Genomic DNA, 144,179 nt, shown 5'->3' on the forward strand with positions numbered 1-144,179 from the left:
CAGCTGAAGCAACTTCCAGAGTCTCTGAGAGCCAGCAGGGAATCTGAGAGCTAGCAGTGGCTTTCCCTGACCTTTGCTCTTCCAGCCCTTCCAACAGTCACATAAGCACCCAAGTCTCTGTGTTATCACCCTTATTGATTGAAATACTGAGAGTAATTTCTGTTTTGTTGTCCTAATCCTGACTGATACAGGGGTGCCTGATGTTACAGACCCTGGAAGCACAGAGCTAGACTTTTGATCCAGCTTTGTTTGACTCCATAGACCAAGTTCCTTGCCTAAGACCTCCCTGGTTCGCCAGCAGTTCCCTGCACCACAGATCATCCATCCTGGAATGACCTACTTCATGGAGGCTGACAATGGAGTTTTGAGAGCAGGAAGAGAGATGAGAGGAGGCATGAGGAGAATGAGTCCTCCAGTACAACCTCCAGAGGGGAAAAGCACATTATGTAGCTGTTGGACACATGAGAGAAATGTCAAAAGAACATGATATCAGGTAGGTATTTATTCTATACAAGACAAAACAAAAAGTTTCTTCAAGATGACACCACAATGGAGCCAGTATCTAGCCTAAGTAACCCGAGTCCTACCCAAACCATCCCCCACCATCATGTAGGACCTGCTGCATCTGGGGTGAAGGAGAGGGCTCCAAGCCAAACTTTGGTCAAAGTCTGCCTTTGACACTGTCGACTGAAAAAGAAAAGCACAATGTAAAAGCTGTGAGTCGAATGTATTCAGTGTCTTATTGAAGACCACAGCCTGGGACACAGCCTCTCGGAGAGCTCTGAGAAACTGTTCCAAAGAGGTAAGGGGAGATGTTAGTATATATGTGATATTGGCGAAGGGGGTACATGCAACCAAGCACACATCTCGTCAGGTTGCTGCTAGTCATGAGGAACAGATATCTTAGTTAATGGTTTTAGTGCTTTTCTAAGTATGGGAAGATGCAAGAAATGGGGTTCATAAAAATTTCTCCTGAAAATATCTAACCATCTGAAGCCTTCTTCTGCCAGTTTTCCCAGAGCACAGAGTGCCTCATTCTTGATCTCCACCCTGAACTCCTTTCAGGGGGTGCTAAAGGTCAGCAACTGCAGTGGCTAATAACTCAATCCTTGCAGAGCCAGATGGCGAGTGACATTCTTTTGTTGGCAACACCAGCCCACCACTTCTGACATCACACCCTTTTTGCTCCTGGGTTCCCACCCCACCTATCTAGGTGTCAGTCTCATTAATCCCTGTTAACTGATCAGAATTGAAAGTGTGATGGGTTCCTGGAATATCTCAATTCCAGTAAGGGATACCCAAGCAAAGCCTTCTCCAGCCCCGTCTCTCTCTCTTGAGAACATATATCTTGAAATCCTGATTTGGCTCATATCCACAAAGCATGACACAGACACTATTCCTACGAGATAGGAGTCTACCCTTTCCTCAGAAACCTTCAGAGAAAGTCCCTCTGCCATCAGGTTCTAGTTTCAAACAGCTCAAACATAAAACACTTGGGGTTACTATTAAGCTGTGACCAAACCAAGACACATAGGGATTTCCTAAATATAAAACTATAAGATTGTTGGTCTCTCTGTCCCTAGAAATGTGTGAGGACTGGTTGACACCAGTCATAAAAGGCATTTAAGAAAATAGAAGTGCTTTAACTACCACACTCCTCTCCAACTTCTCCACAGATCAAGTAGATTTCCTCAGACTGGTATCAGACTGGAAACAGAAGTATCCTACCTACATGTAAACACACACACAAACACACACACACACACACACCTCTTTTCCACCTCCAGTCTTTCTCAATTGTGTTATCTAAAATTAATAAATATTGACTCTTCTCATACACACACATTATGCTCAAATATCTTTAGGTTAAATTCCCAGCTGTTATCAGCATTAAGGGTACAGTCAAAGACAGCCCCTAGGGTGAGCCTCACCAAACCCTCTCCCCTGATGGGTGAAATATTAGGTACTTTGAATCATTTCCACTTCGAAAAGGTTTTAAGAGTTGCTTACTGGTCTCGTCTGACAAAAGTCTTTTGAGCCTTTAAGAAAGTATTTTATTTTTCAAAAGGTCAAAGTCACATAATTCCATGAATAAGTAAATTCATGAAGGCATTCAAGTTCAGTCTAAAAATCTAATCTCTGGCCCAAGTTGGGCTCTCAATTTAACAAAATATTTAATTTAAATTTAATTTAAAAAAAATCATGCCTGGGGTTTCCCTGGTGATGCAGTGGTTAAGAATCCGCCTGCCAATGCAGGGGGCACGGGTTCGAGCCCTGGTCCAGGAAGATCCCACATGCCGCGGAGCAACTAAGCTCGTGTGCCACAACTACTGAGCCTGCACTCTAAAGCCCGCGAGCCACAACTACTGAGCCTGCGTGCCACAACTGCTGAAGCCCGCACACCTAGAACCCACGCTCCGCAACAAGAGGAGCCACCGCAGTGAGCGGCCTGTGCACCGCAACGAAGAGTGGCCCCCGCTCCCCGCAACTAGAGGAAGCCCGCGGGCAGCAACGAAGACCCAACACAGCCAAAAATAAGTGAATAAAATAATTTTTTTTTAAAATCATGCCTGCCTGTAACTCTCCATGACTCCTCCTTCTTCTTTACTTACATCCTTTCATTTACCACAGCCCACAACTACTTTTTGATTTCCTTTGTTTGCAACCCAGAAATGTAATCTTTGTTAAGAATCATAAAACTTTAAGTTTTCCCCATTCTAGCGCATATATGAGATCATTTAACACCCTATGAAGTTTTCATTTCTGATGTTTAATATTCAGGTAGGAAATTGAGGCTCAGTGACATCAATGGTTTCATTCAAGAAGAAGCAAAGTAGGATAAGAACTCAGGTCATTCTAACCTGAGTTCATTCATCCTGCGCAAATTCTTGGACCCACTCCAGATTCTCAGAATCAGAAACTCTAAGGATGGGGCCCAATAACCTATCTTTAATAGGCCCTCCAGGTGATTCTGATGCTCACTGAAGTGTGGGAACCACTGAGTTACCAGATGCCACACAGTCTGGTCCTTGCCAACATTTCTGACCTCATCTAGTTCCACTCCCCGCCTTGTCCACTCTGCTCTAACCACTGTGGCCTTCTTTCTGCCTGTTAAATACTCCAGGCTGATGTCTAACTCGGGAATGTTTCACTTCTTACTCCCTCTGCCTGGAATGCATTTCCTGAGGTCTTGGTATGGCCTATGCCTTTTCATCTTACAGGTCTGAACTAAGATGTCATCTCCTCAGAGGAGCCTTCCCTAAATACTTTAAAAAATCACCTTCCTCAATCCCCTATCTCATTACTTTCTTTTCTTTTCTTCGTAACAGTTATCACTATAGGGGTGGGAGGGACTTTTCCTCTACCCTCTTAGGGTCAGTACCTGAGACCTTGAATTAAAAAGACAAAAGACAGCTTAACAGGAGAAAAAGGCCTACATAGTTAATTGATATTTCTAATTTTATGTTGGGGGGAGGTGCTATACAGAAAAGAAGTGAAAACTCCGAAGTGGTGGTTAGACTCCGGGGCTTAGATATCATTTTGACAAAAGAGTGATAAATTGTGGAACAGTAACTAGTTAAAGTAAAAAGGGATTTGAGCTCCTAGGGGCTATAAATTGTGGGAAGGTAAATATATGGGGGAAACTAATGCTAGATAAGGGTTGTTTAGTAAGGTTTGTTATGTAGATTCAAGTCAGTGCCATCTCCAGTGATAAGAGTCATCACTGGTGATTAAGAGTATTCTCCTCCTCTTTGTGAAAAGGAGACACCATTACAAATGGAAATTTTTGCCCTGCTTTAAGGCAGAAAGGGAGAAGGCAAAGAGATCCTCCTGTGTCTACTGTTTCTTAATTGCTTTCAGCTCAAAATAATATACCAAAGTGGCATATTTCGGGATGACATATTCTGATCCCCTTTCCCACCTTAAATTTTCTTATTAAGTTTCATTTTCTTAAATTGCTGTCTCCTCGTCACTATACTGTAAGCTCTGTGAAGGCAGGGACCTTATCTGTACTGCTGGTTCAATAGTTATTTGTTGAATGAACTGACCTGGATCTCTTCTGTCTCTGCCCAAGTGTTCCTCCACATATGTCTCACCTCAAGTAATGTATAAAGGAATATTGCTGTAAATCGATTGGACAGGTTTTTCCTTCTATCTTTAACTTAAAGAGGCAAAAATACGTGGAAAAAATATGTGCAAAATAAAATGACATTGAAAAAGCCACTTCTAAAGGGAAGTTGATACGTGCCTACTGAAGAGATCAGAACATGCCACCCGAAAATATGCCTCTTTGGCATATGGATTATTTTGAGTCAGTTGAGAACCAGCAGACACAGGGAAAGCTCTTTATCTCCCCCTCACTGCCTGAAAATAGAGTATAAATTTCCCCTTTTGTACAGGAAATTTACGTTTATAAAGGAAATTTCCATTTGTAAAGCTGTCTCCCACCAGGAAGAGAGCTACTTCTCAGGAGACAACTCAGCACCTGAGAGACTCTTATCTGCATACACGATAACCCTTATTTACCACACATTTCCTCCCCTCCCCTTCCCATAATTTACTTCCCCCGCCCAGAAGCCCCAAACCCCTTTTCCTTTGTTTAGCCTAAGGTGGTATATAAGCTTCCATCATCTGGCCACCTACTTGAGCTACAGTTTTCTTTGTGAATTCTCATGTGCACATACGTAATTAAAATTGTTTTTTTCTCTTGTTAATTGGTATTTTATCAATTTGATTCACAGGCTCCAGGAGGGTAGAGGGGGAAAGAGATTTCCTCCCCTATACTACCAGGCCAGGAAATATTTTTTGCAAGAAATGTTTTAGGTCAAATTAATAAAACTCAGTTTGCCCCTTTGAATTTACCTTTATCAACTGGGAGATATCCTTCCTTCTCAGTCCACTACTAGAAGTTATCTGAAATGAAAAAAAAAATTTTTTTAATCAAGATCCATATTGAAACAGGAGGGAAGGGGGCAGGGCACAACCCTTAAAGAATGACATAGCCGTTGTGGGTACGACATAAACTGGTTAGAATCAACTAGGCCCAAGATGGCAGAAGATTCAACTTCCAGTAGACCTTGAGCCTCATTATATGCTCATTTTAATATATTAGCATATGCTAAATGACACACCCACAGGCACCATGACAGTTCTGGGGCTAACCATAATAGGCTAAAAAGTGGGCGGTGGCCCAATTCCTGGAACTCCCCACCCCTTCTCCAAATCAGTTGGAATAATCTTCCCACTCTAGCCTACGAAATTATTCAGGCCATAAAAACTAACCACCCCATATTGCAGGGCCTCTCTCGCCTTTTGAGACGGACCACGTTCTGTCTATGGAATGTGTATCTCTCTAAATAAATCCATTTTTTACCTATCACTTTGCCTCTGGCCGAATTCCTTCTGTGCTGAGACATAAAGAAGCTGAGCTTCATTAAGTCCTGAGACAAGGTGTGCAATTTCAATTAAAAGGTAGTGGGTTTGAGTCCCAACCTGTGGGTTCAAGTCCCAATCTGAGTTTTGGCTGCATTCAAATCCCATCTGAGTTGTGTGGTTTCAATATTACACATCTGGGAAGGTCCCTCTCATTCCAACACTCTTCCAAAATCATTCTCCTCATCATTATCATTAGCATTGGTATTGTTACCCAGTGCTCTGCTCTGATAATTCTCTTCTCATTCACATATCTAGTTTCAGATTTATTTTTTCTCAGTGGGAAGCTATTGATCTTCACTGTTTATGTATATGTGAAATAGAGATAATAACTGCTTTTGATTCGAAAGTGCTATAGAAAGGAAAGATATTATGTCATTATTATATTATTTTTCAAAGACATCTGCATGGGAGAAGGAGCAGATGCTTTTGTTTCCTTTAAAGATTCCCTACAAGCCATTCCCCCATCATCTGTACCTACAACATGCATTGATTTTACATAGAATCAAGTAAGATTGCTTATTCCTATAGAGACCTAACCTTAAGTAAATGAGAGAAGCTAGGTAGCATGAAATTCGAGTCAGAACTCATGTTTAGGGAGGGTCTGAAGGAAATGGACATCAAAAAACTAACTCAAAGTGCAGCCATGGACCATCTATCACTCGTCAGCATTGTTCATCAGATCATGCTTCATAAAGCCAGTTATATCAATACATACAAAGTAAAATAAATTTCTATCATGGATCATTGCATCAGAAATTCTCTTCTGAGATACATTCATGCAAGGGCCAAGCTATTCCCCCTGCACAGACTGGAAACCTATAGAAACATTGCGATTCTCTTTTTGTCACTAGGATTCCGTTGTGCAAGCTGCTGCTTCTATATAGCAAATAGAAGTCTGGAGTTCTCTCCAAGGCCCCACATCCTCAAGAGCCCCTGCCTAACCTGCAAAAAGAGAACAACTACGTTCCAAGAGAGCAACTTGGATTCTGAAAGAACACGATGCAGTGTCTCATGAGACCCTTTTCCGTGGCCAGGATTTGCATCAGGGCTTACATGCAAATCCTGGCACGATCCTTATTCATAACAGCACAACATATAAGAACTAGGACAGAAAACCGTAAACGTGATTGTAATTTACAGGACAGTTGTGAAGTCATAATCATATGTAATAACACCTTGTAAAATAATGTCAACCCTGTCCCCTTAGGAGCCTCACGCACATTTCTTTGTTCTCAGCTCCTGTGCTGCAAACTAGCACTGAGCTTTCCTCTCTTCAACTTAGTAGGAGTGAAAGAAATTTTGTCCTCACTGTGCCTGAGCTGGACCTCCAGAGTGGAGGTGCTTGTATTAGTTTTCTATCGTTAGGTAGGAAATTACCACAAATGCGGCAGCTTAAACAACATAAACTTAGGACCTCATGGTTCTGTAAGTCAGGCACAGCATGGCTGGCTCTCTGCTCAGGGTGTGACATGGTTGATATCCAGGTGTTGGCCTGGCTGGGTTCTTGTCTGGAGGCTCTGGGGAGAAAATCTACTTCCAAGCTCATTCTAATTGTTGGCAAAATTCAGTTCCTTGCAAGCTGTAGGACTGGAGTCCCCATTTCCTGGCTGGTTCTCAATGGGGGGCCATGCCCTGCTCTTAGAAATACATCATTATTTCTCAGTGCCTTGACTTTTTTTTTTAACCATTTTTTAATTGAAGTATAGTTCACTTACAATGTTTTATTAGTTTCAGGTGTACAGCAAAGTGATTCAGTTTTATGTATATATATTTTTCAGATTCTTTTCCATTATAGCTTATTACAAAATATTGAATAGAGTTCCTTGTGCTATACAGTAGTTCCCTGTTGTTTATCTATTTTATATATAGTAATGTCTATCTGTTAATCCCAAATTCCCAATTTATCTCCCCACCCCACTATCCCCTCTGGTTTGTTTTCTATGTCTGTGAGTCTGTTTCTGTTTTGTAAATAAGTTCATTTATATCATTTTTTTTAAGATTCCACATATAAGTGATATCATATGATATTTGTCTTTCTCCACCTTGATTCTTGTGCTTCAAATCTCTGCCCTCCTTTTTGGCAGCCAGCCAGAGGACATTCTTTGCTTTTAAGGGGCTCACCTGATTAGGTCAGGCCCACTCAGGATAACCTCCCTTTGCTATATAACATAACATCAGCACAGGAGTAATATCATATTCACAGGTTCCAACCACACTCAAAGGGGAGAGGATTATACAAGAGCAAGGCTCATGGGGAGCCATCTTAGAATTCTGCCTACCACAGCCCAAAGGGATAAAGGTGACAGAAATAGTGAATGTGGGCAAGTAGTGGGTATAACAAGCCTCCAGGGTCATTTCAAAAGCACAAACCCTTCAGCTCCCTCATTCCTCCAAGCCTGCTTACCACCCTTTTTAGAGGGCAATACTGAACTCAGAGCACAGTACTCTAAAACTTGTGTTTCCTAAGGGAGCTTCCCAAAGCCCCCAAAATTCAGGAGATCCTCTAATGTTTACCTTGTCACACAGTTTGTCACAAGGGGCTCAAACAGGCTTTTGTTGTGTTCTCTACAAGATTCCAACTTATGGGTAGGAATCTGTCTTCTCCACTGCAATCTCACCACAGTGCCTGTAGACAGTAAGTTCTAAGTGCATGTCTGCTAAATGGATGGCATATAATAATGACACAACTGTCTTGTGATTCCTCCATGACATACTCCTGTTTGATCATGTTTGCTGGCTTCACTAACCATTATTTTTACCAATCTGTATGGTATTTATGAAACTCCGTTAGATCAATCAGCATTTATAAAATGTCTATTAACGTGCAAAATTTTACAGGAGATACAAAAAATAATGAAGATAGGGACTTCCCTGGTGGTCCAGTGGTTGAGAATCCACCTTCCAATGCAGGGGACGTGGGTTCGATCCCTGGTCAGAGAACTAAGATCCCACATGCCATGGGGCAATTAAGCCCATGCACTGCAACTACTGAGCCTATGTGCTGCAACTACTGAGCCCACACGCCACAACTAGAGAGCCTGTGTGCCACAACTACAGAGCCCACGTGCCACAACTAGAGAGCCCACGCACTGCAACTACTAAGCCCACACACCACAACTAAGAGAACCCGTGTACCACAACTAGAGAGAAGCCCACATGCCTCAACGAAAGATCCTGCATGCCGCAACTAAGACCCGATGCAGCCAAAAATAAATAAATAAATAAATATTTTTTAAAAAAATAATGAAGATGAAATCCCTCTGAAGGAGCTTGCACTCTTAAAAAAAAAAAAAGCAGAAAATAAAAGGAGCTTGCTCTCTGATAGGAAAGACTGGCATATAAACAACTAGAACAAGAACACAAATCTGACCCTGCAACTCTCCTGATTTAAACTCTCAGATAGCCCCTAGGTATACTTGGGTTAAAATCCAAAATCCTTGCAGTGGTTTTCAAGGCTCTGTATGACTTGGTCTGCACCTCCCCTCCAGCCACACTTCATTATGGTCCAGCCATAGGAGACACATGTCTTTTTTTTTTAATTGAAGTATACTTGATTTACAATGTTGTGTTAGTTTCTGGTGTACAGCAAAGTGATTCAGTTCTATATATATATATATATTCTTTTCCAGATTCTTTTCCATTATAGCTTATTACAAGATATTGAATATAGTGCCCTGTGCTATACAGTAGGTCCTTGTTTATCTATTTTATACATAGTAGTACATATCTGTTAATCTCAAACTCCTAATTTATCCCTCCTCACTTTCCCCTTCAGTAACCATAAGTTAGTTTTCTATGTCTGTGAGTCTGTTTCTGTTTCGTAGATAGGTTCACTTGTGTCATATTTTAGATTCCACATATAAGTGATATCATATGATATTTGTCTTTCTCTTTCTGATTTACCTCACTTAGTATGATAATCTCTAGTTGCATCCATGTTGCTGCAAGTGGCATTATTTCATTCTTTTTTATGGCTGAGTAATATTCCATTGTATATATACCACATTTTCTTTATCCATTCATCTGTCAATGGGCATTTAGGTTGTTTCCATGACTTGGCTATTGTAAATAGTTCTGCTATGAACATTGGGGTGCATGTATCTTTTCGAATTAGAGTTTTCATCTTTTCCAGATATGTGCCCAGGAGTGGGATTGCTGGGTCATATGGTAGCTCTACTTTTAGTTTTTTGAGGATTGGCCGCACCAATTTACATTCCCACCAACAGTGTAGGAGGGTTCTCTTTTCTCCACACCCTCTGCAGCATTTATTTGTAGAGTTTTTGATAATAGCCATTCTGATCTGTGTGAGGTGATACTTCATTGTAGTTTTGATTTGCATTTCTCTAATAATTAGTGAGACGCATCTCTTTTTGGACTCAAGGTCTTTAAAACAGTAGTGCACTGATTGAATATTTAACAATTGCCTCTCCAGAAGAAAAATAATCAAATCTGATTTGTAGCATTTGACAATTTCCACGGTGTAAATACTCCCATCACGGCCAATTTCAAGTTACTAATGTAAAGTCAACCAAATAACAAAATTGCTGAAAATTTAACAATCAGCTCTTATGAGTGCATTCAAGCCAACTCCCGCACGTCACTGCTTCAAACATATTATTTCTTCTGGTCATCCCCTGTAGTAGGTTGAATAGTACTCCCCCAAAATTCATGTCTACTCAGAAGCTCTGAATGTGAACTTATTTGGAAATAGGGGCTTTGCAGATTTAATTAGTTGAGGATCTCAAGATGAAATCATGCTAGATTTAAGGTGGGCCCTAAATCCAATAATTGGTGTCCTTATAAGAGGAGAGGAGACGGAGACATATGCACAGAGAAGAAGGCTATGTGAAGACACAAGCAGAGATTGGAGTTATGCTGCCACATGCCAATGAATGCCTGGGGCTACCAGAAGCTGGAAGAGGCAAGAAAGGATTCTTCCCTAGAGCCTTCAGAGAGAACCTGGCCTTGCTGCACCTGGCTTTCTGACTTCTAACTTCCAGAACCACAAGAGAATAAAATTCTGTTCTTTTAAGCCACCCAGCTTATAGTATTTTGTTATGGCAGCCCTATCAAACTAATATATCCCCCAAATTTTATCTTGGATGATCCCTTTCTATCCTTCAATCTTCGACTAAAATATCACTTCCTCAGAGAAGCCTTTCCTAAATAAATCAGATCCCCCCGGTATATATTTTCATTATGCTTTTCCTTCAGAGCCTGTATTATACTCCATAATGAGAGAGAGGGGGAGAGAGAGAGAGAGACAAAGAGAAAGAGACACAGAGAGAGAGAGATGATAGATGATATGGATGATTTTCTTTAACCTGTCTGTATACCCCACTTGACATAAGGTCCATGAGGGCAGGGACATGGTCGATCTTGTTCACTGCTTTATCCCCAATACCTAGCAGAAATCTTATACTTAGTAGGTGCTCTTTCTTTCTTCTCATTCTTTCTTGGTGTCTCCTCCTACTTCCATGTCTGCTCCTTCTCAGTCTCCTTTGTTGTCTTCTTCATCTCCCTAATCATTAAAGGTTAGAAGTTCCCACAGTTCGGTCCTCAAACCTCCTCCTTATCCACATCCTCTTCCTAGGTGATTTCATCTTGTTTCATGGCTTTAACTACCATCTATATGCTGACAAATCTCAAATTTATTTCTCCACTGGGCTACAGACTTGTATACCCAAATGCCTACTTGAAATCTCTACTTCTGTGTCTGTTATAGTGTTTTATTCCTTGAGCCAGATGCAGGTTATGCATGCAGTCACTTTGTGAAAATTCAATGAGCATTTTTCTGTTAGAATGTGATATTTCAATTAAAATTATTTTTAAAGTAAAAAAAAATTGTAACAAATCCAAAATAAAACTCCTGATCTTGCCCCCCTCACCTGCTCCTTGCACCATCTTCCCCATCCTGGGATTTGGCAATTCAGTATTTCTATCTGTTCTGGGCAGAAACATTGGAGTCATCCTTGATTTCTGATACCCCATGTCCAATCCATCAATTCTGCAATTCTGCTCTACCCAAAAACTATATCCAGATGATCCCTTCTCACCACTTCCCAGTACAAGCTACTATCAGCTCTTCACTCTTTGCCCATCCGCAGTCTATCCTCAACACTGCAGCCCTGTCATTCCTCAGCTCAACACCTTCCAGTGGCTTCACATCCCACCAGAGTAAAAACCCAAGTCCTTTCCATAGTCCAATTTTATCTTCTGCTTTCCCCCTCACTCACTCTACATCTCTGTCCTCCCTGCCCTTCCTCAAACACGCCAAGCACAATCCTACCTTAGGGCCTTTCTTCCCTCTGCTTGGAATGCTCTTACCCAAAATATCTGCATGGCTCATTTCCTCCCTTCCTTAAGATTTTTACCCAATGTCACCTTCCCGCCAAGGCATTCCCCAATCACCCAATAAAAAAATGGTAACTTATCTCTTTCTAGCACTGCCTAACTCTCTTACCTTGTTCTGTTTTCCTCTCAATGGTTATTCATTTATTCACTAGAACATAATCTCCATGAGACTGGAGACTGTCTATTTCATTCACTTCAGTCTATTTCATTCACTGTTCTATCCCTAGGCCTAGACCAGCACCTAATACATAGAGGGGCCCAACAAATAAATCAACTCAGAAGGCAGATTTAAATTAAGTACGAGAATAGATGTGTAATGAAACAGCTTTGAGAATATTGAAGAGGAAGGAATCTATTCCAGTATCTGTGGAGGGGTAGAAATCAATAATGCCTCACAAAGGAACTAGTATTTGAACATATTCATGAAACATGAGTAGGATTTCCATTCTCTGTGAAAGGATAAAAGGCATTCCACAATTCCGCTACAAGCAAAAACATAATAGTATTACTTGAAAATAAAAATCAAAAAATAAATTAAAAGAGTAAAAGGGACTGTCTCATTATTATAAACCAGGACTTTTCCCTACCAACTGTGGGACTAGTTGAAAATACAGGGCAAAACTTATGCTGGATTAAACAATCTCATTGTTTTATATATCATTCTTAATAGAATCCATTTTAAAGTAAAGAATTCACTAACAACTGTTCAAAATAGAAATGTGTTATAATGAGATCAGCAATGCCTCTTGAACTTCAGTTGATAAGCCTGCTTAATCTGGTTTCAGCTTATTCTAAGCCTATGCTTATAGGAAAGCAAGTTTTTAAACTACTGGCTTGAAGAGCAGTTTCTTATAACACTAGATTTACTCAAAAAAATTCAAGAACATTTATAAACATGTCTATTCTACTAAGATAAGATTTCTAAACCTAACACTATAAAAGCACACAAAAGTGACTTCAATTTTGTTTGTGCTTCATGTGATACACATGTAAATAACAAATCTGAAAATGTAATATCAACATTTCTTTCCTGTACTACTATTTGTAAGAAAAAGAGTAAAATATACGACTGAATGACTCTGAAGTAGAATCCATCTGATAAATGTATCACCTCAAAATTTAACACTGTTCGGGCAGCCAAAGGGAGTAAAAACTAAGGTAAACTTGCTCAGAAGGTAAAGCCCTGTATTCCTGGGGCTTCCCTGGTGGCGCAGTGGTTAAGAATCCACCTGTCAATGCAGGGGACACGGGTTCGACCCCTGATCCGGGAAGATCCCACATGCTGCAGAGGAACTAAGCCGGTGCACCACAACTACTGAGCCTGCGCTCTAGAGCCCACGAGACACAACTACTGAAGCCCGCACGTGGAGAGCCCGTGCTCCACAAGAGAAGCCACCACAATGAGAAGCCTGTGCACCTCAACGAAGAGTAACCCCCGCTCGCCGCAACTAGTGAAAGCCCGCGCGCAGCAGCCAAGACCCAACACAGCCAAAAATAAATAAATTAAATAAATAAATTTAAAAAAGAAAAACAAACCCTGTATTCTGATTTTCTGGTCTTGGCTTCGGCACTTATTAGCTTGGGCAAGTCACTGGGCCTCATTTGATCTACGCTATTTACAAAGTCAATCCCTGCTCTCACGTTCTATCTGTAGAAGGTAATGCATTTGGAATTAAATCAAGCAGGCATTACGGAAGCTTAAATGTTTTGAAATACTGGTACAGAAAATCATACATTTTCCCAAGGTAATCTGAGATTCAAGAGGAAGTTATTTTAGCTAGTACAGATTTTGATTTTCACGTGCCTACGGCCTTACACCATGGGTCATTTTTTCCCCTTCTAAATTCTTCCCACGATGAACTGTGGAATGTTACCGTGCATCATTCAAGTTTTAAAATAACCAGTTCACCAACCAGGTAAGTCAGTTGTGAATCTGAGAAGCCCTATAAGATCCAAATCAATTAAATGATACCAGTCTACCCTCAATGAAATCCAAGTAAAATTATGAGCTTTCTATTTTTCTCCTAGGAGAGGAAAGAAAGAAAGAAAAAAAAAAAAACCACTTCATCTTATGCCCCTAACAAATTCCTTCCTAAGTGGTGTTGAATCATGGATGGGGGTATTATTCAGGTCGACACTTACTGCTTCTCTTTCTGTCTGCTCAGAGGACAGCACATGCAGCGGCCTGAAACCTGACCTCAGACACTGGTTTCTATGTGACCTCATGAACCTTGCCTGGGACAGTTTGGTTATACACATTCATGAATCATGTGGCTATCACTTTCTCCTGTCACAGCTGATTAACCTCAGGGAATTGCCATGGGAACCCTCTTGCCCCATCAGACACTAACAAGATCCGATGTAGATACTGTGTACCTGCCTGAATTGAGTTCCCTGGGAGATGCTTCTCTTTTCTCCCCCAGCATCTGTCTCTCCTCAGTTAGAGGAGGGCTTTGTGTGCCCCCATACACCCCAAGACTTGCACATCTATAATGAATTCCAAACCCAGGAGACTTACTTCCTAGTTTTCCTGATGTTTAGATTTGAACTGGGATCTCTGAAACCTAGAAGTTTCCTCATTATTATATTAGCTTAGGAATTCCAAATATTTTAACCAAGGTGTATGGCAGGGGTAACTTTAACACAGAGAAAAGGACTTTCCTGGATGCCAGTGAACCTAGGGTCATGCCAGTGGCTTCAACATGCTGAGGACTCATTCTGGAAATTCCAGGGATGCTTCTGGAGGGCTGCTGGGGCGAGAGAAGATCCTGAAGATCTACCGTTCACTGACAAATTGCCTGGGCCTGGAAATATTCAACAAACTTGCAGGCTTTTGTTGTTTGAGTTAAGAATATGCTTGGAAAAGTGCATCATTCAGCTCTGAAACAGAATGATGTGGGCTCTAAATAGCTCCCATGACAGTCTGTCTTAGAAAAGAATGCATTTCACAGACATATTCAGGGATTCCATTTTAAAGAGTTCTTATAAGCTGGTAAGAACCTCACACATAAGATATTAGAAAGAAAAAAAGCATGGAAAAATCTCCTTTCAAAGGCACTCCTGAGAAACTCAATTTGAAGTTCTTAGGAAAAACAATCTGCCATCATTGCAACCAGAGATTTGCTGGAGAAGAGAAGGTCAGGCTTAGGGGGAACTTCAATTCACTTCAAGAACATAACACAAACATCAATATCAGTAGCACAGGTATTTGCTTAAGCTCACTGCATCAATTGGTATAAACTTTAGTGAGAATTAAATGGCCACAACAAATACTCAATGGCAACTTTCTCAGCAAGTGGGACCAAACATCCTCGGGATCCAGCTACTGTTCTTACACTCAAGAAAACTCCGGAAGACCGCCAAACATAGAGCACACTGGTCAGGTTAGTTTGGAATTCACAGACATTCACTGCTACCTGGCTCGACAAGGCTTTTTGGAAACCAGAAAAACAAAATAGTCAGAAGGAGAGTTCTTTGTCTACAAACAAGTGTCCAACAACTGTAGGTTGATGAAGGACTGTGACCTTCTCTGTTCGCAGAGAAGATAGCAAACAAAATAACGTTTCTTCCCCCATGACACCGACTTTGAGGACAATATCTTGCACTCACTATTAAAATGCCAGGGAAGGGGGCTTCCTTGGTGGTGCAGTGGTTGAGAATCTGCCTGCCAATGCAGGGGACACAGGTTCGAGCCCTGGTCTGGGAAGATCCCACATGCAGTGGAGCAACTAGGCCCATGAGCCACAACTACTGAGCCTGCGCGTCTGGAGCCTGTGCTCCGCAACAAGAGAGGCGGTGATAGTGAGAGGCCCACGCACCGCGATGAAGAGTGGCCCCCGCTTGCCACAGCTAGAGGAAGCCCTCGCACAGAAACAAAGACCCAACACAGCCAAAAATAAATAAATAAATAATTTTTTTTTAAAACTAAAAAAAAAAAAATACCAGGGAAGAAAGAGTGATGGCAGTTCATGGGTAGGGATGAGGTTTGAGGTGAGAAAGAGAAGATATGGGCCCAGATAGTAGAACAAGCAAACAAAAAAGCCTTACTTATTCCAGAAACTATTTTCACTTATGTCAAGTTTCTTAACTCCAGAGCTAGGCATGTGAGAATTCATTCAAAAGTAGAAATAACCTATCCCCCACCTGATCATAAATTCCAGGAAATGCCAGTCACTTTGATTATTATGGCCCATATGCCACGAATTCATTAAAACACAGACCTGTTTCTGCTACAGGAAGCACAGCTTTGTGGAATGAGCACCAGAGTGTGTCCTGGCTTGACTGTTCTCTTTTAAGTGATGCTAGGCAATTTGCTTAGGTCTTTCTCTGTGTTGTAACTCTCCAACTGTAAGAAGGGGCGGGGGGAGAAAGAAAGAGAGAGAGAAAGAGAAAGAGAGAGAGAGAAGGAAGGAAAGAAATTCTCCATTTCTCCTGCTTATCATGCAGAGATGCTGTGAGAATTGACAAATAGCATCCTTAGAACACTGAGAGGCTTCTGGAAGCCCAATATGGGGGCATCTCCCAGGGCTGCATGCCTGGAGCTAGGCCCATATCACCATAGGACTGCACAGAGCCTGGGATGTTGAGAGGTTCACACTACAAGCTTCTTCCTTCAGCAAGTCCCACTTGTAAATTACAGTTCATTGGTATTTTCTGATGTCCCTTATGTAGGAAGTAAAAGCTGACTGCTTGTTTTAAAAATCATTTCCTAAGGAAGATTTTTTTTTTTAAGTATCAAGGCATTTTAACTCAGGAAAGGAAGGGAAGGGAAACATCCCATTCAGTGATAAATGGATTGATTCATTTACTCATTCCACAAACATGTATGGAGCAGCTCCAAGGTGCCAGAAACTCTGCTAGACCCTGGGAAGGCAAAGCCAAAGGAGGCAGAGCTCTGGCCTCAGGGAGTTTATGGTCTCATAGGAGAGGAAGACGAAGGAGCCTGTGATCTAGCACTGTGCTCAGGGTAAGACCAGGTGCTATGAGAGTCTATTGAGGCCACACCTAAATTGTACCGGGGTTTCCAGAACAGGGTGTGCTTTTAGCTGGACTGTAAAGACACATAAGAATTAGATTGAGAAAAAGGAAAGGGTATTCCGGGCAGAAAGAGTAGCACCTGCAAAAATAATGTGAACAGTGAATTCGCTGGTGGTCCAGTGGCTAAGACTCCGCACTCCCAATGCAGAGGGCCCGGGTTCGATACCTGGTCAGGGAACTAGATCCCACATGCTGCAACTAAAGATCACAAATGCTGCAACTAAGACCCGATGCAGCCAAATAAATAAATAAAAATTTTTTAAATAAATAAAATAGACATGAACCAGCTTTCCTACAATGTAGTAAAACATTAAATGAGATATATGTGAGGAGCACCTAAGGAAGAGTAGGCATTCAACAAATGGGTGAAACAAATGAGGTAGAGCCAGTGAAAGAGCTAAAGAGCTAGGCAGTTGGCAGGGTGGGCATAAGTGTCTCACTGCCTCTAGGAGGCCCTGATGTTTATGGCTGGCAGGGGGACAGGCAGGACGAAGGGCGTGATACACACAGGATAGCAACCTTGGCCCTCCCAACCTCAGACCTCCAACTGTAGTTCTTGACCCAGCACCATGTTCTTGCCCCCAGAATCACTGATTTTATAAGGTTCCTTGAGAAGCCAGGGACTGAATCATGTGTAGATTCATGACAGTCGAACTGTAGAAACTGTGCAGATCTTCTAGACAGGGTGAGCACCCTTAGCTAAAGAGATATAGCCCCCTCTGCATGCGGTGGTCCAAGAGCTTAGAGATTATGCTTTGGTGAGTTGTAGCAGTTACCTTCTAAAAACACTAATGAAAACCAAACATTTATTGAGCTCTCACTAAATGCCAGGCACTATGATTGCCCTGAGGATATCCAATGACTAAAAAACAGTCCCTTGCTCTCAGTGACCACTGAAAAACTCATTAAAAAAAAAAAAGCAAGCTCCTGCCCAACCTCTAATTAACTCGTGCAGTTTCTGTTATTAGTATTTTAAGGATAGTCATTTCTCTTAGTCGGGCAGTCTGGAAAAGGCATTTAGATCAAAGAGAATCGATCTCTCCATTTACCACAGTTCCAGGAGAGAAAGCTAGAAAAGCCAAGTGTCTGCTGCCCCCATGTGGCCACAGTTCATCTTTTACTTTCCTTAATCACATGAAAGTACATCTCACACACCAACATCAGAAATGTGAAATTAAGAATTGTGGAGAATAAGGGTACAGTCTTGGGTAAGGGGCTTCTCTTTTTCTGTGTCCCTAAGAAAATCCAATGATAAAAACTGAAAAAAAATTAAACCTCTCCAAGACAGCCTAAGAGATCCCAGTAGTAAATTCTGGTTTATCTTTCTGAATTGAAGGCCCTTGTTCTGGCATTCTAAATTCCATAAGTTTCTGCAATATCCAAACTGGTAAAACAGTCCATGTCCAGGAATTCAGTAAGCAAATTATGGAAGCTACTTCAACCAACGTCTTAGCTATGTGCTGTGAGAGTTGTGAAGAATTTCAACCAAATTTCATATCTGTTATTTTCAGGTCTCCTTCAAATAATCTTTCCATCCTACACCCACTCCTTAAAAATCTGTCATGCAATAAGTTTAGCCAAGCAAATACATTTGTTTTTCCCTGTACAGAGGCCAACAACTACTGAAGCAAATTATTCTCCCATATTTATTTCAAGCCAATAATTCAGTATCTTCCACCCGAAGGAAAAAACAGAGACAAAGATAGAAAGAGACAAAGAAAAAAAGAGACAAAGAGAAAGAATGAGTAGGAACTTATATATAAACTATTCAAAAGTAAGGACTGCACGTAGCCTTCCCATTTTGTCTTCTCCTACACTATTACAATGGGATATGTATATGGAGAGAGAGACACAATAATGAGAGGAGAGTTCAGGATACTATTATTTAAATCCACCTTTTCCAAGAAGAATTTTGAATTTTGACATCAGGCATGAAATATAATGGGAAAGAAAACCATAGCACATTGAATATATTTCTATAAATGAAATTAGCTTAAAACGTTACATTTACAGATCTGTCTGTCACCTCAGCTAAATGTCAGGCACCTTGCATCTCAGGTGTAAGAACCATGCCTGCTTTGACTTTTAAAAAAACAGGTGTATTGATGAATAATTTATATGCCACAAAATTCACCCATTTTGAATATACAATTCAATGATTTTTAGTAAATTTATAGAATTGGGAAACCATCAACACAATCGAGTTTAAGAACATTTCCATCACTCCAAAAAGATCCTGTATGATGTTTGCAATCCCCACTCCAACTCCTCACTCCAAGCAACCATTAAACTGCTTTCCTTCCCTATAGATTTGCCTTTTCTGGACATTTCATATAAATGGAATCATACATGTTATTTTGCTTCTGGCTTCTTCCATGTTATTACATGTATATGTATTTCATTCCTTTTTCTTGTCCATTGAGTGGATATAACACATTTTGTATCCATATGTCAGTTGATGGACATTTGAATTCTTCCCACTTTTCAACTATTATGAATAATGTTACTATGAACATTGAAGGTCAAGATATAGTCTTTCTATCTTATGTTTTCATTTCTCTTCAGTAGATACCTAGAGAATTGCTGAATTTATGGTAACTTTATTTAAGAAACAGCCAAACTGGTTTTTTCCAAAGTGGTTGTCACATTTTATTATATATTCTCACCAGCAATGTGTGAATGTTCCAATTTCTCCACATCCTTACCAACATTCTAATGGGTATGAAGTGGTATGTCATTGTGGTTTTTATTTGCATTTCCCTAAAGATTAATGAGTGTTGAGCATCCTTTCGTGTGTTTATTGGTCATTTGTATGTCTTTGGTGAAATGTGTATTCAAAATTTTGCCCATTTTTAAATTTAGTTGTCTTTTTATTATTGAGTTATAAAAGTTCTTTTTACATTTTGGACACAGTCCTTTGCCAGAAATACAATTTGCAAATATTTTTTTCTGGTCTGTGGATTGTCTTTTCAATTTCTTAATAACGTCCTTTGAAACACAAAAGTTTTATAATTTTGATGCAGTCCAATTTGTTACTTTGTTCTTTCATGTATTTTGCATTTGGTGTTATATATAAGACATTTTTGCCTAACCCAACAACACCAAGATTTTCTCCTGCATTTTCCTTTTAAAGTTTTACAGTTTTAGCACTTACATTTAGGTCTATGACCCGTTTTAACTGAATTTTTGTGTCTGTTGTGAATTAAGGGTACAAATCTATCCTTTTACATATGGATATCCAATTATCCCAGCACCATCTGTTGAAAAGACTACCCTTTCTCCATTGAATTGTCTTGGCACTGTTTTCTTCTGAAGTATAGTTGATTTCAATATTATATTAGTTTCAGGTGTACAACACAGTGATTCAGTTTTTTTATAGATTATACTTCATTTAAAGTTATTACAAAATAATGGCTATATTTCCCTGTGCTGTTCAATATATCCTTGTTGCTTATTTATTCTATACATGGTAGTTTGCATCTCTTAATCCCATATCCCTATTTTACCCCTCCCCCCCCTTACCTCCCCCCATTGGTAACCATTAGTTTGTTCTCTACACGTGTGAGTCTGTTTCTATTTTGTTATATACATTCGTTTGTTTTATTTTTTATTTTTATTTTTATTTTACTTGTTCATTATTTTTTATTTTTTTATTTTTGGCTGCGTTGGGTCTTCGTTGCTGTGCGCGGGCTTTCTCTAGTTGTGGAGAGAGGGGGCTACTCTTCGTTGTGGTGCGCGAGATTCTCATTGCTGTGGCTTCTTTTGTTGCAGAGCACAGGCTCTAGGCACGCAGACTTCAGTAGTTGTGGCATGCGGGCTCTAGAGAGCAGGCTCAGTAGTTGTGGTGTACGGGCTTCATTGCTCCGCAGCATGTGGGATCTTCCCAGACCAGGGCTCAAACCCGTGTCCCCTGCATTGGCAGGCGGATTCTTAACCACTGCACCACCAGGGAAGTCCCTAGTTTTTAGATTCCACATATAAGTGATAACATAAAGTATTTGTATTTTTCCATCTGACTTATTTCACTAAGCATAATATCTTCTAGGTCCATCCACACTGATGCAAGTAGCAGAATTTTATTCATTTTTATGCCTGAGTAATATTCCATTGTATATATGTACCACATCTTCTTTAGCCATTCATCAGTTGATGGACACTTGGATTGCTTCCATATCTTGGCTATTGTAAATAGTGCTGCTATGACTGTTAGGGTGCATGTATCTTTTTGAATTAGTGTTTTCCAGGTTTTTTTCAGATATATACCCAGCAGTGGAATTGCTGGATCATATGGTAATTCTATATTTAGTTTTTTGAGGAAACTCCACACTCGTTTTCCATAGTGGCTGCAACAATTTACATTCCCACTATAGGTGTACAAGTGTTCCCTTTTCTCCTCATCCTCGCCAACATTTGTTATTTGTGGACAAATATCGAACCTCCCTGGAATAAATCCCACATGATCATGGTGTATGATCCTTTTTATATATTGTCGAATTCAGTTTGCTAATATCTTTTTGAGGATTTTGCATCTAATTCATATTGGCCTGTAATTTTCTTTTTTTGTAGTGTCTTTATCTGTTTTTGGTATCAGAGTAATAATGGCCTCATAGAATGAATTTGGGAGTATTCCATCCTCTTCAATTTTTTGGAATAGTTCGAGAAAGATAGGTATTAGCTCTTCTTTATATGTTTGGTAGAATTCCCCTGTGAAGCCATCCAGTCCTGGACTTCTGCTTGCTGGGAGTTTATTACAAATTCAATTTCAATATTAGAGATAAGTCTGTTCAGATTGTCTATTTTTTCTTGATTCAGCCTTGGAAGATTTTATGTTTCTAGAAATTTTCCCATGTCTTCTAGGTTGTCCAATTTATTGACATATACCCGTTCATAATTTCTCTTATTATTTTCTGTATCTCTATGATATTGATTATTATTTCTCCTCTTTCATTTCTCATTTTACTTGGGTCCTCTTTTTTTCTTGATGAGCCTGACTGAAGATTTATCAATTTTATTTACCTTTTCCAAAAAAACAGCTCTTGGTTTCATTGATCTTTTCTATTGTTTTTTGATCTCTATTTTATTTATTTCCTCTCTCATCTTTATTATTTCCTTCCTTCTGCTGACTTTGGGCTTTGTTCTTCTTTTTCTAATTCCTTTAGATGGTTGGTTAGAGTGTCTATTTGAGATTTTTGTTTCTTGAGGTAGGCTTATATCACTATAAACTTCCCTCTTAGAACTGCTTTTGCTGAATCCCATAGATTTTGGAAAATTGTGTTTCCATTTTCATTTGTCTCAAGGTATTTTCTGATCTCCTCTTTGACTTCCTCACTGACCCATTGGTTTTTTAGTAGCATGTTGTTTAGTCTCCACATGTTTGTGCTTTTCCCACTTTTCTTCCTGTAATTGATTTCTGATTTCACACTGTTGTGGTCAGAAAGAATGTTTGGTATGATTTCTAACCTCTTAAATTTGTTGAGACTTGTTTTGTGCCCCCGCATGTGATCTACCCTGGAGAATGATGTTCCATGTGGACTTGAAAAGAATGTGTATTCTGCTGTTTCTGGATGGAATGTCCTGTAAATATCTATTAAGTCCAACTGGTCTAATGTGTCTTAAAAGACTACTGTTTCTTTATTGATTTTCTGTCTGGATGATATGTCTACTGATGTAAGTAGAGTGTTAAGTACCCTAGTATTATTGTGTTATTGTCAATTTCTTCCTTTATGTCTGTTAATATTTGCTTTATGTATTTAGGTGTTCCTGTATTAGGTGCATATATGTTAATGAGTGTTAGATCTTCTTCTAATATTTATCCCTTTATCACTATATAATGTTCTTCTTCGTCTTTTGTTATAGACTTTGTTTTAAGGTCTATTTTGTCTGAGTATTGCTACACCTGCTTTCTTGTCATTTGCATTTGCATGAAATACCTTTTCCCATTCCCTCTCTTTCAGTCTCTGTGTGTCTTTAGCTCTGAAGTAAGTCTCTTGTAAGCAGCATATAGATGGGTCTTATTTTTTTTTATCCAATCAGCCACCCTATGTCTTTTGATTGGGGCATTTAGTCCATTGACATTTAAAGTGATTATTGATAGGTATGTTCTTATTGCCATTTTGTTACTTGTTTTCTTGTTGTTTTTGTAGTTCTTCTCTGTTCTTCTCTAAGTCTTCTAGTTTATTCATTTGTGGTTTGATGATTTCCTTTAGTGGTATGCTTGAGTTCCTTTCTCTTTAGTTTTTATGTATCTACTGTAGGTTTTTGATTTGTGGTTACCATGGGGTTCATATATGTTGACTTATAACTATATCTACTGGTTTTACACTGGTAGTCATTTAAATTCAAATACATTCTAAAAGATCTGCATTTTTTCCTCTCCTCTGACACATTTTGTGTTTTTGATGTCCTATATTACATCTTCATGTTCATCCCCTTACTCATTATTGTAGTTATAGTTGTTTTACAATTTTTGTCTTTTAATATTTGTACTAGCTTATTTAACTGGTTGATCCTCAGCCTTTAACATATATTTGTCTTTACTAGTGCGATATTTCTTTTCCTATAGATACTTCTTGTTATAGCCTTTTCTTTTCCACTTAGAGAAGACCCTTTACCGTTTCTTTTAGGGTCAGTTTAGTGTTGATGAACTCTTTTAGTTTTTGCTTGTCTGAGAAGTTCTTTATCTCTCCTTCAATTCTAAATGATAATCTTGCTGGGTAGAGTATCTTAGGTTGCAGGTTTTTCCCTTCAGCACTTTGAATATATTATGCGACTCACTTCTAGCCTGCAAGGTTTCTGCAGAAAAATCAGGCAATTGCCTTACAGGGGTTCCCTTGTATATTACTCTTTTTCTCTTGCTGCCTTTAGAATTCTCTATCTTTAGCTTTTGCCATTTTAATTATGTATTGGTGTAGGTCTGTTCGGGTTCATCTTGTTTGGGACTCTCTGCTTCCTATACCCGGATATCTGTTTCCTTCTTCTTTTTTGGAAAGTTTTCAGCCATAATTTCATCAAGCACATTTTTTACCTCCTTCTCTTCTCTCCTACTTCTGGGACCCCTATAATGCAAATGTTGGTATGCTTAATATTGTCCAAAGATCCCTTTCTAATTTTTTTATTTGCTTTTCTTTTTGCTGTTCTGATTGGGTGATTTCTATTATCCTATCTTTCAGATCACTTATGTGTTCTTCTATATAACCTAGTCTGCTGTTAATTCCTTCTAGTGTGTTTTTCATTTCAGTTATTGAATTCTTCAGTTCTGACTGGATCATTTTAATATTTTCTATTTCCTTGTTAAAATTTTCATTGTGTTCATCTATTCTTTTCCTTAATTCAGTTAACATTATTACTACTAATGTTTTGAATTCTTGTTCTGGTAAATTGTTTATTTCTGTTTCATTAGTTGCTTTTTTCAGGGGTTTTCTCTTGCTCTTTCAATTGAAACAAATTCCTCTGTCTTCTCATTTTGCTTAACTTTCTCTGTCTCTATGAAATTAGGTGAAACAGTTACCTATTGCAGTCTTGAAGGGGTGTCCTTGTGTGGGAGCAACACTATACTGCCTGCATGTGCCCTGTGGCTTTGAAGAAGGAACTGGATCTGACATGAACACAAGTCACATCTTTCCCCAGGGTGTGCAGGCGGTTATCACCTTGATAGGAGGTAGGGCTGGAGACTGAGGGGCTAGGGCCTGAGCCAGGTGTGAGCTGAGGGTTCTCCTCTGCTCAGTGGCCATCCCTGCCCTTTCTGGGTTGGGACTGGGTCTCAAGTTGCTGGAGTAGAAGCCCTGAGGGTCGAGTCCCAGCTGGCTCCATTCCCTTTAAGTGTGTGCTCTCCCCACTCCCAGCACGAGCACCCTCGCCCCAGAGGGGAGCAGTGCTGGGGCAGGAGGACCTGATGCAGGTGCTGGGCATGGGTTGGGGTGCAGGCTGTGGGGGTCAAGCCACAGTCAGTGAACCTGACCGCTTTTGATGCCCTGCCTGTGTAAGCACCAGTAATGGCTGCCCCTGCCCTGCTCAGATGCTGCTCTGGGACTGGGCCACCTTTATCCTCGGCTGCAGCAGTCCTTGCCCCAGTGTGGAGCTGCACCATGAAGCTGTCACTCAGCTCAGACTGGGGTGCACACCAGGGTGGTGGGGGAAACTGGACAGTGACCCATGAAGATTCAATCTGCCCTCTCCACCCTGTTTCAAGAGTAAATGTGTGCTCACTCCTCATGAGTGAAGTCCAGGCTTCCCACAGCCCTCCTGTTAGTCCCACTGGCCCTCCAACCAGCCAAGGGGACTCATCTTCCCAGTGTCAGACCCAAGGGCTGAGGCACCCAATCTGTGGCTCAAACCACCACTCCCCAGGGAGGATCTCTACCTGTGTAATCCCCCTCCTCTTCTGAGTCCCCTCATAGGGGCACAGGTCCCACCCTGATCACTTCTCTTCCCTTCCTATCCAATTCTGTGTGGATTTTTCTTAGAGCCTTGGTTGTACAGGAGTAGTTCTGCCAGTCTCCTGTTAGTTTTCAGGGAAAATTGTTCTACATGTAGATGTATTTTTGATGTGTTCATAGGGGGAGTTGAGTTCCACCTCCTCCTTCTCCACCATCTTGGTCTCCTCTTCTCTCTTGGCATTTTTGGGTTTGGCATTTCAATTGTCAAAAATCAACTGACCATAAATATAAGGGTTTATTTCTGGAGTCTTGATTCTGTACCACTGTCTGTCCTTGCGACAATACCACACTGTCTTGATTACTGTAGCTTTTTAGTAATTTTTTGAAATGAAGAAGTGAAAGTCCTTCAACTTTGTTCTTCTTTCTCAAAAATCCTTTTGCTATTCTGGGCCATTTTAGGATCAACTTGTAAATTTCTGGGGGGCAGGGGGAAGCCAGTTAGGATTTTTGTAAGGATTGAGCTGAATCTATAGATCTAGCTAACAGAATTTGGTTTTCTAATCTATGAACATGGACTGTCTCTCCATTTACTTAGATCTTCTTTAATTCCTCAGCAATATTTTGTATTTTCGGTGTACAAGTCTTGCATTTCTTTTGTTACATTGATTCCTAAGTATTTTATTGTCTTTGATGCTAGTGTGGATGGAATCCTTCCCTTAAATTTCATTTGCAGATGGTTCATTGCTAGTATATAAAAATACAATTGATTTTTGTGTATCAATCTTGTATCCCACAACCTTGCTCACCTTGTTTATTAGATCTAGTCATTGTTTTTTGTAGATTCCTATGGGATTTTCTTACATACAGGGTCCTATAATCTGCAAAGAAAGATAGTTTTACTTCTTTCCAATCTTGATGCCTTTAATTTTTCCTCTTGTTGCGTTGGCTAGAACATACAGTTCAATGTTGAATAAAAGTGGCAAGAGTAAACATCCTTGTCTTTTTCCCAATTTAGGGAAAGCATTCAGTCTTTCATTATTACATAGGATTTTAGCTATAGGTTTTTCATAGATGCCATTTATCTAATTGAGAAGTCCCTGCTTATTACTAGTTTGCTGACAGGTTTTGGTTTGTATTTTTATCTTGAATGTTAGATTTTATTAAATGTTTTTTCTGTATCTATTGAGATGATTCATGCATTTTTATCCATTACTCGCTAATACAATTTATTATATAAATTGATTTTGAGATGATAAAGTCAATCTTGCATTCTTGAAATAAATTCCACTTGGTCATGGTGTATAATCTTTTTAATATGCTGTTGGATTTGGTTTGCTAATATTTTGTTGAGGATTACCATATCTATGTTCATGAAGGTTATCAGTCAGTATTTTTTACTTTTTTCTTGCGCTATCCTTATCAGGTTTGGGTATCAGGGTAATATTGGTCTCACAGAATGAATTGGGAAGTGTTCCCTTCTCTGTTTTCTAGAAAAGTTTGTGAGACTCAACGTTAATTCTTCTTTACGTATTACATAGAATTCACCAGTGAAACAATCTGAGCCTGAATTTTTCTTTGTGGGCAAAATTTTAATTACTAAATTCACTGCATTTACTTATTACAGGTCTATTCAGATTCTCTATTTCTATCAGTTTTATCTATACTCTATCAGTTTTGGTGATTTATATATTTCTAATAATTGGTCCATATTACCTACATTTTCTAATTTGTTCGCATAAAGTTGTTCATAGTATTCCCCAACTGTTCTTTTCATCAATAGTGAAAGATCAATAATGATGATGCCTCTTTCATGCCAGATTGTGGTAATTTGTGCCTCTCTTTTTTTCTTAGTCGGTCTAACTAAGGGCTTTTCAAATGCGTGGATTTTTTTCTAAAAACCAACTTTGGGTTTCATTGATTTTCTCAAAAGTTTTGTTTTTGTTATTGTTTTCTATTTAATTGATCTCTCCTCTAATCGTTATTATGTTCTTCCTTCTGTTTGCTTCAGTTTGTTCTTCTTTTTCTAATTTCTTAAGACATAAGCTTAGGTTATTGATTTGGTATCTTCTCTATCTTTTCTAATATAGGTGTTTAAAGCTATAAAATATCCCTCTAAGCACTGACTTAGCTGCACCCCATAAAATTTGATATGTTATATTTTCATTTTCTTTCACTTCGACATATTTTTAAATTCCTTTTCTGATTTTTTTCTTTCACTCAAGAGTTATTTAGAAGTTTGTTACTTAGTTTCCAAGTATTTGGAAATTTCCCAAATTTCATTCTTTGTGGTTTCTAATTCATTTCTGTTGTGGCCAGGGAATATGCTTTGCATGATTTCAAATCTTTTAAATTTACTGAGACTTTTTATGGACTAATATGGTCTATCCTAGAGAATGTTCCATTTGCACTTGAAAATAATATGTATTCTGCTTTGGTTGGATGGAATGTTTTATAGATGTCAGTCAGTTCAAGTTTGTTAATAATATTGTTCAAGTCATTTATATCCTTGCTGATTTTCTATCTAGATTTTTATTTATTATTTAGAGTAGGGTGTTGACATCTCCAACTATGATTGTTAAGTGTCTATTTCTCCTTTCAGTTCTATCAGCTTCTGCTTAGTGCATTTTGGGGATCTATTGTCATGTGCATATAGGTTCATAATTGTTATAGATTCCTGGTCATTTACACTTTTATCATCATGAAATATCCTCCTTTAACTCTGATAATACTTTTTTGTCTTAAAGTCTATTTTGTCAGATATTAGTATGGCCACTTCAACACTTTCTTAGTTGCTGTTTGCATTGTATATCTTTTTTCATCCTTTTACTTTTAAATGTACCTGTGTCCTCCAAAATAAAGTGTGTCTCTTACAGACAGTATAAAGTTGGATCTTGTTTTCTGTCCTAACAATGTCTGGTTTTTGACTGGAATGCTTAATCTTCTCACATTTAATGTAATTATTTATATGGTGAATTTACATCTCCCAGTTTGTTATTTTTTATATGTCCCATGTCTTTTTTGTTTCACTGTTCCTCCTTTACTTTCTTCTTTGCTGTTATACATTTTTCTATATTATACCATGTAAATTCCTTTGCTGAATTGTTTCACTATTTTTTTTAAGTTACGGTCTTAGTTGTTGCTCTAGGGATTACTATATATATTTTAACTTGTCACTATCTACTTCATATTAATACTAACTTACCTTTGGCAAAATATAGAAAAATTGCACTAATGTAGCTCCATTTCTTTCTCCCCCTTCTTTGTGCTATTATTGTCATATATTATATCTTTATATGTTACAAGCTGAACAAAAGAGGCTAACAATTATTATTTTATGAAACCTTATATCTTTTAAATTTGTTAAGAAAATGTTTTAAATATATATAGCATTTTATATTTACCTACATATTTATCTTTTTCTGGAACTTTTTATTTCTTTAGGTGAATTAATCACCTAGTGTCATTTCCTGTCAGCCTGAAGGACTATATGTATTATTTCTAGAAAAACACATCTGTCTATAAAAAATAAGGTTATTGGAGACACCTTCAAGATGGCAGAGGAGTAAGACGTGGAGATCACCTTCCTCCCCACAAATACATCAGAAATACATCTACATGTGGAACAACTCCTACAGAACACCTACTGAACGCTGGCAGAAGACCTCAGACTTCCCAAAATGCAAGAAACTCCCCACGTACCTGGGTAGGGCAAAAGAAAAAAGAAAAAACAGAGACAAAAGAATAGGGATGGAACCTGCACCACTGGGAGGGAGCTGTGAAGGAGGAAAAGTTTCCACACACTAGGAAGCCCCTTCACTGGTGGAGATGGGGTGTGGCGGAGGGGAAGCTTTGGAGCCACAGAGGAGAGCACAGCAACAGAGATGCAGAGAGCAAAGCGGAGAGATTCCCGCACAGAGGATCGGTGCTGACCAGCACTCACCAGCCTGAGAGGCTTGTCTGCTCACCTGCCAGCTGGGACAGGTCGGGGCTGGGAGCTGAAGCTCCGGCTTCTTCGGCGGTCAGATCCCAGGGAGAGGACTGGGGTTGGCTGCATGAACACAGCCTGAAGGGGCTAGTGTGCCACAGCCAGCCGGGAGGGAGTCCGGGAAAACGTCTGAAACTGCCTAAGAGGGAAGAGACCATTGTTTCAGGGTGCGCGAGGATAGGGGATTCAGAGCACCACGTAAACAATCTCCAGAGATGGGCGTGAGCTGTGGCTATCAGCATGGACACCAGAGATGGGCATGAAACGCTAAGACTGCTGCTGCAGCCACTAAGAAGCCTGTGTGCAAGCACAGGTCACTATCCACACCTTCCCTCCCGGGAGCCTGTGCAGCCCACCACGGCCAGGGTCCTGTGATCCAGGGACAACTTCCCCGGGAGAACACACAGAATGCCTGTTGCAATGTCATGATGGCCTCTGCCGCCACAGGCTCGCCGCACATTCCATGCCCCTCCCTTCCCCCGGCCTGAGTGAGCCAGATCCCCCTAATCAGCTGCTACTTTAACCCCGTTCTGTCTGAGTGAAGAACAGACGCCCCCAGGCGACCTACACGCAGAGGCGGGGCCAAATCCAAAGCTGAACCCCAGGAACTGTGCAAACAAAGAAGAGAAAGGGAAATCTCTCCCAGCAGCCTCAGGAGCACTGAATTAAATATCCACAATCAACTTGATGTACCCTGCATCTCTGGAATATCTGAATAGATAATGAAACATCCCAAAATTGAGGTGGTGGATTTTGGGAGCAACAATATATTTTTTTTCCTTTTTCTCTTTTTGAGAGTGTGAATGTGTATGCTTCTTTGTGTGATTTTGTCTGTATAGCTTTGCTTTTACCATTTGTCCTAGGGTTCTGCCTGTCCGTTTTTTTTGTTGTTGTTGCTGTTGTTTTTGTTTTTTATTACAGTTTTTAGTGCTTATCGTTGGTGGATTTGTTTTTTGGTTTGGATGTTCTCTTCTTTCTTTCTTTTTTTTTCTTTTTTTATGACTTTTTAATTTTTTTCATTTTTAAAAATTATTTTTTATTTTTAAATTTAATAACTTATTTTATTTTATTTTTTTCTTTCTTCCTTTCTTTTTTTCTCCTTTTTCTTCTGAGCCATGTGGCTGACAAAGTCTTGGTGCTCTGACCGGGTGTCAAGCCTGTGCCTCTGAAGTGGGATAGCCGAGTTCAGGACATTGGTCCACCAGAGGCCTCCCAGCTCCACGTACTATCAAACGGCGAAAGCTCTCCCAGAGATCTACATCTCAAGGCTAAGACTGAGCTCCACTCAACGACCAGCAAGCTACAGTGCTGGACACCCTATGCCAAAAAAGTAGCAAGACAGGAACACAACCCCATCCATTAGCAGAGATGCTGCCTAAAATCATAATAAGGTCACAGACACCCCAAAACACACCATCAGATGTGGTCCTGCCCACCAGAAAGAGAAGATCCAGCCTCATCCAACAGAACACAGGCACTAGTTCCCTCCACCAGGAAGCCTACACAGCCCACTGAACCAACCTTAGCCACTGGGGGCAGACACCAAAAACAACGGGAACTACGAATCTGCAGCCTGCGAAAAGGAGACCCAAAACACAGTAAGTTAAGCAAAATGAGAGAGAAATATGGAGCAGTTGAAGGATCAAGGTAACAACCCACCAGACCAAACAAATGAAGAGGAAATAGGCAGTCTACCTGAAAAATACTTCAGAGTAATGATAGTAAAGGTGATCCAAAATCTTGGAAATAGAATGGAGAAAATACAAGAAACGTTTAACAAGGACCTAGAAGAACTAAAGAACAAACAAACAATGATGAACAAAACAATAAATGAAATTAAAAATTCTCTAGAAGGAATCGATAGCAGAATAACTGAGGCAGAAGAACGGATAAGTGACCTGGAAGATAAAATAGTGGAAATAACTACTGCAGAGTAGAATAAAGAAAACAGAATGAAAAGAATTGAGGACAGTCTCAGAGACCTCTGGGACAAAATTAAACACACCAACATTCGAATTATAGGGGTCACAGAAGAAGAAGAGAAAAAGAAAGGGACTGAGAAAACATTTGAAGATATTATAGTTGAAAACTTCCCTAATATGGAAAAGGAAATAGTTAATTAAGTCCAGGAGCACAGAGAGTCCCATACAGGATAAATCCAAGGAGAAACACGCCAAGACACATATTAATCAAACTATCAAAAATTAAATACAGGGCTTCCCTGGTGGCGCAGCGGTTGAGAGTCTGCCTGCCAATGCAGGGGACACGGGTTCGAGCCCTGGTCTGGGAAGATCCCACATGCCGCGGAGCGACTAGGCCCGTGAGCCACAATTACTGAGCCTGCGCGTCTGGAGCCTGTGCTTCGCAACAGGAGAGGCCGCGATAGTGAGAGGCCCGCGCACCGCGATGAAGAGTGGCCCCCGCTTGCCGCAACTGGAGAAAGCCTTCGCACAGAAACGAAGACCCAACACAGCCAAAAATAAATAAATAAATAAATAAATATTAATTATTAGAAAAGACTCCAAAAAAAATTAAATACAAAGAGAAAATATTAAAAGCAGCAAGGGAAAAACAACAAATAACATACAAGGGAATCCCCATAAGGTTAACAGCGGATCTTTCAGTAGAAACTCTGCAAGCCAGAAGGGCATGGCAAGACATATTTAAAGTGATCAAAGGGAAAAACCTACAACCAAGATTACTCTACACAGCAAGGATCTCATTCAGGTCGGATGGAGAAATTAAAACCTTTACAGACAAGCAAAAGTTCAGAGAATTCAGCACCACCAAACCAGCTTTACAACAAATGCTAAAGGAACTTCTCTAGGCAGGAAACACAAGAGAAGGAAAAGACCTACAATAACAAACCCAAAACAATTAAGAAAATGGTAATAGGAACATACATATCAATAATTACCTTAAACGTAAATGGATTAAATGCTCCAACCAAAAGACATAGACTGGCTGAATGGATACAAAAACAAGACCCGTATATATGCTGTCTACAAGAGACCCACTTCAGACCTAGGGACACATACAGACTGAAAGTGAGGGGATGGAAAAAGATATTCCATGCAAATGGAAATCAAAAGAAAGCTGGAGTAACAATTCTCATATCAGACAAAATAGACTTTAAAATAAAGATTAGTGCAAGAGACAAAGAAGGACACTACATAATGATCAAGGGATCAATCCAAGAAAAAGATATAACAATTGTAAATATTTATGCACCCAATATAGGAGCACCTCAACATATAAGGCAAATGCTAACAGCCATAAAAGGGGAAATCAACAGTAACACAATCATAGTAGGGGACTTTAACACCCCACTTTCACCAATGGACAGATCATCCAAAATGAAAATAAATAAGGAAACACAAGCTTTAAATGATACAGTAAACAAGATGGACTTAATTGATATTTATAGGACATTCCATCCAAAAACAACAGAATACACTTTCTTCCCAAGTGCTCAAGGAACATTCTCCAGGAAGGATCATACCTTGGGTCACAAGTCAAGCCTTGGTAATATAAGAAAATTGAAATCGTATCAAGTATCTTTCCCGACCACAATGCTATGAGACTAGATATCAATTACTGGAAAAATTGGTAAAAATTACAAACACATGGAGGATAAACAATACACTACTTAATAACCATGAGATCACTGAAGAAATCAGAGAGGAAATCAAAAAATACCTAGAAACAAATAACAATGAAAACACGATGACCCAAAACCTATGGGATGCAGCAAAAGCAGTTTTAAGAGGGAAGTTTATAGCAATACAATCCTACCTCAAGAAACAAGAAACATCTCAAATAAACAACCTAACCTTACACCTAAGGTAATTAGAGAAAGAAGAACAAAGAAAACCCCCAACGTTAGAAGAAGCAAAGAAATCATAAAGATCAGATCAGAAATAAATGAAAAAGAAATGAAGGCAACAACAGCAAAGATCAATAAAACTAAAAGCTGGTTCTTTGAGAAGATAAACAAAATTGAGAAACCATTAGCCAGACTCATTAAGAAAAAAAGGGAGAAGACTCAAATCAATAGAATTAGAAATGAAAAAGGAGAGCAACTGACACTGCAGAAATACAAAGGATCATGAGAGATTACTACAAGCAACTATATGCCAATAAAATGGACAACCTGGAAGAAATGGACAATTTCTTAGAAAAGCACAACCTTCCGAGACTGAACCAGGAAGAAATAGAAAATATAAACAGACCAATCGCAAGCACTGAAATCGAGACTGTGATTAAAAATCTTCTAACAAACAAAAGCCCAGGACCAGATGGCTTCTTGGGCAAATTCTATCAAACATTTAGAGAAGAGCTAACACCTAGCCTTCTCAAATTCTTCCAAAATATAGCAGAGTAAGGAACACTCCCAAACTCATTCTACAAGGTCACCATCACCCTGACACCAAAACCAAACAAAGATGTCACAAAGAAAGAAAACTACAGGCCAATATCACTGATGAACATACATGCAAAAATCCTCAACAAAATACTAGCAAACAGAATCCAACAGCACATTAAAAGGATCATACACCATGATCAAGTGGGGTTTATCCCAGGAATGCAAGGATTCTTTAGTATACGCAAGTCAATCAATGTGATACACCATATTAACAAAGTGAAGGAGAAAAATCATATGATCATCTCAATAGATGCAGGAAAAGCTTTCAACAAAATTCAGCACCCATTTATGATAAAAACCCTCGAGAAAGTAGGCATAGAGGGAACTTATCTCAACATAATAAAGGTCATATATGACAAACTCACAGCCAACATTGTTCTCAATGGTGAAAAACTGAAACCATTTCCTCTAAGATCAGCAACAAGACAAGGTTGCCCACTCTCACCACTATTATTCAACATAGTTTTGGAAGTGTTAGACACAGCAATCAGAGAAAAAAAAGAAATAAAAGGAATCCAAATCAGAAAAGAAGAAGTAAAGCTGTCACTGTTTGCAGATGACATGATACTATACATACAGAATCCTAAAGACGCTACCAGAAAACTACTAGAGCTAATCAATGAATTTGGTAAAGTAGCAGGATACAAAATTAATGCACAGAAATCTTTTGCATTCCTATACACTAATGATGAAAAATCTGAAAGAGAAATTAAGGAAACACTCCCATTTACCACTGCAACAAAAAGAAAAAAATACCTAGGGATAAACCTACCTAAGGAGACAAAAGACCTGCATGCAGAAAACTATAGGACACTGATGAAAGAAATTAAACATGATACAGATGGAGAGATAAATCATGTTCTTGGATTGGAAGAATAAACATTGTAAAAATGACTATACTACTCAAAGCAAACTACAGATTCAGTGCAATCCCTATCAAACTACCAATGGCATTTTTCACAGAACTAGAACAAAAAATTTCACAATTTGCATCGAAACACAGAAGACCCACAATAGCCAAAGCAATCTTCAGAAAGAAAAACGGAGCTGGAGGAATCAGGCTCCCTGACTTCAGACTATACCACAAAGCTACAGTAATCAAGATAGTATGATACTGGCACAAAAACAGAAATATAGATCAATGGAACAGGATAGAAAGCCCAGAGATAAACCCACGCATGCATGGTCACCTTAGTTTTGATAAAGGAGGCAAGAATATACAATGGAGAAAAGACAGCCTCTTCAATAAGTGGTGCTGGGAAAACTGGACAGCTACATGTAAAAGAATGAGATTAGAACACTCCCTAACACCATACACAAAAATAAACTCAAAATGGCTTAAAGACCTAAATGTAAGGCCAGACACTATAAAACTCTTAGAGGAAAACGTAGGCAGAACACTCTATGATATAAATCACAGCAAGATCCTTTTTTACTCACCTCTTAGAGAAATGGAAATAAACAAATGTGACCTAATGAAACTTAAAAGCTTTTGCACAGCAAAGGAAACCATAAACAAGATGAAAAGATAACCCTCAGAATGGGAGAAAATATTTGCAAATGAAGCAACTGACAAAGGTTTAATCTCCAAAGTTTACAAGCAGCTCATGCAGTTCAATATCAAAAAAAACAAACAACCCAATCCAAAAATGGGCAGAAGACCTAAATAGACATTTCTCCAAAGAAGACATACAGATTTCCAACAAACACATGAAAGGATGCTCAACATCACTAATCATTAGAGAAATGCAAATCAAAACTACAATGAGGTATCACCTAACACCGGTCAGAATGGCCATCATCAAAAAATCTGCAAACGATAAATGCTGGAGAGGGTGTGGAGAAAAGGGAACCCTCTAGCACTGTTGGTGGGAATGTAAATTGATACAGCCACTATGGAGAACAGTATGGAGATTCCTTTAAAAACTAAAAATAGAACTACCATACGACCCAGCAATCCCACTACTGGGCATATACCCTGAGAAAACCATAATTCAAAAAGAGTCATGTACCACAATGTTCATTGCAGCTCTATTTACAATAGCCCGGACATGGAAGCAACCTAAGTGTCCATCGACAGATGAATGGATAAAGAAGATGTAGCACATATATACAGTGGAATATTACTCAGCCATAAAAAGAAACGAAATTGAGTTATTTGTAGTGAGGTGGATGGACCTAGAGTCTGTCATACAGAGTGAAGTAAGTCAGAAAGAGAAAAACAAATACCATATGCTAACACATATATATGGAATCTGAGAAAAAAATATGGTTATGAAGAACCTAAGGGTAGGACAGGAATAAAGACGCAGACGTAGAGAATGGACTTGAGGACATGGGGAGGGGCAAGGGTAAGCTGGGACAAAGTGAGAGAGTGGCATGGACTTATATATACTACCTAACATAAAATAGCTAGCTAGCGGGAAGCAGCCGCATAGCACAGGGAGATCAGCTCGGTGCTCTGTGACCACCTAGAGGGGTGGGATAGGGAGGGTGGGAGGGAGACGCAAGAGGAAGGAGATATGGGGATATATGTACATGTATAGCTGATTCACTTTGTTATAAAGCAGAAACTAACACACCATTGTAAAGCAATTATACTCCAATAAAGATGTTAAAAAATATTAAATTAAATTAAAGTTTTTAAAAAATTAAAAATAAGGTTATTTTGGCTTTACAAAGTACTAGGTAACCCATCCTAGAGGCAGGTACAAAGATAAAATGGGAAGAGTACAAATATTTTATTTATATCCATTAATTTCTGGAAGATTCATGCTCTTATGTGGTGTCTAGACATACTCTGGAAAATTTAACTGTAAGGTGGCCAAGTTCTTGGGTTATCAGTCCATCATTTTCCTTCAACCTTTGTGAGAGTAGGTTGGATATTCCTTTTTTAAAAGTATTTTTTGAAAGGAAATCTTGCTTTAGAGAGTACTTTGCTGCTTTCTTTTGGATCTCACCACCACCACCTCAAGTTAAGAAGGGGAGCCCCAAGATAACTCAGAATAATGGAGGTTGCCTTTCAGATGGGGAGGCTGACTTCTTCCCCAGCTGCTGAGCTGCAGAAATTCACAGACCAATCCTGTCTCTTGGGTGCAACTTGAGAGAGTTGTTGGTAAAGCTTGTCCTCAGGACTTTGGAGTGTTGGTGAAGATAATGACTGATGACTACTCCCACCTAGATGAACTTGTAGAGCAGAGGCTGGTATAGCAGCCTGAAATGGCAAGATGAAGAAAGAGCAGCAGTGAAGACAGTTTGCATGTCCAGAGTTTGGTGGAGTGAGAGTGTTTGGGTTTTCCCAGGGGCCAAGTGGATGCCACAGAAGGCATCCAGCTGGAAGAATCTTAAAGGGTCTTGACCCAAGTGGACAGTCTGTCAGGTGAGGACACTAGGGGTAGGGGTAACCCCTGTGGTAGAAACTGAGGCAGTAAGTAACTGAGCTGAGGAGTAAACACTGAGGAATTCAGTGCTCTTGGGCTCATGGACCATCAGAATGACCCTATATTCCCTCTGGTACTCTTCCATACTGCTGAACCTGTGCAAAGATCTTGCTGTTATTAATGTCTTGGTTTCACCCATTTGCATTATAGGGTTCCTGGGGATGCTTGTCACCTTGTTTTGTTCAAAATGTAGTCTGTAAAGTTTTTCTTTTGCTATCAGAGTGGTTCTATTTTTAAGACAGTATTTAGAGAAATCAAATCTACACCATCATCATCACCTTGCCATGACCTGTTAACCTAATACTGACTTTTTGAAGAAACAGGGCTAGTTGACTTGTAGAATGTCCCATGTTCCACGTCATCTGATTGTTTCCTCATGATGTCATCTCAATTTTTCTTTTCTCTCCTGTATTTTCTACAGACTTGAAGTTAGGTATAGAAGTTTGATCAGTTTTAGGTTAAGCATTTTTTTAAATTTATTTATTTTATTTTTGGCTGCATTGGGTCTTTGTTGCTGTGCACAGGCTTTCTCTAGTTGCAGCCAGCAGGGGCTACTCTTCGTTGTGGTGTGCGGACTTCTCGTTGCGGTGGCTTCTCTTGTTGCAGAGCACAGGCTCTAGGTGCGCTGGCTTCAGTAGTTGTGGCATGTGGGCTCAGTAGTTGTGGCTCACGGGCTCTAGAGCGCAGCCTCAATAGTTGTGGCACATGCGCTTAGTGGCTCCGCAGCATGTGGAATTTTCCCGGACCAGGGCTCGAACCCGTGTCCCTTGCATTGGCAGGCGGATTCTTAACCACTGCACCACCAGGGAAGCCCAGGTTAAGCATTTTTAACACAAATACTTAATAACTGCCAAGAATACTTCATAGGTGCTACTGTGCAACCCCCTATTAAGGATGCAATTAGCAAATAATTTGTAGAGTAACATTTTGGTTCTACGTGAGCATCTTGTTCAAACAACCTTTTATCAAATGCATTTAACATCTGCTACGGACTGAATGTGTCCCCCCAAATTCATATGTTGAAATCCTAACCCTCAATGTGATAGTGTTAGGAGGTGGGGCCTTTGGAAGTTGATTAGGTCATGAGGGTGGAGCCTCATGAATGGGATTACTGCCCTAGTAAGAAGAGACCAGAGGGCTAGCTTGCTCCTTTTCCACCATGTGAGGATACAACAAGAAGTTCAGCTAGCTACAACCCAGAAGTGGGCCCTCACCAAGAATCCAACCATACTGGCACCATAAGTTCCAATTTCCAGGCTCCAGAACTGTGAAAAATAAAGTTCTGTTGTTGATAAGCCACTCAGTTTATGGCATTTTGTCTCAACAGCTTAAGCTGACTAAGATAACATCTCTTGAGGTTCCTTACCTGAATCAATTATCTAATTCTTTCTATATTTATTGGGTGGCATTCTTCTGTAAGTAATTGCTGTAGTGAATACTGTGTTGCTCTGCTCAGATCTCTTTTTTGGGGCCAATACATTATCCCCCAGTTTCTGGGAAAATCAGCTACTGACCTCATAGCTATATCTCTCATTGGGAACTGCCCTCAGCTACAGGGAACTGCCTCACTCAAAGTTATGCCCTCACCTCCCAACCTCTGCACAGGGAGCAGGCAGTATTAAATGAGTGTCTTATGCAGGAACACAAAGGTCCAGCCTTCCATTTGGGACAACTCTGAAGGGCCATCCCAGCTCCAGAGCTCCCTGTAAGACTGTCTGAGGCCCCAGTTGCAACTGCATTGAGGGTAAATTCTCCCTCTGTCCAACCCTATCTTCCTCAACCTCTTACAGATGTTTCTCCCCAATAAACCTTCTGTATGCAACTTTCCATTTTTGTTAACCCAGAACTCATTCTAAGACAATGACAAAGAACTTTCTTCTCTTTTCCTTTCATCTTTTTTCCATTTGATTGTTTTTAGAGTATCACTATGAACTCATGGTTTTGTATTTATTTAATGTATTACAACAAATTGCAGCCATTTTCATCTTGGTGCTCAAATGATCAAATGTGGCCAGTGAAAGCCCTTCATGATGCCTCCTATGTCCTTTAGACATTAATCTTTAAGTGTGTCTTTTCTAGCACAAGAATATAACCTATGCTCATCATGTATTCTTCTAGGTCCAGACCCAGAATCAGATATTTCTCTAAAAATCTCTGGTTCCCTTTTAGTGGGAATGGTGGTTAAAAATCAAGATCTGGGCACTAGGGATAAAATGTTTTCTTTTAATTTCATTTTCTAAATGTCTTTTTGCTGGTATACAGAAATACAATTTATTTTTGCATAGACATTTCACTGTGGTCACATTAGAATTAGAACCAAGTTCTCCTGAATCTCAGTCTCTATTAGTTAGAAATATTTTCAGCTGCAAATAACGGGAAGCTGACTCACAATGGCCTGGGAAAACAAGATGTTTAGTTAGCTCCTCTAATAAGGAGTCTGATGATAGCCAGTCTGGGACTGATGCAATGGCTCAATAATCCTGTCAGGGACCCAGATTGGCACTATTTAACCACTTCTTAGTTTGTTCTCATGTTTCTTTCCTTGTTCTTACAAGATGACTGGGCTCCTACCAGATACTATCTATATTCTAGGCAAAAATAAGCAAAGATAAAGAGGTTAATGGTAAAAAAATTTTCTCCTTTCCAGGCTTTCTTTTTTTTAATTTGAGAAAGATGCCCTCTCCATATAATTCCACTTAATCATTATTGGACAGAACTGTCACGAGTCCAACTCGATATAAGGTAGGTGAGAAAACTGAGCGGTTTTATTTCTTAACTTCCAATAACTGCTAAAAGGAAGGAAAGTTAGAAGGAGTCAAGAATGGATGTTGAAAGTACCTCTTGTGGTATCTGCACTAAAGGCAACATTCTTCCCACTAGATAATTCTGTTAGGTAAAACTTTGACAAAGTGTGACAAAGCTTGATTCATGTAAAAAAGGATCCCTTTGAATAAAGAGACCTCAAAGCACTTATATTTAGTATGTGTATCTGAAGACAAGATACGCTATAAAAAATGTGATCCTTGTTCACTGGAGAAGAATTTTTATTTAGCTTTCTCAATATAACTGAGGTATAATATTAACATCATATAAGAAAAAATTCTAGCAAAAGATGAATTACTTGTTTTGGACCAACTATCCCAGGGAAAACAACTAGAAAACCTGGGGAAAATATAAAAACAACTGTTTGAAGACATCATAGAATCATAGGCATTAAGACTTTGTACAGCTAAGACCCAGAAGTAGAAGGAAGCCAAGAGTGGCTGGCTTTCCTCTCAAAGTGATCACCATTCTGCACATTCTACAAGTGAGAGCTGCGACTCAGAGATTTCAGCACTCTTATGTGGTCGTTGAAAGTTCAGGGCATGCCAATGCAGAGAGGTCTTTATAAACACTCCAAGATTTTAACTGGAATAAGTGTGAACTGAAATAGATCATTCCTAGGAATGAAGCTCGGACTTAAATTAGCTCAATACCTGACTGGATTAAGGTGGGAAGTCACAAATAAACTAATATGAGGAATGAAAAAGGGAATATCACCACAGATCTTACAGACACTAAAAAGGTCATTAGGGCTTCCCTGGTGGCGCAGTGGTTGAGACTCTGCCTGCCAATGCAGGGGACACGGGTTCGAGCCCTGGTCTGGGAGGATCCCACGTGCCGCGGAGCGGCTGGACCCGTGAGCCACAACTACTGAGCCTGCACGTCTGGAGCCTGTGCTCTGCAACAGGAGAGGCCGCGATAGTGAGGGGCCCGCTCACCGCGATGAGGAGTGGCCCCCGCTTGCCTCAACTGGAGAGGGCCCTCACACACAGACGAGGACCCAACGCAGCCAAGGATAAAATAAATTAATTTTAAAAAAAAAAGGTCATTAGAAAAGATTATGAAAAGCTTTTACTAAAAATATGAAACTGAGATGCAATGAGCTAAATTCTAAGGAAATACTGTAACAAACTGACACATGAGTAGAGAATCTAAATTTTCCTGCATCTATTTATAAACATTTAATCCATAATTTAAAACTTTTCCATACAGAAAACTCAAGGTTCACATGGCTTACTTAACAAATTTTATCAGGGAGCTAAGGAAGAACTAACACCAGTATTACACAAACTCTTCCAAAGAAAAGGAACTCTTTCAAAGAGAAGAATGAAAGGCACCTTTTCCATCTCGTTTTATGAGGTCAGCATTACTTTGATCCAAAAGCTGACAAGAACATTACAAGAAAGGAAAATTCAGTTCAATCTTTTTCATGACATTCTAAATGAAACATTAGTACATTAACTCCATAAATATATTAAAAGATAATAGGTCATTAGTAAACTGGGTTTATTCTGGGAATGCAATATTCATAAATCAATGAATGCAATGTTATAATGATAGAATAAAGAAGAAAAATCACATCTCAATAGATACAGAGAAGGCATTTAATAAATGTAACATCCATTCATATTAAAGCCTCTTTGCAAACCAGGGATAGAAGGAATCTTTCTTCAACTGGTAACTGATATCTATAGAAATTCTATAGCAAGGATTTTTTTCTTCCAAATATGACAGGTTATCTTCTCTCATACCAATTCTTTGGCTGATAGAAACTATGAAAACTAGACAAAACATCAAAAGATCACAGCTTTTTAAAGGCATCAGAGATAAAGCAAGGAAACCAGCATTAGAGAGGTCTAGATGATTAAGTAAAGGGAAACACACTGAGGTGAGCTGCTTCTTTTTCCCTTGAGGCATTTGTCAATTCCTAAGCTGTGTGGAGCCAAGGTGAAGAGCAGAAAATAGCGATTCATAGCTTTGAGAAGTCTCATGAAGTAGGGCACGAAAATTGGATTTACTGCTTGTTATTAAGGCAGCCAAGACTTGAAGGTCAAGATCCAACAAAAAAAAAAGGAACCACAGAAAACTGAGCTCCAAATTGTGAGCATAGTTCAATTTCTAAACTACACAAGACAAGATGTCATGAAGTCAAGCAGAAAGCAGCAACTAAAAAGCTAAAAACTTAAGCAGAGCTTTTGGAAGTCTCATAGTAATAGAGACAAAAACTAGAAAACTAGAGATCAGGGTCTGCCAGGCTTTCAGGTAAAAATCCTGAATGGCTTTGTCCTAGGAGAGGCAAACCAGTTATAGATCAGCCCCCATGAAGATGAAATAGATTCTCAGATCATCTTAATCCTTTTTTAAAATTAATTAATTAATTTATTTATTTAATTTATTTTTGGCTGTGTTGGGTCCTCGTTGCTGTGCGCGGTCTTTCTCTAGTTGCGGTGAGAGGGGGCTACTCTTCATTGCGGTGTGTGGGCTCCTCATTGTGGTGGCTTCTCTTGTTGCTGGAGCACAGGCTCTAGGAGCGTGGGCTTCAGTAGTTGTGGCACACGGGCTCAGTAGTTGTGGCTCGCGGGCTCTAGAGAGCAGGCTCAGTAGTTGTGGCGCATGTGCTTAGTTGCTCCGCAGTATGTGGGATCTTCCCAGACCAGGGCTCGAACCCATGTCCCCTGCATTGGCAGGCAGATTCTTAACCACTGCGTCACCAGGGAAGCCCTCATCTTAATCCTTGATGGACCAAGGTTATCTGCTTCTACTATATCTGGCCTCCAGAAGAAAAGTAAATTATTTCTAGAGGATGAAACATCCTCCAGAGAAATTTTTTAAAACGCTTCATATACAATTTCTGGCATTCAACAACAAAAAAATATCACAGGCATGCCATGAATCAGCTGAAGGAAACCAAGATAAAACAGGTGATATAAATAAACCCAATAGTGATCCAAATATTTGAGTTATCAGACACAAACTTTTAAAAAAAAAAACTATGATTACTATGTTCAAGAAATTAGGTGACAGGGACTTCCCTGGTGGTCCAGTGGTTAAGACTTCACCTTCCAAAGCAGGGGGTGCAGGTTTGATCCCTGGTCAGGGAGCTAAGATCCCACATGCCTCGCAGCCAAAACAACCAAAACATAAAACAGGAGCAATATTGTAACAAATACAATAAAGACTTTTAAAATGGTCCACATAAAAAAAAAGAAATTAGGTGACAAAATTATTGACATTAGAAAGAATCACATGGGAATTCAAGAACTAAAAAACACAGCTTAAATTAAGCACTAAGTAGATGTTAGATATAGCATAATAGAAGCTTAGTGAACTGGAAATGAGTTAGCAGAGACTATGCAGGCTGAAGCATTATGAAAAAAAAGGAACGAAGAATAATGGAAAGAGTGTAAGAGACATGGAACATGGTGTAAAGGTCCAATATATGTTTAATTGGAAGGAATACCAGATTGAAAAGATACCAGAATTGACAAATGATATCAAGCCACTGATTCAAAAAGCTCTACTAATCTCAAGCAGAATGAATACAAAGGAAATCATAACTAGGCACATCATAGTCAAACTGCTGAAAACAAAAGAGAAAAAAGGAAAATCTAATTACAGCCAGAGAAAAAAAGGCACATTACATTCAAAGGAGAAACAGTAAGAACGGCAACTGACTTTTCAACAAATACAATGAAATGATATCTTTAAAGTGCTGAAATAAAATAACTGCTAACCTAGAATTCTACTCTCAAGGAAAATATCCTTTTAAACGAAGACGAAATAAAGTTGATTTCAGAAAAACCAAAACTGATATAATTAATTGCCAGCAGACCTACACTAAAATAAACACTAAAGGGATTTCTTAAAGTTAGGAACTAATGATGCTTAAAAAATAAAAAGTGAAAGCGTTATGAAGAATAAAGAGTAAATATGTGGATAAAACTATATGAACACTGACTGTATTAAGCAATTATAATAATGCATAGAGAGACTTAAAATATATGTAGAATTAAAATTCAGGTCAACAATAGTATAAATGGTAAGAGGGGATTGAGCTAAAATATTTTCAATCATTGAATTGTGGAAGAAGCAGTAAAAGTATTAATCTATAGAAGACATAAATTGAGGGTGTATGTCATAATCTCTAGGGTAACCACTAAAAGAATAATTAAAGACTGCAAAACTAACAAGGCGATAGAAGGGAAATGGAATGATAAAAGTTAATTGAGGGGCTTCCCTGGTGGTGCAGTGGTTGGGACTCCATGCTTCCAGTGTAGGGGGCGTGGGTTCGATCCCTGGTCGGGGAACTAAGATTCCGAATGCCATGTGGCACAGCCAAAAATTAAAAAAAAAAAAAAGTTAATTGATTCATCTAGACAAATTATCCAATCTCTCAGATTCCTTCAGCCCTTCATGGTACCAGTCTTGGGGGAAGCCTTACTATTTCCATGAAGTGTCACATTTTTACATGCACCTGACTTTCTCCAAAAGTCCTCTATCTGGTACATTGAATGATGATAAAATCTGAGGGGTTGGGCTGCATCAGCTGCCACAGTGGTGTCCGGATTTGAGAGGCCCTCTCTTGTCCCTTTCTCTTCATCTTTAAAGCTCAAAAGTAGAGTAGACGAGAGATCTAACAATGGGCAGCCTTGTCTCTCAGCCTCAATTTATCATAGTGACACAGCCAAATTATCTGCCCATTCAGGTGTGCATCTGTGGCCCCTAGACATTTTAACTACTCAGTGACTAGCCACCAAGAAGCAAATGAACTGCCCATTCAGCAGTGTTTCTGGGACCTATAGACATTGTGGCCATACAATCATAAGGCCATAAGTTCACATGGCCTGCCAGTTCAGGGGCATTTGTGGCCCACAGAAAATGAGGCCATTCAATCATGAGCACTACTGGTGATTTGTCCTCAACCCCAGAGAGGATGCTTCCCACCCCTCAAGTGAAACAGTTCAACTTTTCTGCCATGTTCACTCCACATTAGGTACCACTGTCAGGCAAAGGGCTCAGTCACCAGCAAGCATCATTGAGGCGGGCTGGGTCACAGACACATGGGTCAGCAAAAAGCACAAGTCTCACATTCTCTCGTTATCCTGTAGAGAGACATGCTTGGGTTGGGTGCAGCTGGACCAGGACCACCCCCTGACAATCTTCCTTTTCACAGCATAAGCATGAAAGTGCCATTGTAAGCAGAGGAAAAGTATTTGAGCTCAGGTGCCAGATGTTCAGGGGAATGCTGAAAATGACAGGTGCCCAGCAACCTTGTGGGAAGTTGAGATCATGAGCAGCCCCTCACTCTATCTGGGGGAGGAGGAGCCACTGGTCCCGCCTAGCCCACTGTCAGGCCACCCAGAGGAAGCCTCTTATTATTCCACATATAATCTTTTTTGTCTCCCAACATGTTCTTTGGAAAGAGTTCTATGGTGAAATACATTTGGAAAATGCTGTGTTTTACAGACCTTTTTGGGAGATCTATATAGTATCCTATCTACATAGTATCCTAGTGGTTGTAGAAGTTCCTCCATTAAAAAAAAAACACATCTAAACAATGTTTCCCAAGTTTTTATGATCACAGACCCTTTTACTCACATCATGATTGTTAATAAGCCAGAGAACCAGTGTTTCATGGAAGACATTTTGTGAAATGCTGACCTAGGGCAGGCATAGCAAATAGGTTTCAACATAATTACCAACTCTGATTGGTAGAGGTAGTCTAGAACATACTGTTGAGAAGAATTCTAAGAGCCTGTCTGACCTTGACCAGAAAGAGTACCATTATTTTTTTTTGAATTTTATTTTATTTTATTTTTTTATACAGCAGGTTCTTATTAGTTATCTATTTTATACATATTAGTGTATATATGTCAATCCCAATCTCCCAATTCACATTATTGACAAACAATAGCTGCCGTGTATGTAGAATATAATGGCAGCATAAGGGCAATGGACTTGCCAGTCTTGATCTAGGTTCTCTAGCTTCATTCTCTCTGGCAAAAGATTCCTCTAGGTCAGAATCGGTGACTTAAGAATTCCTCCAACAGGAACCCAACTTGGAAATGTGAGTCTTCATTCATTATAATTTGCTCATGTTCACTGAGTCTTTACTGAGTGGACTGGTCCCTCAGGAAGGGGAGAAAGTTCTTTCCATTGAAAGGAATGCTCTCAGAGGTGCCATATAAAATAAATCCTGGAATCCATCTCCAAGCTCAGTACCCAGGAGGATGCTCTTTACCCGAATGCCCCCATGACTACAGCCTTGTCCTCTGAGGTCAGGGGCATTTGGGAAGAATCTAGGAATTTCTCCCAACTCTCTGAAGCCTCCTTGGCCCTAACACCTATGAATGTTTTGGGCTCCTCCACTGTGAAGCTGCTCAGGGCTTTGGAGCCCAGTACTTTGCACTTGAGGATCTGATGTCTGAGATGTGGGTCTCTGTATATGTACCTGCACATCTATAAGAACATACATGTACAAGTGTGTACAAAGATAGTGGGGAGCGCAAATTAGGACTCACTTGATATCCATAGGGTCCAGGGCCAGGAGAAGAAGGCAATTCCATGACACAAACCACTGTTGCTTGCCTCAGCAGCTGATGCTTCAGTTTGCAGAGTGACACTGGAGACATCGGCAGTGATCAACTTCAGTCTGGAAGGAGGAAAAGGGAGACAAATCTTTCAATTTTAATGGGATTTTCAAAGATGTGCCAGGTATTGTCTGTTGGCACTCTGCGACATTCCCATTCCCATTCCCTCTCCTGCACTGCTAGGGCTGGAAGCATTGAGATTACATTTCTCAGACTTGCTTTGCCAATGTGACCTCTCTGCATGAAATTTGGAAGGGAGAAGGGAGTTAGAAACCATACTTTTCCTCTAGCAGGAAGAGTAGGCAAGTAGCTTTCAGCAGATGTGAGTTTTGTTTTGTTTTAATTTTATTTAAGTATAGTTGATTTACAATGTTGTGTTAATTTCTGCTGTAAGCAGATGTGAGTTTTGCAGCACCTGCTAGACTCCTTGCTACGCTAATCACCCAACCACCCTGGGGCCATGGGACACCTGTGCTGTCAGCAATGGTTTTCTGCAGTTTTTTGACCTCTGGGTCTCAGAAAAAACTTGCTGACTTTCTTTACCACGGTGATCCTGAAAGCGAGTGGTGGCTCCTGACCTGTGCTCCTCCATTCTCCTTCTTACTTCCAGGAATGATGACAACCAGAGTGCCCTGGAAGCCATGTTGAAGAGCGCAGAGATGCCAACAGCCTCGATCTATATGGAGGAACACCACCGGCCCATATGGACTACCCATGGTTGATTCTTATGTGAGCAAGAAAGGGATTGTGTCTGAGCCATTAGATTTTCCGTCTAATTATTCCAGTAGTTTGGCTTACCCAGACTAATACAAGAGTTGTAGTGTGTATCTAGTTACTGGTAGTCCCTGGGGTTTGTAGACAGGCAACTGTGCTTACAAATAGTGTCTGACCATCAGAGAGACCTCTGTGGGTCCGTTTTCCCCAGAGTGGTGCCTGCATGGGTATGCAGACCTATGAGGAGAGCTATTGGGGTTGGCCCAAAAGTTCGTTTGGGTTTTTCTGTAACATGGAAAAACCCGAACAAACTTTTTGGCCAAGGCAATATTTTGACCTTTTGACCTGGGCTCAGTACAGCTGGGTCCTCTTGGGCAGCTGAGACCTGTGTTCAGTACAACATGGAAGACAAGGAGGCCTGGAATGGAGATCACCCTGGTGGTTCTTATAAAGTCTTAAATAATCCATCATTGAACAATGCCCATTCCTTTACTATTCTCTTCCCCCAGAAGCTCCTGTGCAACAGAGGGAGGGAAGGAGGATAGAGGCACATTGGCTGGGAAGTCAAGTGGAATAGGTCCCAGTCTCAGCCTGTTAACAACTCCCTGAAGCATCCTCTCCCTCCATGGGCCTCAGAGTCTTCAACCCCAGAAGGGAATTAGTGAGGGGTCCCAGTGAGATCAGAGAGCACCTCAATCCTACTCCTCATCCCTGACTCACTATCTGTGTCTCCATGTGTGTGCGTGTGTGTGTGTGTGCGTGTGTGTTCCAAGCAGAAGTCATAGCTGCTAAACCAGAGGGTCCGTAAAACCTTATTTGGACTCAAAGTGTGTTCTGAGGACCAGCATATTAGCACCACCTGGGAGCTTGTTAGAAATGCAGACTATCAGGGCCCCCCACAGAACTACTGAATCAGAATCTGCAATTTAACAAGATCCCGAGGGGAACCCTATGTAAATTCAAGTCTAAGATGTACTGCTCCAGAGGACCGGGGAAAAGACAAATCACCTTGAAAAAAGAATGGGATCTGGAGTCAGGAGACCTAAATTCTAGTTTGAGTTCTGTCACTTACTTGCTCCACAAAATTCACCAAGACATGTAACCATCCAGATCCTTTTCTTAAATGAGGATGTGCTCATGACTACTGAATGGTATAGAGGTCAACGGTATGCATTCTGGAGCCAAACCGCCTAATCTTAACTCTTTACTTCATTTACTAGCTGTGAAGCTTTGGATAACTCACTTGACATCTGAATGCTTCAGTCTCCCGATCTAGAAGGTATGGTATAATAATAGTGAGGGATTCTACTAATAATTTTAAATTAGAAATGAATATAAATAACATAGCACAGTGCCTGGCATAGTCTAAGTCCACAGTACATATTATTACACTCTGGCTTATTACAACATCCTTCAATAACAGAAAGAGACCTTGAAAGTAGAATCATCATCAGCTAGCTGAAGTCTTCCTCCTTTGGGGTTTATTGTGGTACACACACTTCTCAACTAACAGACGCAGTCATCCAAAGACTGAAGCTCTAACCTCTGTGCCACCTGACAGTCATGGGATTGGCTTCATGGCACCATTTTGGAGCCATCAGCCAGTTCCCTGGGGTGGATCCCCATGTTGTCTATTCCAGCCCCATTCACTCTGCACACTGTCCTGCCTGTGGGAAATCTGCAGAGGCAGCGGCACAATGCACAGCAATGCAGTGCAGCAGGAGATGAACACTTGCCACTGGCCTTCCCTTTCCTACAGGAACTCACGCAGTTCAAAGAGCAGAACGTCATCAAGGCACTGCTTGATGGACCTGTCACCTCAGTCACTGCAGGGGAGACTTCCAGGAAGAGGCGGGTACCAGGGACCCTCAGCAGAACCCTGCACCGCAGCAAGAACGCAAGCTCCCTCAGCTGCCGCCCACTGCAAGCACTCAGGACCTCTGCTCCTCGCAGGTGGGAAAATCACAGCAGTGCCCTCCGGCTGCTGCTCCTCAGGTCTGCAACCTCCTCACAAACACCAAGCAAGTGTACTGCTGGGGGCAGAGTCAGACCGTGTTCATGAGGTCCACCCACTGGGATGGTTGAAACAAACCAACCTCAGAATCTACAGCAACAGTATGTTCGGGTTCCCCAGGACCACCCTCAGGCTTGAAGATTCCCTAGGACTCGGGACTCAGAAAAGCTGAGTTAGTTCTTTTCAGAGTCTGTGAGTCCTGCTGAGCTGTAATATACAGAATTATTATTATTTTTAAAAGAAATTTTTTATTTATTTATTTGGCTGCACCAGGTCTTAGTTGCGGCATGCGGGCTCTTTAGTTGTGGCATGCGGGCTCTAGTTCCCTGACCAGGGATCGAACCCGGGCCCCCTGCGTTGGGAGCATGGAGTCTTAACCACTGGACCACCAGGGAAGTCCCATACACATAGTTAGGATTTATGACAGTGAAAGTAAAATCAGCAAAGGCAAAAGGTGCAGGGGTGAAGTCCAATGGAAACCAGTGGTGAGATCCAGTTGTCCTCTCCCAAAGGAGTCACATGGACGATGCTTAAGTCTCCCAGAAATGATGTGTGACAACACATGCAAAGTGTTGCCAGTCAGGGAAGCTCACCCATGCCTAGGGGTCCAGAGATTTGACTGGAGGTCAGTCATGCAGGCATGCAGCGTCCACGTGACTCACTTTAGCTACTCGGTCTACAGCCTCCAGATGTCAAACTAATGCAGCACAGCCGAGGGCCTCAGACATACAAAACAGACCCTCACCATACGTCACACCACTAGCATGAACCACCTGGTCAGGTGGAACAGAGGTGCCTGGATTACAGAAATACCCTACTAGGCACAACACGCCAGGGTCTTTGTGGTGCTCCCCCAGGAGTGGGACAAGGACCGGTCTTCCCGAGACAGGCTTTTCCTTGGAACGTAAGGGCTTGAGTAACCTGGGCCTGCTGGGGTTACACTTTACAATGAATTTTAACTTAATTAGAGGCCTCACTGCCATTTAAAAAAATGTTTTCAGGGAATTTCTGGCGGTCCAGTGGTTAGGGCTCTGTGCTCTCACCGCCAAGGGCCCGGGTTCACTCCTGGGCCCTGGGCAAAAAAAAAAAAAAGAAGTTTTCAGTGGTGACCCTGGGCAAGGCTGGTGGCGAAGGGGAGGGAAGCACACGGTGCAGGAAGGGGAGCATTGGCACCAGCACGCCCCCTAGTGTTGGGGAGAGGACAGCAGAAACTGCCACGGTAACCAAGCAGGACCCTATAGGCCTTCCAGGGACAGACCCCTCCCATGTCCTCCACCTGCTTCTCATCTGTAGAAACACTTTAGCCTCCTTGGTCTTCCCCAAGTTTCAAAGAATAATTTAATCAGAGAAGTGAGAAAATGCAGAAACAAAGGGAAACAGTCAAGCAAGACAAAATAATAGTTTAGCCATTAAACAAAGTCAAGGACCTTTAGTTCCTCCCCAAGGGCTATAGATAATACTCGGGGCCATATCCTGTGAGCTGTTTTGCAGATACTGAAACCCCCATCAGGTGGAAGACGTTAACTGCATGCTGACCACAAGCACAGAGACCCCAGACTGGTTGGAAGCAGAAGGCTGATGAGGTTGACTCCCCGATTACCTCACCACCAACCAATCAGAAGAATGTCCATGAGCTGATCACACATGCCACAACCTCCTGCCTCACTCTGTCTTTAAAAACCCTTCCCTGAAAGCCATCGGGGAGTTCAGGCCTTTTGAGCACTAGTTGCCTGGACTCCTTGCTTGGCGCCCTGCAGTACACGCTGTACTTTCCTTCACCACGACCTGGTGTCAGTACATTGGCTTTATGGGGTGTGGGTGAGTGGACCCAAGTTTGGTTTGGTAATACCACCACTTACCAGGTGCCTGCCTTAGGACACATTCTGGGCTGGGGGCGCTAGAGATGTTCCTTTAAACAATCCTGACAGCCCGGTGGGATGTGTGGTCTTTAGCTATGACGTAGAAGAGGCCCAAAGGGCCGGTAAGTGGGGGAGCCAAGCCTTCTCTTCTATGGATCGGTAGATCGCAACAGCTGGGCGCAGTGTGGGCTGGAAGAACACCTTGGCATGTTTCTTGGTTCCTGGATGCCCAAGTCACACTAGGAGATGCTGGCACGGCATGAGCAACAACTGCACGCCCTTCGCCAGCCCCTTCTCCTTCTGTGAAAGCACTCATCCCTGCAGAGTCAGGATATGGGGAGCGTCTGACCAGGGCCAATGACCAGGTCTTTCTGCAGCTGGGGGTTTCTCTACTGTCCTCAGGACACTGTCATACTAACTCTATGAACTTTCTCCTGCCTCCTGACAGTGGTGTCAGAAAAACTTATCAGGTCACCTCTCTTCTGGAAATGAATAGGTTAGGATCCCTAAACCTGGCCAACATCTGAGAAGGTACAAAGAATCACAGTGGGGGGGGGGGGGGGGGCGCAAGTCCCCAGTCACGTGCCTGACAGAAAACAGAGCCTTCTCCCGGGACTTCTACACAAGACTGGGACAGAGGCACTTCCCAGGAGACCTCCAGGTTGTAGATTTGGGCAATGATTCATCCAACCAACCTGGGAATATCACACATGCCACCACCTCCTCAGAGGGGAAAGGGAAAGGCAGGGAGAAAGCAATATGTTCAGACGGAAGAGTAAATAAATGTATGTTGGATTCCATGACTGCTTTTGTCACTTGCTTCTCTCAACAGTGCCTGGCACCTGTTGGCTGTAGCACAGAAGGAATTGGGTGTACTGAGCCCAGACCCTGCCTTGCCCAGCCCAAGGAGTTCTGCTTGGTGACCAGGCAGGTGCCACAAGCACACGGCACACACTTGGCCTCTTTCCCCAGACCCCGACAGGGAACAGAAAACTTTCCTCAAGGGCACTACAGGACTTTTAGCAGCCCTTGTTGCCACTGGCTGGCATCGTCAGACAAACAGCTCTCCCCTAACTTTGCTGTGCTGTGCTTTCAAACCGGCAAAGCCCAGATTCTCCAAGGATCCCCAAGGTCCCAGAAACCGGAGCTCCTCGATTTATTTCAGGAGAATCAGGCATCATGGTTTCCTCCTCATTTGTGCATGCTGCCTGCCCTGCAGCCCACCTCCCAGCCCCTCCTCCATGCTGCTTCCCCGACCGAGCCTGAACCCTGCTCTCTGACCCCTGGCCTGAGACCAGAGCCCGGCTCCGACGGCTCCACCCCGCGCCCAACATGGCCGCGCCCATGTGCCGCCGCGGAGGCAGCAGGCACGACTACCCGTTTCTTATTCTGAGGATCTAAAGAAAGAGGAGAGCGTGGCTTTGGAAGATGGAGGGGCGGGAACCCCCCCGGGAGCACAGCAACAAGGAGGCCCGGCCGCGCGGGAGAACGGACTGGGAGAGCGGGCCGCGGCCTCGGAGGCGGCGGACTCGGATCGCCACGACAGGCCGCGCGGAGCCCGCTCGCCTCCCGCCGCCCGAGACGCCTCCCCAGCCTCTCGTACGACTCGTCGCGGAAAATGCTCGCACGCTCTCGTCGCTCCATCTAACCTCAGAGGGAGCCACGTCAGAATCCTTTGTGCCCGAAAGGCGCCGTGTTGTTGCCCATTGGCTGTGTTGCCCCCCGCCCCCAAAGCCCGCTCCTGCGCGTGCACAGCGTTCGGGCTCCCGGGGCGACGGCGAGCGGAAGTGCTCTGCTGACCCCGGGGGCGGTGCGAGTTGACGCTTGCGGTTGTTATCTGCCCTGAGACCTGGGGTTCCAGGAGGTGGAGTAAGGGGAGGCGGAGCTGGGGGTGGGCTGGATGGGGAGGTCGGAGGGGCCTTGGGCAATGAGGTCGCGCCCCTGGGGGGTTGAGTGACGGGGCCGTGGTGGTGCGGGGAGGGGGCGGGGCTACGGGGGTCAGCGAGTGATTGATCCATTGCTTGATTCATTCAGCGACCGTTTACTCAGTGCCTAGTAAAGGCGGGGCACCCCTGTGTTTCACAGTAGTCTGTTCCGAATAGCCCTGTGAGTAGGTACTACGATGCTCTTTGTTTTACAGAGAGAAAGCAAGAACAGAAAGGCTGGGAAACCTAACCAAAGTCACACAGTAAAGTGGAGGGATCCTTTTTCTGTTTTCGTTTTTTCGGCATATGCTTATGCCTTTCCAACAAACACACCCTAAATTTATCCCTTTGCTGGCTCCCTGTCTCTCCCCTGCTGAGAGTATGGCTCCGCAAGATGGGGGAGCTCTGAAGTTTTGTTCACGTAGAACAGTAGAACCCGTAGAACAGTAGAACCCGTAGAACAGTAGAACAGGCACACAGTAGGCCCTGACCTCTTGTTAAACGAATAAAAGCGGCAGAGCAGGCGGTCAGTTTCGTTCCAGAGCCCAGACCTTATCGGGCGGTAATTGAGCTCTTACTGAAGGTCAATTCTTAAAACTAGAGTGAGGCACTGTGCCTTCTGGTGGCAAGGAAAACTTTGGGGTTTTCCTCAACTTGGCTCCATCATGGAGGTTGCTAATTGCATCGCCTGTGTGGTCATTGCCTTTCCGGGGTCAGGGTTCATTAACTGAGCCCACGGCTCAGCAGCTTCAGACACCAGCTGATCTGCCATGGGCTTCCTTAGTTAGACTACAGAAGACCCAGTCTGAGGCCTCAGAAGGAGGTGCGCTCCCCGGGTCAGAGGCAGAGACATGGTCCTGAAGTGATGGTCCCAGCAAAGGTACCTTTGTCTTTGAATCCGTGGGTCCTGCCTCCTTGGAAATAAAATAGCTCCTCTGAGGGGAGTTGGAAGAGGAGCGCCAGCCCAGACCCCAGGGGCGGAGGGGGAAGGCTCACAGGACAGACCCAGATGCTCTGGTTAGAGGGAAGGGGCTCACAGGATAGCAGGTCCTAGAAGAACTGGACCTGCAGTGCCCTCTGTGCCTTCCTTCAGCTGAGAGAGAGCAAGGCTGACTCGGTGACTCAACGTCTAGCCACCATCAAGAGCTGTGTGATGGTGGTCAGTTGAACCCCTACTGGAGGAGAGGGATGAAGGTTACAGACGGATGGCGGGACGCTGCCCTGCTGTAGTGCCTGCAAAGGCAGGATCAGGCTGGAAAGATTGACTACCTGCCTCACGGGACTTTCTCCACTCGTGACACATTTGTGCACACATCATTATAGTTCCCTCTTGTGCCATGGGCTATTTTTGTTTGTTTGTTTGTTTGTTTGTTTGTTTTTGGCCGCCCCGCGCGGCATGCGGGATCTTAGTTCCCCAACCAGGGATCGAACCCGCGCCCCCTGCGGTGGAAGCACAGAGACTTAACCATTGGACCGCCAGGGAAGTCCCCTGGGCTAGTTTTGGATTTGAGTCAGTCCCATAGTATAAACAACCCACCTACCTGTAGCGGAAATGTTGCATCTCCTCTACCCTGACTGGATGACCAAAGAGGTGTCTTTGGTTTCTGTGTGTCTGTGACATTTCAGCGTGGTCTCTAGGTAGGCCATCACCTAGCTCTGCTGCCTCTCATTTTGATGCTAGTAACTGGGTCTGGGAAGTGGCTCATCAAGCTCCATCTTGCTGATGAGGCCTGTTGTCCTGATCCTAAGGCAGGGATTGCTACAGTAGCAATGGTTAACAAAAGCTCCTTGCTGAAACTGTGTTTTGAACACCGCCAAATAAGGAAGAGCATGGCGATCAAATGGACATAATGGGAAATAAGGAAGTATTGGGGCGGGAACAGGGTGTTGGTGGCCCACTGAAGGGCGGAAGGAGCCTGGCGCAAGGTCAGTGGTTTCCAGCTCCATGTGGAACTGACCAATACCTGGCCCTTAACCTCCCTCTGCCCCCCTCCATTCCTCCCTCCTCGCCCCTCCCTTCTGCCCTGCGCTCAGCTCTGGTTTGTCTCCTTCCTCCAGACCACAGCAAGCGGTCCCTGTCCTCCAGACTTTGCTCAGGGTCTATCACCTCCAGGGCTCAGTGTGATAATAGGTGATTTGCAATCATTTCTCCTTTTTATTTTACTAGTAAATGATATTGTGAAAAATGAAAAAATGCAAGTACATAAAAGAGGAAAGGTGGAATCACCACTGGAAGGTAAGCAGTGTCAACATTTTCATAAATGCTCTTCTGGACTGCTCTTCCTCAATAAATACATATTGCTTAACAAAGGAGATCGCGCTGCACTTGCTTTCTGGTAACCTACTTTTAAATATGTTAAGAGATGAGAACAGGATTGCATTGCATTTTTAAAGCCCATGTGGTCTTTCCCACGTTGTGTGTCTAATTTTTGATCTGAGTCCCCTTTGCTGGAGGTTTAGTTGCTTCCAAATTGTTGAATGGTGGAAACACCTACAGCTAACATCCTTGTAGCCTGTGCTTATTTATGATTGCCTTTTTATGATACATTTCCAGGCATAGAATTCCTGAGAGAAAGGAGATGTCAGGTTGTTAATGGCTTCCGAGGAGATGTCTTTAAACACAAGTCATAAATCTGTCCAGGAAGAGAAAATAAGTTCACGTGGAAAACCCAGAGGATCTTAGCCGTGTCCCAGGGGAACAGGCTGGAGCTACCAGGCCACGTGTCCAGATCATCCCCGCTGTGGGGCAAGAGTGATTGTTATGAAGCTGGGATGGTGGTCTCATGGCTGTAGGCACTGATCTCGACCCTCCTAATTCTGCCTTCTTAGATCTCCATCCTTTGTCAGGGCAGAGCCAGATGGCTGTGTCCCAGGTGAGTTCCTAATTTACCCCCTACTTTGTTTCCAGTGAATTTGAGGCAGCAATTAGGAAATTATATTGCAGCCTTGAAAAATCTGTCAGTCCCCCTCGGCTCTGGCTGTTTTCTGTTCAACCTGTCATCCACCTCAGGTTCTCCAATCCTTCCCCTCCCCACCAAAAAAAAAAAAAAGGGGGGGGGGGTGTAGAATGAAAGACACCTCTCAACTACTTCCCTTTGGGAACTGCACTGCATCTTTTCCTCTTTTCCTTCTCAGAGAAGATTGTTTACATACATAGAGTTACCTTCCTTCCAGTTCACTTTTTTCTTTTTAATTAGGGAAAATAAGGAAAGTAAATCGATGCTTAATGTTTTAAAATGCATATAAAAATAGTAGCCCAATCATCTGTATTCCTTCTCCACCCAGTACCTCATTCTTCCTCAGAGATGCCCACTTTTAACATTTTGATGATAAGGCACTGTAGATGCATTTACATCAGTGTAATTAAGTGAAAACAGACGTATGTGTAACATGTTTTTGCACAAATGCCATCACATTCCCATACCCATCTTGCTTTCCCCACATGATTATATCCTGGGTGTTGTTTCTCATCAATACAGAAAGATTATTTCAGTTCCTATTTCGTGGTATGGATGTATCATTTAACTATTTCTCTATTCGTAGATATTGGGGTTTTTATTCATTTTTTTTTTACTATTATAAACAGTGCCTCATGAACAGCTTTCTATGTATCTATAAGCTCAGTAGTATAAGTGTTGTGGAGGGTTCACATGGAAATCAGATTGCTGAATAAAAGCCTGGAAAATTGGATCACAGAAATTATCTGGTCTTCGAAAATTAATGAAAGTAGTAATTATGAAGGATTTGGGAGTACAAATTTAAATGTAAGATGAAAAGGCACCCAATTCATTTTATGAAGCCACTTAAATTTGATGAAGATACTACAAAAAAGAAAATTATAGACCAGCTTCGCTTAAGAATATGAATGCCCAAAATTTTAAAATATTCTGCATAGAACAGTAATAAATTGAATTACACATTTTTTAAAGTAATGCATGCACAGGGTAAAAATTTCAAGCAAAAGCTTTGTTCAAGAAAAGGTAAAAAATAATTCTCCCTCTCACTCTGTCCCCATGTCTCCTTCTTCAGTGTTTCATACATTCTTCCAGAGATAATGTATGCATCTCTATCTAGATATATGAATCTCTTAAAAAAATTTTTTTTTACAAATTAAAACACATTCTGGTCCTTGTCTTAATGATCATTACATTGCAGTTGTACATAGCTTATCCCAGGGATTCTGAACTGTGGAACTATCGCCATTTTGGGCCAGATTATTCTTTGTTGTTTGGGACGGTCCTGTGCATTTTAGCATGTATAGCAGCATCCCCGGCCTCTATCCGCTAGATGCCAGTAGCACTCCCTCCCCCAGTTTTGACAACCAGAATGTCTCCCAACATTGCCAAATGTCTCCTGGGGGACAAAATTACACAAGGTTTCAAACCAGTGGTCTACCTTATTTACAAAAATAGCCACTTGATATTCTACTGGATGGAAATGCCATTTATTATTTACCTTTCTCCTAGTGATGTATATTTAGGATATTTCTAGGCTTTTGCTACCATAAACAACATAGCAGTGAATATCCATGTACATTCCAGTTGTATGCATGTGAGTATATCTTTCTAGAAGTGACATTTCTAGGTCAGTGGCTACACACATTTTGAATTTTGATTTAAGATTGTCAAATTGCCCTCCAAATAGCATGTAGCAGTTTGTACTCCTGGCACAGTATGATGCCTTTTCCCATAAACAGGCAATCACAGTGATTTTTGCCATTGTGAGGGGAAAAAAGAGTGGTGCATTTTAATTTGCATTTCTTGAATTGAGTGTCTGTTCATATTTTTAAATGCCATTTGCACTTTTTCCTTTCAGATGATTATTCTAAGTTGTTTGCCCATTTTTCTCTTGGGTGTGGAATTACTTTGATTGCTGATTGCTAGCTCTTTATGTTAACTTAATAAGTAAATTAGACCTCTATCATGTATGTTGTAAATATTTTTTCATGGTTTCTCATTTGACTGGGTTTACGTATCTTGGAGAGTAGACACTTAAATTTTTAAAATGTGGTCTAATTTCACAATCTTTAGTGGCTTCTAGATTTCATGCATTGCTTCAAAAGGCTTTTGTGAGTCAAGATTATAAAAATGTCATTTCAGTTATGGGGAAAGGAGTGGTTAATGAATGATGGTGGCACAACTGAGTTTCCATCTGGATGGAAACAAAGGTAGACTCTTCTACATCATATGAAAGTAAAATGCCAGATTGATTAAAGAACTACATATATATTTGAGAAATTAGATGAAAATTTAAGAGGATATTTCTGTAACCTTGCTCAATGCAAGAAATATTTTTAATGAAATACAAAACCCAGAAACCATACAGAGAAAGACTGTCAGATTAGACTGCATTAAAATGTTAAAATCTGTACAGTCAAAATACATTTGAGGCTGAAAGGCAGTGCATATGATACACAGAGGATTTATATACAGAAAATGCAAACTGATGATACAAAAAAGACCAAAAATGTGATAGAAAAATAGAAAGATAGTACAGGCAATCCAAAAAAAAAAGGGGTGATGCCATAAGGGAAGATGTTTACCTTTTCCTTATGGCTCATTTTTATTCCTCCTTTTCTGTTGCATTCCAGCAAATGAAACCAGTCTTGTCCCTTCTACTAACTGTTTGCCTTCCAGGTGGAAGTGTGTGTGTATGTGTGGGGGGGGGGGTGTACAAAAAACCCCAAAATTTTTGCACAGGTTGTTTTTAATGAAAATATGCTCCTACTATGCATACTCTGCTTTTTTTCATTTAACAAAAATATATCAGACATCCTTTCATGTCAGCCAGTTTTTATAATGGCCATTTTAGAGTATAGCCATAACAATTTATTTAACCACTCTGTCATCCACCCAGTCCAGATGCAGCTTGTTGACTGTCAGGGTTCATTCTTATCAGAAGCAATGTTGCCTGGTGATATAGCTGTCATGCCACCATTATTAGATTCCCGGGAACACAGGACATTGAGGGTCATCTCCCCTGACTTTTTGCTAATACAAATAATGCTGCCTTGACCATCCTTATGGCCATATAAATATTTCAGTAGGATAGAGTCCTGGTTAAAATAGGAGGAAAAAAATGTAATAGGTACTGCCAAACTACCTGTCAACCAGCCTTCTGTGAGAGTCCTCATGTTCCTATATGAGGACCAGTGGCTCATGAACAGTGAACCACTCGTGAACAGTGGCTCTTCTCTATCTTTTGAATGTTTACCAACCTTATAGGTAAAAGACAGTATCTTACTGTTTAATTAGCATGTATTTGAACTTTAATGAGGTTTATAATCTATCTGTATATTTATGCTTATATTTTTGTTGCTATGAATCTTTTGTCCATTCTATTGAGTTGTCTTTTCTTAACTGACATCAAGAAGTCTAGGGTAACAATCCTAGAAAGGGCACTGCTGCATTAAAGAGTATTTGCAACATACATTTTGATGTATATTAACCTGTTGCTCCACCCCCTCCCCCCCCGAAGGCAATAAATAGTTTATCACTTCTTTGGTGTTTTTCTACACACTTGACTGCAGTAGGTATTATCAACCTGTTTAATGTTTAAGAAGCTGAAGGGTATAAATAAGTCCCGGATATCTAATGCCCAGCATAGTGATTATAGTCAGCAGTACTGTATTATAAACTTCAAAGTTGCCGAGAGACTAGATCTTAATTGTTCTCACTACAAAAAAGAAATGATAATTGTGTGATGTGATAGAGGTGTTAGCTAATGCTGCTGGACTGGTGGTAATCATATTGCAAAATATAAATGTATCAAATCAACACATTGTACATCTTAAACTTACACAATGTTATACGTTAATTATTTCTCAATAAGAAAAAGAATCTGAAGGGTGATAAATGGTATACTATTATAAATTTATTTCACATTCCTCCAGTTATACTGTATTAGGTTGTGGTCTCTTTCTTAAAGATTTGTTAGAATTTTAGTGTATGAAGGAAATTAGATCATTGTTATGTAGCTTACAAATATTTTTACCACTTTGATACTGATGTTTGAGAATTTAAAAAATTATTTTCTTTCTGCTATTTAGAAATTTCTAATGTCTAGGTAATCAAGTTTGCCAGTCTTTAGCTATATGTCTTCTGAATTTGCGGATGGCTTAGAAAGACTTTTGCCACTCTAGAATTATAAAAACTTTCAACTAGTAATTTTATGGTCATCCTGCACACATTTAAATCTCTGACATATCTGTAATTTATTTTGGAGTTCGGAGTGGGATAGCTAATGCAGCTTTATGGTATGCTTTTTCCCTGCATAAATACCTAGCCAGATTTTGCTAATGACTTCTTTTCTACAGCGATTTGAGATACTTTCATTCTGAACTAAATTCTGACCCTGTGTGTGTAGGATCTGTTAGTGGTTTTTAACTTTCTTCATTGTCATTACTGAAGCATAACACTAAGTATAGCATGAATGAAATTCTTCCTCCTCATTAGGGAAATCTGACCTTGAGTTAACCTGGTTTTAGCTTTGTGTCCCTGGAAACCCAATAATGGTGGAATGACAGCTGTATTACCAGGCATTGTTACTTAGGATCAAAATGACTCTTTTCTTTTCTTTTTAATCTGTACAAATCAAGCATGTTATTTATATAGCAAGGAAGCACTCATTTATTCTCCATTTAAATACCAGACTTGAGATTTAAGATCACGTTTGGCAGTGTACTGCAGGATGCTAAATAAGACTTCACTCATATCGCTTCGGATTTCTTGATATCTTGTTACGTTTTCCATCATCCACTGGAACAATTAGTTCAGCTTCCTTAATCTAAACTCGAAGTTTCCCGGATGTAAAAGCCAAAATGACTCTTGATTGGTAAACAAACTGCACCTGGACTGGGAGGATGGTGAATAACTGAAAATAGCTGGTAGGAAGCCACCGATTTGGATTTTCCTGAGTCCAGTGTAACTCTCATAACTGGGCATGTCCTTTGCCAGGACCTTGGAAGATGTGCCCAGGGGCCTGTTACAAGAGATACTGGTACATGGAGCAGCTTCCGGCTTCTAAGCCAGATACTGCCTGCACTCGCCAGTGTGGCCCTGTTCCCGGGCACCTCAGGCGGGCAGGGGCAGGTTGAGCTACTGGATTGTACTGAGAACTCCTCTTGCTGGCGTCACTGCCCTTTGGCCCACTGTTTCCTGTCTCGCTCTGCAAAGCTGAGTAAACTGGTGCCACATATGGCCCATGGGGGCCTTGTGGGTGCAAAATGTCTCCTTGAATTTAAGGCCACCAAGGGTGGGTGGGACAGGATGGGATCCAGAATGTAAATAGGTGGATTATTGCTCTCTGATAGGAATCCAGGCACTTAGAGAAGTAAATTCTTATTTGGTGGTGATAAGATCAAATACAGACCTTTACTTTTTTACCTCAATCTGCTGACCAGGCCAGATACAGTCCTGTTCTTTGACTCATGATTGATTGGATAATCCGCACTGCTGGTCATGATTGAGTAGTTGTGTTTCGAACTGTTTGTTCTAGATCTACATCCCCTTCAAAGCCTTCTCTGTCAGCCCTAAGCAGAACTGACTTCTCCCTCTTCTGGGTTCCCTGCCCTACCTCTGCCATTGCCTCCTTCCTTTCCTCCCGCCCTTTCATGTATGAGTTTGTAAGTGTTGTTTTTCTCCCTCTACTAGACTGTATGTAGCTCCTTCAATTCAGGAGGTGTTTGTTTTTATTAACCTTTACATCCTAAGAACTTATCAGCTTGGTCTCCAGTCAATAAATACGTGTTGGAAGAATGAATTTCCAGGGTAAGACATTTCTAACACTCGATCTCTTTCCCCATAGAGTTTAAAATAATTTTAGTTACATAAGCACCCTATATACTATACTATGTCAAATTGTGGATGGTGAACAGCGTAAGAACAATTACGTAGAGAAAGGCAATGCAGTGTCTAAAAAGTGCGTGCGGAAACCAGACTGAATGGACTTTAATCCTTAATTCCTGCCTGTGTGACCCTGGGCAGGTGACCTCACGCTCTGTGAGCCTTCCTGTCCTCATCTGTCAGGGTTCTCCTGGGTGGTGGGGAGGACTGAAATCTTTCTATGTGTGAAGGATGTAGGATGGGCACAGAGTGGGCACTTGATGTAACATACTGTCTCCGTCCTCAAGCCAATCACTGGGCTAAGGAGGAGTGTGCTGTTGCAGGGAACCTTGACCTTCAGGGACATGTTTGTGGACTTCACCCTGGAGGAGTGGCAGCAGCTGGACGCCACTCAGAAGAACCTCTGCAGGGATGTCATGCTGGAGAACTACAGCCACCTGGTCTCCGTGGGTGAGGGACCCTCCACAGGGTGACTGGAACACACCCCCTCATGTCTCCCTCTCTCTCGGCTGCTGCAGCTCAGGGGCGTCTGGGCCCTGAATGAGTCGGGCCTCAGGCTCACGGTCAAGAATTCATAATGGCGTTTGCACCCTGCACGGGATGTCCGTGCTCTCACCTTCTCTGTGGATGGTCTGCACTGAGGGCCCGCTAGCTGGGCTCACGGGGCAGTCACCGAGGCCAGACCATCTCTGCCCTGCAAGGATGGGCCTCGGTTCCAGAATGCCTCATGTGTCAATAACAAAGTCCTCTGTCATTTCCCCTTAACAGGATACCTTATGGCCCAACCAGGTAGGATCTTCAGGTTGGGACAAGGAGAAGAGGAGGCCAGGATGGCAGCTGGAGGAAGCCCAACACGGAGGTGTCCAGGTGAGCTTGCGCCGGGCCAGTTGGGCCATGGCGAGGGGACCTGGTGGGTCAGGGAGAGCTTGACCTCGGGGGCGCGCCCAGGAGTTCTCAGAAACCCCAGACTTGGGGGCATAATTCAGGTCTGATGGAACGAGCTGCTGTGATATCCACACGGTGCCCCGCATGCTGCCCCTCTGCAGCCCCTTGTTCTTGGGGTTCAGACAGAGGCAGCCACTGCTGTTCTGTAGATCCCGTCTCCACCTTCCAGCATCTGGGTGGCTAGGGAGACGTGCCCAGCCTTGTCTCCTTCCTCCTCCCTCTCCTTTCTGGAAGCTGTTGGGACTTTCCCCCTCTCTTGGGCATTTGCATGTTCATCAGAAGACAAGCAGATGGAGGGGTGATGTTTCCTCTTTACTTGGCATATTGTGGGCCCTCGAAGTCTGAAACACAGTCTTTAACCTCAGGGAAATTATCCTACCTGGTTTACTGGAGTTGGGATGGACAAAAAAGCTTTGCTAGTGACCTTCAGCTCTACCAGGCAAGTGAGAATGGTCTCATAGAGATTGTCCTCCAATATTTATAATGATATAATATCAATCCTATACAAACCCTTTAGGAAAATAAGGAGGAAAAAATTCCCAGCAAGTTTTTTAGACCAGCATTACCCTGACACCTGACCAAGAAATTAAAGGGAAAGAAAAGTACAGACCAATAAATTTCATGAATATTGATGTACAAACCCTTAACAAAATATTTAGCAAATGGAATCCAATAATATTTGAAAATGAATGCAAGGTTAACATTCAGAATTCAATTTAGTTAAATATATTAACAGAATAAAGGCAAAAACATATGATCATCTCAATGGCTACAGGAAAATAATGTGGCAAAATTAATATATGTTCATGATAAAAAAAAACCCTTAATAAACTAGGAATAGAAAGGAACTTCCCCAATCTGTTAAAGGGCATCTACAAAACGCCAACACCATATTGAATGGTACAAGCCTAAACACTTTCTCTCAAGCTCATTAATTCTTTCCTTGGCTGTAATGAGTCTATGATGAGCCTGGCATCCCTAGGAGTAAGACTGATGGGTGCCAACAGAATTGCTGTTTAATATTACAATCAGAAAAAGGCAAGCTTTGGGAATTCCCTGGCCTAACCAGGGACTAACCACTGGACTCCGCACTTCCATTGCAGAGGGCTCGAATTCGATCCCTGGTCGGAGAACTAAGACCCTGCAAGCCAGGTGGTACGGCGAAAAAAAAGAAAAAAAAAAAAGGCAAGATTCAAAGAGAGTCTGAGGGCAAATGCTTCATTAAAAAGTGAGGGTCCCAGGCTTCCCTGGTGGCACAGTGGTTGAGAGTCTGCCTGCCAATGCAGGGGACACGGGTTCGAGCCCTGGTCTGGGAAGATCCCACATGCCACGGAGCAGCTGGGCCCGTGAGCCGCAATTGCTGAGCCTGCGCATCTGGAGCCTGTGCTCCACAACAAGAGAGGCCGCGATAGTGAGAGGCCCACGCACTGCGATGAAGAGTGGCCCCCACTTGCCACAACTAGAGAAAGCCCTCGCACAGAAATGAAGACCTAACACAGCCATAAATAAATTAATTAATTTTAAAAAAACTATTAAAAAAAAAAAAGTGAAGGTCCCTTGCTGAGTTCCCAGACCTGAGCCAAATTTTAGATCTGGAACCAATTGTCTAGAGAGGTGCCTATGAGGTTCGTCCCTCATAAGAAGAACCCTACAACATTGTAGCAAACATAAAATACTTACCTTAGTCCCTTCCCAAAGGAACCTATGGCCATTTATCTGGGTGACTATAGTCACTGGGGAAAAGGGAATATTTTTAGGACTACTGGACACAGCTTTCTGAGTTGACATTAATACCCAGACACGCAAAGCATAACCATGGCCCTCCTGTTAAGAGTGGGGGCTTACTGGGTACAGGTGTTACACTGAGTCCTGGCTTAAACCTGATTCACAGTGGCCCACTGCACATGCAGACCCACCCAGTGGTGATTTCCTCAGTCTCCTAGTGTATAATTGGAATTCATATACTTAGAAGTTGGACCATTTACTACCTCTCTCCTCACCTGTAAAGTTTGTTAGCTGATAATTTATTTAACAGTATTTAGTGGTTACAGAGTAAAGAACTATGGAGATAACTTATTTTTATCCAAAAAAATCACATACAGATATTACAATCACAGGATACCCATTTTTAAGAGGCAAAACATATACTCAAAACCATACACTCAGACAACCACATGGAAAAGGAATAGGGAATATATAGACGTATGTGAAAATGGGGTCATTTTAAGAAGAGAATGGTGTCATATATTAAAGACAAAGCTGAATGGGAAAATGGATTGGAAGACAGAATCAAGTATGCACAAGATCATTTTATTGGTAGTTTCTGCAGACAACATTTAAAAAATTAAAAAATCAATAATCCTACCACCCAAGTGATAATCTGGATAATCTGCTTAATAATTTGGTGTATTTCCTTCTGAGCTTTTTGTTCTGTGTCTACCTATACACACACACCTAAAACAGATACAAATATAAAACAAATATATTTGTATACATATATATGTGCAAATAATTTTACTCAGCATAAAACTGCTATTTTTCTGCCATCCAGAATCACTGATATAATGGTGCATTATCCATCCTTGATGTATTTTTTTATAATGTAAATTATGTGGTACATTATGTTTTTTCACTTAGCCAATTACCATGAACATTTCCCCAAATCCTCAAACATGAGAAAATTTTTAATTAGTGCATACTATTCTATCTTATTGATATGTCAGTTTTTAATTAATTGACTATTGGATATTCAATTTATTTTTTTTTATTTTAAATAATATTGTGTTAAGGGAGATAAGCTGAAAATTAAAGATCTTTTATTGACTAATAAAATGAGGCATAAATGTAACCGTAAAATGATTACCCTTAAATATTAAGTTGTAAGCACTGTTCCTAAGTGAGGTGTGCCAAAGCTTAATATATGCCTTTTCTGTAAGGGGTTTGCATTTCTGCACTGAAAGTGCTGATGAATATGTGTAAGATCTCCTGTTTGAGCTCCTTTGTTTCAGGGATCATGATGACTCATCCTCTGTCACACCACTTAAGGAAGCAATTTTTCTATTTTGTTTAAGAAGTAAACTGGGAGTTTGCCCTAGCTAGAATTAATAATTTTTGCTTTATATTTTTCTTTCAAAAATGTCATCCTCTACTCCACAGTGAACATATCTTAATGATTGCTTGTTTGCAACCTCTGCACCTTTCACACAAAATGTGTGGTATAGACTATGGAACATATTTCTCTCATAATTTCTAACACAGTTTTCTAAACTCATTAAATTCTTTGTTTTTCCTCAGCATAAATTCTCTGATAGGCAAGGACATTTAAATTCTTTCTAAAGTCTTTTCCACATCAATATATTCACAGTTTTGCCACTTATGAATTCTCTGGTATACAGTTCTCCACTTGTGTAAGAATTCTGGGTGAAAAATTGATCACATTTATTATATGCTTCTGGAATTATACTTTTGTGCCTTTTAGTAAGTTAAATGAACATTAAATAATATATGAAGAGTTTTTGACATTTTTTGATATTTATAAGGTTACTCCCCAGGATGAATTGATATATAATATAATGAGGTGTAACTAGTGAAATTATCTCACACTAAAGTATATTAATAGGTTTTCTCTCCTGTATGACTTTTCTGATGTTTAATGAGAGTTGACTTCCCACTGAAGGCTTTGCCACATTCTCTGCATTCATAAGGTTTCTCTCCTGTATGAGTTCTGTGATGTACAATGAGAGTTGATTTCACACTGAAGGCTTTGCCACATTCACTACATTCATAGGGTTTTTCTCCTGTATGAATTCTCTGATGTTTAATGAGAGTTGACTTCCTACTGAATGCTTTCCTACAGTCACTGCATTCATAGGGTCTCTCTCCTGTATGAATTCTCTGATGTTTAGTCAGTGGTGACTTTTCACTGAAGGCTTTCCCACATTCATTGCATTTATAGGGTTTTTCTCCTGTATGAGTTCTGTGATGTACAATAAGGGTTGACTTCTCACCAAATGCTTTCCCACATCTTCTGCATTCATAAGGTTTCTCTCCTGTATGAGTTCTATGATGGACAGAGAGGTGTGATTTTCCACTGAAAGTCTTCCCACATATGCTGCATTCATAGGGTTTCTCTCCTGTATGAACTCTCTGATGAACAGAAAGGTGTGACTTTCCCCTGAATCCTTTTCCACATTTACTGCACTCATAAGGTTTCTCTTTTGTATGAGTTCCCTGATGTTTAATGGGGGTGGGCGTCTCATCAAAGGCTTTCCCATGTTTATTGCACTCAGGTTTCTCACCTGTATGAGTCCTTTGATGTGTAAGGCTGGATTTACCACATTTGATAGCTTCATAAAATGCTTGTCTAATGTGTGTTTTTTCATGTCTAATTAGGTGATACGAACTCTTAAAAACTTTTGCACATTCACCACATACAAATGGTTTCTCTCCTGTATGAGTTCGCTGATGTTTAATCAGAGTTGACTTCTGGATAAATGTTTTCCCACATTCACTGCATTCATACAGCTTCTCCCCTGTATGAGTCCTCTGGTGTGCAATGAGGGTTGACTTCTGGCTGAAGGTTTTTGCACATTCACAGCATTCATAAGGTTTCTCTCCAGTGTGAGTTCTCTGATGTACAACAAGGTTTGCTTTCTGGATAAACACTTTTCCACATTCAGAACATTTATAGAATTTCTCCCCAGTTTGAATTCTTGGACTTTTATTAAGGGCTTGCTTATGGTGGAGGGCTTTTCCATGTTCATTAGGCTCAAAGAATTTCTCTCCAGGTTGAGCTTTATCATCAAGATTAGAATGGAAGCATAATTTCCAATATGCCTTACATTCATCATATTTCTTTCTTACATAGCTTCTACTTTGACTAAGAAAATTTAAATTATGTTTTGAACACTTTCCCCATGAATCATATTTAGGGAGTCTTTGTCTTACAGAAACAAAGTTTGTGCTTGGATAAATGATTTTTCTGTATGTTATGAATTCTTGGCCACTTCCATCCTTCAGTGTTTCCTTATCAACGGATGCAGCTTGCCACAGAGGTTTGTCTTGGCTTTCCTTGTGATTATCTATCGGGTTACCAACTTGCCAGAATTCTAGGGAAAAAATGCAATGAATCATCAAACTTGTAAATATTTCTACTATAATGTTATGGCATAAAATTAATTCATAAACCCTGCTGTGAACTCCTATTAATGGACCTGAGCTGATGTGGATGAACCCTCCCTATGCTCCACCACCGCCACCTCCCTCAACTGTAAATACAAAGAAATGCTGGCCCATATTTAACAGAAAATAATTTAATACCCAGTCAAGCTCAAAACCAAGAAAAGAAAGTTTTTAGGTGTCAAAACTGAAGTGAGAGTTTAAAGTGATGGGGTGAACAGAAACTGAAGGTTGAAGATTTGCAGGGGAATCCAGACCACAGGGCACAAATGTTCAGGAAACTAGAATATAATTTGCACTTAAAGTAGGAGCCACAAAGGGCATCCATGCGTGTTAAACAGGAACTAGAAAGACTCCCCACTGGTCAAGGAAATTGGAAAAAAGGATATTATATATAAGAAATCAAAAGCCTGATATGATACTATATATAGAAATCCCTAAACACTCCACACAAAAACTACTAGAACTGATAAATTCAGCACAGTAGCAGGATACAAGATTAACATCCAGAAATCAGTTACATTTCTTTACACTAACAGTGAAATATCAGAAAGGGAAAGTGAATAAACAACCCCTTTTAAAATCACATCAAAAAAATGAAATACCTAGGAATAAACTTGACCAAAGAGGTGAAAGACTTATATGCTGAGAACTATAAAACATTGATAAAGGAAAGTGAAGAGGACTTGAAGAAAAAATATCCCATTGTCTTGGATTGGAAGAATTGTTAAAATGGCCATACTACCCAAAGCAACCTATAGATTTAATGCGATCCCTATCAAATTACCCATGACATTTTTCACAGAACTAGAACAAATAATCCTAAAATTTATATGGAACCATAAAAGACCCAGAATTGCCAAAGCAATCCTGAGGAAAAAGAACAAAGCAGGAGGCAAAACCCTCCCAGACTTCAGACAATACTACAAAGCCACAGTAATCAAAACAGCATGATATTGGCACACAAACAGACATATGAATCAATGGAACAGAATAGAGAGCCCAGAAATAAACCCACACACCTACAGTCAATTAATTTTCGACAAAGCAGGCAAGAATATACAATGGAGAAAAGACAGTCTCTTCAGCAAGGTGTTTTGGGAAAGTTGGACAGCTGCATGTAAATCAATGAAGTTAGAACACACCCTCACACCACACACAAAAATAAACTCAAAATGGCTTAAAGACTTAAATATAAGACATGACACCATAAAACTCCTAGACGAGAACATTCTCTGACATAAATCCTACCAATGTTTTCTTAGGTCAGTCTACCAAGGCAATAGAAATAAAAGCAGAAATAAACAAATGGGACCTAATCAAACTTATAAGCTTTTGCACAGCAAAGGAAACCATAAGCAAAATGAAAAAAACAACCTACGAAATGGGAGAAAATATTTGCAAATGATGTGACCGACAAGGGCTTAATTTCCAAAACATACAAAGAGCTCATACAACTCAATAACAAAAAAAAAACAGCCTAATAAAAAAAATGGGCAGAAGACCTAAATAGACATTTCTCCAAAGAAGACATACAGATGGCCAATAGGCACATGAAAAGATGCTCAACATCGCTAATTATTAGAGAAATGCAAATCAAAACTACAATGAGGTACCACCTTGCACCGGTCAGAATGGCCATCATTTAAAAGTCTACAAATAACAAAAGCTGCATGAGGATGTGGAAAAAAGGGAACCCTTCTATAATGTTGGTGGGACTGTAACTTGGTGCAGCCACTATGGAGAACAGTATGGAGGTTCCCCTAAAAACTAAAAATAGAGTTGCTATATGATCCAGCAATCCCACTCCTGGGCATATATCTGGACAAAACTATAATTTGAAAAGATACATGCACCCCTATGTTCATAGCAGCACTATTAATAATAGCCAGATATGGAAGCAACCTAAATGTCCATTGACAGATGAATGGATAAAGAAGATGTGGCATACACACACACACACAGACACACACAGACACACACAATGAAATATTACTCAGCCATAAAAAGAATGAAATAATGCCATTTGAAGCAACATGGATGGACCTAGAGATTATCATACTAAGTGAAGTCAGAAAGAGAAAGACAAATACCATATGATATCACTTATATGTGGAATCTAAAATATGACACAAATGAACATATCTATGAAACAGAAACAGACTCACAGACATAGAGAACAGACTTGTGGTCTGTTCCAGGGTCTCTGTGCCAAGGTGGAGGGGGCACAGGGGAGGGATGGATTGGGAGTTTGGGACTAGCAGATGCAAACTATTATGTATAGAATGGATAAACAACAAGGTCCTACTGTATAGCACAGGGAACTATATTCAATATCCTGTCATAAACCATAATGGAAAAGAATATATATATATAACTGAGTTACTTGCTGTACAGCAGAAATTAAACACAACATTGTAAATCACCTATACTTTAATAAAATTAAAAAAAATCAAAAGCCTAGTTCTGTAACTCAATCCAAATGATTATAAGTGTAGTACAGAGCCCATAAGCTGAAATATTAAACTAAAAATTGGTCCTGTATTAGTAGGTTCCTAGTAGTGGCAAGCTTTCCAAAAAATATATTCTTATGTTTTTATAGCTTAGGGATCACAGGATATCTATGGAATACCAATTTTCACTGAAGAGTTCACAGTAAAAAATTAACAACTTCACAAGGAAATGACCCATCATGAAAGAGAATCAGCAGATACATTTAAAGATACTCCCATTCCTAGAACTGTAGCTAGTAGAACCATGTGAACTTCAAAATAAATATATTTCAACTATTCAAAGAAATAAGGTAAGAACTAGACTATGGGGGAAAAAACTAGGAAAATTATATACAGGCATTATTTTTAAAACTCTAAATAAAGAGGTTGAACAGTAGATAGAAGTTGAACTTCTATCTACTACTTCTATCTAGTCACAGATAAAGACAGATTTAACAAATTAGATGACAGATCTTGAGAAATCACCCAGAATGTAGCATGAAGAGCTAACAATGGAAATATGGTAAGAGAAATAGAGAAATGATAAGTTCCAAAATAGGTTTAATAGCAAATCCAAATGGAAGACTAGAGAAAAAGGGAGAGGGGGCAATATGCCAAGCAACGGGTTAACAGAGCAACTCTGAGACTGCTATACTTAGAAAGGGCAGCTTGCAAGGTTGGCCCTTGGCTGCCATCTGGGAATCTGGAGTTCAGGAATGTCCCCACCACTGCCTAACTGATAAGGCTGCTTGTACAAACAATGTGATTTAAGCAGAACATTTCCTTTCCTTCTGGGGGTCTGGAATTTTGGTATGTGCTAGGCAGTCTGTGATTTGAGGACGCTGACTGAGTCTCTAATGGGCTTTCCTGGGCATAAACATCACACACATGTTGCTGCACTTTCACTGCTGGGAGAAGTGTGCCCTGTGTGACCCTAGGTGGGAGGGAGAGAGCATAAGGAACCCTGTACATGGAGTCCTCCAGATTCTGCTAATGTCTTTTTCCCTTATGCTCTAGTTGTATATCCTTACTATATCACTGTAATAAATTTTAGCTGTAAATACAACTAGATGCCAAGTCCTGGGAGTCCCTCTCAAGAATCTCTGAATGTGGTAGTGGTCTTGGGGGACCCCCAATCTAGGCAATATTTGAAGAAACAGTGACTGGCAGTTTTCTGGTATGGAAGAAAGGCATGTATCCTACCCTTAAATGTCCAGAGTCCTGAGTGTGGTAAATAAAAGCAAATCTGCACCTAGACACAGTTCTGTGTAACCGTAAGACTTTAAGAAAGTACGTATTGAAAGCTACCATGGAGAAATTTTTAAAATCACCTATAAAGAAACAATTAGGTCAGCAATAGATTTCATCAGCTAAAAAAGAAGCCAAAAGATTAAATATTTTCAAAGTCCTGAGAGAAGATGTCACCTTAGAACTCTATCCCCAGATCAATTATTGCAATGAAAGATGACAAATAAAGATGATTTTGGACAAGAAAAGACAGAGAATTTGCCACACACAAAGCCTGCTAAGAATAATGCTTAGTATTGAATTATTCAGGAGGAAAATGACCAAAGGGGAAAAAGGCAGGGGGGAGGGTAAAGAAAATCCAGCAAAGGCAGGAAAAAAGAGGTAAAGGAAAAGCAGGATATCTAGAAAATGCAATAAAATAAGAAATACAAATAAAGTAGTAGCACAATAAATAAGTATCAACCCCATTAATTATAGGCCCACCATATTAAATTGTACTTTTAAAAATCAGCTATATGTTTTCAAAAGATAATTAGAGCCAAAAGAGAGAAATGTTGAAAATAAAATCATAGAAATATACCTGGCACTTAATAACCAAAGGAAAATTGGTAAAACAATGCTTATGTTATACAAAACAGAATGACCTGGATGCCAAAAGCAAGTAAGGACAGAATATGACAATATTATAAAGCAATTTCACTTACATAGATGCTAAACTCTTAAATATACAAGGCAAATTGATTCTATTTATGACAGAAAAAAGGTTATACATCTAGTAATGTTGAAAATGTATATACCCTACTATGTATTCCACATATAGTTATACCAGAGAGAAATTCTGCAAATATGTACATGTACAAGAATGGCAACAAGATATTAGAAACAACCAAATGCCCAGCAATAGAGGCTTGGATTGATGGACTGTGATACTCAGATGTTGGAATGCTATGCAGGAGTGAAAAATGAATGAACTAAATCAAAAATAAATGAACATATCTGCATAGCTAAACTCAAAGGGTAACACTGAATACTGAAAGAAAGTTGTAGAAAGACCCCTATGGTTCTAGAGCGCTAATCTGGTAAATTTACAAAAAAGAATGCTATATTGATTACAGATGCAAATTTATGTAGTAAAAGTTTAAAAACATGGGTTAGAAAGATAACGCACCAAATTCATGATATTGTTTGCCTGGGGCGGGAATGAAGGGAGCAGGATTCAGGAGAGGAAAAGGGAGGCTTCACCTTTAATTGTAAACCTCTATTTCTTTTATAAACAAAAAACCACCGCCACCAAATGACAAAATCTTAGCATTTGCTAATTCTGGGAGGTAACTACAAGGGTATTTGTTATGACTATGATTTTCTATACTTTTCTGCAGTTTTAAGAGAAATGCCTTAAGGCAGGGCTTCTGGAACAGTGGAGTGAGGACCTTAGTAAATCCTCTTCCCCATAAAAGCAATGAAAATACTGGCAAAATTATCAAAATCTGTCATTTCAGGACTTTGGAAATTAACCAAAGGCACACAACAGATTAAAAAGCATTTATTCAAGAAGAACCAGTGAACCTCACTAAGAGCAGCCAAGCGTGTGGTTTTCCACTTGGTGCTACTTTCCCCCCACCCCCACCTCCACCCCAAACCCCTGGCTCCTCAGCTCTGTGGTCCGGAAGCAGTGAAAATTGGCATTGTCACAGCAACTGAAGGGAGTTCCACCAAAAGCCTCATTTCCAGAGTGCTGTCACTACTTGACCTAACTTGGAGCTCAGCTCCAAGAAAGAAGGGACAGTATATGGTAACTCCAATCGCCATGAAGAAATAAACAGCACCAGTAAAGGTAACGTGCAGCAAAGTGTTAACATGTCAGGCCTGGCTCCTGGCTGAAGTTTGGGAATGCAGACTGTGGAATGTTCCCTATGTTGATAAGATGATTTTTGCCTGCCTGGGGCACTGAACACCTGATTTTCTTCTGGGTGACTAGATGCCTCGCGGTGCCTAATTTTAGTGGGTCAATTTGGAATCTCCCACAGACAAAGTGAAAAGGGCTTTCTAAAAAGCCTTACTTGCCGCTTGGACTTGAATTGCAGCTGTCTAGCCCTGTAGCATCTTGGCTTTGCACGAGAAAGGAGCAACTATCCCTGCGCGGATTTGTCTTCTCTACCAAGTGCCCAGCAATGCTGGTGAAAATGAACCCCTATTAGGACACGTGAAGGAATGTCAGCAAGCATTGAAATAAATGGGAAAAAATCTTACAAGCTTACAGATAGAAAAAAAATTATACCAAGTATCAATAATCAGAATAGGCTTCAGAGTTCTCAAAAGGAAAATTACAATCAGAAGACAATGGAACAATGCCTTCAAAAGTCTAAGGGAAAGAAATGTCCATCCTAGAACTCTACCCCAAGTTCAACTCTCCATCTTGGATGAGGATTCAACACTTTCAGATATTCAAAAATCTCAAAAAATTTACCTCCCATGGACCTACATTCTTTCTTAGGAAAGTACTGGAAGAATGTGCTCCAGTGAAATGTGGAAAAAGGCATGGCATAAAGCAAACGAAGGAATCCAACAATGCAGAAAGTGGAGGGAATTCCCAGAATGATGGTGAAGAGATGTCAGGATGGTAGCTGAGCAAACAGGAATGAGGATAATCCACCCAGAAGGAAGTGGTCAGAGGCCTCCGGAGAAACTCAGGGGTATGACATTGATGGGACACTTGAAGCTCTGGAAGCATTCAGAATCACTCTAGACAACTGGTCATGTTTAAGTTAAACTGGTGATAAGTACATAGCGAAAGAAGCAAATGAAAGAAACAAGACAATTATTAACCAAAGGAAACTAAAAGTTATGCAGAAAAGGTAAATTAATCATAGATGACTACATGGCTAAGCTGTCTATAGTGTTTACATAGTCATTATATTGTAAACAGTAGTACTGATGTAAACCAAATTTATGGTATAATCGTATTGGGAACATGGGAGAACAAGAAGTTTCTGTGTTGCAAAGAAGACATAGAGATGGCCAACAGGCACGTGAAAAGATATTCAACATCACTAATCATCAGGGAAATGCAAATCAAAATTACAATGAGATATTACCTCACACCTGTCAGAATGGCTACCATCAAAAAGAACACAAATAACAAATGTTGGTGAGGATGTGGAGAAAAGGGGACCCTCGTACACTGTTGGCGGGAATGCAAACTGGTGCAGCCACTATGGAAGACACTATGGAGGTTCCTCAAAAAGTCAAAAATAGAAACTACCATATGATCCAGTAATTCCACTCCTGGGTATACATCTGAAGAAAACGAAAACACTAATTTGAAAAGATACATGCATGTCAATATTCATAGCAGCATTATTTACAATAGCCAAGACATGGAAGCAACCTAAGTGTCCATGAACAGATGAATGGATAAGGAAGATACACACACACACACACACACACACACACACACACACACACATGCAATGGAATATTACTTAGCTATAAAAAGGAATGAAATTTTGCCATCTGTAAGAACATGGATGGGCCTGGAGGGTATTATGCTTAGTGAAATAAGTCAGACAGGGAAAGACAAATACCGTATGTTTTTGCTTAAATGTGGAATCTAAAAACTAAAACAAATGAATATAACAAAACAGAAACAGACTGACAGATACTGAGAACAATTTAGTTGTTACCAATTGGGAGAGGGAAGGGGGAGGGGCCAGATAGGAGCAGGGGATTAAGAGATAAAAACTACTAGGTATAAAATAAACATGACACAAGGATGTAATGTACACACAGGGAATACAGTCAATATTTTATAATAACTTTAAATGGAATATTCTATAAAAATATCAAATCACTGTGTTGTACACCTAAAACTAATATAATATTGTATATCAACTATACTTCAATAAAAAAGAAGAAAAAATATTCAAAACAGAAGTCTTTGTGTGTTTGTATGTGTATGAGTGGCAAAAACAATGAAGTGAGCTAAATCTTCATCTTCCATAGCAGAAAATTTTAAATAATTTTTGTAAGATATATGTAAATTATAAAGAACAGAGATACCAAAAAGTATCTGCGTATCCACCACTCATTAAAAAACAAATTATTTTTACCTTTGAAGTTCTTCATGTGCCCATTTCATTCTCTTCTCAGATAATCACTCTCCTGAATTTTTATGTTTGTCATGCCCTGACTGCTTCTCAGCCTTTTGGCTAAGACCAAGTACATTATCATGCCCTGGATATTCATTATAGTTTTATCACATTTATTTTATTCTTTAAACCTCAGGCGTGATTTAATTTGATAAAAATTAAACTTTTTTTTAATCAAAAGAGACTACTGCCTTGGGTCAGTAAATTTGAAATCTCAGATGAAACATAATTGTCTAAAACAATGACCAGAATTGACAGAAGATACAGAAAACATGAATAAATCAGTAATTATTTTAAATAACTATAAAATTCACTAGGTAATCAAAAGTCTTGTCCTAAAAAGGGGCCTCTTATCCAGATGTTGTTGTAGATGATTGCTATCAAACTCTTAAGAACAGGTATACTTCACTCAGTGAAGTTTCAGAAACTAGGAAAAAAAAAAAAAAGGGAAGAGTACCCAGTCTCTTTTATGCAGCTAGGATAACCATAGATACCAGAATAAGAGTAGAGTACCAGAAAAGAAAATCTAAGATCTTTCTCACTTCTGAACATTAACGGAAAACTCTGAAATTAAATGAGTAAACTGAATTCAATTAATTTAAAAAATGTTTTACAACTAAGTAGAGTTTAGCGCAGGAATGCAAGAACAGTTCAACATGAGAAAATCGATTAATATACTCCACCACATTAATAGATTAAAGGACAAAAAAATTATCTTCCCAATAGATGCAGAAAATAAGCATTTGAGAAAATACAACACACATTCATGATTTTTTTTTAAAAAGTCTCAGTCAACTAGGGATATAAAAGGAGCTTTTGATGAAAGGTATCTTTCAAAAAAAACCACAGCAAATAATGGTGAAAGTTTTAGAAGTTACATTTTCTCTCTGTGTCTCAGTTTCTCCTCTATAAAATGAGGATAACAACCAGTCTCCTTTACAGGCTCATTCGGAGGATTAAACTCTGTAATGTGTACAAAGCACACAGAATACTGCATTTGTGGCACACAGCAAGCGCTCACACATTGACTCTCATTACATTTCTAGCATTGTCCTCATCATTATTTCCATTAGAATCAGAAACAAACAAGGAATTCACTATCACTGCATCTAAAACACTGTACTACAGGCCCTGACTAATAGAATGGGAGAAGAAAAAGAAAATGTATAATTGGACAGGAAAATACAAAATTGTTTTTATGAAGATAATTGTTTACACAGAAGACCCAAGAGAATCTAAAAACTATTAGTATTAATAAAAGCATTCAGAGAGGTTTCTGTCCACAAGTTGAATATATAAATATCACTGCATTGTCATACATTAGTATTAACCAATTAGGAACCATAATAGGAAAAAAGATCCCAATCACAATTGCAATAATACCTAAGAGGTATCTAGGAATAAATTTAACAAAACATGTGCAATCACTTCCTGAAGACAAGTTCAAAACATTACTAAATGGCAGAAAACACAGGTTGAATAAAAGTTCACTGATGGGAAAAGTCAATAGAGTAAAGATACCAAACCCCAACCTACTTCCAACTCATCTCCAAACACAGTGCAATTGCAATTGAAATCCCTACTAGTTTCCCATTGAACTTCACAAACTAATCCTATGATTCCTATTTGAAGACCAAAGAGTCCAAAGAGATAAGGAGAATCATCCTACCAACTATTTACAACATCAGTAACAGTAAGAATGGTGTAACAGTTGACATTTATATAGCATTCACTCAGTATCAGGCACTCTTAAGTGCTTTACATACTTTAACTCATTAGAATAAAGTTATAAAAACATGCAAATGGCAAAGGGACAAACAGACCAATGGAACAAAATAGCCTGGGAACAGACCCACATGGATATGGAACTTGACCTGTAGCTGAAGGGGCCTCACACCCCACTGTTGAAAGGGTTCAGTATGCGGCATGATACAAGTGGATGTCCACGTGGGGAAAAAAGGTGATGTAATAGTTTCCTTCCTCACGAGTTATATAAAAATAAATTCCAGGCAGATTTTAAGAAAATAAAAAGCAAAATTTGAAGCTTTTAGAAGAAAATTATATGACAACATCTTTATGAGCTCAGTCAGAAAAAAGTTACATAAAATTATACAAAAAGCACAAAGTAAAAAATTGATCAATCTAATTACATTACAATGAAAACTTCTATTAAAAACACACCAGCAATAACCAAGATAAAGAAAAGATATTGACTACACACGAAATTGGAATCTAGACTATAAGAATCTACATAAATCAAAAAAGACAAGCACCCCAACAAAAACACAAATAAAGGATATGCACAGGTTAAGTCACAGAAGAGGAAATCCAAACAGTCAACACCAAATATGAAATGACAAATACTTTTACTCATAATCAGGGAAATGAAAGTTATAATAAGATACCAACTCATACTTACCAGATTACCAAAATGTAAAGAGTGTGCCCATACTACAGTTCTAGAGAGAGAGAAGAGTGCCGTCACTGCAGAATGTTCTATTGGGCAGCACTGGTCTGAATCATGCATTGTCTGTATCATCAGTATGGCTGCATAAGGTTACAGAGCTTTGCATTTTTACATTGACGCTTCCTGTTCAAAAGCTGAAGTTTCAGATATTTGAGAAGCTACATCTGCCCACCCAGCTGCAATCCATGCTCTTAGGGAATTGGTTTAACATGATATTTATTAAAACCCATGCCCTAAAAAAAAAACAAAAAAACCCAAAAAAAAAAACCCCATCTAACAGCATGGTGACTATAGTTAATAATACTGTATTGCATATTTGAAAGTTGCTAAGAGAGTGAATCTCAGAAGTTCTCATCACATGGATAAAGAAGTATGTATATTGTACATACATACAATGGAATACTACTCAGCCATAAAAAAGAATGAAATAATGCCATTTGCAGCAACATGGATGGACCCAGAGATTATCATACTAAGTGAAGTAGGTTCAGAAGGAGAAAGACAAATACCATATGATACCATGTATATGTGGAATCTAAAATATGACACAAATGAACCTATCTACGAAACAGAAGCAGACTCACAGACATAGAGAACAGACCTGTGGTTGCCAAGGGGGAAGGGGGGTGAGGGAGGGATGGAGTGGGAGTTTGGGGTTAGCAGATGTAAACTATTATATATAGAATGGATAAATAACAAGGTCCTACTGTATAGCACAGGGAACTATATTCAATATCCTGTGATAAACCATAATGGAAAAGAATATAAAAGAGAATGCATACATGTATGTATATATGTACCTCTGAATCACTTTGTCATACAGCAGAAATTAACACAACATCGTAAATCAACTATACCTCAATTAAAAAATCTATTATGAAATTGTTTTATAAACAATTTTTTAAAAGTTCTCATCACAAGGAAATAAAAACATTTTTAAAAACCCCACTCTTGGGCTTCCCTGGTGGCGCAGTGGTTGAGAATCTGCCTGCCAATGCAGGGGACACGGGTTCGAGCCCTGGTCTGGGAAGATCCCACATGCCGCGGAGCAACTAGGCCCCTGAGCCACAATTACTGAGCCTGCGCGTCTGGAGCCTGTGCTCCGCAACAAGAGAGGCCGCGATAGTGAGAAGCCCGCGCACCGTGATGAAGAGTGGCCTCCACTTGCCACAACTAGAGAAAGCCCTCGCACAGAAACAAAGACCCAACACAGCCATAAAATAAATAAATAAATAAATAAATAATTAAAAAAAAAAAACACCCACTCTTGGGCTTCCCTGGTGGCACAGTGGTTAAGAATCCGCCTGCCAATGCAGGGGACATGGGTTCGAGCCCTGGTCCGGGAAGATCCCACATGCCGCGGAGCAACTAAGCCCGTGCACCACAACTACTGAGCCTGCGCTCTACAGCCCATGAGCCACAACTACTGAGCCCAAGTGCTGCAACTACTGAAGCCTGCGTGCCTAGAGCCCGTGCTCCGCAACGAGAAGCCACCGCAATGAGAAGCCTGCGCGCCGCAACTAGAGAAAGCCAGCGCAGCAATGAAGACCCAACGCAGCCATAAATAAATAAATAAATAAATATTAAAAAAAAAAACAACCCCACTCTTTTTGTTTCAAAGGCTGGTAATAAAATACTACCAAGTGCTTCCCCAGTCCAGAGGCCTTTGCAGGACTTAAAATGAGTAGGCCAAAACCACTTAATGTCCCTCAGCAGTAACAGACACCTTAAAACTCTGAGTATTAAGGTTGAAGAAGCTGAGGAAGAAACTTTCTTCAGAGAGAGCTGTTGGAAAGCTGTGGCATTTTCTCTAACAATAGGGGCGGGAGGAGTACATTTGCCTCAGCCCTAATCTAGTAAGAAAAACTTCAAAGAGACAACTTGCTTGATATACGCCCAGTCGAGTTTTGGGGATGCAGGGGACTTGGCACCGGATTTGCACCTAGAAAAACTCTACAGGTGACAGGCAGGGTAAGGCAGTCTGTGACCGCAGAAAAGAGGTTGCATGGGGGGTGAAGAGATCAAGGTGCAGATCCCACCACACACACGTACTCCACAAGCCAGATGTGGACCCTCTGGATAGGAACAGGATTGGGTTACTTTGGAGAGAGAGCTTTCTGCTAGTATCAAGGTGACCTCAGCAAAAAGAGATTGGAAGTATACGATGGTGCTGCAGGGTGAGGGTGGGGAGGAGATATATTAAATAACTCGTTGGAAAAGAGGCACTGCCTATATTGAGGAAATTGCAGTCAAGGTTCCTAGCTGGGGCGTCTCCAAGGAAACCATAAACATGCCAGGGACAGGAACAATCAGTCTTTGGAATCTGCCACATGCAGAGGGCATCGATATCAGATCACATCTTTATCAGTTAGGGCAAACTGTTTTTGTCCTTTGTATGTCCTTCCTTCCTCACTTGCTTCACCCAAGGAGCCAGAGATGGCCTAGTTGTTGCGTAGGGGAGTGAGGGGGAGTAAAGAAAGAAAAAGCTGAGCATGCTTCCTTTGCTACTAAAAACTCCAGCCTGAAGCACTGAAGCAGGCATTAGCTGGGGGAGAGATTTCCCTTTAAATGAAGTTCATAGTTTTCACTTCTACATGTGATTAGACTTTTTTTTTTTAACTAAAATGGGACTACCACACACCCTCAGAAATTAAAAGGATAATAAGGAAATATTGTGAACAGATTTATGCCAATAAATTTGACAACTTAGGTGAAATGGACAAACTCCTTGAAAGACAAGTTACCAAAGTTTGTTCATGAAGAAATAATCTGAATAACCCAATATCTATTAAAGAAATTGACACTGTGGTTTAATGCCTTCCCACAAAGAAAACTCCAGGCCCAGATGAGTTCACTGGGGAATTCTATCAAACTTTCAAGGAAGAAATAACACCAATTCCATACAAATTCTTCCAAAGAACTAAAGAGGGGATGGAATACTTCCCAGCTCACTCTATGACTTCACTATCTTGATTGTGGTGATGGATTCTTGGGTGTGTGCATGTCAAAACTTATCCAATTATGCACTTTAAATACATGCAGTTTTTTGTATGTCAGTTACACCACAAATACAGAGGCTAAAACAGCTAAATCAGTACTTAGAGGCAGTCATAACATTCACAATGCTTATATTAGAAAGGGAAGCTATCAAATCAGTGATCTAAGCTTCTACCTTATGAAACTAGGAAAAGAGAAAATTAAATTCAAACTAGCAGAAGAACAGAAGTAATAAAGATAAAAGCAATAACGAATGAAATCAAGGTTTCCATTTCTAGCCACAGTGGAGTATGTCTAGTACAGCCCCTCTCTCCTGCTGATTATTGCAGCTAAAAACTCTGGACAAAATATATAAAGCAGCTACTTAGGACTCTGACAAGTTAAAAAAAAAAAAAGCAGGTAGACTCTGAAGGTGAGTCCAAAAGTGTAGAAGCAGCCCATACACCAGTGAGTTTCTTTTTTGTCCCTGCTCTTTTTTCACAAGGCTCTGTCCCAATGGCATACAAAACTCCAGAAGTCCTGAGCTCATCCAAGAGCTGTGTGTACAAGGGAAAGCAAAGACTCACACCAAAGCTTTAAGAACTGAACAAAACTAAGATTTCAACCACAGCTCAAGTCTAACACCTGAGTGACAAATGCATGGAGACAACCGTAAAACAGGAGAGCAAAGGCTCTGAAAACTGCACAAAGACTTAAACCACCACTCGAGACTAAAGTCTCAAATTAACCCCCAAATGGTGCATACACAACACAGATGCAAACGAGCACAGCAAAGGCTTTGAACACCGGACCAACCGGAATCAACACCCACAGAAGGCAAGACAAAACTAGTGGTTTGAATCTAACTAGGTTTATTACATGATAAACAAAGATTAAAAGGAACAAAACAATCACCCCTATCTAAGATAGAATCCAAAATCATTCAACATAACAAACTAGCAAAATGTGACCAATTCTCAAGGGAAAAGATAATCAACAGATGCCAGATGCTGGAAATACCAAAGACATTTAAGCAGCTGTTGAAACTAAGCTCTATGAGGCAAACACACTTGAAATTAATGGATAAACAGAAGTTCTCAACAGAGATACAGAAACTGTAAAAAAAAAAAAGAAAGAAATTGAAACTTTAGAACTAAAAAAGACAATATCTGAAATTAAAAACAAACAAACAAACAAAAACAACACATGGGATGAACTGAGCAGCAGAACAGAGATGACAGGAGCAAGAGTCAATGAACTTGGAGTTAAACTGACAGAAAGGATCCAACCTGCCAAGGTGAGGAGTAGAGACAAAAAAATTGGGAAAAATAAAAGAAAGAAATACAGCATCAAGTATTCCTAGGACAATATCAAAAGGTCCAACATTCATGTCATTGGAGTCCTCAAAGGAAAAGAGACTAGTGCAGAAAAAAGGTCTGAAGAAATAATGGCCAAAAAACTTCCCAAATTTGGAGAAAGACATAAATTGACAGATTGAAGAAGCTCAGAATACCAGAAACAACATAAACTCAAAGAAACACCCAGAAATATGACGATCAAACATCTGGAATGCAAAGTTAAAGAAAACATCTTGAATATAGCCAGGAAAAAAAAAAGCACACTGCATATGAGGAAACAATGATTCAAATGACTGTGAGGTTCTCATCAGAAACAATGGAGGCCAGAAGATAACGGAACATCTTAAAAATACTAAAGGAAAAGAAATGTCAACCCAGAATTCTACACTGATGCAAAAATATTCTTCAAGAATGAAGACAAAATTTTAAAATCCTCAGGAGAACAAAAACTAAGAGATCTTGTCACCAGCAGACCTGTTCTAAGAAAAATGATACAGGATCTTCTTCAGGGTGAAGGGAAATCATATCAGAGGGAAATGTGGAACTTCAGGAATAAATAAAGATCAACAGAAATGGTAAAATATCTGGGTAAATATAGAGACTAGTTTTCTCCTTTTGAATTCTTTAAGGTACGTATGACAGTTGAAAGCAAACATTATAACATTGTCTGAGGGGTTTAAAATATATGTGGATATAATACATTTGAAAACCTATAACATAAAGGAGGGAAGGTAAGAGACCTATATTACTGTAAACCTTCTACATATGACTTGAAGAGTTAAAATATAACTACAGGTGGTGAAAGGGTTAAGTATGTATATCTTAATCCCCAGAGCAACCACTAAATTAAAAAAAAAAACCCACAGGAGATATTGACAAAAAGCAAGTAGATATGTTTAAAATGAAATATTTAAATTGCAGTTGCATTCCCTATGCAAGACCTATGCATTCAAAACTACCAAATATTACTGAGATACTGAGATGAATTTTTATAGACCTAAATAAATTGAGAGATACACTATGTTTGTGAATCGGAACACTCTATATTGTTAGTATTTCAATGATCCACAGATTCAAAGTAATCCCAAACAAAATCCCTGTAGACTTTTGTGCAGAAATTGGCAAGCTGATTCTAAAATTTATATGAAAATATCAAGGACCAAAACATTATGAAAAGGAAGAACAAAGTTGGAAGACTCACAGTACCTGATGTGAACACTTAATGTAGGCTACAGTAATTAAGACAGTGCAGTATTGGCAGATAGACCAATGCTTATGTGCTCAAGTGTTTTTGACAAGGGTGCCCAGGTAAATCAGTGGAGAAGAGACAGTCTTTCCAAAAATGCTGCTTGAACAATTAAATATGCATATGCCAAAAAAAGAAGAAAAACAATGACCCTTGCCTCCTACCAGGTAAAAATACCCATCTCGTTATTGGCCATAGGCCTAAGTATAAGAGCTAAAATTATAAATCCTCTGAAATAAAACATATGAGAAAATCTTTGTTACCTTGGGTTACAGAATTGTTATATAGGACACAAAAAGCATGGAACATAAAAGAAAAACTTGATAAACTGGACTTTATCAAAATTAAAAATGTCTTTTTATGGAAAGACACTGTTAAGATAAAAACAAGCCACAGCATGGGGGTAAAAACTTGGAAAACACATAGCTGATAGAGGGCTTGGCATCCGGAATATATAAAGAACTCTCACAACTTAATAATAACAAAAATGGCAACAGATTACAAGAAACAGTTCACCAAAGATGTATAGATGGCAAATAAACACATGAAAAGATGCTGAACATCAGTTACTGGAGAAATGCAAATTAATATCACAATGAGATACTCTTATACAGCTACTAGAAAGGAAGACTAACAATACTAATAATACCAAGTGCTGGCAAGGTAGCAGAACACCGGAACTCATACGCTGCTACTGGGCATCCAAAATGGTACAGTTACACTGGAAAACAGTTTGGTAGCGTCTTGTGAAGTTGAACATAGGCTTACCACATGACCAAGCAATCCCACTCTAGATATTTACCTAAGAAATATGAAAACATGTGTCCACACAAAGACCTGAACATGAATGTTCATACCAGCTTCTTTCATAATAACCAAAAGTTGGAAAAAATTCAAAAGTGCATACCCTGGTCTGTGGATAAGCAAATGGAGTATCATTCGGCTACAAATAGGAACAAACTGCTGATACATGTCACAACATGGATGAACCTGAAAAGCATTAAGGTAAATGAAAGAAGCAAGATACATAAGGCTACATACTATAAGATTCATTTATATGACATTCTAGAAAAAACAAAACTAGAAGAAACAAGATCAGGTGTGGGAGTAGGGGCGAAGTTTAATTGTAAAGGGGAACAAGGGAATGTTTTAGGGGGAATGAAAATGTCCAGTATCTTGATTGTGGTGGTGTTTAAATGACTATATATTTGTTAAACCTATAGGACTGTACCCTTAAGAGAGGTGAACTTCATGGTATATAAATTATACCTCAATAAACCTCATTTTAAAGAAAAGAATGCAGTTACATCAGAATAAATATATCATAACAATACATGGAAAATGCATGTGGAAATTACGTTAAAACATTACCATATACAACCCACTATCATATTGTGCTATTTATGCATTTCCTTTTATTAAACTACCTGTTAAGCATTAAGGATAGAAAAAATACTAACAAATATTTAATTCTAGTTAATGATATGCCTGTGGGAATATTTAGGTGTGAAGTGTACTGATCTCCATAACTTACTTTGAAATGCATCCCACACAAAAAATAAGGGAGATTGATGGAAGAACAGAGGAATTAGTACACAAATAGGAGATAAAGCAAATATAGCAAAACGTTCATTGTAGAATCTAGGTGGTATTATATGGATGTTCAAACCATAATTCTTTTGCTTGTTTTGTCTGAAAATTTTCATAATAAAATGTTGGGGGAAAAAGGAGCTGATAAAGAACAGCAAAGTAAACTCAAAGAAGTAGAAGTAGAAATAAAAGTAAAAGGAAAACGGAAAACACACAATAGAGAAAATTAACAAAGGTAAAAGATCTTTCTGTGAAAAGCTCAACAAACTTAAAATAATAAATACGACAGTGAGGCTACTCTTGATACTTGGATCTTGATAGAAGATTTTTATTATCTCAGAATGACCAGAGAATTTATGAGACCTGTCAGAGATTTCATCCAGGGGCCAGAGGAGAATACAGGCCCTGAAGTAGCTTAAAGAATGGAGGAATGGGGGAAGAGAACCAAGCTGTTGCGCTCCTGTTTTCCATCCCACCTGACCTGTGCTCCTAGGTGATGGCCTTGCTAAGTCTCCCAGTCCTTTGAACCCCTCTCAGCGGACAGTTAAAGCAATGAATCTGAACTAGACATGGGCTTCACAACTATCTAGGGTGTTATTCACAACGTGCATAACTACGCCTACCCCAGATTTCTGAAACAATTTCTAGAGGGTGGGGTCTACTCATGAGTATCCCAAGGGTTCCAGAGGCCACTATGTGATACACCTCCAGTTGACGACCACTACATTTAAAAAAATATTCCGTATGGCTAATAACAACACTAAAAAGTGTGATAATATATATTGAGAACTTCCTCTATTCCAAGCACCCTTTTTGGTGCTTTACATTCATCAACTCATTAAATTCTGACAATCCTGTAAATTCTAGCATTAGCCCCGTTCTACAAACAGGCAGAGAAAGGCTAAGCCACGCGTGCAAAGTGACAGCTTGTGAGTGAAGAAGCCAGAATCTGAATCCAGGCTGTGAGCTCCAAAGCCCAAGCTCTTCACCACTGGGCTGTGGAAGAATAACAAACCTCCTTCCTCTGCTCTGGTCCAAAACAATCAAAGCAATACTTATCCAGTGCTTCTACCAGCCCCCCACCTGGATGAAAGAGAATAAGATGCAGGCTCTCGCCTCTAGGGGTTTGTGTTCCCCGCAGAGAAAAAAGCCACAGGCACTTGGCTAGGTTTTTAAAAAGTTACCAAATGGAATGCAAACATAGAAGTTTAGCTGTGTTATTTAAAGTTACAAATGTAGCTAACAAAGAAACAAAAAATAAAAATTTAACAAACATTGAGAAGAACAGGGGAGCAGAAGGCTGAGGTGTAATTGAGGTAAATCCTTATTTTTTCATAGAGGGAAGAGAAAACTGACAGCTCCAGAAATGCAGGTGTGAAGGTATTCGCTGGACCTATGGAGATGCACATGAGAGGAATTAAAAACAAAAACCTTGAAAACAAGCTGTGCTTGGAGGTGTGACTGGGAATGCACCGAGATTACTTTGTACCCCATAATGTTCTGCAGACTTAGACTGAACATGTGCATGTGACACTTTTAATATAACACAGCTTGTACTATAAGGGAAATGTGACTCAAAGGGTGGAAGGTGCCTCCGAGTTTGTGCTTCTTCCTTCCTGGAAACACTGGAAGCAGGATAAGGCATGCCATTACCAGACAAGAAACCCTGATGAATCTCTACAGGGAAGCTGATACGGGATTGATGGAGCAATAAAGAGGGAACTGTAGTCCAAAAAGTCCCTGGGAGAAGGTACAGGGAGGTGGGTGCACACGCCAGCACAGCTGTGGAGGCTCTGAGCGACAGGGTGCATCTGCCGGGCAGGAGTGGGCTCTGGGAAAGACAGCTGGGGAGTCACCTGGGATCAGCTGGGCCCGCGTCTGACTACAGCTGCAGCTGTGAAGCTAAACTCTAAACAGCTGCTGAAAAGCAGATTAAGATTCAGTAAATCTGAGGTGGATCCCAAGAGTCTACACTTCTACTTTGAGGCCGGGCCATGCCCAGGCTGCTGGTCCACGGACCGCAGTGAATAGTTACAGTGCTCCAGATAGACTTCTTCGGGAGGGGCCACTGAGTGGCCACTGTGAGTGGGAGAGAAAAGGAGGAAGACCAATGTCTGAAGACTTTCTGGATAAGGGGCCCTGAGCAAAAACAAAGAAACAACAGAAAAGGAAAGAAGCAGCTCTGTCCAGAACTGAGACACTGCTCACTGAAGCATGCCATCGTGGGAGAAATATGCTCTCAAGTTTATTTATTTTTTTAATAAATAGAGATAACACAAAAGACAAAAAATGGAGTGGGAGGGAAGTATTGACAAGAGGAGGAATCTATCAACAGGCGGAATCAAGCCAGATTTGGAAGAGCCTCAGAGAAATAAGAAAACAGAAACCTGTGTGAAGTTGACACTGTTTAACCACAAAGTGAGGGCAGACAAGGACATGGTGGTACTTGGCCTGGTAGAGCTGAAGGTCACTAGCAAAGCTTTTTTGTCCATCCCAACTCCAATAAACCAGGTAGGATAATTTCCCTGAGGTTAAAGACTCCGCGTTTCAGACTTCGAGGGCCCACAGTATGCCAAGGAAAGAGGAAACATCACCCCTCCATCTGCTTGTCTTCTGATGAACACGCAAATGCCCAAGAGAGGGGGAAAGTCCCATCCCAACAGCTTCCAGAAAGGAGAGGGAGGAGGAAGGAGACAAGGCTGGGCACGTCTCCCTAGCCACCCAGATGCTGGAAGGTGGAGACGGGATCTACAGAACAGCAGTGGCTGCCTCTGTCTGAACCCCAAGAACAAGGGGCTGCAGAGGGGCAGCAGGTGGGGCATCGTGTGGATATCACAGCAGCTCGTTCCATCAGACCTGAATTGTGCCCCCAAGTCTGGGGTTTCTGAGAACTCCTGGGCGCGCCCCCGAGGCCAAGCTCTCCCTGACCCACCAAGTCCCCTCGCCATGGCCCAACTGGCCCAGCGCAGGCTCACCTGGACACCTCCGTGTTGGGCTTTCTCCAGCTGCCATCCTGGCCTCCTCTTCTCCTTGTCCCAACCTGAAGATCCTACCTGGTTGGGCCATAAGGTATCCTGTTAAGGGGAAATGGCAGAGGACTTTGTTATTGACACATGAGGCATTCCGGAACCGAGGCCCATCCTTGCAGGGCAGAGATGGTCTGGCCTCGGTGACTGCCCCGTGAGCCCAGCTAGCGGGCCCTCAGTGCAGACCATCCACAGAGAAGGTGAGAGCACGGACATCCTGTGCAGGGTGCAAACGCCATTATGAATTCTTGACCGTGAGCCTGAGGCCCGACTCATTCAGGGCCCAGACGCCCCTGAGCTGCAGCAGCCGAGAGAGAGGGAGACATGAGGGGGTGTGTTCCAGTCACCCTGTGGAGGGTCCCTCACCCACGGAGACCAGGTGGCTGTAGTTCTCCAGCATGACATCCCTGCAGAGGTTCTTCTGAGTGGCGTCCAGCTGCTGCCACTCCTCCAGGGTGAAGTCCACAAACACGTCCCTGAAGATCAAGGTTCCCTGCAACAGCACACTCCTCCTTAGCCCACTGTCAAAACAAGGGGGGCAGTGGGGGGGTGGGGCACTGGCATCTAGAGGGTAGAGGCCATCGATGTTGCTAAATATCCTCCAATGCACATGGCAGCCCTCCACAACATAGCATTATCTTGCCCAAAGGTCAGGAGGGAAGAGGTGAGAAAACCTGGGGTTGAGCAGTGAAATGGAATGATCAAGAAAAGGACTAGAATGTGCTGTAATATGAAAAAAGAAGAAAATAAAAAGAAAAAGAGATTCTTATATCAAGATAGATAAATAGGCACACATGATTTTCGGAAGAATGCATGAAAAAATGAAGGAGACACAAAGACAGGGTGAGAGGGAAAATTATTTTTCACCTTTTGATGAACAAAGTTTTGTTTGAATTTTTTACCATATGCACAGAGTACTTTTTAAAATACTCAATTCAATTTATTAATGCTCTATTCAGAACATGTTTTTAGAATTTTGGCATCCATATTCTTAAGTGAAAGTGGTCTTTCGCTTTTTGCTTTTTTGTAGTTATCTTCCTTGAATTTAAGTTAACTGGCATCATAACATGTACTGGATTCCTTTTCATCTTTTAACAGCCTGGAAAAGTTGAACACAGAAATTATCTGGTCTTTAAAATTTTGTGAAAGCAGCAATTAGTCCAGGATTTGGGAGAGCAAATTTAAAGTGTGAACACCTTTGATTCAAAACTCCTACTTCCAGGTGTATTCTCCATAAATACCTGTACTAATGGGCCAAGAGATACATAGAAAGTTGTTCATGAGGCACTGTATATAATAGAAAAAGAAAATTAAAAATCTAAGTATCCATTCATAGAGAAATAGTTAAATGATACTTCTATACCACGAAATAGGAACTGAAATAATCTTTATGTATTGATGAGGAACAACACCCAGAATATAATCAGGTGGGAAAAGCAAGATGAGTATGGGAGTGTGATGGCATCTGTGCAAAAACACATGTTACATATATGTCTGTTTTTAGTTAAATTGATGTAAATGCATCTACAGCACCTTACCACCAAATTGTTAACAGTGGGCATCTGTGAGGAAGATGTGGTACTGGGGAGAGAAGAAATAGGGATCTTTTGGATACTGCTTTTATGCATATTGGAACATGAGACATGGATTTACTTTCATTATTTCAAACATAATGAAAAAGCAAAATGTGAACCGAAAGTGAAGAAATAGAAAAAGCAAGACGAGTCTATGTATGTAAACAATCTTCTCTGAGAAGGAAAAGAGGAAAAGATGCAGTGCAGTTCCCAAAGGGAAGTAGTTGAGAGGTGTCTTTCATTCTACACCCCCCCCCCCTTTTTTTTTTTTTTGGTGGGGAGGGGAAGGATTGGAGAACCTGAGGTGGATGACAGGTTGAACAGAAAACAGCCAGAGCCGAGGGGGACTGACAGATTTTTCAAGGCTGCAATATAATTTCCTAATTGCTGCCTCAAATTCACTGGAAACAAAGTAGGGGGTAAATTAGGAACTCACCTGGGACACAGCCATCTGGCTCTGCCCTGACAAAGGATGGAGATCTAAGAAGGCAGAATTAGGAGGGTCGAGATCAGTGCCTACAGCCATGAGACCACCATCCCAGCTTCATAACAATCACTCTTGCCCCACAGCGGGGATGATCTGGACACGTGGCCTGGTAGCTCCAGCCTGTTCCCCTGGGACACGGCTAAGATCCTCTGGGTTTTCCACGTGAACTTATTTTCTCTTCCTGGACAGATTTATGACTTGTGTTTAAAGACATCTCCTCGGAAGCCATTAACAACCTGACATCTCCTTTCTCTCAGGAATTCTATGCCTGGAAATGTATCATAAAAAGGCAATCATAAATAAGCACAGGCTACAAGGATGTTAGCTGTAGGTGTTTCCACCATTCAACAATTTGGAAGCAACTAAACCTCCAGCAAAGGGGACTCAGATCAAAAATTAGACACACAACGTGGGAAAGACCACATGGGCTTTAAAAATGCAATGCAATCCTGTTCTCATCTCTTAACATATTTAAAAGTAGGTTACCAGAAAGCAAGTGCAGCGCGATCTCCTTTGTTAAGCAATATGTATTTATTGAGGAAGAGCAGTCCAGAAGAGCATTTATGAAAATGTTGACACTGCTTACCTTCCAGTGGTGATTCCACCTTTCCTCTTTTATGTACTTGCATTTTTTCATTTTTCACAATATCATTTACTAGTAAAATAAAAAGGAGAAATGATTGCAAATCACCTATTATCACACTGAGCCCTGGAGGTGATAGACCCTGAGCAAAGTCTGGAGGACAGGGACCGCTTGCTGTGGTCTGGAGGAAGGAGACAAACCAGAGCTGAGCGCAGGGCAGAAGGGAGGGGCGAGGAGGGAGGAATGGAGGGGGGCAGAGGGAGGTTAAGGGCCAGGTATTGGTCAGTTCCACATGGAGCTGGAAACCACTGACCTTGCGCCAGGCTCCTTCCGCCCTTCAGTGGGCCACCAACACCCTGTTCCCGCCCCAATACTTCCTTATTTCCCATTATGTCCATTTGATCGCCATGCTCTTCCTTATTTGGCGGTGTTCAAAACACAGTTTCAGCAAGGAGCTTTTGTTAACCATTGCTACTGTAGCAATCCCTGCCTTAGGATCAGGACAACAGGCCTCATCAGCAAGATGGAGCTTGATGAGCCACTTCCCAGACCCAGTTACTAGCATCAAAATGAGAGGCAGCAGAGCTAGGTGATGGCCTACCTAGAGACCACGCTGAAATGTCACAGACACACAGAAACCAAAGACACCTCTTTGGTCATCCAGTCAGGGTAGAGGAGATGCAACATTTCCGCTACAGGTAGGTGGGTTGTTTATACTATGGGACTGACTCAAATCCAAAACTAGCCCAGGGGACTTCCCTGGCGGTCCAATGGTTAAGTCTCTGTGCTTCCACCGCAGGGGGCGCGGGTTCGATCCCTGGTTGGGGAACTAAGATCCCGCATGCCGCGCGGGGCGGCCAAAAACAAACAAACAAACAAACAAACAAACAAAAATAGCCCATGGCACAAGAGGGAACTATAATGATGTGTGCACAAATGTGTCACGAGTGGAGAAAGTCCCGTGAGGCAGGTAGTCAATCTTTCCAGCCTGATCCTGCCTTTGCAGGCACTACAGCAGGGCAGCGTCCCGCCATCCGTCTGTAACCTTCATCCCTCTCCTCCAGTAGGGGTTCAACTGACCACCATCACACAGCTCTTGATGGTGGCTAGACGTTGAGTCACCGAGTCAGCCTTGCTCTCTCTCAGCTGAAGGAAGGCACAGAGGGCACTGCAGGTCCAGTTCTTCTAGGACCTGCTATCCTGTGAGCCCCTTCCCTCTAACCAGAGCATCTGGGTCTGTCCTGTGAGCCTTCCCCCTCCGCCCCTGGGGTCTGGGCTGGCGCTCCTCTTCCAACTCCCCTCAGAGGAGCTATTTTATTTCCAAGGAGGCAGGACCCACGGATTCAAAGACAAAGGTACCTTTGCTGGGACCATCACTTCAGGACCATGTCTCTGCCTCTGACCCGGGGAGCGCACCTCCTTCTGAGGCCTCAGACTGGGTCTTCTGTAGTCTAACTAAGGAAGCCCATGGCAGATCAGCTGGTGTCTGAAGCTGCTGAGCCGTGGGCTCAGTTAATGAACCCTGACCCCGGAAAGGCAATGACCACACAGGCGATGCAATTAGCAACCTCCATGATGGAGCCAAGTTGAGGAAAACCCCAAAGTTTTCCTTGCCACCAGAAGGCACAGTGCCTCACTCTAGTTTTAAGAATTGACCTTCAGTAAGAGCTCAATTACCGCCCGATAAGGTCTGGGCTCTGGAACGAAACTGACCGCCTGCTCTGCCGCTTTTATTCGTTTAACAAGAGGTCAGGGCCTACTGTGTGCCTGTTCTACTGTTCTACGGGTTCTACTGTTCTACGGGTTCTACTGTTCTACGTGAACAAAACTTCAGAGCTCCCCCATCTTGCGGAGCCATACTCTCAGCAGGGGAGAGACAGGGAGCCAGCAAAGGGATAAATTTAGGGTGTGTTTGTTGGAAAGGCATAAGCATATGCCGAAAAAACGAAAACAGAAAAAGGATCCCTCCACTTTACTGTGTGACTTTGGTTAGGTTTCCCAGCCTTTCTGTTCTTGCTTTCTCTCTGTAAAACAAAGAGCATCGTAGTACCTACTCACAGGGCTATTCGGAACAGACTACTGTGAAACACAGGGGTGCCCCGCCTTTACTAGGCACTGAGTAAACGGTCGCTGAATGAATCAAGCAATGGATCAATCACTCGCTGACCCCCGTAGCCCCGCCCCCTCCCCGCACCACCACGGCCCCGTCACTCAACCCCCCAGGGGCGCGACCTCATTGCCCAAGGCCCCTCCGACCTCCCCATCCAGCCCACCCCCAGCTCCGCCTCCCCTTACTCCACCTCCTGGAACCCCAGGTCTCAGGGCAGATAACAACCGCAAGCGTCAACTCGCACCGCCCCCGGGGTCAGCAGAGCACTTCCGCTCGCCGTCGCCCCGGGAGCCCGAACGCTGTGCACGCGCAGGAGCGGGCTTTGGGGGCGGGGGGCAACACAGCCAATGGGCAACAACACGGCGCCTTTCGGGCACAAAGGATTCTGACGTGGCTCCCTCTGAGGTTAGATGGAGCGACGAGAGCGTGCGAGCATTTTCCGCGACGAGTCGTACGAGAGGCTGGGGAGGCGTCTCGGGCGGCGGGAGGCGAGCGGGCTCCGCGCGGCCTGTCGTGGCGATCCGAGTCCGCCGCCTCCGAGGCCGCGGCCCGCTCTCCCAGTCCGTTCTCCCGCGCGGCCGGGCCTCCTTGTTGCTGTGCTCCCGGGGGGGTTCCCGCCCCTCCATCTTCCAAAGCCACGCTCTCCTCTTTCTTTAGATCCTCAGAATAAGAAACGGGTAGTCGTGCCTGCTGCCTCCGCGGCGGCACATGGGCGCGGCCATGTTGGGCGCGGGGTGGAGCCGTCGGAGCCGGGCTCTGGTCTCAGGCCAGGGGTCAGAGAGCAGGGTTCAGGCTCGGTCGGGGAAGCAGCATGGAGGAGGGGCTGGGAGGTGGGCTGCAGGGCAGGCAGCATGCACAAATGAGGAGGAAACCATGATGCCTGATTCTCCTGAAATAAATCGAGGAGCTCCGGTTTCTGGGACCTTGGGGATCCTTGGAGAATCTGGGCTTTGCCGGTTTGAAAGCACAGCACAGCAAAGTTAGGGGAGAGCTGTTTGTCTGACGATGCCAGCCAGTGGCAACAAGGGCTGCTAAAAGTCCTGTAGTGCCCTTGAGGAAAGTTTTCTGTTCCCTGTCGGGGTCTGGGGAAAGAGGCCAAGTGTGTGCCGTGTGCTTGTGGCACCTGCCTGGTCACCAAGCAGAACTCCTTGGGCTGGGCAAGGCAGGGTCTGGGCTCAGTACACCCAATTCCTTCTGTGCTACAGCCAACAGGTGCCAGGCACTGTTGAGAGAAGCAAGTGACAAAAGCAGTCATGGAATCCAACATACATTTATTTACTCTTCCGTCTGAACATATTGCTTTCTCCCTGCCTTTCCCTTTCCCCTCTGAGGAGGTGGTGGCATGTGTGATATTCCCAGGTTGGTTGGATGAATCATTGCCCAAATCTACAACCTGGAGGTCTCCTGGGAAGTGCCTCTGTCCCAGTCTTGTGTAGAAGTCCCGGGAGAAGGCTCTGTTTTCTGTCAGGCACGTGACTGGGGACTTGCGCCCCCCCCCCCCCCCCCACTGTGATTCTTTGTACCTTCTCAGATGTTGGCCAGGTTTAGGGATCCTAACCTATTCATTTCCAGAAGAGAGGTGACCTGATAAGTTTTTCTGACACCACTGTCAGGAGGCAGGAGAAAGTTCATAGAGTTAGTATGACAGTGTCCTGAGGACAGTAGAGAAACCCCCAGCTGCAGAAAGACCTGGTCATTGGCCCTGGTCAGACGCTCCCCATATCCTGACTCTGCAGGGATGAGTGCTTTCACAGAAGGAGAAGGGGCTGGCGAAGGGCGTGCAGTTGTTGCTCATGCCGTGCCAGCATCTCCTAGTGTGACTTGGGCATCCAGGAACCAAGAAACATGCCAAGGTGTTCTTCCAGCCCACACTGCGCCCAGCTGTTGCGATCTACCGATCCATAGAAGAGAAGGCTTGGCTCCCCCACTTACCGGCCCTTTGGGCCTCTTCTACGTCATAGCTAAAGACCACACATCCCACCGGGCTGTCAGGATTGTTTAAAGGAACATCTCTAGCGCCCCCAGCCCAGAATGTGTCCTAAGGCAGGCACCTGGTAAGTGGTGGTATTACCAAACCAAACTTGGGTCCACTCACCCACACCCCATAAAGCCAATGTACTGACACCAGGTCGTGGTGAAGGAAAGTACAGCGTGTACTGCAGGGCGCCAAGCAAGGAGTCCAGGCAACTAGTGCTCAAAAGGCCTGAACTCCCCGATGGCTTTCAGGGAAGGGTTTTTAAAGACAGAGTGAGGCAGGAGGTTGTGGCATGTGTGATCAGCTCATGGACATTCTTCTGATTGGTTGGTGGTGAGGTAATCGGGGAGTCAACCTCATCAGCCTTCTGCTTCCAACCAGTCTGGGGTCTCTGTGCTTGTGGTCAGCATGCAGTTAACGTCTTCCACCTGATGGGGGTTTCAGTATCTGCAAAACAGCTCACAGGATATGGCCCCGAGTATTATCTATAGCCCTTGGGGAGGAACTAAAGGTCCTTGACTTTGTTTAATGGCTAAACTATTATTTTGTCTTGCTTGACTGTTTCCCTTTGTTTCTGCATTTTCTCACTTCTCTGATTAAATTATTCTTTGAAACTTGGGGAAGACCAAGGAGGCTAAAGTGTTTCTACAGATGAGAAGCAGGTGGAGGACATGGGAGGGGTCTGTCCCTGGAAGGCCTATAGGGTCCTGCTTGGTTACCGTGGCAGTTTCTGCTGTCCTCTCCCCAACACTAGGGGGCGTGCTGGTGCCAATGCTCCCCTTCCTGCACCGTGTGCTTCCCTCCCCTTCGCCACCAGCCTTGCCCAGGGTCACCACTGAAAACTTCTTTTTTTTTTTTTTGCCCAGGGCCCAGGAGTGAACCCGGGCCCTTGGCGGTGAGAGCACAGAGCCCTAACCACTGGACCGCCAGAAATTCCCTGAAAACATTTTTTTAAATGGCAGTGAGGCCTCTAATTAAGTTAAAATTCATTGTAAAGTGTAACCCCAGCAGGCCCAGGTTACTCAAGCCCTTACGTTCCAAGGAAAAGCCTGTCTCGGGAAGACCGGTCCTTGTCCCACTCCTGGGGGAGCACCACAAAGACCCTGGCGTGTTGTGCCTAGTAGGGTATTTCTGTAATCCAGGCACCTCTGTTCCACCTGACCAGGTGGTTCATGCTAGTGGTGTGACGTATGGTGAGGGTCTGTTTTGTATGTCTGAGGCCCTCGGCTGTGCTGCATTAGTTTGACATCTGGAGGCTGTAGACCGAGTAGCTAAAGTGAGTCACGTGGACGCTGCATGCCTGCATGACTGACCTCCAGTCAAATCTCTGGACCCCTAGGCATGGGTGAGCTTCCCTGACTGGCAACACTTTGCATGTGTTGTCACACATCATTTCTGGGAGACTTAAGCATCGTCCATGTGACTCCTTTGGGAGAGGACAACTGGATCTCACCACTGGTTTCCATTGGACTTCACCCCTGCACCTTTTGCCTTTGCTGATTTTACTTTCACTGTCATAAATCCTAACTATGTGTATGGGACTTCCCTGGTGGTCCAGTGGTTAAGACTCCATGCTCCCAACGCAGGGGGCCCGGGTTCGATCCCTGGTCAGGGAACTAGAGCCCGCATGCCACAACTAAAGAGCCCGCATGCCGCAACTAAGACCTGGTGCAGCCAAATAAATAAATAAAAAATTTCTTTTAAAAATAATAATAATTCTGTATATTACAGCTCAGCAGGACTCACAGACTCTGAAAAGAACTAACTCAGCTTTTCTGAGTCCCGAGTCCTAGGGAATCTTCAAGCCTGAGGGTGGTCCTGGGGAACCCGAACATACTGTTGCTGTAGATTCTGAGGTTGGTTTGTTTCAACCATCCCAGTGGGTGGACCTCATGAACACGGTCTGACTCTGCCCCCAGCAGTACACTTGCTTGGTGTTTGTGAGGAGGTTGCAGACCTGAGGAGCAGCAGCCGGAGGGCACTGCTGTGATTTTCCCACCTGCGAGGAGCAGAGGTCCTGAGTGCTTGCAGTGGGCGGCAGCTGAGGGAGCTTGCGTTCTTGCTGCGGTGCAGGGTTCTGCTGAGGGTCCCTGGTACCCGCCTCTTCCTGGAAGTCTCCCCTGCAGTGACTGAGGTGACAGGTCCATCAAGCAGTGCCTTGATGACGTTCTGCTCTTTGAACTGCGTGAGTTCCTGTAGGAAAGGGAAGGCCAGTGGCAAGTGTTCATCTCCTGCTGCACTGCATTGCTGTGCATTGTGCCGCTGCCTCTGCAGATTTCCCACAGGCAGGACAGTGTGCAGAGTGAATGGGGCTGGAATAGACAACATGGGGATCCACCCCAGGGAACTGGCTGATGGCTCCAAAATGGTGCCATGAAGCCAATCCCATGACTGTCAGGTGGCACAGAGGTTAGAGCTTCAGTCTTTGGATGACTGCGTCTGTTAGTTGAGAAGTGTGTGTACCACAATAAACCCCAAAGGAGGAAGACTTCAGCTAGCTGATGATGATTCTACTTTCAAGGTCTCTTTCTGTTATTGAAGGATGTTGTAATAAGCCAGTGTGTAATAATATGTACTGTGGGAAACAGGCAGGAGAGTATGTAGAGTGAGTACAGCTACTGTTTTCAGAAATGAATTCCCTTTCCTCTTGTGCCCCTCTCTTCAGTCATTTTGCTGTACTCTTCACGTCCTATGTTGATGTCACTATCTCATCTGAATTTAACAGTGGTTTTTGCCAGATGTCTTACCACTGGTTAATATATTAAAATTATTGCCTGTAGCCAAATGTATTTTTATACTTCTGCTTGCTTCAGTTATTTTTGTACGAGTTTCCTGTTGATTTGTAATGTATTAGCACAAAACAAATTCTTAATGTCCATCATCTCCAGTTTGAATTTCACATGCTAAACCAAGAAAAACCTATAGGGCTTCCCTGTTAGCACAGTGGTTAAGAATCCCCCTGCCAATGCAGGGGACGTGAGTTCGAGCCCTGGTCCGGGAAGATCCCACATGCCGCGGAGCAACTAAGCCTGTTCTCTAGAGCCTGCGAGTCACAACTACTGAGTCCGTGTGCCACAACTACTGAAGCCCACGCGCCTAGAGCCCATGCTCCGCAACAAGAGAAGCCACCGCAATGAGAAGCCCGTGCACCGCAACGAAGAGTAGCCCCCACTCGCCGCAACTAGAGAAAGCCTGTGTGCAACAACAACGACCCAAAACAGCCAAAAATAAAATAAATAAAATAAAATTTTAAAATAATAATAATAATAAGATGGGGGAATTCCCTTAAAAAATGCTTGATTCTTTAAGGAAAAAAAAAAAGGATAACCTATAAATTACAATTATTTAGATTTTATTAAATTATCTGTTGGTGAATAAAGTATGAGGTATGCTTAAAAGAATATAGAGGAGATTCATATTTCTATTTCATATGAGTTTTCTGAGTAAGAACACATCCCTCCCATCCACATTCACTATATTCACAGGGTTTCTGCAGTATGAATTCTCTCATGCTTGGTAATGGCAACAGTGCAGCCACATCTAAAGGATTTTCCAGATTTAATACATCTGTAGGATTCTCTCCAGCAAGAATTCTCATATCTCAGCAACACAGAGGTCATGTCTGCAGACCTTCCCACATTCATATCATTTACAGAGTTTCACTTCAGTATGAATGCTATGATGTTGAGTAAGATATGGGGATTGGCTAATTCAACACATTTGCAGGATTTCTCTCTGATATGAATTCTCTAACGTTAAGAAGGGAGTATTGGCTAAGGTCTTTCCATGTTCCTTACTTTAATAAGGTTTCTATTCAGTAGAGAGTTTATAATGCTGAATAAGTTGTGATCCAGAACTAAATGCATTTGCAAATTGATTTGAATTGTACGTTTTCTCTACACCATGTGTTCTCTGATGTTTACTCTGAGCATTAACTAGAAGTCTTCGCCATTTCTCAAGTTTATAGGATTTTACTCAAAATAAAATCTTTGTCCTTGAGCACAAGAGTAGAATTCTCTCTTTTTTTAAACATGCTGGGTTTTAAAAAAAATTATTCATTTATTTATTTTTGGCCGCACCACACGGGCATGTGGGATCTTAGTTCCCTGACCAGGGATGGAAGCCAGGCCCATGGCTGTGGAAGTGCAGAGCCCTAACCACTGGACCGCCAAGGAATTCCCAAGAGTAGAATTCTCTTCACGCTCATTATATTTCAAGGGTTTTTCTTTAGCATAGGCAACTTTGTTTTATTGGGAGTAAATTTATTTGGGTATAAATTAATACAGTATTAATATATAATACTGATATATATCATATATATCACATATATAATATTGTTTTATTGGGAGTAAATTTATATGGGAATTTTTTTATCATATATATAATACTGAGTTTCTCTAATTCCTTTTGTGAAAATGCTCTTGAACCACTGGCTTCAAATGGAGACCTTTACCAGGTTTGTTACATTTGCCTCTTTTTTCCCCAGTGTTTTTCTTTAGCATAGATAACTTTTACCTGAAATGCCTCCCTTTTCCCCTCTGCATCTCAAATTAACCTTTGCATTGTCACTTTTTTTCTGAAATGAAAATTGTATCATTGTTAATATGCACAGATACCCTAGCTAGATACCAACTAGGGACTTCGTAGAATCAAGATTAGCCATCATGTACGTGTCAATGATAACTAGTAAAATATATATACTAGGAAGAATGATGCACATCAAAAAGCAAGAATTCAACTATAAATAAACCTAAGAAGATTGTATGTCATCTATATAAAAGAGAATAAATAAACTGTATTCATGAATGCAGACTCAATACTGTAAAACCCCAATTGTCCATAAACCTAATCCATGAATTTCAGGCAATTTGAATCAATATTCTAAATAGGATCAGGGGCCTTTGGTACAATTCTTCATTTTGATTGGCAGGAAAAAATATATATGAAAACAGCCAAGGGTATTTTGAGGATAGTTATAATAAGGGAAGACATATAAGATACTACACTCCATTATAAACTACAGTAAATAAAACATGTGGCATAGAGCAGAATTAAAGAAATCACTGAAACAGAATAAAAAATCCAGAATCGGTGTCAAGTATATGAAATACTAAGTGAAGTTTAGCTAACAATAGTGTGAAAAAACTAAGAAATTGAGAGGGGAATTTGCCTTACTATATATAAAGTTATAAATCTACTTAAACTAGGTTATGATGGTTGATGAAAAAGTCAGTGGAAGGCAGAGGTCCAATGCATAGCCATCCATATATGGAGAATAACATGACAAATGTGTTGTTCCAAGTTTGTGGAAACTGATAGTGCTGATATGATGTAAATCTATTTGTAAGGGAAGAAAATTCTGGACCCCTAAATCATATCGTATACAATGACAAACTCCAGATGGATTAAAATTAAATACGACAAAATAATAAAATGTCATAATGAAATATAGGAAAATATCATATAACATTGTGATGGAGGATAAACAGGAACAACTCAGAAGCCATAAAGTAAATCCTAGACCTCATTAAAACATCTTTAAAATCAAAACAATATCAAAAGGTAAGATGTACATTGGGGGAACTTCCCTCGTGGTGCAGTGGTTAAGAATCTGCCTGCCAATGCAGGGGACATGGCCCTGGTCCGGGAAGATCCCACATGCCGCGGAGCAACTAAGCCCGTGCGGCGCAACTACTGAGCCTGTGCTCTAGAGCCGGTGAGCCACAACTACTGAGCCCGCGTGCCACAACTACTGAAGCCCGTGCGCCTAAAGCCCGTGCTCTGCAACAAGAGAAGCTACCACAATGAGAAGCCCGTGCACCACAACAAAGAGTAGCCCCCGCTCGCCACAACTAGAGAAACCCCAGGCGCAGCAACGAAGACCCAATGCAGCCAAAAATAAAAAATAAATAAATAAAAAATAAATAAATTTTGTAAAAAAGATGTACATTGGGGAAAATATTTGCAACACTTACAACAGAGCTACTATTCCTAATAAACAATATCCCCACAAACTGTTGTAAGAGAGAATAGAAAAATAGAAAAATGGACAAAGAATATGAAGAAGCTAGTCACAGAATAAGAAAAAAGTTGTAACTATTTTGAATTAGTTTTTCTTTTGGATGGTATACCATGTGGATATAGTCTTCAAAGGAATAAAGGAAGTTCATATTTATGAGGGGGAGGTGTGCTCAATCTCATATTTGCATCTCTGACTCTGAATTTTTTCTAAACTATAATCTTACATTTCCTACTGCACATAATGCTTGGGAATCTAATTCACACCTCAAACCTATTAAAAGCCAAACAAACTCATCATATTTTTAATCAGAGTAACATACAATCATTGTATTAAAATTAATGAGAAGAAACTGGAACTCTCCTACTTTTCTGGTGGGAATGTGTTGAATAAAAAGATACAGCCACTTGGGAAGACAGTTTAGCAGTCCCTCAAAAGATTAAACAGAGTTACCATATGGCCCAGCAATTTCACTCCTAGGTGTATACCCAAGGGAATTGAAAAACATGTTCACCAAAAAAACTTGTTGTACATAAATGTTCAGAGCAACATCATTCCTAATAACCAAAAAGTGGAAACAAACCAAATGTCAATCAACTGATAAATGGATAAACAAAATGTGTATCTATACAATGAAATATTACTTAACCATAAAAAGGAATGAAGTACTGATACAATGTACAATGTGTATGAACCATTATAAGTTAAAGAAGTCAAATACTACTCAGCCATGAAAAAGAATGAAATTTTGCCATTTGCAACAACATGGGTGGACTTGGAGGGTATTATGCTAAGTGAAATAAATCAGAGAAAGATAAATACTGTATGAAATCACTTATATGTGGATTCTAAAAAATTAATGAATATAACAAAACAGAAACAGATATAGAGAACAAAATACCAGTGGGGAAAGGGAATGGGGTAGGGGCAAGATAAGGGTAGAGGATTAAGAGGTACAAGCTACTATGTATAAAATCAATAAGCTACAAGGATGTATTGTACATCACAGAGAATATAGCCAACATTTTATAATAACTATACATGAAATATAACCTTTAAAAATCGAATCACTATGTTGTACACCTGAAACATATACTACTGTACATCAACTATACCTCAGTTAAAAAAAGAAAGAAGCCAGACACAAAAAGCCACCTATTCTATGATTCCATTGATATGAAATATCCAGAATAGACAAATCCCTAGAGACAAAAGTAGATTAGTTTCCAGTGGCTGAGGGGAGGGGGAAGTGGAGAGTGACTATTAATAGTTTATTAATTTACTAGGGCTGCCATAACAAAGTACCACAACTGGGTTGCTTAAACAACAGAAATGCGTTGTCTCATAATTCTGGAAACTAGAGGTCTGAGATCAAGGTGTTGGCAGTACCCATGTTCCCCCTGGAGGCACTAGAGAAGTATCTGCCCCAGGCCTTTCTCCCAGCTCCTGGTAGTTCCTTGGCTTGTGGCAGCATAATACTAATCTTCACGTGGTGTTCTCCCTGTGTGTGTGTCTGTTTTTGTGTCCAAATTTCCCCTTTTTATAAGGACATCAGTCACATTGGATTAGGGACACACCCTACTCCAGTATGATTTCATATTAACTAATTCCATCTGCAATGACCCTATTTCCAAATAAGGACACTTTCTGAAGTAGGGCTTCAACATGAAATTTGGGGAACAAACACAATTCAACCTGTAACAAATGGGTATGGAGTTTCTTTTGGGGATGATGGAAGTGTTCTGGGAATTAGAGAGTGGTGGTAGTTGCACAACATTGTGAATATACTATAAACCACTGAACTGAACATTGTAATGGTGAATTTTGTGTTATGTGAATTAAATTTCAATTAAAAATTACCCCCCAAAAAAACCTTAAACCCTCTGGCAAGGTTGTCTTTTTCAAGCCTGGGTACAATGTTATTCCTCACAATTTACATGGAATATAAGCTCCCATGAGGACAAGGGTTTTTGTGTAATCTGTATCTTAGTGCCTAGTATACTGCTGGAAACATCATAGATGATGAATAAATATTTGTTGAATTAATAGATAAATAAATGAGAGTTTTATACCAGGTCTTAAAATTGTGCATCCGAGAGGTAAAATATCTTAAATATGTAACCTTTAAAATTAATCTGGTTTTAAATACTACAGTCAAACAGTGCCTTAATAGTCTTCTCATTGCAGAAATCTTGTTGCAGCCTTAGTAGAGAGGGATGGCAAAGTCTAATTCAGGATCATCACTGCTCAAAGAGCTTTTTAGCTGAAAATAAGAGAAAAGTAGCAAAACTCATCATCTCTAAAAAATTTCTCTCAAATGGATCATCTCCCATGTTCCTACTTTGTTAATACTTGCTTTGTGGGACTTCCCTGGTGGCGCAGTGGATAAGACTCCACACTCCCAGTGCAGGGGGCCCAGGTTCAATCCCTGGTCAGGGAACTAGACCCCACATGCATGCCGCAACTAAGAGTTCACATGCCACTACTAAGGAGCCCACAAACCGCAACTAAGGAGCCCGCCTGCCACAACTAAAACCCTAAATAAATAAATAAAATATTTTTTAAAAAAAGACTTGCTTTGTGATTCCCATTTTCTCAGCTAGGAGCCAGAAGGCTAGGTAGCCTGGTGGATGCAGAGGAGAGGCTCCTAAGACACACAAAGCAGGGTAGAGAAGGTTGGTGAGTGAAACTGTAGAAGAAAAGGGGATTATTCAGCACAGACATGATTTAGTAGAGTTGTTAAGATTTGGAACCCTATGTTGATTGGTGAACTGTACTAAGTCTTCATGGAGTTGGAAAGGCCCTTCAGTGTTATCCCTAATTGAAGCAAAGGTGCCAGGCCTTGAACCAGTTGTTGGATGTGGAGATGGGGCATGACTTTCCATTAGATGACTTTCTTGAGCCAAGGGCAAGTCCTGAGAGAGACTCAGCTGAGAGCTATTGGCTGCAGACTCTCTAAGCAGCTGAGAGAATGAGTAACTTAGTCCTAAAGGGGGAGACATCTGAGAGGCACACTACTGCATACACTACATTTTATTACATGTCCTATCAAGGCCATGTGATTCTTCTGAAATGGAGGGAGTGGATGATGGTTGGAAGTAATGAAACTGGAGCCCGAATGAGAGCCAAGGAAGGATAGAAAGGGAAGGCAAGGAGAATTAAAGACTGAAGAACAAGTGATTGGTTCTTTAGATTTTCAGTGACTGATGAGATCTTTCCCTTACAGTGGCCTCCTATGAGTGAAAATGGGTGACTTCGTATCCTCCACCGGAGTTCTGCTGTGAGCCCAGATAGGCAGACAAGAAGAAAAGCCTGTCAAAAGAATCTGGAGGAGGAAAATTTTCCTAAGGCAGATTTTGTTTGGTTTTATTTTGTTCTCATCAGTCCCTATTATGCCATTGTCAAATGCCTACTTCGTCTAACACAAGTCAAGCCCTGGTCAAAAGGGTGAATTCCTAGTTTGCTAAGGATTTTTATTGTGAATGGGTGTCAAATATTTTTCAAATTGGTTTTCATCAATTGATCTTATTAGGTCATTTTTTTCTTTAAATTGTTAATATGATACATTACATTGATTTTCGAATGTCAAACCTTCCTTGCATACCTGGAATAAACCCATACAGTCATGGTAATTATTATTTTTTTTATATATTGCTGGATTCGATTTGTTAGTATTATGTTGGGGATTTTTGAATCCCTTGCTCATGAGAGATATTGGTGTATACTTTATTTATAATTGATTCAGTTGCCTGGGTTAGAGCACTGAAGTCTTACATTTCCTTTCCAGGAGCTTTCAACATCCTTGCAGTCTAACCTTAAAGTGACTGCGTATCTCTTGCCCAATTCCAAAGTTCTTACATCAACACACTGTACCTATCACTAGATTTACATAGCAACTAGACTCTTGAAAAGGGAATACTAATCAAATGCTTTACTCAAAATGAATTTTTTTCAAAACCAATACATAAGAAGTAATAAATACTTTCGACTGTATAAAAAAGACCTAACTGACCTACACCCTGTTTTCTCCCCATCACATTTATATAATCAGTAAATAAAGCATTTATAAGGAAATGTGAACATATTAACAATGCTTAGTCATGACACTGACAATGCCTAGTCCAACTATCAGCCTCACAGGCATATAGCCTATGGTTGTATTCATCTTCTTCTCCTTGGCATCACAATCTCTGTATTTCTCAGGCCTGGGGGCATTCTTCCATCTTGGTGACCTGGTCCTGTCTTGGTCAGACTGCAGTGAGTTCCTTGTCTTCCCAAGAGTCACCATGGAACAGTGATTAAAAGCATGTTCTGTGGAGCCAAACTGCCTGAGTTTGAAGCCTGGCTCGGCCACTTACTAGCAGCATGGTCTTAAGCAAGTTACTTAAACTCTCTGTGCCTCAGTTTTCTCATCTATATTATTATGACTATAATAAGTGTACCTACTTCTTAGGGCTATTGTGGAAACTAAATGGAGTTAATATCCATAAAGTATTTAGAACACTGTCTGATATACAGTAAACACCGTTATAAGTGTTAGCTATTAATGTCATTATTTCAATGTATCTGAGATCCTCTTGAATTCAGTGTTGATGGCCCTTGCCAGCCGCTTCACATGCCTGTGATGTTTGCTGACATTTTCTAGTCCTGGTTTCTCTTCATAGTAAACCTTTCTTCTGCCTTCCCAGGCCCTATCAAAAAGAAAAGTTTGGGGGACAGGCAATATTATCAGGCAGTCTTTTGACCCCCATTTGGCCAAATAAGAATGGGCCTTGGGCTTGGAACACTTCCTTACCAAGAGATAAAGAGCCCACAAAACCTCTGCTTGAGTGAATATCTTTCCCTGTTGCCAGCTCAATGTATGCTCCTTTGTACCACTTAAGCATGTGTGTCATATGGCACCTGGCCAACCCCACTGCTGTATCTGTCCAATGAGGGGAGGGGACAGGGCCCTTTACTAAGGTACAAGAGAGGTGTGCAAAGGCACACCCTGAGTGTGCCCTGAGTCAGCTGTGGAGAGAGACCCAGTGGCCATGGGGGACCAACACCCACTACTGAAGCTGATCTTGCTGTCTATTCTCTATGTAAGTAGTGTACTGTTTCATTCAGTACTTGACTGCATTGTATTTTCCTTAGTGACTCCAATACCAAGATGCAGTGGGAAGAAGTGTTTAGAATCCTCACCTGAGACTGGTAACCAGTACACAGTGTTCTGCTCAACAAAAACAAAACAAAACAAAAAATTCTACTCAGGGGAACTCCCTGGTGATCTAGTGGTTAAGTCTCTGTGCTTTCACTGCCGAGGGTGCGGGTTCAATCCCTAGTCAGGGAACTAAGATCTCACAAGCCAGGGCGGCCAAAAAAAAATTTCCACTCAGGAAGTCCATTTGCAAGAATGACAGGTAAGCCTGGGAGGCTCTAGTGTCATGAATTCCTGGCTTCAGTTCTAGCTCAAGCCAGTAGGAACTAAGTCACCCTGACTCGGCCACTGACTCCTCACAAGGTGTCTTCCCAGCATGAGAAAACCAAATGAGCAAGGGTATGAATGCATGTCTCAAGGCCTGAACAAATGTTAACTCAAAAAACAAGCAAAGAGCCTCACACCCATGTCCTTTCTGAGAATGTTTGGTAATGAGGCTTTTCTGCAGAGTTGTTGAGAGTCCCCTGTCTGGTATCTTGAATCCAGCCAGAGTCCTAGTAGGATTGACACTCACAAGTGCAGTAGGAGGAGGGGAATTTTGCTGTATTTTTTTGGTGGGTAGTTCAGGGTAATGAATTAATATTTGTTGAGTGAGCATCCACCTCTACTACACTACTGTGTGAGGTCCTATAACAAGTATAAAACAGACAATGAGTTGTTAAACATAAGATAATGGAGCATAAGACAAAGCTCTTGGCATAGAGAGTCTTCCAGTAGGGCTAGAACCTGTCTAACAGTGCTATATCTACAGGAGAATAATAAATGCATTAAGGGGGACTTTGGAAGAACAAAAGAGCTTCAACAGAAAATTGGGGAAGCCTCCATAGAAGAAGTGACATTTGAGCAGGGCCTTGAAGAATGGCCAGGGTTTAGCATGCAGAGATGGGAATGGGAGTGAGAGGAAAGAAGGCATTGACATGCTATGGCATTTCCATACCATGTTATGGAAAAACAAGAACCTGTTGGCCAACCCAATAGCTTGAATAAACTACAGAGGTGAAAATGAGTGAAGGGCATTTGTGTAGGAAACCCAGAGTTGGTATGAAAGGAATGGGGAGAGTTAGGCTGAAAAGATGGCTTTGACGAGACTTGATAGTACTTAAATGCTGGACTAAGTTAGATTTGGGGTTTTAGACATTGGATACAACTGAAGGATTAAGAGAGAGGGCAGGCCTGGATGAGAGTTACACTTTAAAAAGTTAACCTGCTGAGGGAGACCTTCAAGATGGCAGAGGAGTAAGACATGGAGACCACCTTCCTCCCCACAAATACATCAAAAATACATCTACATGTGGAACAACTCCTACAGAACACCTACTGAACGCTGGCAGAAGACCTCAGACTTGCCAAAAGACAAGAAAATCACCACGTCCCTGGGTAGAGCAAAAGAAAAAAGAAAAAACAAAGACAAAAGAATAGGGATGGGACCCGCACCTCTGGGAGGGAGCTGTGAAGGAGGAAAAGTTTCCACACACTAGGAAGACGCTTCACTGGCGGAGATGGGGGGTGGGTAGGGGGGAAACTTCGGAGCCACGGAGGAGAGCACAGCAATAGGGGTGCAGAGGGCAAAGCGGAGAGATTCCCACAGAGAGGATCAGTGCTGACCAGCACTCACCAGCCTGAGAGGCTTGTCTGCTCACCCGCCAGGGGGGGGGGTGGGTTGGGGGCTGGGATCTGAGACTTGGGCTTCGGAGGTCAGATCCCAGGGAGAGGACTGGGGTTGGCTGTGTGAACACAGCCTGAAGGGGGCTAGTGTGCCACAGCTAGCTGGGAGGGAGTATGGGAAAAGGTCTGGACCTGCCTAAGAGGTAAGGGACCATTGTTTCAGGGTGTGCAAGGAGAGGGGATTCCTTCCCTCTGTGCCCACAGAAGGCAGAGCAGAACCTAAGCAAGCTCCAGAGACGGGGGCGAGCTGCGGCTATCAGCTGAGACCCCAGAGACAGGCATGAAATGCTCAGGCTGCTGCTGCAGCCACCAAGAAGCCTGTGTGCAAGCACAGGTCACTATCCACACCAATGCCCTAGAAGCCTGCTCAGCCGGCCACTGCCAGGGTCCCGAGGTCCAGGGACAACTTCCCCGGGAGAACACATGGCACGCCTCAGGCTGTTGCAATGTCACGCTGGCCTCTGCTGCTGCAGGCTCACCCCGCATTCAAATTATGACTACCATACCCATTACTCTCCCTGGCCTGAGAGAGCAACAGAGCCCTAATCAGCAGCTGCTTTAACCCCATCCTGTCTGGGCAGGGGACAGATGCCTGAGGGCACCTACACAGAGAGGCAGGGCCAAAACCAAAGCTGAACCCCAGGAGCCGAGGAAACAAAGAAGAGAAAGGGAAATTTCTCTGTGCAGCCTCAGGAGCAGTGGATTAAATCCCCAAAATCAACCTGATGAACCCGGCATCTGTGGAATACCTGAATAGACAACAAATGTTCCCAAAACTGAGGCAGTGGACTTTGGGAGCAACTGCAGATTTGGGGTTTGCTATCTGTGACTGATTTTTTTCTGATTTTTATGTTTCTCTTAGTTTAGTTTTTAGTGCTTGTTATCAGTGATGGATTTGTTTATTGGTTTGGTTGCTCTCTTCCGTTTTTATTTTATTTTTTCTTTATTTTTATTTTATTATTATTTTTATTTTATTAATTAAAATTTTTTTAAATTTAATTTTATTTTATTTTCTTCCTTTTCTTTAGAGCTGTGTGGCTAACAGGGTTTTAGTGCTCCAGCCAGGTGTCAGGCCTGAGCATCCGAGGTGGGAGAGCCGAGTCCAGGACATTGGACCACCAGAGACCTCCCGGCCGCATGTAATATTAATCAGCAAGAGCTCTCCCAGAGATCTCCGTCTCAACACTAAGATCCAGGTCCACCCAATGGCCAGCAAGTTCCAGTGCTGGACGCCGAATGCCAAACAACTAGCAAGACAAGAACACAACCCCACGCATTAGCAGAGAGGCTGCCTAAAATCAAAATAAGGTCACAGACACCCCAAAACACAGCACCGGAGAAGTTCCTGCCCACCAGAAAGACAAGATTCAGTCCCAACCACCAGAACACCGGCACCTGTCCCCTCCATCAGGAAGCCTACACAAGCCACTGAACCAACCTCACCCACTAGGGGCAGACACAAAAACAACGGGAACTACGAACCTGCAGCTTGTGAAAAGGAGACGCCAAACACAGTAAATTAAACAAAATGAGAAGACAGAGAAATATGCAGCAGATGAAGGAACAAGGTAAAAACTCACCAGGCCAAACAAATGAAGAGGAAATAGGCAGTCTACCTGAAAAAGAATTCAGAACAATGATACTAGAGATGATCCAAAATCTTGGAAATAGAATGGAGAAAATATAAGGAACGTTTAACAAGGACCTAGAAGAACTAAAGAGCAAACAAACAATGATGAACAACACAATAAATGAAATTTAAAATTCTCTAGAAGGAATCAATAGGGGAATAACTGAGGCAGAAAAACGGATAAGTGACCTGGAAGATAAAATAGTGGAAATAACTACCACAGAGCAAAATAAAGAAAAAAGAATGAAAAGACTTGAGGATAGTCTCAGAGACCTCTGGGACAACATTAAACACACCAACATTTGAATTATAGGGGTCCCAGAAGAAGAAGAGAAAAAGAAAGGGACTGAGAAAATATTTGAAGAGATTATAGTTGAAAACTTCCGTAACATGGGAAAGGAAATAGTTAATCAAGTTCAGGAAGCACAGAGAGTCCCATACAGGATAAATCCAAGGAGAAACATGCCAAGACACATATTAATCAAACTATCAAAAATTAAATACAAAGAGAAAATATTAAAAGCAGCAAGGGAAAAACAACAAATAACACACAAGGGAATCCCCATAAGGTTAACAGCTGATCTTTCAGCAGAAACTCTGCAAGCCAGAAGGGAGTGGCAGGACATATTTAAAGTGATCAGGGCTTCCCTGGTGGCGCAGTGGTTAAGAATCCGCCTGCCAATGCAGGGGACATGGGTCCGAGCCCTGGTCCGGGAGGATCCCACATGCCACAGAGCAACGAAGCCCGTGCGCCACAACTGCTGAGCCTGCGCTCTGGAGCCCGTGAGCCACAACTACTGAAGCCTGCATGCCACAACTGCTGAAGCCCGCGGGACTAGAGCCCGTGCTCCGCAACGGGAGAGGTCACCGCAATGAGAAGCCCGCGCACTGCAATGAGGAGTGGCCCCCACTCGCCGCAACTAGAGGGAGCCCATGAGCAGCAATGAAGACCCAACGCAGCCAAAAATAAATTAATTAATTTTAAAAAAAGAATTAAAGTGATCAAAAGGAAAAACATACAATCAAGATTACTCTACCCAGCAAGGATCTCATTCAGATTCGAGGAGAAATTAAAACCTTTACAGACAAGCAAAAGCTAAGAGAATACAGCACCACCAAACCAGCTTTACAACAAATGCTAATGGAACTTCTCTAGGCAGGAAACAAAAGAGAAGGAAAAGCCCTAAAAAAACAAACCCAAAACAATTAAGAAAATGGTAATAGGAACATACATATCGATAATTACCTTAAATGTAAATGGATTAAATATTCCAACCAAAATACATAGACTGGCTGAATGGATACAAAAACAAGACCCATATATACGCTGTCTACAAGAGACCCACTTCAGACCTAGGGACACATACAGACTGAAAGCGAGGGGATGGAAAAAGATATTCCATGCAAATGGAAATCAAAAGAAAACTGGAGTAGCAATTCTCATATCAGACAAAATGTATTTTATAATACAGACTAGTACAAGAGACAAAGAAGGACACTACATAATGATCAAGGGATCAATCCAAGAAGAAGATATAACAATTGTAAATATTTATGCACCCAACATAGGAGCACCTCAATACATAAGGCAAATGCTAACAGCCATAAAAGGGGAAATCAACAGTAACACAATCATAGTAGGGGACTTTAACACCCCACTTTCACCAATGGACAGATCATCCAAAATGAAAATAAATAAGGAAACACAAGCTTTAAATGATACATTAAACAAGATGGACTTAACTGATATTTATAGGACATTCCATCCAAAAACAACAGAATACACTTTCATCTCAAGTGCTCATGGAACATTCTCCAGGATAGATCATATCTTGGGTCACAAATCAAGTCTTGGTAAATTTAAGAAAATTGAAATCATATCAAGTATCTTTTCCAACCACAACGCTATGAGATTAGATATCCATTACAGGAAATATTGTGTAAAAAGTACAAAAACATGGAGGCTAAACAATACACTACTTAATAACCAAGAGATCACTGAAGAAATCAAAGGGGACATCAAAAAATATCTAGAAACAAGTGACAATGAAAACATGACGACCCAAAACCTATGGGATGCAGCAAAAGCAGTTCTAAGAGGGAAGTTTATAGCAATACAATCCTACCTCAAGAAACAAGAAAAATCTCAAATAAACAACCTAACCTTACATCTAAAGCAATTAGAGAAAGAAGAACAAAAAACCCCCAAAGTTAGCAGAAGGAAAGAAATCATAAAGATCAGATCAGAAATAAATGAAAAAGAAATGAAGAAAACAATAGCAAAGATCAATAAAACTAAAAGCTGGTTCTTTGAGAAGATAAACAAAATTGAGAAAACCTTAGCCAGACTCATTAAGAAAAAAAGGGAGAAGACTCAAATCAATAAAATTAGAAATGAAAAAGGAGAAGTAACAACTGACACTGCAGAAATACAAACGATCATGAGAGATTACTACAAGCAACTATATGCCAATAAAATGGACAACCTGGAAGAAATGGACAAATTCTTAGAAAAGCACAATCTTCCAAGACTGAACCAGGAAGAAATAGAAAATATAAACAGACCAATCACAAGCACTGAAATTGAGACTGTGATTAAAAATCTTCCAACAAACAAAAGCCCAGGACCAGATGGCTTCACAGGCGAATTCTATCAAACATTTAGAGAAGAGCTAACACCTTTCCTCCTCAAACTCTTCCAAAATATAGCATAGGGAGGAACACTCCCAAACTCATTCTACGAGGTCACCATCACCCTGACACCAAAACCAAACAAAGATGTCACAAAGAAAGAAAACTACAGGGCAATAGCACTGATGAACATAGATGCAAAAATCCTCAACAAAATACTAGCAAACAGAATCCAACAGCACATTAAAAGGATCATACACCATGATCAAGTGGGGTTTATCCCAGGAATGCAAGGACTCTTCAATATACGCAAAGCAAGCAATGTGATACACCATATTAACAAATTGAAGGGGAAAAACCATATGATCATCTCAATAGATGCAGAAAAAGCTTTTGACAAAATTCAACACCCATTTATGATAAAAAACCTCCAGAAAGTAGGCATAGAGGGAACTTACCTCAACATAATAAAGGCCATATATGACAAACCCACAGCCAACATCATTCTCAATGGTGAAAAACTGAAACCATTTCCTCTAAGATCAGGAACAAGATAAGGTTGTCCACTCTCACCACTATTATTCAACATTGTTTTGGAAGTTTTAGCCACAGCAATCAGAGAAGAAAAAGAAATAAAAGGAATCCAAATCAGAAAAGAAGAAATAAAGCTGTCACTGTTTGCAGATGACATGATACTATACATACAGAATCCTAAAGATGCTACCAGAAAACTACTAGAGCTAATCAATGAATCTGGTAAAGTAGCAGGATACAAAATTAATACACAGAAATCTCTTGCATTCCTATACACTAATGATGAAAAATCTGAAAGAGAAATTAAGGAAACACTCCCATCTACCATTGCAACAAAAAGAATAAAATACCTAGGAATAAACCTACCTAAGGAGACAAAAGACCTGTATGCAGGAAACTAAGACACTGATGAAAGAAATTAAAGACGATACAAACAGATGGAGAGATATACCATGTTCTTGGATTGGAAGAATCAACACTGTGAAAATGACTACACTACACAAGGCAAACCTCAGATTCAATGCAATCCCTATCAAACTACCACTGGCATTTTTCACAGAACTAGAACAAAAAATTTCACAGTTTGTATGGAAACACAAAAGACTCTGAATAGACAAAGCAACCTTGAGAAAGATAAACGGAGCTGGAGGAATCAGGCTCCCTGACTTCAGACTATATTACAAAGCTACTGTAATCAAGACAGTAAGGTACTGGCACAAAAACAGAAATATAGATCAAGGGAACAGGATAGAAAGCCCAGAGATAAGCCCAAGCACATATGGTCTCCTTATCTTTGATAAAGGAGGCAAGAATATATAATGGAGAAAAGACAGCCTCTTTAATAAGTGGTGCTTGGAAAACTGGACAGCTACATGTAAAAGAATGAAATTAGAACACTTCCAAATGCCATACACAAAAATAAACTCAAAATGGCTTAAAGACCTAAATGTAAGGCCAGACACTATCAAACTCTTAGAGGAACACATAGGCAGAACACTCTATGACATAAATCACAGCAAGATCCTTTTTGACCCACCTCTTAGAGAAATGGAAATAAAAACAAAAATAAACAAATGGGACGTAATGAAACTTGAAAGCTTTTGCACAGCAAAGGAAACCATAAACAAGACAAAAAGACAACCTTCAGAATGGGAGAAAATATTTGCAAATGAAGCAACTGACAAAGGATTAATCCCCAAAATATACCAGCAGCTTATGCAGCTCAATATCAAAAAACAAACAACCCAATCCAAAAATGGGCAGAAACAGACATTTCTCCAAAGAAGATATACAGATTGCCAACAAACACATGAAAGGATGCTCAACATCGTTAATCATTAGAGAAATGCAAATCAAAACTACAATGAGGTATCACCTCACACCAGTCAGAATGGCCATCATCAAAAAATCTACCAACAATAAATGCTGGAGAGGGTGTGGAGAAAAGGAAACCCTCTTGCATTGTTGGTGGGAATGTAAATTAATACAGCCACTATGGAGAACAGTATGGAGCTTCCTTAAAAAACTAAAAATAGAACTACCCAATGACCCAGCAATCCCAGTACTGGGCATATACCCTGAGAAAACCATAATTCAAAAAGGGTCATGTACCACAATATTCGTTGCAGCACTATTTACAATAGCCAGGACATGCAAGCAACCTAAGTGTCCATCGACAGGTGAATGGATAAAGAAGATGTGGCACATATATACAATGGAATATTACTCAGCCATAAAAAGAAATGAAATTGAGTTATTTGTAGTGAGGTGGATGAACCTAGAGTCTGTCATACAGAGTGAAGTAAGTCAGAAAGAGAAAAACAAATACCGTATGCTAACACATATATATGGAATCTAAAAACAAAAAATGGTTCTGATGAACCTAGGGGCAGGACGGGGATAAAGAAGCAGACCTACTGGAGAATGGACTTGAGGACACGGGGAGGAGGAAGGGTAAGCTGCGGACAAAGTGAGAGTGTGGCGTGGACATACATACACTCCCAAATGTAAAATAGATAGCTAGTGGGAAGTAGCCGCATAGCACAGGGAGATCAGCTCGGTGCTTTGTGACCATCTAGAGGGGTGGGATACAGAGGGTGGAAGAGAGGTGCAAGAGGGAGGGGATATGGGGATATATGTATACATATAGCTGATTAACTTTGTTATAAAGCAGAAACTAACACAACATTTAAAGCAATTATACTCCAATAAAGATGTTAAAAAAAAAGTTAACCTGCTGACATATAGACCAATGGAATAGAATAGAGTGCAGAAATAAACTTTCACGTTTATGGTCAATTGATTGTCAATAAGGATGCCAAGACAAGTCAATGGGGAAAGTAAAGTATGCTCAACAAATGGTGTTGAGAAAACTGCATATCTGCATGCAAAAGAATGATGTTGGACTCATATATTATCCTATAAACAAAAATTAACTCAAGATGGATCAAAGACCTAACATAAGTGTTACAACTATAAAATTCTTAGAAGAAAATATAGGGGGAAAGCTTCATGACACTGGATTTGGCAATTATTTTTGGATATGACATCAAAATCACAGGCAACAAAAGAAAAAATAGATTAATTGGACTAAATTTTTCTTTAAAACTTTGTGCATCAAAGGACACTATTAGCAGAGTAAAAAGGCAACCCACAGAATGAAAGAAAATCTTTGCAAATCATATATCTGCTTAGGGAATAATATCCATAGTATATACAAACTCCTACAGCTCAACAACAAAAAAAACCCAAACAGCCCAACTAAAAAGTGGGCAAGTGACTTTAATAGACATTTCTCTAAAAAGGATTTGCAAATCATATATCTGATTAGGGAATAATATCCATAGTATATACAAACTCCTACAGCTCAACAACAACAAAAACCCAAACAGCCCAATTAAAAAGTAGGCAAGGAACTTTAATAGACATTTCCCTAAAAAGGATATACAGATTGTCAATAAGCACATGAAAAGATGCTCCATATCACTAATCAGGTTAATACAAATCAAAACAACAATGAGATACCACTTCTACCCATTAGGATGGCTATTATTAAAAAAAAAAAAGACATGAAGAGCGGTCCCCGCACCGTGATGAAGAGTGGCCCCCGCTTGCCGCAACTGGAGAAAGCCCTCGCACGAACCGAAGACCCAACACAGCCAAAAATAAATAAATAAATAAATAAAGTAGCTATAAAACGCAGCTTCCTTTAAAAAAAAAAAAAAGACAAACAGAAAATAACAAGTGTTAGCCAAGGATGTGGAGAAATCAGAACCCTTGTGCATTGCTAGTGGGAATATAAAGCGATGCAGATGTTGTGGAAAACATTATGGCTATTTCTCAAAAAAAAAAGTTAAGTGTAGAATTACCATATGACCCAGTAATCCCACTTATGGGTATCTACACAAAAGAATTGAAAGCAGGGACTCAAACAGATATTTGTACACCATTGTTCATAACAACATTATTCACAAGAGCCAAAAGGTAGAAACAATCCAAATGTCCATCAGTGGATGAATAGGTAACCAAAATGTGGTATATATACACAGTAGAATATTCTTCAGCATTAAAAACAAATGAACCTTGAGAATATTATAAGTTGAATAAGCCAGACACAAAAGGATGAATACTATATGATTCCACTTATACGAAGTACATAGAATAGTCAAATTCATAGAGACAGAAAGTTGAAAGGTGGCTTCCAGGTTTGGGTAGGGGGTAGAGATGAGAAATTATTGTCTAAGGGGTACATAGTTGCAGTTTGAGAAGATGAAAAAGTTCTGGAGATGGATGGTGATGATGGTTGTATAACAATGTGAATGTACTTAATGCCACTGAACACCACACTTAAAAAGAGTTAAAATGGCAAATTTTATGTTATGTATATCTTACCACATTTAAAAAAAAAAAGTTAAGCTGGCAATAGTGTGGAAAGAAAATTGAGACAAGAAGTTCTGCCAGGAGGAAATGGCCAGGCTCCAGATTTGACACAATGAAACCTGGACCACAACCATCCCAATGCAGAGAGGAGCCCCCTGGGCCTTTCTCAATTTGCAAACACTTGGAGGTTGGCATTTAGACATGAACTATTTGTTCTCTGCTATCTAGTGAAGAAATAGTCTAAAGTCAACACATGATTACTTGTGCTTCCTGGACTGTATCTATTTTTGATTGAAACAACTGACTCAAAATTCTAAGTGTTATCATTGCAGTAGCAAAGGTTTTTAAACAACTCTATTGAGGTATAATTTACATGCTACAAAATTCACCTCTTTTAAGTGTACTTCTTCTTTTCAAATCAATACACCACTTATTTATTTTCTTGTCTAATTGCCCTGGCTAAAACATCTGCTACCATGCAGAATGGAAGTGGCAAGAGCAAACATCTTGTCTTGCTCCTGCTTAGGGAGAAAACTTCCAGTCTTTCACCATTAATATGATGTTAGCTATGCATTTTTCATTGATATCTTTTATCAGTTTGAGGAAGATTCCTTCTATTCCTAGTGTGTTGAGTGGTTTTACCATGAAAGGGTGTTAGCTATTGTCAATTTTTATCTACATCTATGGAGATAATCGTGTGGTTTGGGGCCTTTGTTCTGTTAATATATTGTGTTACACTGATTGATTGACTGATTTTTTGTTTGTTAAATCACAACCTTGCATTTCTGGGATAAATTCCACTTGGTCATGGCATGTAATCCTTCTTACACATTGCTGGATTTGGTTTGTTAGTATTTTGTTTCAGAGGTTTTTGTGTGTCTGTATTTATAAATGATAATTGGTCTGGAGTTTTCTTGCCTGGTTTTGGTATCATAAAATAAGTTGGGATGTATACCATACTCTTCTATTTTTTGGAAGTTTGTGAGGTGTTAATTCTGTAAATGTTTGGTAGAATTCACCAGAGAAGCCATCTGGTCCTGGGCTTTACTTTGTGAGAAGCTTTTTGAAAATTACTGATTCAATATCCTTACTTTTTATTGGTACATTCACATTTTCTATTTCTTCTTGAGAAAGTTTCAGAAGTTTGTGTCTTTCTAAGAATTTGTCTATTTTATATTGGTTATCTAATTTGTTGGCATACAATTGTTCAAGTATTCCTTTATAACCCTCCTTATTTCTGTAAGGTCAGTAGTAAAGTCCCCTCTTTCATTCCTGATTCAATAATTTGAGTTTGCTCTCTTTTTTTCTACCTAAAGTTTTATCAGTTTTGTTGATCATTTCAACAAAGTAACTTCTAGTTTTGTTGATTTTCTGTGGTGTTTTTCTAATCTCTATTTAATTTATTTCCTCATTAATATTATTTCCTTTCTCCTGCTCGCTTTGGGTTTTTGTGTGCTCTTCTTTTTTTCTAGTTTCTTAAAGTGGAAGATTAGGTTGTTGGTTTGACATTTCTCTAGGGACTTCTTCTGCGACCCATGTGTTATTTGGAAGTGTGTAATTTTATCTTCAAACATTTGGGGATTTTCCAGCTACCTCTGTTATTGGTTTCTAGTTTAAATCCACTGTAGTCAGAAAGCATACTTTGTATGATTTGTATTCTTCCAATTATGTTACAGTGTGTCTGTGGCACAGTATGTAGTCTATCTTGGTGAATGTTCCATGTGAGCTTGAGAAGAAAGTGTATTCTGCTGCTGTTGGATGAAGTATTCTGTAAGTGTCAGTTAGATTCAGTTGATTGATGGTGCCTTTCATTTCAACCATATCCTTACTGATTTTCTTGTGGCTGGACCTGTCAATTATTGATACAGGAATGTTGCAGTTGATGACGTATTTAAGATCATTTAAAAATCAAAATGGAGTAACTATAGTCATAGTTCAGGCATCCGAAATGGAGCCAGGTGGCCATTGTGGATGCGGTTTCAGACACAGTCCTGTATCACTAAGAACTTGAATTTTCTGAACTGTACCAAATTCAAGGACACCACCAGCCATTTTCAAAACAATACCTGCTAGCAAATGTCATCTGTGATTACAGATAGTTATACTTTTTCCTTTCTAATTTGGATGCCTTTTATTTCTTTTTCTTGCCTAATTGCTCTGGCTAGAATTTTCAGAACAATGTTGAATAGCAGTGGCAAAAGCAGACATCCTTGTCTTGTTCCTGATTGTAGGTGGAAAGCTTTTAGTATTTCACCTTGGAATATGATATTAGCTATGGTTTTTTCAAAAATGCCCTTTATTTATTTTTTTAATAAATTTATTTATTTTATGTATTTTTTATTTTTGGCTGCATTGGGTCTTTGTTGTTGTGCATGGGCTTTCTCTAGTTGCGGTGAGCAGTGGCTACTCTTCATTGTGGTGCGCGGGCTTCTCATTGTGGTTGCTTCTCTTGTTGTGGAGTACAGGCTCTAGGTGCACAGGTTTCAGTAGTTGTGGCTCACAGGTTCTAGAGCGCAGGCTCAGTAGTTGTGGCACATGGGCTTAGTTGCTCTGTGGCATGTGGGATCTTCCCGGACCAGGGCTCGAACCCGTGTCCCCTGCATTGGCAGGCAGATTCTTAACCACTGTGCCACCAGGGAAGCCCCAAATGCCCTTTATTATGTTAAGGAAATTTCCTTCTATTCCTAGTTTACTGATGATTTTTTATCATAAGAGGGTGTTGGGTTATGTCAAATGCTTTTTCTGCATCCACTGAGATTATCATGTGTTTTTTTCCTTTATTCTGTGAACACATTTTTGACTGGAGACATATTATGGCCACAGGCCTTAGTTTCTGCAAAAATCCCCTGGTCAATGATGTGTTAATATGGCATATTACATTGATTGATTTTCATATGTTGAACCACCCTAACATCCCTGGAGTAAATCGTGCTTAGTCATGGTGTATAACCCTTTTAATATGCTGCTGGATTTGATTTGCTACTATTTTGTTGAGGATTTTTTCATCTATATTCATAAAAGATAATCATCTGTAATTTTCCTTTCTTGGACTTCCTTTGTGTGGGATTGGTATCAGAGTGAATTAGGAAGTGTTACCTCATAGAGTGAGTTAGGAAGTGTTACCTCCTCTTCTATTTTTTAAACAGTTGGAGAAGGATTGGTGTTAATTCTTTAAATGTTTGGTAGAAGTCACCAATGAAGCCATCTGGTCCTGGACTTTTCTTTTCTTTGGTTTTGGGGTTTTTTTGCTTTTGCTTTTTTTTTCTTGTTTTTAATATCCATATCCATATATATATATATTTTTACAAACCCTTGTGTCAAGGGCTGACCTTCAATAGATACTGGTGAGGGAGCTGCTCTGCTACATTTGAAACCCTGATCCAGAAGAGGTCATCTACTAATGGTTTAGCACCAGGTTCCCCACAAACAGTGCAATTGTGTGATGGGTGAGGGGGCAGCTGCCTTTCTGGCTGCATCCTGTTTCCCAGGACAAAGGGCTCTCCACACTGGACACCTGATGGGCCAAATGGGGACAGTGGGGGCCAGCTGTCTGAGGCCAACCAAGGCTCTGGACTTTTCTTTGATGGAAGTTTTTGACTACTGATTCAATCACTTTACTTGTTACATACCTGTTCAGATTTTTAATTTCTTCTTTAAATAGTTTTGGTAATTTTTGTGTCTCTAGGAATTTGTTTGTTTCATCTAGGTTACCTAATTTTTTGCTGTACAGTTTTTCATAGTATACTCTTATAATACTTTTTATTTCTGTAAGGTCAGTAATGATGTCCTCACTTTCATTTCTGATTTTAGTTATTTTCATCTTCTCTCCCTTTTTTCTTAAAGTCTAGCTACAGGTTTGTCAACTTTGTTGATATTTTCAATGAATCAATTTTTAGTTTAGTTGATTTCTTTACTGTTTTTCTATTCTCTATTTTATTTATCTCTGCTCTAATCGTTATTATTTCCTTCCTTCTACTAGTTTTGGATTTAGCTTGCTTTTCCTTTTCTAGTTTCTTAAGGTGTGAAGTTAGGTTATTAATTTGAGATCTTTATTTTTTACTGTAGTCATTTACAGGTATTAATTTTCCTCTGAGCACTGCTTTTGCTGCATCCCATTAGGGTTGATATGCTATGTTTTTATTCTCATTCAGTTCAAAGTATTTTTCAATTTCTCATTATTTCTTCTTTGACCAATTGGTTGTTTAATTTCCACATATTTGTGAATTTTTTGGTTTTCCTTGTTATTAATTTTTTGTTTCATTTCATTGTGGTTGCAAAAGATACCTTGTATGATTTTAATCTTTTAAAAATCTATTAAGACTTGTTTTGTGACCTAGCATGCTGCCTATCCTAGAAAATGTTCCCTGTAAACTTTAGAAGAACATGTACTCTGTTGTTGGTGGTGGGCTGTTCTATATATGTCTGTTAGTTTTAGTTGCTTGATAGTGTTATTCAGTCTTCTATTTCCTGGCTGAACTTCTGTCTAGTTGTTCCATCCGTTATTGAAAGTGAGGTATTGAAGTCTCAAACTATTATTTCTCCTTTCAAAAAATGTCTATTTCTCCTATCAATGCTCTCAATTTTTAAAATATATTTTTGGGTCCTGTTTTCGAGTGTGAATATGTTTATAATTTTCGTATTATCTTGATTGATTGAAATTTTATCAATATGTAATACCTTTCTTTTTCTCTTGCAACAAATTTTGACTTAAAGTCTATTTTGTCTGATATTAATATAGCCATCTCATACCTTTTGGTTACTATTAGCAAGGGATGTTGTTTTCTATCCTTTCACTTTACCCCATATGTAGGTTTGGTTTTTTTAAATCTAAATCAAGTCTCCTTAAATAAGGAACTTGGGATTAACATACACACACTACTATATATAAAATAGATAACCAACAAGGACCTACTGTATAACACAGGGAACTATACTCAATATTCTGTAATAACTTATATGGGTAAAGAATTTGAAAAAGAATGAATATATGTATATGTATAACTGAATCACTTTGCTACACACCTGAAACTAACCCAACATTGTAAATCAACTATACTCCAATAAAATTTTTAAAAAATAAATAAATTGAGGGAGTTCACTGGTGGCCTAGTGGTTAGGATTTCAGGCTTTCACTGGCAGGACCCAGGTTCAATCCCTGGTTGAGGAACTGAGATCCCTACCAGCCACGTGGCGTGGGAAAGAAAGAAAGGGAGAGAGGGAGGGAGGGAGGGAGGGAGGGAGGGAAGGAGGAAGGAAGGAAGGAAGAAAATTGAGTGTCCTGTAGACAGTATATTGTTAGGTCATGTTCTTGGGTTTTTAAAAAATACATTCTGCCAATGTCTGCCTTTTAATTGGATAGCCTAATCCATTTATTTCTAAAGTAATTACTGATGAGGAAAGACTTTCTTCTGTCATTTTACTACTTGTTTTCTATATAATATTTTTGTTCCTCAGTTCATTTATTACTGCTTTCGTTTGTATTTCACTGATTTTTTTCTCCTAGGGTACTGTTTTGATTACTTCCTCATTTCCTTTTCTGTATATTTTAAAGTTGTTTTCCTAGTGGTTATCTTGGGAAGTGCAATTAACATCCTAAATTTGTAACAATATAGTTTGAATTGATAACAACTTAGCTTCAATAGCATATTAAACTCTGCATCTATATAGCTCCATTCCATCCCACTTTGTTGTTATTGTCACCATTTACATCTTTAAACATTGTGTGCCCATTCACACAGACTTATATTTATTTCTTATGCATTTGTCTTTTAAATCATATGGTAAAACTAAGAGGAGTTCCAAACCAAAGATACAATCATACTGGCTTTTGTGTGTGTGTGTGTGTGTGTGTGTGTGTGTGTGTGTGTGTATTTTTGCCACACCACGCAGCTTGTGGGATCCTAGTTCACTGACCAGGGATTGAACCTGGGCCCTCAGCAGTGAAAGCACAGGGTTCCAACCACTGGACAACCAGGGAACTCCCCAGACTTTTATATTTACCTAGGTAGTTACCTGTACTGGTATTCTTCATGTGGCTTTTTTTTTTTTTTTTGGCTGCATTGGGCCTTCATTGCTGCACGCAGGCTTTCTCTAGTTGTGGTGAGTGGGGGTTACTCTTCACTGCAGTATGCAGGCTTCTCATAGTGGTGGCTTCTCTTGTTGTGGAACATGGGCTCTAGACATGTGGACTCAGTAATTGCGGCATGCAGGCCCTAGAGCGTGTGGACTTCAGTAATTGTGGTGCATGGGCTTAGTTGCTCCACGGCATGTGGGATCTTCTCGGACCAGGGATTGAACTGTGTCCCCTGCACTGGCAGGCAGATTCTTAACCATTGCACCACCAGGGAAGTCCCTCTTCATATGGCTTTAAGTTACTGCCTAGGGCCCTTTCATGACATCCTGAAAGACTCTCTTTCAGTATTTTTTGTAGGGCAGGTCTACTAGCAACAAACTTCTTCAGCTTTTGTTTACCAGGGAATCTCTTAATTTCTCTTTGGATACTTTTGCCAGATATAGTGTTATCGGTTTTTTTTCTTTCAACATTTTAAATATGTCATCCCACTGCATTATGACCCCCATATTTTTTATGAGAAATTGGCTCTTAACCTTATTGAGCATCCCTTTTACATGACATGTCACTTATCTCTTGCTGTTTTGTTGATTTTCTCTGTGTTCTTCAACATTTTGATTATAATGTTTCAGTGTGGATCTCTCTGAGTCTATCTTACTTGGGCAAACTCTCCCCAGGATTTTTTCTTGTGTTTTGTGGGCTGCAGTCATTTACTCATTTAGTGACTTTTCCACTTTTTTATTTTATTTATTATTATTATTATTTATTTTTTGCAAAGACTGTATTCCTAATCATCTGTGGTCACTGGAGTCTCCATTCCATTATCTCAGCAGTCAGCCAGCAACATTGAAGAGACTTCTTTAGATGCATGGAGCTTTAAAAAAATCTCTTGGTCTTTGCAGACTGACTCTGAGCTAGGACACAACTTCAACATTTAGCCAAGCTACTTATACTCTACCTTAGCTCTCACCTCCTGCTACATGGAGTCCAAAGTTCAGTCAGATATAAAAGCCTGTTGTCCTCTCAGGTCTTTTCTAAGCATGTGTCCAATCCTGGGCATGTGTGTGGCCCTCCAGATTCACTGGTATATGCAGGAGCCCTTCAAAGCCCTTACTCTCCTATGTATCTTCTCTCAGGGTTTAAGTCTGAATGCTGCTTGCCCCTTGCATTGTCCTTTGCCTCAGGTAGCTGTGAGGAGGATGTGCTTTTAAGTGCTTTTGACAGGTGCCACCCAGGAGTCACTCCAGCCCTGAAAAATCTCCAAGGGAGGTGAAACAAAAGGAAGACTTTAAGCTGATCCCTCAGGGAAACACCAGATAGGTAAAAATACACAACCACTATTCTTTAAGAACAACACTTGTACTACCCCATCTGGTACCAGAAATCCACAGCAGTAAGGCCACTGTCTCCACAACCACTTCCAAGCTGGGGCATGGGGGATGGTAGGTGAGTAAACAAAAATGCCACAATGATCTCTTACCAAAATTTAGCAGCCTCTTTTCCCATTAATCACTCCTATGGTTGTTGTAAGTTTTTTAGTTCCAAATGAGTTGATTTGGATCATTTTTGTCAGCTTAATCATTGCTTCTGTGGAGGGATTGCTTCTGTGGAGGGATGAATCCTTGGAGCTCCCTTCTCTGTTTCAATGATGTTACTCTCTCTAGCATTAAAAAAATTCTTTTAGTTTTCATCTCTGTTGTGACATTACATATCTGGTCTTGCTGTTGTGCAGTTTTTCCATTAGAGCCTTTATCATCATAACTTTATTTTATTTTATTTTATTGGCCATGCCGCGTGGCTTGTGAGATCTTTGTTCCCTGACCAGGGATTGAACCCAGGCCCCAGCAGTGAAAGTGCCAAATCCTAACCACAGGACCACCAGGGAATTCCTTATCATAACTTTTAATCATACTTCTTTTTTGATAATAGCTTTATTGAGATCTAATTTATATACCATACAATTCACACATTTAAAGTGTACAACTCAATGGTTTCTAGTAAGTTCACAGAGTTGTGCAACTATCACTCAAAATCAACTTTAGAACGTTGTTATAAACACAAAAAGAAATCTTGTACCCTTTAGCTGTCACTCTCCCACAACCCCACTCCCCTCCCCAGCCCTAGGCAACCACTAATCTGCTTTATGTCTCTATAGATTTGCCAATTCTGGAGATTTCATAAAAATGGAATAATATAATATGTGGTCTTTTGTGACTGGCTTCTTTAACTTAGCATAATGTTTTCAAAGTTCATCCAGGTTGTAGCATGTATCAACAATTAATCTCTTTTTATGGCTGAGTAATATTCCATTGTATGGATATACCATATTTGTCCATTTATCAGTTGATGGACATTTGGGTTGTTTCCACTGTGGGCTAGTGAGAATATTGCTGCCATGAATATTCATGTACAAGTTTTTGTGTTGACACGTGTCTTTATTATACTTAAAAGTGGAATGGCTGAGTCAAATATTAATTCTATGTTTAACTTTTTGAGGAACTGCCAGAATGTTTTCCAAAGTGGCTACATCATTTTACATTCCCACCAGCAGTGCATGTAACTTCTGATTTCTGCATATCCTTGCCAACACTTGTTTCTATCTGACTTTGATAATGGCTATCCTAGGCAGTGTGAATTGATATTTCATTGTGATTTTTATTTGCATTTCCCTGAAGGATAATGATGTTGAGCATCTTTTCATGTACTTATGGGACATTTCTATACCTTCTTTGGAGATATGTCTATTCAGATCCTTTACCCATTGCCTTTATTTTTGAAATATGGTTTTGCTGGATATAGAATTCTGGCTGACATATTTTTTCTCCTGCCACTTTAAATACATCATACCACCACCTTCTGGCCTCCATTGTTGCTGATGAGAAGTCACTGCGATTCACTTATATGTGATGTGGTTCCCTTGTACCTGATGAGTCATTTTTCTCTTGTGGCTTTCAGGATTTTTTCTTTGACTTTTAACAGTTTAAATATGATATGTTTAGGTATAGAGTTCTCTGTGTTTATCCTACAGGGAATTCATTAATGTTATTGTATGTGTAGATTAATGTTTTTCATCAAATTTGGGATAGTTTTAGCCATTAGTTCTGAAACATTTTTTCTGCCCCGTTCTTTCTTCCCCTTCTGGCCAACTTCCAGAGTCCTGAAGAAGTTGGTGGGGTTTTTCATTTGTTTGTTTTTGTTTTTGTTTTTCTGCAATTTTGTCAGTTTTATCGTCGCTTTTTGAGGAATGGATTTGTTGAGCTTCTCACTAACCTATTTTGGAAGTCCCACCTCTACAGTAGCTCATTTTAATACCTAATACTTCCATGTCAAGTGGAAGGCAAACAGCTGAAAACAGAAGGCAAGTGGTCCTGAGAAATAGCTGCTTGTTAAAACATTTTAAAGGATACTTGAATTGAATTGCCCATTGAAGAAAACCTATCTTCAAACAAACCAGAGTGGTTAGTAATATTTATTAATACTTGTGTGATTTGGTAATTATTCACCAGCTGAACTAGTGTAATCAGCTTACTAAAAGTTCTATAGCTCTAAGTAGTTAATCATGTTGACTAGAAATAACACTTCACACAACAAAGTTGAATTGACATATTTTCTTCCTCCAGCAGATGGTGACATTTTATAGATTATGGATAAATTGTCCAGAAGGACCAGCAAGCTATGTGACTAAAATAGACTTGTATCTATTTCATTTCTTCTTTATCTACATCTTGAATTCATTTACAAAAAAGCATTCATCAAGAAGCTACATCTATCAAAGTAGTCTAAGAACAATAAAAAATCATGACTAATATATACAGTAAATATTTCAACTTCTTCAGTGCTGAGTTACATAGCGTTTTTAATCAGCTATTTTCTCATTTGGCATCAGGGCACATCAGCCTGCCTATATACAAAAATAGAACAGCAAGGACAGAATGTTCAAGTGGGTAAATTTGTCTTTAAATAATGTCCACCTCTGACTTACCTTTGTTTCTTTCTTCCATGGAGGGCCCTCATTCCTCTCTATCTCCCAAATTAGTTCTTTAGAATCAATTCTCCCTTCCTTTAAACTCAACACATTAATGTTTACTTCCCTAGTTTCTAACCTATAGTATAGAATCTAATTAAAATTCATTCTTAGGTGTATGTAATTAGTTGTCTCAGCTTAATGTGCTAACTATACCGAGGATATTAAATACACTAGTTCAAACCAAACATCAATTGAACATATATTTCAAGTTTTCTTGTGGAGCTCAAGAGTCCATCTAGTAAGGGAAACAAACTCAAACAGTAGGTAAGAGGTATTTTAATGCACGTGTGCACAAGATTCCATGGGAACCCAGAACGTGAATCGTTAATTCTGTTGAAGGAACTTTATATGTGAGTTTCAAACCTCAGTGCCATATCATAGACTGAGATGGGCAAAGGGCATTTCAGGCAGAGGGAACAACTTGAGCTCGGACTTAGAAGCATCAAACTACTCGGCATTTTTGCTAAACCCAGAACAGTCTGGCTCGAATACACAGCATAAAACACAGTGTGCCAACAGAACTGGAATGGTGGATGGGAGAGGAAGAGGAAGGAAATGGGGAAAAGTGAGACTGTAGAGGTAGGTTGGTACCAGACTGTGAAACCCTTAGAAGGCATGCTAAAGAGTAATGACAGCTCTATGAAAAACCTTATGAGGTGTGCTAAGGATTGTGGACTTGATCTTGTGAGCCTCAGAGAGCTGTATTTTAAAAGCAGTGAGGGATGGAAGCAGAGAGACCAATTGAAAGGTGACAAATCGCACAAAGCCTGAGAGGAATAACACAGTGTGGATTGATGAGTGGTGACATCTTGCAGGAAAAAGTGTCAATGATGAAGGCAAGTGTAAGAGACATTAACATGGTAGACTTCTGGGCTGAGGCGAATGGCTGGATGTGGTGCCTGAGAAAAGGGGAGGCATGCACAAAGATGACTGTGAGGTTTCTAATTCCGCCATCTTGGTGTCTAATGATAGCATTATTCAAAACAGGAAATTCATGAAGAATAGCAGATTCGTAGAGGGCTGCAGAGGATTTGGTTGGGGACATAATGAATTTGAGATGCTTGCAGGCATCCGGGTGGTGGTGCTGAGACAGAAGTGGAAATATGAGTCTCATTGGAGTTCAAGAGAGAAACCTGGAAATGGCATTTGAGTGAACACTGTAAACTTGCTGGGAGAGGCCATGGTAATGGAGTCTCAGGTGGTTGAGTGCAATGAGAAGAGGGGTCCAAGGATGAGATTCCCAGTATTTTAGGTTAGGTGGAGACTATGAAGGAGATTAAGAAGGAGGAGCTTGAGAGGTAGCAAGGAATACAGTCGTGTTTGAAGAGGAAAGATGGTAACTAACCCTCTTCTCACAGTGTAACCTCCATATTTGTGGGAGATGGAGTGGTATACAGTGATATCCTAACAATATTTCTAGAATAATCCCTGCTTCACTTTGGCCAGAGTTTGGAAGACTGTCCATGCCAGAAAGTCAACATCTTAAGAATGTGAAGTGAGAGTATTATGAAAGATGCCGTGACCTACACTGTGTACTTAATTAATTTTTCTTTTCTGATGAGAAAAAAATTAACAAACTTAACTAAGTTCCATTAAAATCTATGTTTTCCTCCTCACAAGATAAATTATACATATTACAACAAGGAAGGAAAATGTGCAAAATTGGAAAACTTCCTGTGAGAAGACACTCTTAGCCCAGAAAATACATTTATTTGCTGATTTAAGTTTCTATCAGAACATACAGAGGGACCTGGGAAACGAGTTGTAATTGTTTTTGAACAGGAATCCACCCTTTCTGCCTTTGTCGATGTCAGAGGGTGTGGTGGATGCTGTCCAGATTCTCCTTCAGGAATAAAGAAAATGTTCCCCAGCTGCTGGGAGTGGTGCCCACAGAGAGCCCTCAGCTGCCAGCCTCTTCAGAGATTGCCTTGGCTGAAGAGAGCTGCCTCACCCAAAGTCACAGCCTTCTGTGGATCAGCCTGAAACTAATAACTGAATGACACGGGGCCTGTCCCCTCAACTTGGGACAACTCTCAGTAGCCATTCCATCTTCAAAGGTCACCATGTGGTACACCAAAAGAGTCGTTGGGTTCCTATTGTAAGCCAGCTTCTCCCTCTTTCCAATCCTGCGTCCTTCCATTCCCTTCAATAGACGTTGATGCCTCTGATAAATCTCCTGCATGCTAATCTCTATCTCAGAGTCTGCTTCAACAGAAGACTCAACCTATAACAGGGGTGAACTCATAGATTATAGACATGGGTTGCAGGCAAACCGTAGGCCCACCTTTTCATCCATTTGAGCTTGGTCATTGGAAGAATGCAGGGCTAGAAATATCTGGATTTCTTAATTTTATTTTTAAATTAACCTACAGTAAAACTCACCCTTTGGGGCATACAGTTTTATGAGTTTTGACAAATGCACCAAGTCATGTAACCACAACCACAGGCAAGATACAGAATAGTTATAATTACCACCACGCCCCAAACTCCCTCATTCTGTCACTTTATAATCAGTTCCTCTACTCTGTCCTTAATCCCTGACAACCACTAATCTCTTCTATCAATATACTTATGCATATTCCAGAATGCAATATAAATGGAATCATACAGAATGTAGACTTTTGAGCCTGGTTTCTTTCACACAGAATAATGCATTTGAGATTCATCCATGTTGTGTATTATCAATAGTGTGTTCTTTTTTATTGTTGAGTAGTATTTCATTGTATAGATCACCACAGTTTGTTTCTCCATTCACCAACTGAAGGACATTTAGGTTGTTTCCAATTTTTAGCAACTATTAAAAAAACTGCTGTATTCACGTAGAGGATTTGGTTTGAACATCAGTTTTCATTTCTTTTGGGTAAATATGTTGCCATGGAATTGATGGGTCATGTAGTAAGTGTATTTTTAACTTTATAAGAAACTGCCAAACTGTTTTTCCAAAGTGTTTGAACCACTTTTACACTCCTGCCAGCAATGTGTTAGAGTTCTAATTGTGCTACAACCTTGCCAGCTGCTGTTATTGCCAGGTTTTTTCAAGCCATTATAATAGGCGTTCAGTGGTATCTCATTGTGGTTTTAATTTGCATTTTACTATTGATGTTGAGCATCTTTTCTTACAGGAAATGCAGTGGAATATCTTCCTTGGTGCAGTGTCTGTTCAAATCTTTTGTGCATTTTCATATTGGGCTTTTTGTTTCCTTATTGTTGAATTTTGAGAGTTCTTTGTATATTCTAGTTATGTCTTTTGTCAGACATGTTATTTATAAATATTTTCTCCCAATATATAGCTTTTAGTTTTACCCTCTTAACAGCATCTTTTGTTGAGCAAAAATTTTTACTTTTCATGAAGTCCAACTTATCAAATTTTAATTTTATAGATGGTGCTTTTGGTGTCATATCTAAGAATTCTTGTGCCCAGGGTGCAAAGATTTTTTTCTATGTTTTCTTCTAAAAGTTTTACATCTTACATTTAGGTCTATGATTGATTTTGAGTGAATTTTTGTAAAAACTGTGAGGTATGTGTTGAGGTTCATTTATTACATATGGATGCCCAATTGTTCCAGTACCATTTTTTAAAAAGTTTTATTGAAGTATAGTCGAGTTACAATGTTGTGTTAATCTCTTCTGTACAGCAAAGTGACTCAGTTATATATATATATTTCTTTTTCATATTTTTTTCATATTCCTTTCCATTACGGTTTGTCAAAGGATATTGAATATAGTTCCCTGTGCTATACAGTAGGACCTTGTTTTTTATTCATCCTATGTATAATAGTTTGTCTCTGATAATCCCAAACTCCCAATCCTTCTCTCCCCTACCAGCCCTCCCCCTTGGCAACCACAAGTCTATTCTCTATATTTGTGAGTCTGTTTTTGTTTTGTAGATATATTGTTTTGCATCATTTTAGATTCCACATATAAGTGATATCATATGGTATTTGTCTTTCTCTTTCTGACTTACTTCTCTTAGTATGGTAATCTCTAGGTCCATCCATGTTGCTGCAAATGACATTATTTCATTCTTTTTATGTCTGAGTAATATTCCATTGTATATATATACCACATCTTCTTTATCCATTCATCTGTCGATGGACATTTAGGTTGTTTCCATATCTTGGCTATTGTAAATAGTGCTGCTATGAACATAGGGTTGCACGTATCTTTTCGAATTATAGTTTTGCCTAGGTATATGCCCAGGAGTGGGATTGTAGGATCATATGGTAACTCTATTTTTAGTTTTTTGAGGAACCTCCATACTGTTTTCCATAGTGGATGCACCAATTTACATTCCCACCAACAGTATAGGAGGGTTCCCTTTTCTCCACACCCTCTGCAACATTTATTATTTGTAGGCTTTTTAATGATGGCCATTCTGACTTGTGTGAGGTGGTACCTCATTACAGTTTTGATTTGCATTTCTCCAATAATTAGCGATGTTGAGCATCTTTTCATGTGCCTATTGGCCATCTGTATGTCTTCTTTGGAAAAATGTCTATTTAGGTCTTCTGCCCATCTTTTGATTGGGTTGTTTGGTTTTTTATTATTGAGTTGTATGAGCTGATTGTATATTTTGGAAATTAAGCTCTTGTCGGTTGCATTGTTTCCAAATATTTTCTCCCATTTCGTAGGTTGTCTTTTCATTTTGTTTATGGTTTCCTTTACTGTGCAAAAGCGTGTAAGTTTGATTAGGTCCCATTTGTTTATTTTTGTTTTATTTCTAGTGCCTTGGGAGACTGACCTAAGAAAACATTGGTACGATTTATGTCAGAGAATATTTTACCTATGATCTCTTCTAGGAGTTTTATGGTGTCATATCTTATGTTTAAGTCTTTAAGCCATTTTGAGTTTATTTTTGTGCATGGTGTGAGGGTGTGTTCTAACTTCATTGATTTATATGCAGCTGTCCAACCTTCCCAGCACCACTTGCTGAAGAGACTTTTTCCCATTTTATATTCTTGCCTCCTTTGTCAAAGATTAATTGATTGTATGTGTATGGGTATTTTCCTGGGCTCTTTATTCTGTTCCATTGATCCATATGTTTTTGTGCCAATACTACACTGTTTTGATTACTGTAGCTTTGTAGTATTGTCTGAAGTCTGGGAGGGTTATGCCTCCTGCTTTGTTCTTTTTCCTCAAGATTGCTTTGGCAATTCTGGGTCTTTTATGGTTTCATGTAAATTTTATGATTCTCTGGCTTTGCCAACCAGAAATTCTACCTGGAAATTTTTAAATGTTCTATTAACTAATTCTTGAGAGGAAGGGAAATTAAAAAATGAAATAATAGAATTAATTTTAAAATAATGCTAATAAAAACACTACATATCAGAAATTATTGGATATAATTTTTTAAATGATTGGATGAAACGCCATACCCTTAAACAATATCAATAAATAACAACAAATGAATAATATCCATACTAATAACATGAAAAAATGAAAACATGAAAATGTATGAATTAAATTCCCAACTCGGGGACTTACCTGGCGGTCCAGTGGTTAAGACTCCACACTTCCAGTGCAGAGGGTGCGGGTCCAATCCCTGGTCACAGAACTAAGATCCCACATGCCGTGTGGCCAAAAAAAAAAAAAAAAAAGAATATATATACATATATATATACACACATATATAAATTCCCAACTCAAAACACTAGAAAAAGAGCAACAAAGTAAACAAAGTAAAAGCACAGGGAGGAAAGAATAAAGATAAAAGCAGAAATTAATGAGATTAAAAAATAGAAAAACTATATTTTTACATCTAATTAGTAAATCAAAAGCCTGTTTTTCTTGAATAAATTAGTAAAATAGACAAACCACTATTGTACTAATAGTTCCAGTTTAATGTTAAATATTTGTGGAGATAATGGGTATCCTTACCTTGTTCCTGATCTTAACAGAAATTTCTCTAATGTTCCAAGAAAAAAAAAAGGGTGGCAGACATATACAAAGTTAGAAATGACATGAGGGAAATAATCATTGAAATAGAAGAAATTTGTTTTAATCATGAGGACTTTCATAGACCTCTATGCAAATAAATTTGAAAACAGATGAAATAGATAAGTTTTTAGGAAAATACAGTTGCTAAAATTGACCCCTTTAGAGAGACAAAGCTTAAACATATCAATTTCTTTAAAGTTATAAAAGAACTCTTCCACAAAAAAGCAGTTGGCCCAGATGGTTTCACAGGAGAATTTTGCCAAACATCCATAGACAAGATTGTTCAAATAGAACATAAATTATTCCATAGCATGGAAAATGAAGAACCTTTACTTTATTTTAATGAAGCAAGTATAATCTTGATACCTAAACCTTATAAAGACAGCATAAAAAATCACAAATTAAATTACTTTTACGAATATTGGTGCAAAAACACTAAATAAAAAATAAGCAAACATGATCCAACATGACATTAGTAAGTAATACTCCATGTCTAACAGGGATTTAATCCTGAAATGAAAGGTTGGTTCAATATTATGAAATGCATTAATATAACATATTAACACATCTGAGAAGAAAAATTATTCGATTATCTCCACTGATGTGAAAAAAGCCTTTGACAGAATTTAACTTTATTTCCTAATTTTAAAAACACTCAAGAAAATAGAAATATATGGATACTTCCTTTACATACTTCCCAGCATCTTAGGAATTTCTGTTAAGATCAGGAACAAGGTAAGGATACCCATTATCTCCACAACTATTTAACACTAAAGTGAAGGAATTAGCCAATAGAATTAGACAAGAGAAATTAATTAGAGGCATAAGAGTTTGAAAAACAGAAATAAAGCTATTTCTATTTGCAGATGACATGATAGTAAACCTGGAGGCCCCTACAGAGTCAATAATAAAAACTGACTCAAACAATGAAAGAATTCAGTAAGTTAGCAGGATATAAAATTAACATAAAGGAATCAGCTGCTTCATGTACACAATAACCTGTTAGCAAATGTAATCTTAGAGAAAAATCCATTTACAATAGCAACAAAGAAGATAAAATACCTGAGAATAAGTTGAACAAGGAATATGCTAATCTATACAATGAAAACCTTAAAACACTCCTGAATGACACAAAAGTAGTCTTGAGCAAATGGAAAGACATTCCTTTATCTTGGATAGGACAAGTCAATATCATAAAGACAATTCTCCTCCCTAAGTTATTTTAAAAATTTACCACACTCTCAATAAAAATACCAATAAGTTTTATTCTGGACCTAGACAAGTTGACCCTAAAATTTATATGGAAAAACAAATTTGTGAGAATAGCAAAATGGTCTAAGTTTTTTGAACTGGCCAGGTTCTTTTCTGCTACTCCATTGCCACCTCATTTAATTGGGTTCTTCTCCATCTTCAGATCTCAGCTCGAGTGTCCCTTCTGGGAAGCCTTTACTACACACACACACATACACACACAGTCTAAGGCAGGCATTTTTGTTATACACTCTCACAGAACTGTGTTCCTCTCCTTCATAGCACTTGGATCAATTTGGAGTTATTTACACACTGGGGGATTTATTTGGTTAAAGCTGGTCTCCTCTCCTAGGCTGGAAAGACCAAGAGAGGAGAGACAGGGGCTGTTTTCATCACCATCTATCTCCTCAGCCCAGCACAACCCCAGGTACATGATTGCATTTGGTAAATATTTTTGAATAAATATCAAGACATGAAAAAAATACAAAGGAAAGTTCCAGCCAATTTTGAGGAAGTTTGGTCTCCAGTCCAGGGTTTTTAAAGGATTAAAGATGTGATTTTAGCACTTCTGTTGAAAATGTTTGAAACCTCATGAAAAAGAGAAAAGGTAGCAGAATAAATGAATCAAAAGGAATCATTTTTTTTCTTTTTCCCACCTCAACCACTGGCCTCATTTTTCCTCGGCCAGGCCTGCAGATTCTGCTTTCCCAGGCTCTCTCCATCCTTTCCTTTCCTACTGCCATCTACTTCAAATCCTCCTCCCCTTCCCTCCCAGTACGTCTTCTTGCCTCCATCTCAATCCACTGGACTCCAGCAAGACTATTTTTGGAAAGTCATTTCTGCTAATATTACTTACTCCCTCAATAAAAATAGTCAGTGGTTTGCTTTCAAAGACCAAATGCAAAAGCGCTTCCTGCAGCAGTCACCTATATGCTTGACACCATGATAAGCTCTGGCATTCAACACCCCTAACCACACAATTTACAAGCTTTAATGATTTGAGTCTTTATCCAAAGGCCCATTGGAAGCCATGACAGGCTCCAAGCCCAGGAGTGACAGGACTGGAATAAATCACTGATTCAAAATCAGAGGAGAGGGGACTTCCCTGGCGGCCCAGTGGTTAAGCCTGCCTTGGTGATGGATTGGATTGAAGAAGGTGGGGCTGAGAAAGAGGGAGGTGCCAAGACCAACTCCTACATTTCTGACTGCATAATAAAATAGATGGTTTTCCAATTCACATATTAAACTTGAGATGACCAAGAGGGATTGTCAAGTAGGCAACTAGATTTCTAGGTCTGGAGCTCCAAGGAGGAATCTGGGCCAGAAATGTCGATCTGGGGTTATTGAAGAAACCAGAGAAGAAAAAGGGCCTAGGGCTGAGCCTGAAGGAATTCTAAACATTCTAACATTGAATGACCAGGCAGAGGAGGGTGAGCTTCTCACAACAACGACAGTAACATAATACTTGAATCTTACTCCATGTCATGCACTGGGGTTCTATTTATATCTAGCTAGCTAGCTATCTGTATTATAAGATTTAATTCTTACAATAACCCTACAGGGTAGGTACTATTAGGGTCACTGTTTTACAGAGCCCGGTCTCCCAAGCACTGTGCTGTGAAGGTGCAGCTATGAAACGGGAGGAGAGCTGAGCAAAGGGCATGTTGCCAAAGTTGAAAGAAGAGAGTTTGTAGGCGGGAGCTGTCAACAGTGTAAATGCTACTGCAAGGTCAAATAGGCGACACATTGAAAATGTCCTCTGGATTCACTAACACAGAAGCTGTTAATAAGCTTAGAAAGAGCTATTTAGGTAGCAATATGGGGTCGGAATCCAGACTGGACTGTGCTGAGAATGAGTAGGAGATGACAGCAGGGAGGGAACAAGTATAGACAACTCCACGGAGAAGCTGGGCTGTGAGGAGCGGGCAGAGAAACTGGTGACAGCAGGACGAGGGTGTGGCGAGGATACGGGCAGGAGGATGAGAGTGCAGGCTGGAATCCAGCCAGGCTCTGCATCCAGCTGTCAACTTGGGCCTGGGGCTGTGGCCTGAAGGCAGGGGTGCATTTTTCACTGTGGTCAGTCCTCCTTTCTGCAATTCCTCTGTGTGGAGGGGGCACCTTCTGATCCCCATAAAGGTGTTGAATGTGTTAGAGCAGCTGTGCTACATGAAGCTGTGAATCAATGGGACTTTAAAAAGAAAAAGAGAGACATTTAACTATGTTGAATTCTCACATTGGTGAGAATAATCTGGTTGAGAGAGTGTGGTTGAATTAACAGGAGGGAGAAGTGTTGATTGATGGGCCTACTCTATTATACCAGAAAGAAGAAAAAAGGGGTGGCAGGTTCACTAACTTAGGTGTGATAGAAGTCACTTTGTAGAAAACAACTTTATGGGTTTGTTAATTGACTGTTGGGGTGACAGACAAGTGACCTTGATGATTCCTAGTGTTTCTCTACTCTTAGGGCTGTACAGTTAATCTGGGGTCTTAGGATCACTGGGTTTCGGTTCACATCGTTGCCCCTGAGATGTCGCCATCACTGACTCTGTGACCCTTCTGCTGCCTCCCAGCTGTGCCTGGGACCCAGGAAGGTTTGGGACAGTGCCTCTGATCATCTCTGTCAAGATGAACCATGCAGCCACTCCTCCTTGAGTACTGCTCTTCCCTGATGTGTGGCCAGGAAGAAGAGCTCAGGTACTCTCTGCTCTGGGGGCATAGACTTTTCTCTCTCCCTTCCCCCACCCCCAGCCTAGGAGAGGGGCCCGTGGAGCGCTGCTCTTTCCTCTGCTTCTCCAAGATATTTTATCTAAGCCCTCACACCTTCTCTGTATCAGCTAGTTTTTGCTGTGTAACAACCCCCTAAAACTTAGTACCTTAAAATCCACAGCTGTTATTTCTCACAACTCTGTGGGTCAGCTTGGTGATTCTCCTGGTTTGGGTCAACTTGAATGGGGCTGGACAGTGTCACATCTTTTCAAAGCATGCTTCTCAGACCAGCAGTACCCAGGAGCTTATTAGAAATGTAGACTCTCTAGCCCCACCCTAGGCCTAATGAATCAGTTTTGGCATTTTGGCAAGATCCCCAGGTGGTTTATGTATAAAGTTTGAGAAGCACTGATCTAAGATAACCTCCCTCACCTGTCGGGTGGTTGGCATGCTGGTTGGTCTGGGGGCCTCAGCTGGGATGGCTTACTCTCTGATCCATGCAGCTACCCAGGCTTCTTCACACGGTGATCTCAGGGTTCCCAAGAGTGGCAAGAGGGCAACCCCCAAAGTGGAAGCATTTTTCAAGCCTCTGCTTGTTTCATGTTTGCTACTGTCCCATTGGCCAATGCAAGTCACAAGGCCATCCTAGAGTCAGTGTGGGAAGGCACTACCAAAGGACATGGAGAGAGGAGGGGAAAACTTTGTGGTTATTTTAGAAACCTATCTACCACACTCTCCAGTACTGGAGTTCAGGCTTTTGGAAAGAAACACCAACGACCTTCTGCATTCTGCCCAGCCACATCCCTCCCTACAGGTGAGCACAGAGTCACTTACTTGCTTAAAAAAGGAGAGAAGGGAAAAGTGAAAACATAAGGAAGGAAAAAGTTATAGATTAATATTGGAAAATAATATCCTTGCAAAGGAGAAGATGGGTACAGAAGTAAGTGGATATATGGATCTGATAGTGGACAAGTGAGATTCTCCAACCATTTCATTTTCTCTATGAAGTAAGAGGTAAGGTCACCTGTTGAGAATGGGGAGGGGGGTGGAGGGCAAAGAGGGATAACAGAGTAGACCTCTCCTCAGAGAAGAGGTTTGAAATAGTCACAATTGAACTTGAGACTGGGAACTGACATGAAAAGCACAGGACTGGGACTTCCCTGGTGGTGCAGTGGTTAAGAATCTGCCTGCAAATGCAGGGGACGTGGGTTTGATCCCTGGTCTAGGAAGATCCCACATGCTGCGGATCCACTAAGGCCATGTGCCACAACTACTGAGCCTGTGCTCTAGAGCCTGAGAGCCACAACTACTGAGCCTGCGTGCCACAACTACTGAAGCCCACATGCCAAGAGCCCGTGCTCCACAACAAAGAGAAGCCACCGCAATGAGAAGCCCTCGCACCGCAACGAAGAGTAGCCCCCCCCCTTGCCACAACTAGAGAAAGCCCCCGCTCACCGCAACTAGAGAAAGCCCCCGCGCAGCAATGAAGACCCAATGAGGCCAAAAATAAATAAATAAATAAATTAATTAATTAATTAATTAAAAAAAGAAAGAAAAGCACAGGATTTCAGGGACCATTTAGGTTGATGCTTATGACTTTATCTTGATGCCAATCTGTCCTTTGGGGAAACTTTTTGCAACAGTGTTGGCAGGCACAGAGAAAGCCAAAAGCAGGGTTTGGGGGATGTTGCTAAATGAGTAATAAAAAGACAGAGGGTCAGGGAGCTCAGGTTATTGGTAGGAGCGTTACTAAAAATAAAGGTCTGGAGCATGGGGGAGACCTTCAAGATGGTGGAGGAGTAAGACGTGGAGATCACCTTCCTCCCCACAAATACATCAGCAATACATCTACATGTGGAACAACTCCTACAAAACACCTACTGAACGCTGGCAGAAGACCTCAGACCTCCCAAAAGGCAAGAAACTCCCCCACGTACCTGGGTAGGGTAAAAGAAAAAAGAAAAAACAGAGACAAAGAATAGGGATGGGACCTGCACCAGTGGGAGGGAACTGAGAAGGAGGAAAGGTTTCCACACACTAGGAAGCCCCTTCGCGGGCAGAGACTGCGGGTGGCGGAGGGGGGAGGCTTCGGAGCCATGGAGGAGGGCGCAGCCACAGGGGTGCGGAGGGCAAAGCGGAGAGACTCCCGCACAGAGGCTCGGCGCCCACCAGCACTCACCAGCCCGAGAGGCTTGTCTGCTCACCCGCCGGGATGGGTCGGGGCTGGGAGCTGAGGCTCGGATTTCGGAGGTCAGATCCGAGGGAGAGGACTGGGGTTGGCTGCATGAACACAGCCTGAAGGGGTTAGTGCACCACAGCTAGCCAGGAGGGAGTCCGGGAAAAAGTCGGCAGCTGCCGAAGAGGCAAGAGACTTTTTCTTGCCTCTTTGTTTCCTGGTGCGCGAGGAGAGGGGGTTAAGAGCGCTGCTTAAAGGAGCTCCAGAGACGGGCGCGAGCCTCGGCTATCAGCGCGGACCCCAGAGACGGGCATGGGACGCTAAGGCTGCTGCTGCCGCCACCAATAAGCCTGTGTGCGAGCACAGGTCACTCTCCACACCTCCACTCCCGGGAGCCTGTGCAGCCCGCCACTGCCAGGATCCCGTGATCCAGGGACAACTTCCCTGGGAGAACGCACGGCACGCCTCAGGCTGCTGCAACGTCATGTCAGCCTCTGCCGCCCCAAGCTTGCCCCGCATCCGTACCCCTCCCTCCCCCCGGCCTGAGTGAGCCAGAGCCCCCAAATCAGCTGCTCCATTAACCCCGTCCTGTCTGAGCGAAGAACAGATGCCCTCAGGCGGCCTACATGCAGAGGCAGGGCCAAATGCAAAGCTGAACCCCAGGGGCTGTGCGAACAAAGAAGAGAAAGGGAAATTTCTCCCAGCAGCCTCAGGAGCAGTGGATTAAATCTCCACAATCAACATGATGTACCCTGCATCTGTGGAATACCTGAATAGACAATGAATCATCCCAACATTGAGGCAGTGGAGTTTGGGAGCAACTGTAGACTTGGGGTTTGCTGTATGCAACTGACTAGTTTCTGGCTTTATGTTTATCTCGGTTTAGTATTTAGAGTTTATTATCATTGGTAGATTTGTTTATTGATTTGGTGGATCTCTTCCTTATTTTTTATGTATAGATATATATATATATATTTTTCCTTCTTCTCTTTTTGTGAGGGTGTATGTATATGCTTCTTTGTGTGATTTTGTCTATATGACATTGGTTTTACCATTTGTCCTAGGGTTCTGTCTGTCCGTTTTTTGGGGGTTTTTTTTTAAGTATACTTTTTAGCACTTGTTATCACTGGTGGATTTGTTTTTTGGTTTGGTTGTTCTCTTCTTTCTTTCATTCTTTTTTCTTTTTAATTTTTTTATTTTTAATAATTTTTTAAATTTTTTATTTTAATAACTATTACTTTTTATTTTCTTTCTTTCCTTCTTTCTTTCTTCCTTCTTTCCTTCCTTCCTTTCTTTCTCCCTCCCTTTTCTTCTGAGCCGTGTGGATGACAGGGTCTTGGTGCTCCATCCAGGTGTCAGGCCTGTGCCTCTGAAGTGGGAGAGCAGAATTCAGGACACTGGTCCACCAGAGACCTCCCAGCTCCACATAATATCAAACAGTGAAAGCTTTCCAAGAGATCTCCATCTCAACGCTAAGACCCAGCTCCACTCAACAGCCAGCAAGCTACAGTGCTGGACACCCTATGCCAAACAACTAGCAAGACAGGAACACAAGACAGGAACACAACCCCACCCATTAGCAGAGAGGCTGCCTAAAATCATAATAAGATCACAGACACCCCAAAACACACCACCAGACATGGTCCTGCCCACCAGAAAGACAAGATCCAGACTCACCAACCAGAACACAGGCACTAGTCCCCTCCACCAGGAACCCTACACAACCCACTGAACCAACTTTAGCCACTGGGGACAGACACCAAGAACAATGGGAACTACGAGTCTGCAGCCTGCAAAAAGGAGACCCCAAACACAGTAAGTTAAGCAAAATGAGAAGACAGAGAAACACACAGCAGATGAAGGAGCAAAGTAAAAACCCACCAGACCAAACAAATGAAGAGGAAATAGGCAGTCTACCTGAGAAAGAATTCAGAGTAATGATAGTAAAGATGATCCAAAATCTTGGAAATAGAATGGAGAAAATACAAGAAACGTTTAACAAGGACCTAGAAGAACTAAAGAGCAAACAAACAATGATGAACAGCACAATAAATGAAATTACAAATTCTCTAGAGGGAATCAATAGTAGAATAACTGAGGCAGAAGAACGGATAAGTGACCTGGAAGATAAAATAGTGGAAATAACTACTGCAGAGCAGAATAAAGAAAAAACAATGAAAAGAATTGAGGACACTCACAGAGACCTCTGGGACAACATTAAACAAACCAACATTCAAATTATAGGGGTCCCACAGAAGAAGAGAAAAAGAAAGGGACTGAGAAAATATTTGAAGAGATTATAGTTGAAAACTTCCCTAATATGGGAAAGGAAATAGTTAATAAAGTCCAGGAAGCGCAGAGAGTCCCATACAGGATAAATCCAAGGAGAAACATGTGACGACACATACTAATCAAACTATCAAGAATTAAATACAAAGAAAAAATATTAAAAGCAGCAAGGGAAAAACAACAAATAACATACAAGGGAATCCCCATAAAGTTAACAGCTGATCTTTCAGCAGAAACTCTGCAAGCCAGAAGGGTGTGGCAGGACATATTTAAAGTTATCAAAGGGAAAAACCTACAACCAAGATTACTCTACCCAGCAAGGATCTCATTCAGATTCGATGGAGAAATTAAAACGTTTACAGACAAGCAAAAGCTAAGAGAATTCAGCACCACCAAACCAGCTTTACAACAAATGCTAAAGGAACTTCTCTAGTCAGGAAACAGAAGAGAAGGAAAGGACCTACAATAACAAACCCAAAACAATTAAGAAAATGGTAATAGGAACATACATATCGATAATTACCTTAAATGTAAATGGATTAAAAGCTCCAACCAAAAGATATAGACTGGCTGAATGGATACAAAAACAAGACCCATATATATGCTGTCTACAAGAGACCCACTTCAGACCTAGGGACACATACAGACTGAAAGTGAGGGGATGGAAAAAGATATTCGATGCAAATGGAAATCAAAAGAAAGCTGGAGTAGCAATTCTCATATCAGACAAAATAGACCTTAACATAAAGACTAGTACAAGAGACAAAGAAGGACAGTACATAATGATCAAGGGATCAATGCATGAAAAAGATATAACAATTGTAAATATTTATGCATCCAACATAGGAGCACCTCGATACATAAGGCAAATACTAACAGCCATAAAAGGGGAAATCAACAGTAACACAATCATAGTAGGGGACTTTAACACCCCACTTTCACCAATGGACAGATCATCCAAAATGAAAATAAATAAGGAAACACAAGCTTTAAATGATACATTAAAGAAGATGGACTTAATTGATATTTATAGGACATTCCATCCAAAAACAACAGAATACACTTTCATCTCAAGTGCTCATGGAACATTCTCCAGGATAGATCATATCTTGGGTCACAAATCAAGCCTTGGTAAATTTAAGAAAATTGAAATCATATCAAGTATCTTTTCCGACCACAACGCTATGAGACTAGATATCGATTACAGGAAAAATTCTGTAAAAAATACAAACACATGGAGGCTAAACAATACACTACTTAATAACCAAGAGATCACTGAAGAAATCAAAGGGGACATCAAAAAATATCTAGAAACAAATAACAATGAAAACACGATCACCCAAAACCTACAGGGTGCAGCAAAAGCATTTCTAAGAGGGAAGTGTACAGCAATACAATCCTATCTGAAGAAACAAGAAACATCTCAAATAAACAACCTAACCTTACACCTAAAGCAATTAGAGAAAGAAGAACCAAAAAAACCCAAAGTTAGCAGAAGGAAAGAAATCATAAAGATCAGATCAGAAATAAATGAAAAAGAAATGAAGAAAACAATAGCAAAGATCAATAAAACTAAAAGCTGGTTCTTTGAGAAGATAAACAAAATTGAGAAAACATTAGCCAGACTCATTAAGAAAAAAAGGGAGAAGACTCAAATCAATAAAATTAGAAAAGAAAAAGGAGAAGTAACAACTGACACTGCAGAAATACAAAGGCTCATGAGAGATTACTACAAGCAACTATATGCCAATAAAATGGACAACCTGGAAGAAATGGACAAATTCTTAGAAAAGCACAATCTTCCAAGACTGAACCAGGAAGAAAGAGAAAATATAAACAGACCAATCACAAGCACTGAAATTGAGACTGTGATTAAAAATCTTCCAACAAACAAAAGCCCAGGACCAGATGGCTTCTCGGGAAAATTCTATCAAACATTTAGAGAAGAGCTAACACCTATCCTTCTCAAACTCTTCCAAAATATAGCATAGGGAAGAACACTCCCAAACTCATTCTACAAGGTCACCATCACCCTGACACCAAAACCAAAGAAAGATGTCACAAAGAAAGATAACTACAGGCCAAAATCTCTGATGAACATAGCTGCAAAAATCCTCAACAAAATACTAGCAAACAGAATCCAACAGCACATTAAAAGGATCATACACCATGATCAAGTGGGATTTATTCCAGGAATGCAAGGATTCTTCAATATACGCAAAGCAAGCAATGTGATACACCATATTAACAAATCGAAGGAGAAAAACCATATGATCATCTCAATAGATGCAGAAAAAGCTTTTGACAAAATTCAACACCCAATTATGATAAAAACCCTCCAGAAAGTAGGCATAGAGGGAACTTACCTCAACATAATAAAGGCCATATATGACAAACCCACAGCCAACATCATTCTCAATGGTGAAAAACTGAAACCATTTCCTCTAAGATCAGGAACAAGACAAGGTTGTCCACTCTCACCACTATTATTCAACATTGTTTTGGAAGTTTTAGCCACAGCAATCAGAGAAGAAAAATAAATAAAAGGAATCCAAATTGGAAAAGAAGTAAAGCTGTCACTGTTTGCAGATGACATGATACTATATGTACAGAATCCTAAAGACACTACCAGAAAACTACTAGAGCTAATCAATGAATCTGGTAAAGTAGCAGGATACAAAATTAATGCACAGAAATCTCTTGCATTCCTATACACTAATGTTGAAAAATCTGAAAGAGAAATTAAGGAAACACTCCCATTTACCATTGCAACAAAAAGAATAAAATACCTAGGAATAAACCTACCTAAGGAGACAAAAGACCTGTATGCAGAAAAATATAAGACACTAATTAAAGAAATTAAAGATTAAACAAACAGATGGAGAGATATACCATGTTCTTGGATTGGAAGAATCAACATTCTGAAAATGACTCTACTACC

The 144,179-nt window shown here is 40.6% G+C and overlaps 2 protein-coding genes across 22 annotated transcripts; one reads left to right on the plus strand and one right to left on the minus strand.

Annotated features, from left to right (window-relative positions):
* The first annotated feature begins 52,359 nt into the window (after positions 1 to 52,359).
* KRBOX4 (KRAB box domain containing 4) lies at positions 52,360 to 75,150 on the plus strand. 11 transcript variants are annotated; one of them, XM_059911891.1, is made up of 6 exons: positions 52,360 to 52,922; positions 55,146 to 55,214; positions 55,533 to 55,851; positions 62,109 to 62,271; positions 62,590 to 62,688; positions 63,870 to 65,451. In XM_059911891.1, the coding sequence occupies exons 3-6, from the start codon at positions 55,762 to 55,764 to the stop codon at positions 63,971 to 63,973; spliced, it is 456 nt and encodes a 151-aa protein (XP_059767874.1). In that variant the 5' UTR covers positions 52,360 to 52,922; positions 55,146 to 55,214; positions 55,533 to 55,761; the 3' UTR covers positions 63,974 to 65,451. The 11 variants fall into 11 exon arrangements, 10 of the variants coding, with proteins under 10 accessions (XP_059767874.1, XP_059767879.1, XP_059767873.1 ...); XM_059911896.1 differs by having other exon boundaries at positions 55,808 to 55,851; XM_059911890.1 differs by having other exon boundaries at positions 52,360 to 52,917.
* On the minus strand, positions 65,043 to 93,994 carry ZNF674 (zinc finger protein 674). 11 transcript variants are annotated; one of them, XM_059911880.1, is made up of 6 exons: positions 93,440 to 93,994; positions 91,143 to 91,211; positions 90,506 to 90,549; positions 88,862 to 89,016; positions 88,445 to 88,543; positions 65,043 to 67,874 (listed from the first exon to the last, which is right to left on the minus strand). In XM_059911880.1, exons 2-6 carry the CDS (start codon positions 91,191 to 91,193, stop codon positions 66,379 to 66,381), a joined length of 1,845 nt encoding a protein of 614 aa, XP_059767863.1. In that variant the 5' UTR covers positions 91,194 to 91,211; positions 93,440 to 93,994; the 3' UTR covers positions 65,043 to 66,378. The 11 variants fall into 11 exon arrangements, with proteins under 11 accessions (XP_059767863.1, XP_059767864.1, XP_059767869.1 ...); XM_059911881.1 differs by having other exon boundaries at positions 93,435 to 93,994; XM_059911886.1 differs by having other exon boundaries at positions 88,862 to 88,988; positions 93,440 to 93,993.
* Positions 93,995 to 144,179: the final 50,185 nt, after the last annotated feature.

Source organism: Balaenoptera ricei, chromosome X, assembly GCF_028023285.1.
Source record: "Balaenoptera ricei isolate mBalRic1 chromosome X, mBalRic1.hap2, whole genome shotgun sequence".
Taxonomy (NCBI): Eukaryota; Metazoa; Chordata; class Mammalia; order Artiodactyla; family Balaenopteridae; genus Balaenoptera; species Balaenoptera ricei.

Bases quoted from the DNA above. Each gene is read 5' to 3' on its own strand.
- KRBOX4 (XM_059911891.1), top strand. From the start codon at position 55,762: ATGGCTGTAGGCACTGATCTCGACCCTCCTAATTCTGCCTTCTTAGAT. The intron at 55,852-62,108 runs GTGAGTTCCTAA...TCCGTCCTCAAG, and splicing joins GCCAGATGGCTGTGTCCCAG to CCAATCACTGGGCTAAGGAG. The intron at 62,272-62,589 runs GTGAGGGACCCT...TCCCCTTAACAG, and splicing joins CAGCCACCTGGTCTCCGTGG to GATACCTTATGGCCCAACCA.
- ZNF674 (XM_059911880.1), bottom strand. From the start codon at position 91,193: ATGAAAAAATGCAAGTACATAAAAGAGGAAAGGTGGAATCACCACTGG. The intron at 90,550-91,142 runs GTAAGCAGTGTC...CTGCCTTCTTAG, and splicing joins GGTGGAATCACCACTGGAAG to ATCTCCATCCTTTGTCAGGG. The intron at 89,017-90,505 runs GTGAGTTCCTAA...TTGTTTTGACAG, and splicing joins GCCAGATGGCTGTGTCCCAG to TGGGCTAAGGAGGAGTGTGC.